The sequence below is a fragment of the Zootoca vivipara genome, chromosome 2, assembly GCF_963506605.1.
Source record: "Zootoca vivipara chromosome 2, rZooViv1.1, whole genome shotgun sequence".
Lineage (NCBI taxonomy): Eukaryota > Metazoa > Chordata > Lepidosauria > Squamata > Lacertidae > Zootoca > Zootoca vivipara.
In genome coordinates, this window is record NC_083277.1 from 27,709,582 (window position 1) to 27,853,760 (window position 144,179).

Here is a 144,179-nt window from a genome sequence, read left to right on the forward strand (position 1 = left end):
GCATGCAATTTGCCCCTTTTGTTTCTCTATCAATTCCCCCTGCCCCAGGTACCAGTTGAATTCAGGGTGAAGATCAACATTGTAGAGTATGGGAGCAAATTTGTAAGTTCAGCGAGCTCAGTCCGAAAGCACCTTTACTCTCCGTTAGCCAAGCACTGGGAAATCCAGTTCTGCAAATTTGCTGTAGAAACCAGTTCTGGACAGATTGGCTGGTACCAATGATGCCACCAAGAAGGTTTCCAAAGAAAACTATTGAGACAAATAATGGGGAGAGCATATATGTGACACTTTTAAACAAATGCTACAGTGATTAGCCTTCTGAAACTTGAAGGAGGGGAAAAACCAAAAGTCAAACCAGTTAGAGTCATTGATATGTACGTCCATCATTCAAATTGTTAAGATCGGGGAAAGCCCAGATCACTTTGCAGCTGAATTTTCTTTTTATAATACAGCTGTTTTCTCCTCAGCTGCTGGTTCTGTATCTACTGTAGGAATGGAATCAGCTAAAAGAAGCAAAATATGCCTTTGTAAAAATTGTAGCTTTCAGCTTACCATAATTCTTTAGTAGACTGCCTTTTTAAGAAAAAATTCTGGGTGCCAGATAATTTTCTCCTCCTCTGAATTTCAGTTTGTTGCATTTTAATGCTAGATAATGATATAGCCTTGATCTATGTCTCAATATAACTGTAAAGTAAGTCTTTGAATATTATAGACATGAATTGCTTTGCAAAATAAAAATTTGATCAACAGAATCACAAAGAGCACTTGCCTTGCCATAACATCGCTAAAAGGAAACCAGCCCTGTGCTATTGTATCCCGCTGTTTTGGTTTCTGATTCGAAGCTGGATAATGGCTTTGGAGGAGTTTTGGCATGCCTGGTGTGCTACAAAAAAGTCAAAGAGTGTTTAGCAGCAGCAGCAGCAGCAGCATTGCTTTGAAGCAAACAGTTGTGCTGACAACTGCATGCTGGGCGAGGTTTTCTAGAGAGCTTAATAAACACCAGCTCATTCCTTACTGGAGAGTCTGTCAATAGTAAACCCAACCTTCCTTTGTTGACTCATAAGGTTGCAATGGAAATAATCAGCTACAAAGCTAGGAACTAGAGGATACAGAATTAAGGTGAACATGACATCTAGGAATGGGACATGGAAGAGTTGCAGTCCAGAGGTGGGAAGAGGGCTATTTTATATCTGAATGATCAGATTTTTTTAAAGCAGCCTTCTAAACACAAAGAGCAGGATTAGCAGCTCATCCAACAGCAGTTGTTTGCACAGACCTGTCAATTTAACAGGACACGGTACAGCTTAATCACTCCTCAAAAATACAAAACCAAGATCTATTTTTTTAATTAAAAAAAGGACTCCATTACAGCCTAGAGTCTTTAAGGAATCAAAAAGTGCTTATGGGAACAAGTGATCCATTTAAAATATCCTTTTGAAACTTTTAAAGCTAAAGGTAAAGGGACCCCTGACCATTAGGTCCAGTCGTGGACAACTCTGGAGTTGCGGTGCTCATCTCACTTTACTGGCCGAGGGAGCCAGTGTTCGTCCGCAGGCATCTTCTGGGTCATGTGGCCAGCATGATTAAGCTGCTTCTGACAAAACCAGAGCAGCACACGGAAACGCCGTTTACCTTCCCGCTTGGAGCGGAACCTATTTATCTACTTGAACTGCTAGGTTGGCAGGAGCTGGGACAGAGCAACGGGAGCTCACCCTGTCACAGGGATTCGAACCACTCATCGAGGGAAGTGCTTTTTTTCTGGTGGCACTCGATGGTATGCCATACTGGCACCTCCCCCCCTTTCAAATCTTGTGATATGGGAAATGGAGGGTGGGCAAGCAAGCAACCTTGATTAAAAGAGGGGGTTGAAAAAAGCAGGAGACTGAGGCGTTGGTGGGGAGGAAAATAAGAGGTTGTAGCTGCTGCTCTCAGTCAACACGTTGCACCCTTCCCCCTCAGCTACCCCTCAATGTGTGGCTATGCCACTGCCTCACTGCACTATGAGCCGACTGGCAAACGTGAAGGCTGCTTCCCTTTCAACTCTGGTCACTTTTTCCTTGTCTGTGGGGCAGCCGAGAGGAGGGGGAGAGAGAGAGAGGGAGGGGAGGAGCCAAGTCCCTCTGCTGCTAGCATTGCCGCCCTCCCTTCTGTGGCTGGGGCAAGCAGTAGAGGCAAGTGCGGAGTGTGCAGCTGGGGACTGGGGGAAGGGAGGAGAAGGAGAAGGGGTTTGGCAGGATGCTGGCTGGTTGCAAAGAACAGACCAGGCAATGGGGAGTGAGGTTGAAGAAGGGGGCACACATAGTGGGACTTTAATTGAAAGGGTCTAGCTCAGGGACCAAGAAGACAATAACTTCAAGAAAGAATGGGGACTGTTGTAAGTAGATGAAAACATTAGCAGAATTTTAATTAGCAGGATTTGATTTAACAAATACTATGGACAATATGGATATAGATATAAAATAGAGATCATGAAATAATATGCAGTTGAAAACGTTGACAATAGGACCCATGGAGGGGATGAGGGGAAATCTCTCTCTATGGATAAGTATTTGGTTTTGTTATAAATTTATATCTGTAAAATCAAATAAAAAAGATTTTTTTATAAAAAAAACCATAATTAATTGAAAGGGGACAGGAGAGAGAGAGAGAGAGAGAGAGAGAGAGAGAGAGAGAGAGAGAGAGAGAGAGAGAGAGAAGGGAGGAAAGAGGACCATGGTGAGCACCAGCACCTTTTTCTAGAAAAAAAGCATTGATCGAGGGACTGTTTTCAAAGAATGAGAACTATCCTCCAGCCTTTCATCATGGACATAAGGAAGGTGCTCAGATATCCTGGTAAATTTAGTTAACGTGGGTTTTATACAGTGCTTCACTCACACAACAGTTTGTGCAATAGGTCTTCTCCTTCCTCCTGTGCATCCCTAAAATATGCTCCATAGGGCTGGGGGACCCTCTGGAGCAGCTTTTGGGAGTGCTCAGAGGGGTGGAAGGAGAATTCCCATTGTGTTACCAGAACTCTGTTTGCACAGCATTGGCTACAGCTCTCTCTGGTCTGCCTTTTCTCCTTGTATGGTATCCTTTTCTGGCAGATGGAATGGCTGAAACTACGCGTTATTTCAAATGCTGCTGAACCATCCTTTTCTACAACTGCATTATGATACTGACAGTATAAATTCCCAACCTTTTCCCTAAAAACCCTAGGCATACTTACCTGGGAGTAAATCCTAGTCAACTCAGTGACTTGCCGAGGTCTGGAAGCAGAACGTCGTCATCTGGAATGCAAGTGTTGTTTCAAAGAGCTCTACTTTTACTACACTGGGACTTAGATTAATGTATTTTACATTGATTTTGCCACTACAGTAGATTACTTTGAGGGTTGCTTAATTTAAAGGGTAAGCAAACAACAGGCGTGTTTGCTTATAAATCGGCTGTTCTCCCGGCACGTACCGTGAGGAGTAAAAAAAATAAGAATAAAAATCTGGTGTTAAAACTCACTAAATAAAAGCAAGAGGAATACTTTTCTAACCAGGCAAAAACAGGTTCCTCTGTGTGCAGATAGGTGGTTTGATGGTTATATATCTGTTTATTTTATAGCGCCATTGTTCTGTATGGCAGTTTGCTTAGTTTCACAGCAGTTCAGACCTGTGAGGTGGCTGCTTTGTGCCTAGCTAGAAAAGGCACCTTCACCCCACAGTGTTGAGGTTGCTAATTCCTGACAGAACTAGCCACTTTCATCCACAGTGATGTAGTTGCAAGCTGTGTCTGATATGCCATTCTGTGATACACAACTCCTAAGGGAACAGTCCCCCTTTCAGACTTGATATATCTTCCCGGCATGCCTTCCTTCTTCAGCCACCCTTGAATCTCTCTCATCTCTTTGAAACCCATAGATTTGTCGGCTTCTCCTTCTGAGGAACTCAGCCTTGCTGTCATTTTAAGCCCCTTGATTCCTAAACCTTCACTCTGCTTATGACTGTGCCCAACAAATGATTTGTGCCAATGCACCAGAACCAAAAGATGACCCATAACCTATGACTCAAGTACCAGGCGGTATACGGCAGGGGGACTCTGATGGTGTTTAGGCTTCATCCTGTGGTGGGGAGCAATCGGTACTTTATTCAGGGCCCTCCTGGCCAGGGGCCACAGCCCTGCTACCATCCCATGGCTAAAAAATACTGTGAGGACTCGTCCTCTATCTCTCCAGCTTTGCAGGAGTCAGAGACTAAAATTGTGGCCCGTAACGATCCATTCAAGGGAGGCAGGATTTAGCATACTCCAGGTCTTATCAGTTGCATAAGGTTCCAGTCTGCCAGTAAGGCTGTTTTGGAGCTGTCCAAGGTCTTGTGTTTATCTGCCTTCTGCTTAGACCTGACTTGTCATTGTCTGCTTCCACTTCAGCACTCGCGAGAGTGAACAGATCTAGACTGAGAAGTTGTTTGCAGCAGCAGCAGTCCCTACAAGAGCATAAAAAGAACCCTGTTCTATCAGCCCATCTAATCCAGCATCAAGTTTTCACCACGACAGGTCAGAGATCTCCGGTAAGCTATAAAGAAAACCTACTTTCCACCCCCCAAGTTCCACTTTGCTATCATGGCCATTAGCTGTTGACAGATCTGCCCTCTATGAATTTGTCTAACCTCTTCTTAAAAGCAATCTAAGTCAGTGGTCATTTTCACATCCTTGGATGGTGAATTACCGCCACATGATGACAGTTATGAGAGTTAACTCTGTGTTTTGTGAAATGCTCTTTCCTTTTGCCCTTTCGGAAACTCCTGAAAACCAATTTAACCGGAAGGCTGTCGTTCGAGCATTATGAGATCTACTTACTGGTATCTCCATACCATTCATGTTGCTAATTAGACATGTATAGGACTATGCAGTGAGTTTTCAGTGAGCTTCTCGCCATGAGCCCAAGGTCATTTCCCTGGACGGTCCTTGCCAGTTCACAACTAACAATATGGTTTTAATTATTATATTGCAATTATATAGAATTTCATTTCCCATTTTCTTTCCTTTCAACCTACTTTGGAGATGCCATTCCAGACATTATGAATAATTTGGTGCTAACTCCATGCATTTTTGAAAAACAAACCTAGCACCAGTCCCTGTAGAAATCCTTGAGAAGGGTTCCTACTTACTTACATCCAGTGTGAAAAATACCCATTTATTCCTACACTCTGCTCCATGTTTTAATAACCAGTTATTGATCCATATGAGGTTACATGGCGTGGAGCATAGTTCATGGGCTTGCACTTCTGGTGGGTCTGCTAAGCTACCCAGGAGTATAAAGAGGAATTAATTGCATTAGTCTGCCTTCCTTGTGGAAAACATACCACCATATCCAAGAGCTAGAAATCTCCAGGTCCATCTAGAATCTGGCAGTTTTATCTGCTAGATTCAATTTCATATTATTCGGGTATAGCTTCCTGACACAAACACTCTTTTATCCTGCAGCTTTTTCCCTTTCCTTCCTTTTGTAAAACCGGCACGTAATTGCTGTTAGTATTATGTAGAGTTAAAAGTGCACATATCAAGGCTAGATTAGCCCCTTAAGTGTTTGAACTGTAATATTAATTCTTTCTGTTGGGAAGGTTTTCCCTCATGCCTATAATAAAACTATATAATGGTGCATAAAACAGAAAGGTCTCTGAAGGTTGGTTCAGGCTGTTATTTTAAACTATTATCTAATGTGAAATTCTGTCCAAAGTTTAGCGGGATCATACGACTTAGCAGGTCAGCCATTTAAAGAACATTAACAGAGCCGTTCCTTATGTGGAAACTTAGCAGTCTTGCGGGACACGATGTTCTTTCTTTGAGAACCAACTGAAATGACAGGGCCACTTTGCAGAACCTCTTGGGCTTATTGTGTTTCTTCAAACAGAATAGTATGGGATGAGGGGTTCGAGCCAATATCAGTTCTACCCATTGAAATGAATGAACCACTACTAATTTAAGTCCATGACTTTCAGTGGGTTTACTCTGTGCAAAAGTTACGTTGGATACGAGACGAAATATTTAGTTGCACACACATTTAAATCCTATTCTCTGTGATCCAAGAGAGAAAAACCTCTATGGAATTCAGCACGAGAGATACGTTTTGTAACAAAACTATACATGTCTACGCAGAAGTAAATCCCACTGTTTTCAGTGGGACTTATTCCCAAACCCTGGATGACTTGGAACTTTGATATTTGAAGAAGTCATTCCACTTATACCAGCCTGAACCATAAAGCTGGCAGGGGACTGCTTGGAGTCCCATTGATGAGAGTAGCTCTTATGAGGACATGGAAAAGGGCCTTCACTGTAGCTTTGGGGCTCTGCCTTCTAAGATGGTGACAATATTTATGGGATCATGTCACATGGTGAATACATCTTTGTTTTCTTGTGCTTTGGGAAGTTCAGTTCAGTTAGCTACTAGTCTCTATTTGCATTGTTTCCTTTTATTGCTGATACTAACATTTTAATTGTAACTTGGATAGCTTTAAAAGAGGATTTAAAAGAGGCACTAGGGTTGCCATATTTCAAACAGTGAAAATCTGGACGGAGAAATTGTTGAGCTTTTTTTGGCCAAAGTTTTTGTAGTTTTGCCCAGCCCAAATTTGTTCAGCTTCTTGGGCAAAATCACACCAAAAATATATATGCTTTTTAAATGAGAAAACAGCAAAAAAGGGGCATTGCCGACATGGGCTGCCATACATCTCTATTTCCCCATTTTCCTGATTTCTGCCCGGACACTGCTGCCAACTGCAGTATTCCACATATGTCTTGGACGTATGGCAACCCATTAGACACATTCAAGGAACTGAGGACTAGCAATGGCTACTAGCCATGATGGCTATGCTCTGCCTCCTGTTCCAGGCAGCAATGCTCCTGAACACCAGTTGATACAAACCACAGAAGCAGAGTGTACTCTTGTGCTTGAATCCTGCTTGCTGGTTTCCCACAGGCATCTGGTTGGCCACAGTGAGAACAGGATGCTGGACTAGATGGGCCATTGGCTCGATCCAGCATGCTCTTAACTTGTGTGTGTGTGTGTGTGTGTGTGTGTGTGTGTGTGTGTGTGCTTGTTGCATGGAAACTGTATTTTTTTTGGGGGGGTCACGCGTATGATGCAAAATGATATACAGTTCCATATATTGTATATTGTTTTCTCAGTGGTCATTTGCTTCAACAATTAGAGCAGGTTGAAATAAAAAAAATGCTCCAACCAGTCTAACAAGGTGATGCAGGCTGGGAAGCAGAGAAACACAAGATGCCGCCTTATATATATATGAGTCAGACTGTTGTTGTTCAGTATTGCCTACACTGGCTGGTAACAGCTATCCAGGTTTTCAAGCAAAGGTCTCTTCCAGAATATGAGGATTGGACTGGGACCTTCCTGATGCATGGGCAACAGCACTGAGCCATAGCCATTCCCCCAAAGGCCATCTTTGTCTCCAGAAAACTTTGGCTCCAGGTTGGAATGATCTTCCAAGGCATTTGACACGGGGAGGGTGTTGGTGGAGAGAAAGTATTTAATCAACAAATGCAATAATCACCAGTAACCCCAACTAAGGATGTGAAACAAAAAAAAGAGCAGGACTTTATTCTGGTTTTAAAGGAGAGAGAGAGAGAGAGAGAGAGAGAGAGAGAGAGAGAGAGAGAGAGAGAGAGAGAGAGAGAGAGAGAGAAGTTCTACGAATATCTTTGACCGAATGAACATTGTATGAATATTTCAAGATGTTCCTTACGGAATAAGAGTCAACAGTGACTATTATTCTAGACAACTTCACATTGTAGCGAAGACATCCTGTGCACAATTAAATAAATTAGTGCAACACCATCTCCATTTTTTTGGCATTTCTGGATCTCTAAAAATCGGCCTTATGATAACACAGTGAAATTTACATAAAGCATAGCAATGGCTGGGTCAGTGACAGTTCATCTGCAGAGGGATATGTGTGCATCGCTGCATCTGAATACATTCCAACGTATCTTAAAGTCAAATGATGTAACCAGGAACAGACGGGCTATAAATTCACCTCCTTTTACATTCCCACTTACGCAGGCTGATGACAAAACAAAAATGTGTAGCACTTAGCGGGGGCAGCGGGGAGGAGAGAGATGGAAACCAGAATGAGATACAACTAAAATAATAGGAAACAATTACATGTCATAAATTGTATGAGCTAGAAAATGTGGTCTGTCAAGGAACTGGACGTTTAATTATTATAATCATTATAAATAGCAGCTAACCGAAAGTGAAGATCCCCTTTCTATCTAGAACTTTGCTCATGAGCGTTTAATACGCTGCCTATTAGGATGCAGTCAGAGCAACAAAAATCCAGATGTCTCCCACTAATCTTCCTTGGTACAGTCTTGACAATTCGATCCCAAGTCTAGTGTGCTATGCATTCTCCATTTTACTGCACTTGTGCCATGAGGAGATGTCAGATGCTGCAGTGTTGCAGCAGCCAGGTCAAAGCCACTAGGAAGAGCCGTCCTACCCAGATACAGCAAAGCACCAATGCACAAGTATTCTAGCGCAGCACAGAACTTAAGATACTAAGGCCTCAACCTAAAGACTTTCTTGATGCTCCAGAGCCATCTATACAAGTGCATGACAAGGGACAGTTAAGAGATTAGAAGGAAACTCATATAGCAGTAGTATAGCGTGCTTCATTTTCTCCTTTGCCCTATACATTTTGCTGCGGGAAAGAATCTAATTGTGCCTGTGGGGTGTGCAGTTCCAGTGTCTTTGACCTTTGTACTCCAGGCAGGCAGGGGGCTTTGTCCCTCAGTCCTGCACCATTGCACAATGCCAACAGGGTTCACTGCAGAGATGACCTAGCTAGCTAGCCCCAACACCCATTGGTGGAGCTGTCTTAGAGTAAAATGGTACCAGACTTGCTTAAGACAGATCTCACACTTGTACATAGGAGAACGTGAAGCCGTGACCCAAATGTTCATTGACTCGGGTGAAAATACCAACTTAACGGCTCCATTTTCTTTCAATTTCTGGCAGCAAAGCAGCAACGGTTTCTATTCTGCTGTTTCCCCACCGGACGGAATTCTCTGGCGTGCTAAAATCTATCTACTTTTGGAATGAGTGTTTTCATTACTGTCCTTAACACAGAACAAAAGGAGGGAAAACATAACTGCACACACTATAACAGAATATGAAGATTGGCAAGGGGTGCTTATTTATTAAGCATCACGACTGACTTCCCTACTTTGTTTGATACTTAGCAAATTGCAAGTAAAAATATATTGAAATGGGTGTTCCGAAAGCAATTCGATTGTCTTCCCTATCATTTTCATGGTGAGGCTCCTTCATCTGAATTTCCCTTGGTTTTTAACCTCACCATTCCTGCCAAGCAATTTGAATCAAGGTTTCAGGATTTACAAAGTCATGAATGAAAGTCCTGGAGATCTCTGCTGCACTTTGGAAGGAGTTCTGGGTACAGATGTTCATCTTGACATGAAAGGGTTAGACTCGGAGTTTCCATCTTTAAAATCTATTCCACTCTTTGTAAGAAAGTCAAAGACTGAGAAGTGTGGTCTCCTTGTTAAAAAGAAGCACTGCTCAAGTTTGTGCCAGCTATTTTGAAAAGCTGGCAGTCGAGACTGGATACTTTTTTTTCACAAAATGAACGTCTCTGGCCAATGCAGCTGTAAATCCCATCGGTCCAACTTTGGCACATGTTTACATTTTGCTACCGTGTCACCTGCAAACAAAAAAAGAGAGGAAAGTGGCAATCGTGTATAAATAGTTTGATAGTGGTAAATATTGGCAGGAGAAGACGGATTCTCCAGAGATTTCACAAATTCCCACACGTTCAGGGTTTCAACTGCTGACATGTACTTGCTAGATTATGCACATTTCTGAGCACAATAAGCATTCTACATGCATACAGAAACAGGAATAGAGAAAGGAGGGAGCCGCTTTTGGGAAGCAAGTCAGTATTAACAGCCAATTGGTGACAGCTTCATCTATGTATGACCACAGACGACCACAGCACCTGGAGACAACCAGTCAGGTCGTGCATCCACAGCAGTGACCACGGGAGAAATGACAGCTGGGAGGAGGAGCATAGAAAGAAGCACCATGGTACACCCACATCAGCACAACTGGATGCCTTCATCTGCCCCAGCTGCAACAAAGCATGTCTCTCCCATATCAGTCCCTACAGCCACAGCAGGCGCGGTAACTCTCCCATGATTTGGCTTCATCCCCGGAGGCAAACTCTTCCATTGTCTCCCAGGACAGATGGATGATGCCAACAAGTTGTTGTTTTTCTATGCATTGCAGCAATTGCACAGATTGCACCCATATTTGTTCCAATAAAACAATTCTTTTTTTAATTGGTTTTTATTAGGGTTTATTTATTGTGTAACAAAGCAAACAGATGAACAGGGAAAGGCACACCTATTGACTCCACTTTCAGTTCATAGTCTTTTTCACAGTTCGTTTATGTTTGGTGAGAGATGTTTTTTGTCATAGACATCTTGCAGTTGGAGAAAAGGTGAGGGGGGAGGAGAGATGGGGATATTGTTCTTTCGTTCTATTGCCTATTCTTAGTGTAGGAGGGTTGTGCCAGCATGTTTGTGTATTTATTTATTTATTTATTTATTTATTTTTATTGATATTGTGAGGTTAGGGATTCCCAAGCTTGGTTGGTTGTACTTAGTTGGTTGTGATGTGGTTTGTTTGTTTGTTTGTTTGTTTGTTTGTTTGTTTGTGTGAGGAAGGTGGGCTAGGTTGTTCGGTCAGGATAGCTATATTGATTTGTATGCTGTTGGAGGGGATAGGCTATTGCTCTGTTGTGCTGTACATATATATTCAAGGGGAACCACACTGGGGTCAAGGCATCTTCCGTAGCATGTCCCCGTGCTAGTTCCAATAAACATTTCTGACCCCATTTTTGCATTTCACATCCGTGAACACAGTTTATCAACTATTGCACCGAATCTTCAAACTGGTTAAAAAAATTTTCAACGCTCTGAAATCATTATCACAAAATTTGCGGTGATTTGCAGTCGGATGCCACAAACCAACCAGAGCCATCACATACTTCACTGGACAGAAGAGTCTTAAAATGGAATTCACCACAAACGTTTCTCTGAAGGAACAGAAAGGGCATCCAGGCTCCAACCCCAGGAAGGGTAGGAAAGACATTTTGGAGGAGGAGCCTAACAACCCACCGGTGACCCAAGACCATTCACTATCCTGAAGGTTGCTGTTGGATCTGTACCCAGGCATCAATGAATGGCCTCCACCTCAAATTCCACCTTCTGCTGAATCCCAGCTAGTGCATTGCCACATTAATTGCATTGCAGTTGTAGATCCCTCAGACACTCCCCAAGGTCCTCCTTGGGGATATGAAAGGCCATGCAGGTCTTCATCTGCTACCTGTTATCCACTATCTACAACCTGCCGTTGGTTGTTCTGTACTCCAGGTCAGTTTCCAGCTCAACATGGGGAGCCTCTACAAGCACAGGGCAGCTCTCCACTTCAGACAGTCACCCTCCTTTGTGTGGGACCACTCATCCCTGCTGCCTCCCCCTTGCATGCTTATTCAACCCATTTAGGGAACACCTGGAGAAGGCCATTGTCTCCCTACTACCAATGCCGCAACCTTGTTTTGCAGGTGCAGTTTTGACAAGTTCTGGTTGAGGAGATCAACCAGACAGCTCATTTAGAACCAGCTGCTGGTCTAGTGAAGTAATAAATGTATCAATAAACTGGCTAACTTTATGCCATTATATATTTAAGCTATGTACTAGACACCAGTATTCAGCGTCTGCAGTACCGTCCTTTATCATTTTTAGAGAGAGAGAGAGAGAGAGAGAGAGAGAGAGAGAGAGAGAGAGACTATTTATGACTGCCCATAACCCAAATGAATTTGCTGTTATGGAAATCTTATTCCTACACAGAACTAAAACATGGTATACAGTTCTGGGCCTTTTTGCTTAGATTGACAACAACATTTTAATGAATCTAGAATGACGACCATAATAAAGACCTTATATTGCCTTCATGATGACTTGGGGAATTGTTTCCTTCTTTAACTTACAGAAGTGCCATATGAAGTGGCTGTACTTTGGGGAGTCAAAAGTAAAATCAAAATTTTATATTTCACTTCCCCTCCTCCCCCCCTCCCAAAGGCTGGAGCCCAAAAACCCCAGATACATGAGTTCACACTAGAAAAGGTGGCTTTTGAGCCTTACCTGGATATCCCTTGCCCTTGCTTTTTCACTCCACAAAAGTATACTCCACAAGATAACAAGAAAATGGAAAAAAGGCCTCTTATCAAATTAAAGATGCCCGCAGCACCTTTGGGTGCAATGCTAACCCATTAAGATCAAAGTAAGCGTTGCCACTGACTTCGATGGGATGTGGATTGCACTCTTGGGGAATCTCTTCTTTGAAGAGGGGAGTTAATAGCTTGTTACTTTAATGAGGCAAAGCCAGTTTAGGGCACTCCTGGGTGCTAATTCAGCACAGTAGTCGATCTCAAATGTGTGCAGAGGCCTAAATCTGAACTGGAAAGTTCCCTGTGCCATGTCTGTGTTCCAAACTCCGCACATGTGAAGAGGAACAGTTTCTGCTCATTGTCAACCTAAGCTCTGCTGAGTCCTAGACACCCAACTGCCCCCGGAATGGCTCCAGTTGTTTCTGGTCACCTGTTCCTTCCTTATTCCTTTCTCTCTGTGCCCAGGTGCACTGCTGGATGCTTCTCATGATCAAGAATACAGCTGCTTCTGTGCTCATGTCGCTTCTATCATCATTTGTGCTGTGTTGGTTGTTCCCGGGGCTATTGTATGTGTAAAACAGCTAGAGGGTGCAATGTGCTGGAAGTGAAACGGCAGAGATCATTCAGTGTGTGGCTTAAGGGTTAGTTCTGTTAATTTAAGGTGTTGCAAAGCAACTAGAGAAAGTGGCATGGTTTTTGGTGAGAACCAGTGTGTTGTAGTGGTTAAGAGCGGTGGACTCGTAATCTGGTGAACCGGTTTCGCGTCCCCGCTCCTCCACATGCAGCTGCTGGGTGACCTTGGGCTAGTCACACTTCTCTGAAGTCTCTCAGCCTCACTCACCTCACAGAGTGTTGGTTGTGGGGGAGGAAGGGAAAGGAGATTGTTAGCCGCTTTGAGACTCCATAGGGTAGTGATAAAGCGGGATATCAAATCCAAACTACTCTTCTTCTTCTTCTTCTTCTTCTTCTTCTTCTTCTTCTTCTTCTTCTTCTTCTTCTTCTCCTTCTCCTTCTCCTTCTCCTTCTCCTTCTCCTTCTCCTTCTCCTTCTCCTTCTCCTTCTTTGGTGAGGTAGCATGTACTCTGATAGGCTACCTAGCTTTGAGGGAGCTTTCTTGGGGAAGTTTAGTTGAATTGAATCCTGCTCTCAACAAGCCCTGTCAGAAAAGCAAAACCCCTCTGTTTTTTTCTGCTCAGCAGATATATTCCCTTTTGTTCGGTAAATGTTTATTTTTCTTTCTCAACTCCATCTGCATTATTCAAGTACCTCTGCTAACAACAGCAGGTTGATGAAGGCTACTCTAGCATGACTCAAAAACAGAACCCAAAAGATGACCACACTGTTAAGGATATAACTTTAATATGCATAAAATGCTACGTTTGACTGCACTGTATTTAAAATGCTATGCAGAGAAGTTTGCATTAGGCACGAGAGGTCTGTCTATAGCAAATGCGGCAAGGAGAGTATTTCAAGCATATTGATGGCTCATCGCTGGAAACCAAAACTTCATTCTCAGCAGGAAAATGTCCCTGAGTGCACTCCTGTACATGAAGCCATTCGCTCCTATAGTGAAAAGCAGATTGCTCCCCTTGGCGGGGGACATTGTTGGGGCATTGTACTGGTAAGATCTACCCGCGTCATCGAATGACCTAGTATTCACTGATAGGGAATGAAAAGGGTACATGAACTTGCCTTGGTAGTTTTGACTTTGTTTCCACTGCTGCATGACCAACCTGAGTAATCTGGAAGCACTTTACAGTCTTCTCCATCCAGGCAAGGGTTCATATGACACCACCACTTCTGGATGACAATGGCAGCTGGAAGACAAAAAGAAAATGCCTTGTCGAAGAGCAAAATGGAGCAAGTGCCATCAAGTTGATTTATAAGCAAATGCAATGCCAACGGAGTAAGTTCAATTTTCTCATGGGAAACTTGTTTGATTAAACTAGAAAGGATTATATCAAGGGGAGGAGGCAGGGGGAGGAAAGATACTTCAAGCTGTTGCTGATCCTCCAAAGTTGACAGCATACAGTAACTGGGCAGACTGAAAACATGGCCTCTGAATGCAATCACCATGTTTAATTCAAGCTGAGTATATAGACCTTGCGCAAAAGTCATTCCTGGATCACTCCTCCAAAAATAGTTTCATAGATGGATTGTAACCATGTTTACTCAGAAGTAAGTCTTGCTAAAGTCAGCATGCCGTGTTTCTCCAAAAATAAGACACCGTCTTATATTTATTTTTCTTCAAAAAACACACACAGTGGCTTATATTCAGGGGATGTCTTATTTTTTTTTATTAAGTATGGTACAGTTTAACCTACAAGGTTAAACTGCCTATCACTATGGCTTATTTTCGGGGTATGGCTTATTTTAGGAGAAACACGGTAAACATACTTGCCAGTGTGGAAGTGCTTAGGACTGAAAACTCAGAAGCAGAAGAATGGTTTTCAAAGCAAAAGCCTGGTGCAACAAGGTAGAAAGATATGGACCTTTACCAACAAAGCAGTTGAAGGTCAGACTATCAATCGCTTTTGTAAATAGGAGTAAAAGGCTTTCTGAAAATAGGAGTCATACCTGCAGGTAACGTAAAATACAAATCTTACCCAAACCACAGGAAATATGAATCCTTGACTTAACAGGTGCAACTATTTTGGGGGTGTTAAAAGGTTTTAACATTGTATTTAAAATGTCAGAAATTGATACTTTGTGTAGGTCACTAAAGTTGTATATATTGCTTTAACGGTTTTTATATATGTAGCTGTCTTATATAAATGAAATAAATAATAATGATAAGAGGCAGCAATCCTAGTCCTACCACCTGATTTAGCACAGAGTCAGCTGAACCCAAGGACTATGCCAGCTCTACCACACCTTATAAAACCCCAAATTCAGCACCTGGTTTTACTTTCTTAGCAACGAGTCTCATTGGAATGGGCCAATGTACATGAACAGACCTCCTTACGCAGAGGAGGTCTGTTCATGTACATTGCTTCTCATGCTTGTCAAATGTGTGACTGCTGGGTTCGTGAGCAGGGAACATGGCAGGAACAATGGCAGAAGGCTAGTCCATGTGGCGCCATGACCTTCTCGCACATTATTTTAATGGGTGTGGGAGGGGTAGTCTGAACCTCTTCTACTGTTATCTTAGCCAATTAAGTATCACCTTGCGATTGTGACACTGGTGCTGTGCAGCCAATCACATTCTTGTGTCAGGGATGGAGAATCTGTGGCCCTCCAGGTGTGGCTGGACTTCAACTCCCATCATCCCTTGCCAATGTGGAAAATGTTCAGGGATGATGGGAAATGCAGTTTAGCAACATCTGAGGGCCACAGGTTCCCCAATCCCTGGGTCTGCATGGTGGTGCCTGAGGGCTGTCTCCATTGCCAGAACCACTAGACCAGGGATAGGTAACCTAAGGTCCAGGGGCCGGATGAGGGCCAATTGCCTTCTCAATCTGGCCCGCGGACGGTCTGGAAATCAGTGTGTTTTTACATGAGTACAATGTGTCCTTTTATTTAAAATGTATCTCTGGGTTATTTGTGGGGCCTGCCTGGTGTTTTTACATGAGTAGAATGTGTGCTTTTATTTAAAATGCATCTCTGGGTTATTTGTGGGGCATAGGAATTTATTCATTATTTTTTTCAAAATATAGTCCAGCCCGCCACATGGTCTGAGGGACGACAGGCCGGCCCACGGCTGAAAAAGGTTGCTGACCCCTTCATTAGACCAGCGTTTCTCAACCGCTGTTCCGCGGCACACTAGAGACGCTGGCTGGTGTGCGGCGACGTGCGGCGGCGAGAAGGGCGATTTGCATTGTCACGTGCCTGGCGGCCGCCAATACACATCTCCAACCCGCCGAAAAGCAATATTTCTCCTCCTCTTTCCCAAAGCTCAGTGGAAACGACTGGAGGGTGGTTTTAGAGTCTAGGGAGGCCCCCTAGGGAGGCGCGCTCCAGATCCGCCGCCGGCCCCCCTTAAGCCGCATCGAGGTTGCTCCGCCTCCCCTGCCTCCTTCGCCCGTCCTTCGCCATGGCTGCGCGGCGGACGCTGGGCTTCGCGGTCCGGAATGACTCGCAAGCAGCAGCCAAGGTAACCTTTCGCCTTTGAGCCGTCCCGCAGCTCCCCTGGAAGTGCGCGCGCCCTTGTAATTTGGCAAGTGTTTCTTACAGTCATAATTATATAGTCAATATAGGGCGGCACAGAGTTAAATTTTTAAACTTTTTTAATGGTGGTGTGCCTCGTGATTTTTTTCATGGAACAAGTGTGCCGTGGCCCAAAAAAGGTTGAGAAACACTGCACTAGACCAGGGGTTCCCAACAAAATTTTCTCGAGGACCCCTCATCGAGCCGCTATTGTGACAAGGACCCCCATTAATTCCTAATCCTAAAATTAAAAAGTGAGAGCCAAATTAAGAGTCTTTTTATATTTTATATTTATACGTTTTTTACAGTTCTTCCTCTTCATCTGTAGGCCTTTGTCATTTTAACGAACCACCACTTTTTAACCAACGGTCCATTTTTAACTACGCGAACTGTAGCTTCCGCGAAAAACAACGCTTTGTTTACAAACACTACTGTTTTGCAAAGAGGCAGCGCGCGCCAGGGAGGAGGGAGGGGAATGGAGAAGACAGGGTACCTGCGCAGTAGCGCACAAATGAAGCCGGCGCGCGCAAAGCATCTTGGGGAGGTGAGCGTTAGTAGAATGCGTGCGCTGCCTCTTTGCAAAACAGTAGTGTTTGTAAAGCGCCACCTACTGGCATACAGCAGAACTACTGCCTCTATCTAATTCTCGTTTTGCGCTAGACTCTGCTCATGCAGGAAGCGGCCAAAACAAAAAAATCTGTTATCATACGAAATATATTTAATATATTTTTTTATTCTAATAGCATCTTGCGGACCCCTCTGGCATAGCTCGCGGACCCCTGGGGGTCCGCGGACCACCTGTTGGGAACCACTGCACTAGACTAATGCTTCTGCTGTTACAATCAGCACACCATTGTTGGTTTCTTTTGCCTGCCAGAAACATAAGACATGGCAAGACAAAGTGTGTAGGCCTGTTTGTCTGTGTTCCACCTTCCTCACACAAAGCCTTTCCATTTCTTTTCCTCTGCAGGTGGCAGTGGTTGGGAGATGTATTCCGGTTGCCACCAGAACCAGCCTGAAATTCCCTGTTTCGGTGTGCTGCAGCTGTTTCAGCGCATCCATCGACCAGCCCAGGGAGCACTAACCCAGCTGGACTGGCAATGGAGATTCTTCTGTTCATATGGTCCCACATCTCTAATTTTATTTCTAAGCTATTATAAGAGCCATCATTGGCCACTGGACATGTTATTCAGTTTACAAAGAACAAAATAAGTAATGAAATATTCTGAACACAGATTTTAGTAAGATGCATCTCTTTCTTTTAAGTAAAGCAGTTGTATGCCCATGGTGCATTCCTGCATAATATTAGGCTGCTTAAGAGTGCAATCCTATGCACTTTTAATCAAGTCTGTTTCCTTGTGTTGAGCTTCAGCCGAAATCCATTTAACTTCAATGAGATTCAAGCAGCCTCTGTACATGATTGCTAGTAAAGACAGTTGCCCTTCATCAGCCTTCTCTTTCATTTTCATAATGTGATCATTAGTATTTTCATATATTTTTTTCCTGTGCAGGGAGACCCCATAAAGCGTATTTATACATCCCTTATTAGATTTGATTCAGCGGGTGCAATTCATCAATTCATATGAAATTACTTTACAAATTTAAATTGAATTTCAAGCTAAAATATGGAAATAAATGTTAATTCTGTTATGTAACATGATTTTACTGTGTATAGCTGATTAAGGTGACAATCCAAAATCCACTGACCTGGAAGTAAGTCCCACTGAGTTTAGTGGGACTTATTTCTGGGTAGACATACACAGACTCTTTACTCTACAGTAGCGTACCAAACCACAATTCTTACATGTAAAGGACAAAACAATAAACTATTATCTCACAGGGTGCCCGCCCCCCTATAAATTATGTAACAGCAGGTTAGCAGTGGTAAATTCTGTAGCTTTTGATACTGATTCAATTATTTCGTTTCTGCTATGCATTTTCAATGTGGGTAACAGGCGTGTCTTTGGATGGGAGTCTATCATTAACGTATTGTAATTTCATTACCTGAAGTTTCATTTAATAAAATATGCATATAATCTACCAGATCATAATATAATGCTACCAGCAAAATTTTATTCCAGTTCCTTAGTTGGCTGCTACTTAGTTTTTGTAGCTTTATGCTTAGGTTGCCTTTATGAAACTGTTTAAATGCTGCTATCGTTTTGATATTTGTGCCTGTTAAGATATTGCAAGCTCCTTTGTTAGGGCTTGCTTCAAAACTGGGAATCTACTGTAAATCTGGAACATACCTTGTGAGGGTATCCACTCTATTTTAAATAAACAATAAATAGACAGTTTCTCTTGAATGACTTCTTTTGCTGATCTCCCAGGATGCCGCAAACACCCAATTTTCCAGGAGCAGGTTCTCTCATCTAGGTACCATGGCTTATGCAAAGAGCGACCGGTTTAGCAGTGCAGTTCTAAACTATGCCTCCTCAGAAGTTAGTCCTGTTGAGATCAGTGTAGCATATTCCAAGCTATAGGACTGCAGGCTAAATTGTGTGTGTGTGTTTCCTTTCACAGCTAGAAACACACTAAGGATAACATCTGTTGTCACTTTTTTTGTCAGGGAATCCGGTGGGGTTTAGAACTACTCTTGTCTTGCTAGCAGTGTTCAGAGAAGCTCTCCTAATTACGGTTTCCTAAGGATTGAAGATATCAGAAGGCTGCTTTAGTTTTGACAAAAGGCTACATCTTGAAGGCAAAGATTTACCAGTATACTGGGATTAAATCCTCTGGGTTTCTCTAGTTCCCTAGATGCAACAGAAGTTTTCTTTAAAAGCAACTATTGTTAGTGCAGAGTGTACCACCCTTCAAAGTCCTTTGGCATATGGAATACTTCGGCTTGGGAAGATTTACTCACAGCCACATTTTACACACTGGGAGAAGGCAGTTACACAAGGCTTATTAATGCTTTATCTTCTTGTAGCGGCTGCCAGCCAAGTTCTAGGTACTAACCCGAGAGTGTTTATTCCCACAAAAGGGAAGGAGGGGGGGAAATAAAGCCAAATCCCTTGATGATCGCTTTAAAGTCAAGTGTTTGCCGCTTGTTTAAGTAACACAGAAGAGGTTGACCTTTAATGAAACACAATAGTGTGTGGCTCTGTTGGACTCCTTCAACTGCAGCGCAAGGCAGTTAAAAGCTGCTGCTATCCCTTCTCATTCTGTTAAATGTTTTATTCTTCCTTTTCATTTGCAATGCTGCTTCCAGAGCTCAGCAGATCGATACATCTGTGGGTCAGCCGGTGGGGAGGAAAAGCATGAGTCAGGCCCATTTCTGGAGACTCAAGGAGCCCCTAGGAAGCAGAAAGGGGTAGGTCCACATACAAGGAGCTCTGAGACAGTGGCGTGTCCTGTTCCACTGCTCGGACAATGCCTGCCCTTCTTTCCCATATTTTGTAGCTTGCAAGATTCTGGCCTATTTTCAACCCATAGGAGAGAATGGCCAGAGAGTAGATTGAGACCTGTAATGGAAAAGAGATGCCATAGACCCCAGCCTCTTTAGATGGGGTGAAGAATTCCTTCCGAGAAGCAGATCAATAGGGCCTGCCAGCAGTTTCTAACTACCCCCAATTTTTCATCTGTTCTCTTTGTTCCTTGCTATCCTTTTTCTTTTAATGAGCTGCTTTTACTTCCATCACTATCTACATTTCGTAGCTGAACTGGGGAACAGCAAAGTGCTGCACCAACATCAATTAAGCCTTGCAACATGATGACTATTATTAGACCCATTTCACAAATGAGATAGTTCTTAAGAAAAGACTCAATGGATAAGGCTGGAATTTCACTGATTTATGGCACTCAAGCCTTTGGGCTGAACGGATTTCAAATTTTAATTACTGTTTGTGTTTGTTCCTGGTGAGTGCTATTAGTTCCTGACAGTCTACTAAAACAAAGTTTCCTATCCTATTTAAATCAAAACAGCGCAAATCTCTTCATTCGTAACCAAAGTTTGTTCGGTTTAGGCATTTATGGCCTATTTGAATCCACGACTTTCATGAAAGCTTACAAACTGGATTTTGAACTCTTGCCAATCTTCATTCATAACCAAAGTTTGTTCAAGTTACAGGTAGGTAGCCGTGTTGGTCTGAGTCGAAACAAAATAAAAAAATTCCTTCAGTAGCACCTTAAAGACCAACTAAGTTTTTATTTTGGTATGAGCTTCCGTGTGCATGCACACTTCATTAGATGGCCTATTTGAATCCATGACTTTCATGAAGCTTACAAACTGGATTTTGAACCCTTGCCAATCTTCATTCATAACCAAAGTTTGTTAAGTTTAGGCATTTATGGCCTATTTGAATCCAGGACTTTCATGAAAGGTTACAAGCTGGATTTTGAACCCTTGCCAATCCTGCAGGTAGTTCAACCATAGATGTCCTCAGTTGAAACTTCATCCATTTTGATCTGGATTCAGGCTCAGTTTGGGGACAGAGTGGGCCTTGGTTGCCCGTTCTTTGGGGAAGGGAGAGGAACAGGACGAGTGTGATACTGCTCATTGCCCTTGATCTCTCAACAACAATGGAGATGTTTAACCACAGGACCTTCCTGGACCATCTCTGTGAGTTGGAGACACTGTTTTAAGGTGCTCACTCCTATTTATATGAGTATTGGGTGCCTGTGCCTTTGCACCCTGGCAGGGTGCTTGATTTAGGGCAGTGCAGGCAGTTCCCCTGCACAGGTCTCTGAGCCAAGCAGGCACTGAGAAGATCTATAACTGAGAAAATCCATATGGCAATGCCAAATGTTGGCCTCGCACAGGGCGACATACTACAAAAGATTACCAAAGTCTGTCCCTGCCACAGGGCATGATTTTGTCCCCAGTGCTAGTTAGTGTCCTTACAAAGCCACCAAAGGCAGTCATTAGGAGATTAGGAGCATAGTCTCACCAGTATTCCGATGACTCTCAGCTCTATTTATCTGTAACATCTGAATCAGGAGACACCATGCATGTCCTAAACTGGTGCCTAACTGTAGCTATGGGCTGCATCAGGGTGAAACCTGACAAGTCAGAAACCCTATGTTGGTCCCCAAGTCTAGGAATTGCATTGTTCATCTGCCCTGGATAGTGTTGGATTCTCTCTGAAGGACCAGGTGTATCACTCAGGTGTGCTTCTAGAGCCATGTCACTTACAAGCCCAGGTAACCTCGGTGGCTTGGAGCACCCATTACCAACTTCAGTTGGTTCACCAGCTATCATAGTTTCTAAGACGGCTTCTCCATCTAAAGCCTGTGAACCCTGCATATTGGGGGCATTCTAGGTATTTCCACTGCCGTATATGGAAAAGGATGACTATAGCCTACATTTATTGATAGAGAGGGAGTAAAATGAAATCATCCCAAAGAAGCCAAACAGCTATGTTTTTCTTTTTTTTAAAAAAAATCATTTACAAAATAGGTTCAAGTTACACAGTGCAAGTCGGGGGTGGGGTAAGCTCTTTGAAAGGGAAATGAATAATGAAAGTCTTTCATGATACTGAAAATAATTAGTTACACAAGTGGGGCCAGGCGGAGACAAGCTTAATTAAAAACCTCCTTCAGGCTTCTGCAGCATGGAAGCCTCCACAGGGTTGGGTTAGATCACAAAAAAATAAAAAATAAAATTGCAAACTGTAAATGGACATGCATGGGTTTCTGCCCTAAAGTACCTGAATAAATTACCTCGGTGCTTACAGTATAAATGAAGTATGCTAAGCCATCACACTACAGGGGGAAATACAGGGGTGTCTGCTTTTATACCTCTGGTTCTTGCATTCTTAATGCTTTTCTTATTGAAATCTAAAGCACAGGCACCAAACTGTTTCAGCAAGGATTTGTTTTTGACAAAATAGATGTAATGTCCAGTTTACCCCTGCAATTAGGATATCGTCACAAAAGCCTTTCCTACGCTGATGCACATTTTAGTAAATATCTATTTATTGTCTATCGTAAAGTCCTGCTTTAGTGTTGCAGGGGACATAGCATAAAATGTGCAGTCATCGCTTAGCATTCAGCGCATATACATACATATATGTGCGTGTGTGTGTACCGTATATTGAGTAATTAAATCTGAGTTGCATGCACACATAATACAGTATGAAAAACGTAAGCATCAAGGCAAATCTAATCTCTAAATAAAAGAAGAGGCTATGTGGCATAGAGAATATGTAAATATCTGAAGGAAGTCTTCAAATAGCAAACGCTTGGGCAGCTCATGAAAAACATTTCTCCCACCCAACTCCTGAGTAGCATATTCATGCAATAAATTTTGTAGGTGCAGGGAAGGAGGTCTAGAGTGCCAAGGTAGCACCATACCACCTTGGGTACGGCCACATCCACAGTGCTCAGGGACGCCATTCGTTATGGGAAGGTTAGAATCATAGAATCATAGAATCATAGAGTTGGAAGAGACCACAAGGGCCATCCAGTCCAACCCCCTGCCAAGCAGGAAACACCATCAAAGCATTCCTGACAGATGGCTGTCAAGCCTCTGCTTAAGGACCTCCAAAGAAGGAGACTCCACCACACTCCTTGGCAGCAAATTCCACTGCCGAACAGCTCTTACTGTCAGGAAGTTCTTCCTAATGTTTAGGTGGAATTTTCTTTCTTGTAGTTTGAATCCATTGCTCCGTGTCCGCTTCTCTGGAGCAGCAGAAAACAACCTTTCTCCCTCCTCTATATGACATCCTTTTATATATTTGAACATGGTTATCATATCACCCCTTAACCTTCTCTTCTCCAGGCTAAACATACCCAGCTCCCTAAGCCGTTCCTCATAAGGCATCGTTTCCAGGCCTTTGACTATTTTGGTTGCCCTCTTCTGGACACGTTCCAGCTTATCAGTATCCTTCTTGAACTGTGGTGCCCAGAACTGGTTTGATGCCACGGTAAACATGGGACATGTTAAAGGATGTCTCCACCATTTATTGGTATCCAGCCTTATGCACTGCGACATCACCATATTCCATATTGTGGGAGAATCATTAGCAAAAGGCTGGAGAAGCCTATGACCCTGGATAGCACAACATAATACAGTGAGGTCGGATGGGAGTACATGGCGGAGGACCCAGGTGGGTCTGTCAGGCGCAGGAGCTCTCCAGCTGCCCCCTAATAACTCTACAATTTTACCTCTGTTCTCATGGCTACGGGGGTTTTCCCACTAGAGGTTTAAATCGACTGTGTTAGATCATCAGATAAATATAAGACTTCCTCTTACACAACCTTTTCCCTCTCACTCCCCTTCAAGAAGCCCATCTGTTGTGCGATTATATCCAACTAGCGCAGCCTCCAAGGGTGAAGGATGGAAGCAACAGCGGAAGACAAAAAGACACGCCCCAAACACAGCTAGGGATTTATTGCAAAAGGCTGGAACAAACAGCTTTCCAAAGAACATACAGGGCAGGCAAGAGGAAGTACTTGTTCATGCATCACATAGTTAAAAAATATGGAACTGACTACTGCAAGGTGTTGTGATGGCTACCAATTTGGACTGCTTAAAAGCTAGATTTGTTGTGATGTCTATATTAACTCCAGTGCCAGTTGCTGAGGAGCAAGAGTGCAAGAGGGCTACTGTGCCTGTGGGCTTTCTATAGGCACCTGGTTGGCTGCTGGGAGATCAGAATGAGGCCTTTCGTCTGATCCAGCAGGCATAAGGCACAAATCACCCCTTCTCCTTTACTATTTATTTACCCGCCCCTCACTGTGAGGTCCCAGGGTGCGTTACAACAAATGGAATATACAATTATTAAAGAGATAAAAAAATTAACCTAGTTATAAAACATGTAAAACAGTTCTGAAATGGAACAGAGCAGCATAAATTCAATGAAGGAGGGTGGCTGCATTAAACAAAAATGCCTTAGCTGTTGACGGCCAAGGTAGAAGAGGAAAAGGCATCCAGTACTCTTGGAAGTAGAGGGGACTGGATAGCTCAGTTGGTTAGAGCATGGTGCTGATAAAACAAAGGTTGCAGGTTTGATCCCCGTATGAGGCAGCTGCATTGCAGTGCTAATAATAATAATAATAATAATAATAATAATAATTTATTATTTATACCCCGCTCATCTGGCTGGGTTTCCCCAGCCACTCTGGGCGGCTTCCTAAACAGGGCCGCCTTCAGTTGTCTTCTAAAACTAAAATAGTTGCTTATTGCCTTGACTTCTGCTAGGAGGGCGTTCCACAGGGCGGGTGCCACTACCAAGAAGGCCCTCTGTTTGGTTCCCTGTAACCTCGCTTCTCGCAATGAGGGAACCGCCAGAAGGCCCTCGGTGCTGGATCTCAGTGTCTGGGCTGAATGATGGGGGTGGAGATGCTCCTTCAGGTATACAGGACTGAGGCTGTTTAGGGCTTTAAAGGTCAGTACCAACACTTGTGCTCCAAAACGTACTGGGAGCCTGTGTAGATCTCTCAGGACTGGTGTTATGTGGTCCCGGTGGCCACTCCCAGTCACCAGTCTAGCTGATGCATTCTGGATTAGTTGTAGTTTCCGGGTCACCTTCAAAGGTAGCCCCACGTTGAGTGCATTGCAGTAGTCCAAGCGGGAGATAACCAGAGCATGCACCACTCTGGCGAGACAGTTCGCAGGCAGGTAGGGTCTCAGCCTGCGTACCAGATGGAGCTGGTAGACAGCCGCCCTGGACACAGAATTAACCTGGTCCAGGGTTGGATTAGATCAGGGGTCAGCAAACTTTTTCAGCAGGGGGCTGGTCCACTGTCCCTGAGACCTTGTGGGGGGCTGGACTATTTTTTTTGGGGGGGGAGAGGTGAACAAATTCCTATGCCCCACAAATAACCTAGAGATGCATTTTAAATAAAAGGACACTTCTACTCATGTAAAAACACGCTGATTCCTGGACTATCCGCGGGCCAGATTTAGAAGGCAATTGGGCCGGATCCAGCCCCCGGGCCTTAGTTTGCCTACCCATGGATTAGATTAGATCATCCTCAGAGTCCCTTCCAGCTCTACAATTCTATGATTCTATGACTCTGCTCATCCTAAGCCCTTCTAGCTGACGTTCCATCCCTCTGCCACACCTCCTTTCCTCGGCTCCTTCCCTGTTGTCTTGTCCTGCTGGCTTCTCCTGGGCCCCAGTGCTGACAAATTTATTCCCCTCCTTCAAAATCCACTTGCCAATAATCTTGCCCCACTTATTTAGTGCAGTGAGGCATCTGCTCATCTATAGTGGCTTCAAGGCACATTTGGTTTCTCTTCTGAATTAATCTGCGCAGTAATACAATTCATACATGGATTTTATGTCTGTACAAATTGGTGGTGGTGATGGTGCTATTACAGTGTTTGGGGTGTGGGGTGTTTGTTGTGAGTTTCCATTTATTTATGGGTTAATTCGCAGAATTAAAACGTCAGGGGAAGTTAGGAAAAACCCGGGGCTTTTTGTTATTTCACTTTTAAAGGTCATGGTTTTGTGTGGAAAGCAATGAAAATTGAAGATAAGTCTCTTCCGTGTGGATTAACAAATATGATTTCTATGTCAATATTAATTAGCGGCAGGCTATTAAAACATTGCACTGCTTTCCTTAAATGTAAATCTCACCGCATTTTACATCTTAAGATTCCTTCCACTGGTGAGCTGACAGAAACCCTAATTAAGACTTATAGGTGCCATTTCTTAACATAAAGCTATCCCGTAAAAAGGGAAATATGCTACTGTGTAGTTGCTGGGGGGAACAGGAAGGAAAAGTGAAATATTGAGCAATTTCCTGAATCTCTTCAGCAAGCTAAATTTCAGCCATAAACATGCATTTAACCCAAGGAAGTGAACACCTTCATGTTTTCATCAAAGGGGCCATGGATAGAACCAGTGCAGCAATTCTAATAATAGTAATGATATCAGGATGTTTACCTGACCAAGCACTACTGTGATGATTACCAGCAATTAAAACCAGGCTTGCATATATTCCGTTATAGTAGCAATAATGACATCTGTACCCAAGCAACCAAAATTGTGCTTCCCCTCCCCCATCCTCATTTGCCTTTAGGTATCTGATCTTTTCAGGGGCTTTCATTCTCCCGTTCTTGTCACAATTGCTGCTGTTGTTGATTTATATGTTCATCATAACATCTGTTCGTTTGTGTGTGTTTTTAAAAGCTTCGCACATGGCTTTGAGATTTAATGAAATGTGCCCTGGGATCCTACATGGTCTCCTAACAATTCTCAGAGGGACACGGGTGGCTCTGTGGGTTAAACCACAGAGCCTAGGGCTTGCGGATTGGAAGGTCGGTTCAAATCCCCATGACTGAGTGAGCTCCCATTGTTCGGTCCCTGCTCCTGCCAACCTAGCAGTTCGAAAGCACATCAAAGTGCAAGTAGATAAATAGGTACAGCTCCGGTAGGAAGGTAAACAGCATTTCCATGCGCTGCTCTGGTTCGCCAGAAGTGGCTTAGTCATGCTGGCCACATGACCCGGAAGCTGTATGCCAGTTCTCTCGGCCAGTAAAGCGAGATGAGCGCCGCAACCACAGAGTCGTCTGTAACTGGACCTAATGGTCAGGGGTCCCTTTACCTTTTAACAATTCTCAGACCCTTAAAAAAACTACAATTCCCAAGATTCTTTGGAGGGAGAGCCATGGCCTTTTAAAGTAGCACCGCAGCATTTTAAAAGTACGGTGTGAATGTGGCCCTGGATTGTGTGATGTCAGGAGTGTGGTTAATTCACAGAGTGAATAAACCCTTCTTCAAAACAGGTCTACTAATGCCCCCAAATCCATTCTGAAGGATATCAGCCCTGAGTGCTCACTGGAAGGACAGATCGTGAAGCTGAGGCTCCAAAACTTTGGCCACCTCATGAGAAGAGAAGACTCCCTGGAAAAGACCCTGATGTTGGGAAAGATTGAGGGCACAAGGAGAAGGGGACGACAGAGGACGAGATGGTTGGACAGTGTTCTTGAAGCTACGAACATGAGTTTGACCAAACTGCGGGAGGCAGTGGAAGACAGGAGTGCCTGGCGTGCTCTGGTCCATGGGGTCATGAAGAGTCGGACACGACTAAACAACTAAACAACAAACAATACCCCCAAAATGGAATACTATGTATAGCTTGAGAGTTCTGTTTCTCATATTCTAAAAAGCACAAATATTTATTATAATTATTGGCAAAGGAAAATGTGTTCAGGAAAATTCCAGCATAAGGGCAAGGATAGGCCCACTCACCACACAGCACAGCTCACTGTTAATTGAACTATAGCCCTGATCTGATTTTGGTTGAGGCTACCCTCATAGCGTAGTTAACCTATGGGTTGATCTGCCCTTGCTTGGCACAAGGATCACCTACCTCTCCCTGGTAGAACAACAAAGTGAGAACTGAATTCCCTTGGTTCCAGTTCTGCTTTAAAATCTTCTGTTCAAAACTACAAGAAAGGTAATAAAACCCACCAAGAAATCTTCCTGGCACCAAACGGGTGAGTACATAAAGGAGATTAATTACACCATGATTTAGGCACATACTCATTATCATTAACAAAGAGAAATGTGTCCAAATTTAACAAAGGGGAGGATTATTCTTTCCTTCCAGACAGCAGGAAATCAAAACCATCAAGGAGATTTTGGGGTTTTTTCTAAGCCGATGTGACAAATGGGGCTGAAGCTGCTTACCTTCGACGCAGGAGGGCTGCGCTCTTGTTGTGCCAGCCACCTGACCTGGGAAGCAGGAGCACTTGACCGTCTGCGACCGCTCTTCAATCCTGTTCTTGTTGCAGCACCGATGCACTGCCACCACTTCGCACGTCCCTTGCTTAACTTGGTGGTGGCCTGTTGATGACAAAGGGACGTTCTGCTGAGCCAACTGCGGTTGGTTACCAAAGGCACCCTGTTTGTTTGTTTATTTGGAGAAGTTATATGCTGCTTTTCACCTCTGCGACAAATTATCAAAGAAGTTTACATGGAAAATGCAGTGCAACACACTGAGTGGGGTCCTGTGAAGTCACAGTGGAAACAGAACAACTTCGGCTCATTCAACTCCCTCCCTGCCTTGAGCCACACACCTCCTATCTGCTCTGCAGCTTCCCTCAACCCTCCGGAGATTTTGCGAGGTAGGGGGAATGATGCAGGGAAAGGAAAAATGTCACTGCATGAGCAGACATCATTCTGCTCATGCAGTGACTGTTGGATTTAACCCATCGTAATCAATAAAATCCAGTTATTTAAACCAAACTGGGGTCGGGTGGGAATACATAGTGAAAATCAGAACAGCAAGAATGGGAGGAAAAGGTGTTGGTAAACAACTTTGTTTTTCACTTCCAGAGGAAGCCATCCAACATTTGGGACTCCCTGGATCTCTGTTGGAGTAGGCACAGAGTAGGCAAAAAAAACCTCCCCCCTCTTAAAAAAAAATCAGTTTAGTGACAAATTCTAGGCAATCTTATCACAGCCATGCCCACACTGACACTCTCAGATCTCATTTTCACAACCAATAAAACAATTCATAGGAGCAATGTGATTGGGATTCATGGCACAACCCCCGTCACTAACCTTACAGCATTGAACAGCCATACATCTCTTCAGAAGTAAGTCCCACTGAGTTCAGAGTTAGGAATGTATTATAAAACATCATATTAAACGGATATCTGGCTTGGTTAAGCCAAAAGTATTGCTTGCTTTTGTTTTGTTGCCGGGGCATCAAACAGAAGCACTTCCTATCTTATGTGCAAGAAAGTTCTACCTTAGTGAGGCCTCCTTCCAAACGTGTTGCTAGTTACGGTAATCTGGCTAGCATCCTGGAGTTGTTCGGGTAAGTGCACCACTGGATAACTGTGGCAATGTCCTTTGTTGGGTTTTTATTCTTGCCTTTCATTTACACAGAACAAAATGTCAAGGCTGTCTGCTCGCCAAAGGAAACTTTAATGAGAGCTCAGTACTTAAGGCTGCATCCCTATACCCACTGAGCTGAAAGTGAACTCCAAAGGACTTATTTCTGAATGAAGATAGGAGTGTGTAATAAGCACTGAAAGCCTGCTAACATTTACCTGGGAACAAGCTTCAATGAAATCAATGGAACTTACTTCTACATAGGCATGTAAAGGAATCCACTGGGGCCTATCTACATTTCTGCTTGTCCCATGACTAGAAAGCATGAGCCCAATGTATTGCCAATGGCTCTTAGTGGCCTGTGTTGTTTCTTAATGGCCCTAACTTGGTCAGGTTGTTTTTGCATAAGCTAGCTCAGGAACTCCTCTGCAGTTGGTATTTCTCTCTTCACATCCCAAATAATCAAACTCCTATCATATATTAATTTCTAGGGTTATTAGTTTCTAGGGGGGAATTCCCCCCACAATCTATAACATCTTATCTTATTAGTGCATGCTATAACACTAATATTAATCACATGGCGGGGGGCGGACGGACAACTTGCCCAAAATAATGCAGGGTCATGCCATTCTGGGATTTAAACAGAGATCCAAGGCCAAGCCACTGGGATCCTCTGCCTCTATAAATCGTGTCGTTCCTCAAAGAGGGCACATGTTTCGGTGCGACCTGGCAACCAAACCCTGTGTTGTGAGTGGGTATGAATGGATAGCCACAACACCCTATTGGTAGGTCCCTTGATGCTGGGTTTAATCAGGCCAATAGGACGCTAGCCAAACTGATCAAGGGACCCATATATGCCCATGCACATGACCCAGAGCTTCCTCTTTTGGTCAGTGCATCAGAACACCAGCAACGTGTCCGCTGCGAGCTGAAAGAGAGAGCGATCTATCTTTGATGATTACGGTGATCTGTTTCCATTATTCCCTTTATTTTCCCTGTTTTCTCCTTTAGTCAATTATCCCCTCCCCGTTAATCCCCACCTTGCCTTTTCCCCATCCCCCCCCCCAAGGGGCTTTGCCCCACAGGGCTTCGGCCCCTTGAGCCAGAGCTCGCTGCTGCCTCACTAGCCTTCGGAAAATCCCAGCCACAAGTGTGAGGCAGCAACTGGCCTTGGGTGATCCATCACCCGGGTATTACCTATTGCAATGCGTCCCTTTACAGGCTTGGTGGGGTTCATCTGTCTGTGACTGGGAATGATTTATGGCTGGCTTCCGTGTCAGCAGAGTTAATGGATTGGTTACAGGTGTGAGTGGTTGGCGGAGAGCAGCGGGTGCTCTCGTGGCGGATAGGCTCTGGTTCAGGTGATTGGGATGGGGGAACGCTCTCACCATCCCTATGTGAAGGGTATTCTGTTAAAGGAATCCAGGGACTCAATGGTTTGGTCAACCCTGCGAAGGGTTGTGCCAGTGCCTGAGTTCAGGGGGACATCTGGGTGGTGGACAAAGCATGACCCCGGCTTTCCGCCATTCCAGGTGTTCACCCTAGGCTGACCTATGCTGCTGCCCTGGGTCAGCGCTACCTGCAAGGGTGCAGGGAGCTAGTCGAACCAGAGCCTATGCAACCACTCACCTGATGTAATCAATAAAGTTGTGTCCTAAATTCTGCCAAAAACCAAACCAAAATTTGAGTCTTGTCTGAATTTATTTAATGGGGGAGGTTTAAACTTCCATATCTGTAATAAGGTGTGATCTGTTAACTGGCATGCAGACCAAGGTTGGTGGGCTGAAAGCTATGCAAGGGGAAATGTAGTCTTCTGTTTTCACGCTGAATAATGTATTTTTAAAAAAATGTAAGGTTTTATTCCACCCTCCCCTGCCCACACTGTACTTTTAAACAAAATATGCTACAGCTGCGAGATGCATAATGCATTTTACAGGAAGTTGGGAAAATGTTGATCACAGCATAAAAGTGTCTCTCACAGCCACTGTATTATGTTTATTGGCAGGCTGTGTGTTTTCATGGAAGCGCCTGATACCTAAGTAATAGCAATAAAAGGGCTCCATTGGGAAACAGAGGCGCTGTAAGTTGAGAAATGAATAAGAAGAGATCACGGCTGCATCCTTCTCCGTTCCGAAAGATCAATCCCTAGAATCTTCCAGCGAACACTATCAAGCGTTAATAAACGGAAGATTAAAATTGTGCAAACAACAACAACATGACTATAAAGAATGGATGTTGTTATGGAGACTGGAGACTATTCCGTTAGGCAGATGGCTTTCTCATAGTCAAGGATGACTGGCTGATGTTTCCTCAATAGGAGCTAATGGAAGGAGATGTTTCCTTGATTCCTGAGAAGTCAGAGTTCTTCTTTCAAGTTTTTAGATTGTAATTCCCGGTTAAAAGGTAAAGGGGCCCCTGACCATCAGGTCCTGTCGTGTCCGACTCTGGGGTTGCGGCGCTCATCTCGCTCTATAGGCCGAGGGAGCTGGCGTTTGTCCGCAGACAGCTTCCGGGTCATGTGGCCAGCATCACAAAGCTGCTTCTGGCGAATCAGAGCAGCGCACGGAAATGCCGTTTACCTTCCCGCCGGAGCGGTCCCTATTTATCTACTTGCACTTTGATGTGCTTTTGAACTGCTAGGTGGGCAGGAGCTGGGACCGAGCAACGGGAGCTCACCCCGTTGCAGGGATTCGAACCGCCAACCTTCTGATCAGCAAGCCCTAGACTCTGTGGTTTAACCCACAGGGACTCTTATATTGCAGAGGACAATCCTCTGTTTGCAGGTGTTATTTGAAGGGTTGACCAAGGCAAATCTGGTGTAAAGGTACATAACCATAAGACGGGGGGGGGGAGCTTGGAAGTTCCCCCATCAACACATAGTAAGCGGACTTAACGGGAACACAGGCCATCTGCTCACGTTCCTCCCCAGTATGGAGTGATGCAATGGGTTTCTATTTAAATTACAGTAATTGCTTTTAAATTTTAATCAAGACATATACAAGCATATACAAATTTTATGAAAACCTGTGTCATCTTTTGTCCTCTATTTTGGTGAAGCATTCCAATTTGTGGGAGAGGGGGATTGATGCGGAAGTTTGGAAAAGTGGCACCCTCCGGTTTTGTCAATGGGACAGAGAAAGTCTGAAGGAGGTTGCATGTTGGCTTCCAAGAGAGAATCAGAGGCAGGGAGTTTTATAGCAGTGAGCTGGCTTTAGGTGCAGCACCTACAAGGTTGCTGCCAGCTTTTAGGATTCTGCTTGCTTCCAGTAGACAAAGATCTGTTTATATTAAGTAGGTGGCGCTGTGGTCTAAACCACTGAGCCTTGTGCTTGCCGATCAAAGGGTCAGCAGTTTGAATCGTCGCGATAGGGTGAGCTCCCATTGCTCTGTCCCAGCTCCTGCCAACCTAGCAGTTCAAAAGCACGCCCAAAAGTGCAAGTAGATAAATAGGTACCGCTCTGGCAGGAAAGTGAACGGCATTTCCGTGCACTGCTCTGGTGTTGATGTTCTGTTGCGCCAGACGCAGCTTAGTCATGCTGGCCACATGAGCCGGAAAAACTGTCTGCGGACAAACGCCGGCTCTCTCGATCTGAAAGCGAGATGAGTGCCGCAACCCCAGAGTTGTTTGTGACTGGACTTAATTGTCAGGGGTCCCTTTACCTTTACCTTTAGATGTTGCTACAAGTTAACAAAAACATCTTATGTCCTTTAGAGGAGAAATTGAGAATTGCAGAATTTTAAATACCCATCATTATCCTTCGCTTCACTCAATTTTGTTTATAACACTTCCATTTTCTTCTAGTCGTGAGGGTGGGGGATTGGGGGAGGGCTCACAAATGGAGTAGCCTAGGGCCTCTCTTCATCTACACCCAGCCCTGGCTACAACCAATGGAGTTTGCAGTGCTCCAAAGGAAACTAAACTTATTAGAGTGCCCCTGGGATGCCACCACTGAGGAAAGTGAGGAACACATAACAACATTAGCCATCCCTCCCATTTATGCACATTCTATTCACTCGTGTGGTATGCGGTGCTGGGGGGGGGGGAATAAATAGAATCAAGCCAGGAAGAGAGCTGGAGAGTCCTCATGGCTCATGTGGAGACTCTCCCCTGAGCCCCAAGAGGACACCAGTGAGGGTGGAGGAAGTCCCAAGGAGATCAGAGGTGCAGTGGGGTTTGTTTGGGCCGCTCAGCCCCCCTGCTAAACTGCTGACATGTGAGATAATGTAGGAGCAGCTGCTTTCCCGCACTGCCTCCAGCCATCTCCAGACCTTAAATTCTATATATTTTGGTCTGGAGTGGAGAGACAGCTGGAGAGCAGCGAAAAATAGGTATTTAGAAGCTTTACACAATTCCGCTTATGCACACAGGGGCCTGGGACGTAACCCCCACATAAGTGGGGGGGATGCCTGTACTTTTTTAAAAAAATGAGAGCCTCTGGTCCTGTCCTAATGACCCTCAAAATCCATGGGGACCTCCAGACACTCAAAAGGGGTATGAAAATATAATTACAATGAAACATTAGTGCTGCCTACCGTAGATTAGAAGATCTTACACTGTATCATGTATCAGTTTTGGAAGATCCTATTTAAGTGGAACTGATTTCATTGTTAGAGATTATCCTTACATCTATATTTGTGCTTGTCGTGATGTTATGATAGTGGCCTGCTTGCTAAGCAGTGTAACAGACAAGGCAGGAACTAGCATGGCACCACCGTGGCAACTTGAACAAACTGGGCTGTATATCTTCTTTCACTGACTTCTCTAAAATTGTATTGCACTTCTCATATGAACCACAGCTTCTAGCATACGAACTGGGTCTTAGCGTGCTTGCGAAATGATACGGGCTGGGGGTGTCAGTCTGGATGAAATCCTGGATCCAGACCTCGTGATCCTGTATCTGAGGATAGAATATACAGTAAAAGGAGAAGCTTGTCAAACCAATTCCTTCCTCCAGGTAATGGCTTGGCAGGCCAGTTAAGTGCTCATCAGCACATCAAAGAATGAACTAAGTGCTGGTGCTCTCCAGGAAAGATGGGAGATCCTTGGCTGGAGGCTGTGGGATCCTAGGTAGAAGAACAATAAATAGCCAGAGTTGTTGCTAGGTGTGATCCTTAAAGCAGGCTGGAGGTGCAGAGAGAGATGTGTTTGCTCTGCACTGGAATTGGGAGCACTCATGGATACCTGAAGGGGAAGCAAGATCTATGGGGATGTTGATGATGTACGCATTATGCTCAGGTGGTATATTGTTGTTGGCATCGATCTGTCTCAAGAGACAATGGAATGTACCTCTGGAGTTGAAGTCAAACTGGTGTGTTAGCAGCACCGAAGTAACCTCTCTGGTACACAATCCTGGGCAGTGTGTGTGGAGGTCCTGGACTGCCCAGTCAACAAGACCCCCATCTCAGCCTTACTGATGTCGTCCTAAGGAAAGCAGAGCAATACGTTTCGCACCAGCTTGGCTGCAGGAGTTGTTTGAAGGAGGCAACTCCTTAGCTCTTTCTTCTCCTGAAGATATCCCACAAGACAGCAGAGGTTTAGGATCAAAGTCTTCCTTCCTTCTCCTAGATGGGCTACCCTCCCAGGTTGACAAGCCCCATCTGCCCCTCACATCATGTGCAGAAACTGCCTTCTTGACCATTGAACCTAGTATTGGTCTCATCTGCTCAATCTGCCAGAGCCTGTCTTTGTATGCAGGGGATGTCCCTAAATCACCAAGGGTTTGAGACCCATTGGCTAAACTCACCTGATTTAGCCAGCCAGTTATAGCAGTTTCCTGGGGTTTGCTCACTGTTGTATGCTGACAGCTTCTGGGAGCCACAAGTGAGAGCTGAGTGTAGGGTGGGGACCAAAGGTGGACAAACTACCCCAGAAGGAGCATGGTGTTTCTCCCGCCAGAGGTACTACCCCTCCCCCAACACCCTATTTCCCCTAAAGATACCCGTGATCTTCTTTCCCAGGGAACTGGATCCTGGAAAAGCACTTGTAACCCCCAGGATCTCTCACTGCTCAGAGTCTGGGAAGCTTATTGGTAAGTTTGGTTGGACTATCATTTATTTTTATTTTTTCTGCAGTGGGATCAAATATCCCCTTGATTGCTCCTATTCTCCTCTCAGAAAGGCATTTAAAGCAAAATTTGAGTGAAGCCATTGTTCTTGGTTTGCTTGCAGTGGTCACTGAAAAGCTTAGGCCTGGATATGAGATATGTGCCATTCAACTGATTCACCACTCGGGCAATAGCTCTCCCCCACCCCCCTGCCAGCACCAACCTTACCTGCACATGCATTTTGGTATCAACACGGATATATACTATGATCACTGAGCACCGGGTAAATTTAAGGCAGGTATTGTATGAAACTGAAACAACTCACATTGAAAGCTAAAGTGCAGATAAATTACAGCAATGGGAGCATTGTGCTTCACCACAGAGCTGAATGCTGGAAGATGACAGCTGCGGTCTCACATAAGTCAGAGGCACTTCAAAACAACTGTCTGCAGAGAGTAATGTGGGGAGGGGGAGAGAGCCGGTTGGAGAAACTAACAAATGGAGAAGTGCAGGAGAAGTGCCAAAAGGGAGAAAACAAGATATCATTGGCTGGGTCTTATATGTGGTATGGCATGTGGTGTGTCCTATCAGGGCATTCAGTTGACAAGAGTACAAGGAAACAGGTGAGGGGAAGGCAAGAGAAATTCATCTCACTCTACCAATCTGAGCAATATCTGCACTATGCACTTTAACTTATATGCACTTTAACCTATATTCAGAATTCATCATGCGAAAGGCTGGACTAGATGAATCCCAAGCCGGAATTAAGATTGCCGGAAGAAATATCAACAACCTCAGATATGCAGATGACACAACCCTGATGGCAGAAAGTGAGGAGGAATTAAAGAACCTTTTAATGAGGGTGAAAGAGGAGAGCGCAAAATATGGTCTGAAGCTCAACATCAAAAAAACCAAGATCATGGCCACTGGTCCCATCACCTCCTGGCAAATAGAAGGGGAAGAAATGGAGGCAGTGAGAGATTTCACCTTCTTGGGCTCCTTGATCACTGCAGATGGTGACAGCAGTCACGAAATTAAAAGACGCCTGCTTCTTGGGAGAAAAGCTATGACAAACCTAGACAACATCTTAAAAAGCAGACATCACCTTGCCGACAAAGGTCCATATAGTTAAAGCTATGGTTTTCCCAGTAGTGATGTCTGGAAGTGAGAGCTGGACCATAAAGAAGGCTGATCGCTGAAGAATTGATGCTTTTGAATTATGGTGCTGTAGGAGACTCTTGAGAGTCCCATGGACTGCAAGAAGATCAAACCTATCCATTCTGAAGGAAATCAGCCATGAGTCCTCACTGGAAGGACAAATCCTGAAGCTGAGGCTCCAATATTTTGGGCACCTCGTGAGAAGAGAAGACTCCCTGGAAAAGACCCTGATGTTGGGAAAGATTGAGGGCACAAGGAGAAGGGGACGACAGAGGAAGGGATGGTTGGACAGTGTTCTCGGAGCTACTAACTTGAGTTTGACCAAACTGCGAGAGGCAGTGGAAGACAGGAGTGCCTGGCATGCTCTGGTCCATGGGGTCACGAAGATTCGGACATGACTAAACGACTAAACAACAACAACAATGCACTTAAAGTAGTATCATACCACTTAAATGGTCGTAATTTCCCCCAGAGAATCATGGGAGATGTAGTTTGTTAAGTCTGCTGAGAGTTGTTAGGAGACACACACACCCATTCCCTTCACAGAACAGCCATTCTCAAAGTGATTCAGCAGTCAATCCCTCTTCCCAAAGAACTTGTAGCTCTGTGTGGAGGAACAGAAGTCAACTAACAACTCGTAGCACCCTTAACAATTCCCAGGGTTCTTTGGGAGAAGCCAGGACTGTTTAAAATGGGATTATACAACTCTACATGTAGAGGGCAGATGAAGCCCCAGTCCAGTAGGAATGATGGAGGTGCATGATTGACAGTGGCAATATGTGTGGTGTTGCAGGTAGCAGCAGTGCTGGGCATTGTGGGGGTGGTACGTATGCCGATGGGCCCATCTAAGACCCTGGGCTTGTCAGGAGGTGCCCGTCCATGCCAACTCAACACAAACCCTGTGAATTTTTTTTTTCATTTGCGGTAAAGACACAGCCAGATCGCCTGATCAAAGAAGTTTTGCTGGAGAAGAATCAACGTGGCTTCTGCAAAGCTCTGCCCCATTTCACTAACTTCTTAGAGTTCATTGAGAGTGTTAACAAGCATATGGATACAAGATGATCTAGCAGACATTATACCCTTCAGCTTTCAAAAGGCTTTTTGACAAAGTCGCTCATTAAAGGCAGCTCAACTTTATAAATGGTTAAAGAACAAGGAGCAGAGAGTAGGAATACAGTTGTCACAGTGGAGGTGTGCTAAGTTGTGGGAACTGCTGCTTTTCAACGTGCTCAGGAATAACCTAGATTCAGGGGTGAACAGTGAGACGGCCAAGTTTGATGCTACCAAATTATTCAGGGTGTTAAAAACAAAACGGAGTTCAAAACACTCCAAAAGGATCTCTCCAAACTGGGGAAATGGTCAATCCAAAGGGAAATACGCTTCAGTGTCAGTAAGAGTAAAGTAGGGACCACAAACAAACAAACCCAACTTTAGCTACATACTAGCAGGCTCTGAACTGGTGATGATAGACCAAAACCTTTGGGTAGTAATGGATAACTCAATGGAAACATCAATCCAGTGTGTGGAGCTCTTGAGGCTGTGGAGAACAGCTTGACAACAATGTTGATTCGGCCTGTGGCAGATGCAGAAAAGGCAAACCCCATGCCAGGAGTCATTAGGAAAAGGAGGGGAAATAAAACTGTTGGTATTGTACTGCCTTATCACAAATCCATGGTTTAATTACACTTGGAACACTGCAAACAGTTCTGGTTGCTTCATCTCAAAAAGAATATTTTTGAGCTGGAAATGGTGCAGGAAAAGGCAAGCGAAACGATTAAAGGGACAGAGAAATTCCCCTGTGGGGAAATATTTCATTTCAGGCTCTCTTTTTATTTATTTAAAACATTTCTATCTCTCCTTTAAAAACTCAAGGTAACAACAACAAACTTACTATAAGGAACAAAATACAAAAAGGGGCAAGGCAGCCATTAGAACAAGTAGACATTGTCCAGGAATTTAAAAAAAAAAACTGTTCAGTAAAGCAAGTTAAAACACAAATCAATGGAGACCTTAAAACTATTTGTATTCCAAAAGCCCTGCTAAACAGAAAGGTTTTACGAAGGTTTATTAATGAGGAGATGAAATGAGCATTGCTCAACTGGGAGCTCTAGAGTGACTCATTGTCATGGCGGGCTAGTAAAAGCTAGCACTTGGCTACCAAGCTGTCATAATTTGCAGTCTCCCCTGTTTGGATGATTTTTCATGTTCGCTCTTTGATACTTTGATGTAGTGAGCAAGCCCAGAGTCAGCACAATCGCTCTTCATGCCTTTGTCTCACCCATGTTCAGATTTCAAAATGGCCCTGTTCTGGATCTGGAAAACTGCTTACAACCTTTGAATGCCAAAAGCCATCCATTCAGCAAACGGTCTAGCTGCCAATGTCAGCTACCTGTTTTGCAGCCTGCAGTCAAGTGCTCCAAGGCAGAGCGTTTCAAAAAGAATGAACCGAAACGAAAGCTGGTGGGTTTCCTCTCCCGCCCATTTGACACCCAATCGTTTCCCAAGCAACAAAAGCTTCCAGCTCTTTCTTTGAATGGCACAGCTTTTCTGCAGGAGAGACCAGCTCATGAATAGCCTCAAAGCATCTTGTAATCAGTGTGCCACAACTCGGCAAGCTAGTGCAGCTGAGAAGTAGGAATGGAGAAGATCATAGAGAGTGAATTCTGTGAGATATCAGGGAAGGACAGAAAGTGGGAGGCGATCGCTATAAATTCGCATGTTGAAGAACAAGGTCCTTAAAATTGGGTGGAATGCAGTCTGCTGTTGGTTAACCTCTTAAATGGTATTGTCACAGGGTGTGCGTTGCGACTACTCTAGAGTAACGACTCTCCAGACCTTTGCCTTTTCATGCTTTTATTAAGTGCAGGCTATTTACAGTGCTAGAGCTATACATCCTCTCAGTCTAACCCAGAACCCTGGAATGGCGCGCTCCGCGTCTTCTTCCAACATAAGAGTCTGGGCACCCCAAATCTCCTCCCGCGTTTCCTCCTGCGTAATTCCGGAACTGGAGGGAAAAAGGGTCTCCTTTCCATGTTTTCCTTCTCCCCCTCTTCCCCCTCTCTCTCTTCCTCTCCCACGTGCAGCAGGGGCTCTCCTATGCTGCCAGAGCCCCGTCTCCGACTTCCTCCTTCCTCACTGGACTCTTCCCCCTCCCCGCTGGTGCCGCTGCTGGTGGAGGAGCTGCTCCTCAGGATGGGGGGGGGGCTCTCTGTACTCTTTCCCCCTCACAGGTATGACACAGTGGCACTCAAAAAGTTTATAGTGCCAGTACTAATGCATTCCAGTAAACTGAAAACAGGGCTTAGTGAGCTGGGAGAGGCTGGGAAGTCCAGAATCTTTGTGGAAGCATATCAAGAAGGAGTTTTAAGAAAAAAGAACAGTTTGACAGGGACGAGGTTCCTAGCAGGACAAAGGTGTGGAGATTTTATTTATATTTACCATGTGCTTGTATTATAGGTGGAAAACAAATACCGATCCACTTTGCTACCCTTCATGCTGAAAAGTGACAAGCTGAGGAAACCACCTGCGTCTTACAAGCAATTTATTGGTGTGGAATCATAAGGGTGCAATAAACTAGAAGTGTATTTGAAATCAAGGTGTGCGACCTCAAGTTCTGGTAATGAGAGACCCAAGAAGTTAACTAAATCAAAACCATGACCTTTCATATGTACCAGCAAAGGAAAATGCTGACAACACAGGAGCAGATTGTATAGCACACTAAATTCTTTGGTGGGTGTCAGAGGCCACATCTGTATGGAGATTAAAGTCCCCTGGAAATAAGTAGCGTGGGTGACCTTAGATCAGATACGAGCCAAAAGCTTCACCAAGAAAAGGAGCACAGCACTGGATTGGAGTGGTCGATTAATCAAAGCGGCTTTGACAGTAGTGGGTGCTCCAAGCAGGCAAGGTGGAGACTTGTTGTATACAAATAGAAATTGGGTGGGAAGTGACCCATAAGAAATGAAAAATAAAACTAATGACATCTCTGCCGGCTTAGGTCAGCTAGAACTTAATACACAAGTAGGTATCTCTTTTGTCAGGGTGCCGGGAGCTGGCCCAGTTCCAAAATATGCCCTGTACGTGTGACATCCATTCCTACAATGTTTTGTGATCTTATTTCAAGGTTCCAGTGCCCTTATTTTAAGGGTTCAGTTTGATTCATCTTGGACATTATTGTATACAGGTGACAATGCAATTCTGAATAGAGATCAGCGTCATGATTTGTTTAGTCGTTTAGTCGTGTCCGACTCTTCGTGACCGCATGGACCAGTGCACGCCAGGCACTCCTGTCTTCCACTGCCTCCCGCAGTTTGGTCAGACTCATGTTGGTAGCTTCGAGAACACTGTCCAGCCATCTCAACCTCTGTCGTCCCCTTCTCCTTGTGCCCTCCATCTTTCCCAACATCAGGGTCTTTTCCAGGGAGTCTTCTCTTCTCATGAGGTGGCCTCAGCTTCACGATCTGTCCTTCCAGTGAGCACTCAGGGCTGTTTTCCTTCAGAATGGATAGGTTTGATCTTGTTGCAGTCCATGGGACTCTCAAGAGTCTCCTCCAGCACCATAAGTCAAAAGCATCAATTCTTCGGCGATCAGCCTTCTTTATGGTCCAGCTCTCAGTTCCATACATCACTACTGGGAAAACCATAGCTTTAACTATAAGGACCTTTGTCGGCAAGGTGATGTCTCTGCTTTTTAAGATGCTGTCTAGGTATTTTTTACTAATTTCATGGGTCCTAATGGTTGCTCTAAAAGAACAGGTATGAAGGGTGCAGGGCTCTTTGCTACGTAGTTTCAACATGAAGCCCTTATGCATTTCTTATGATTCTGAATCTGTTAATGTGTTTAATTTGGTTTTATACTTCCCCCTATCCCTAAAGCTCTGGGATGGATACAACATTCCAGAAGGCATTAATATAAACTGAAACCTCTATGGTTTGTATCCTCTTCCCACTAAGTGACCATAACAAATCTGTTCACATACCTCTCTCTAAGGCCACCAAATTTCTTTCCATTAGAAGCAAAAACCAAATTTATGTGCAATACTAGGGCTTCTGGATGTCCCGAACCCAAAAATATATTGGGTCTCTCTTTACAATATCAGGGAGCTAGTTCCACCACCGGAGAGGGAGATGAAATGTCTGATACCTCTTCTCCTGTTGCCTCAGAGATCTCACTTGCCTTGTCTTGGCAAATGCCCAAGCTCTGATCTTGGTAGGAATCAAGGAAGTGGTTGGTTCAGGGGTATACCAGAGAAAGACCAGTTAATGGTTTGGCTCAGAAAGAATGGTTTAGATCAGCCACACATGTCCCCAAACTGGACAGAGATTTTCCCTGATTTTTTTTTAACCTGCAAAGGAGGTGGAGAAGCTTGAAAGCACCGCCCACCCTCACTTCCACTTGGCCAATGGAAGTTCTGGATAAAATGGTTCACTTGCTTCTAGTAGAACTGCATCTGAAATCTTTTTTGTATTACACCTGAGAAAAGAGTCCTAGCCACTTTGTGATCTTGTTTCTTTCTATCTTGAGCCATACATCCATTATTAAATCCCCTTCATTTTGTTCCCACTGCCTCTTAGTTCATCCCACTCAGCTCTACCCTTGAGCCCATTAAAAGCCATAAATTTGGAACCAGGTATCTAGGAGACTGCCTTGCCCATGATATGGGGCACTGCCCCTGAAGTGCATGTTGCTTGTGTTAAAAACTGGGCTTTTAGTGTCTCAGTTGCAGCTCTTTGGAATCTGCTACCAGCCTAAATTTGACAGGCACCTAGCATGGTGGTGTTTAGGTGCCCACTAAATACATTTTTGTTTAGGAAGGCTTTCTGTGAGGTATAACCCAGTCATTTATGGAAGATCAATTTTCTATTTGATGAAATGTTTTCTCATGTTTTAGATGGCTTTATTGGGTTAGAGTTTGTTGAATAGATTTTATTGTTCTTAGAGTTTGTGTTTCTGTGTTTTATTCTATTTTCACCCTGTAAATCTCTTCCTACAGCTTTATGCCATAAATCAGTCTATAAATTTGTTAGTTGATGATGATGGTGGTGATGATGATACATTAAATGGCCACTCTGCTACTTAACCCTGCAAATCATCCATTTAAAAAGTCCTGGGACAAAAGGATCAAGAGATGAACAAGTAAGAATTGAGTATTATCTATAAACAAACCAGTGGAACACTGGCTCATCTGAGTACATGCATTACCTTTTGTATAAGGGGAGTTGACAAATGCTTTTGAGGGAGGGCACAAGGACATGACTGAGCCACAGAAGTCCCAGTATTAATTAAAAAGATAATTCAGTGCATACTTTGTAACACTAGAAGTTTGATTTGATCTCTTCTCAAAATGGGATTCTTTCGAGAATAATTGAATTCATAATGGAATTCGTAATGGAACACGCCGCCTCTGAGATGTGCTTCTTGTGCAGACACTGCAGGCAAAAAAAGATGTGTGCTAAAGTCGCACCAAATCAAGATGAATGGTAGCAAAGATCAGCACAAGGGAGCCCATAGTTATTCTTGATTTCTCAAGAGGAACAACATGAGCAACTGCTCTCTCTCTCTCCTCCTTCATCAAGAACGATGTGATAATCTGCAAATGCATTTTATAGAACTGCAAAGGCAGCAGAGGTGGCTTCGTCGAGAGCAATCTACTTTGTCTGGAAACAAGAAATGACATTTTAATATGAGAGGCATGCATTAAAATCTAAGATGACTGGACTGCCGGAAGATGTTTCAAGCAATCAGGCTGGCTTAATGTCCTGGGTGGAGGCTATCAAGTGCTTCTCAGCTAGTCATTAATCCTCTGGAAAGGCCTTCGGCCTTGGAAATGCTGTTTAATTACTTTCAGAGTTTTGCTCATTTTTACAGCAGGCCTTGCATCGCTTTTAACAATTGGGCTTGTTCAGATGAAACGGATGAGAACAATATCCCAACTGTTCAAGTTTAAAAATCCACTTGTTTACCATAAAATAATGACCCATAAAGTCTAAACAGCCCAAAAAACTTTTTAAAAAGAAATCTGAAAGAACACTTTCAAAGGTTTAATATTGCCACCTTGCTTGCATGGCTATTCAAAGACTGAATGCTTATATATTCTTTTTCATGCAGGCCCATGTGTGAAGATGCAAGTGGAGAGGAAACGAACCTTTCTCCTTTATTGCCGTTCTTGAATTATGGCTTTAAAAACATAACTGGCATTTTACATTCCACTGGATCCCATTCTGCAGCCATGAATCAAGAGCTACATAAAATCATCACCAGAGACAGATAATGCTGCAAGAATCATAAAAGCAGCCCACAGTTTCTCACAGGCTTATATTAGAATCCATGTTGTAATGTTATATGGCTCTGAAGTTTAATTTAAAAAGCGGCCAAAGTTACAGGGTTCCTGTATTTGCTCCTGGACAAGGACCTGATCAGATGACATCCAAAGGTCACGATACCTGTTGCTCTTTGGGGTTAAAAGCAGGGGTTGTTAAACCGTGGCCTGCATGACTAGTGGACCGGGACAGAATCATAGAATTGTAGAGTTGGAAGGGACCTCAAGGGTTTAATTTTTATGGGGGGGTGCGCCAGAAGGTGATCTCGTCTAGGGCGCAAAAAACCCTAGCACCAGCCCTGGTTCCATGATCACTGGCACATGGTGACAGCAGTCACGAAATTAAAAGACGCCTGCTTCTTGGCAGAAAAGCAATGACAAACCTTTTTTAAAAAAATCTATTTTTATTAATTTTCCAATTAAAAAACAATTATTTCACATCCATTATTTCAAATTATACAAATACATATCAATCAAACTGAATGTTATGCCAAATCATCTAAAATTTTCGGGGATCCCATGCTTCAAAAAATTGGGGATTCCTCGCAACTGTTCACTGCCGTCTTTTTCTAAAGTCCAAATCGTCACTCTAAATCTATAATAGTCCCGATCTTTCCCCTACAATCCCAAAGATGTTTTCTTCTTTCATCCGATTTTTCCCCAGCTGCTGAGATAAGTATCAAACGAGATTTCACATATATTCTTTCTCCTGTGTGAGTTTTAATCAGTCCAGCCTCCCCATAAATCTTCTTGATCTGGAGCGTCCCTGTTGCGTCGGTCTTTCAACACGGAGCAGCGCCATCTTAGAAAGCTCAAATCACTTTCGCTTTCTTCTCATAGCTTTGTAGATTAACGATCTTTATAAAATTTACAGCTTTTCCAGGCAGAAGACCCAGCCGTCACATTATGCACAAACTCTTGATAAATTAGTGGCTCTCCTTGCCCTATAGCTGAACTTAGCTTCAGGTCGCTGTTCAAATTCAAAGTGCGTCACACCTCATAAATCCTCCGAACGCTTTCCAGGCACTCCTACTATCCAATTAGAGGGGGGCTTCTCTCTTCAACAGTTTTACATCTTCAAAAAATATACTCAATATCAATAGTTTATGAAGTTCATTACTCACACAGATCTTTTTTTTTATTTCTCGTTTGTTCCAAACAAGCAAGGACATCACGTCCAGGAAGGTATGAAGTAACTCGTAGAGTATATAAAATAAAAATAAAAAAACTTGCTTCCCTTGTCGTTCCGTCCCCATCAATCCTTCTTCCAGATAAAATACAGCCTCGACTTCTCACCCTCAGCAGCGTAAATTCCTTGGCAGTAAACAGAGCTTCTGCCCCTCCTTCTGAAGCATGTCCATGAATTTAAACCTAATTATCTTCTTTAATCATGGAGATCCCGCCATGCAGATTAGCGTCCGGGAGTTCCAACACTTCATAAGTGCTCTCGGCCCAAGCCCCCACCCCCCCCCACCCCTTGAACAGCCGGGGTGGGTTTGGGGGCATCGCAGGCCCGCGGGCCCTCTCCGTAACCCCCGGAGAGGTAGGGGGGTTGCCATTTACTCCCCTAGCAACCGCCAAATTCCTCATGAAGGTCGGAGGGATGGAAAACAGGTCAGCCATTCCTGCAGCCGAAAAGCAATGACAAACCTAGACAGCATCTTAAAAAGCAGAGACATCACCTTGCCTTATAGCTTGCCATAAAGGTCCATATAGCTAAAGCTATGGTTTTCCCAGTAGTGATGTATGGAAGTGAGAGCTGGACCATAAAGAAGGCTGATTGCTGAAGAATTGATGCTTTTGAATTATGGTGCTGGAGGAGACTCTTGAGAGTCCCATGGACTGCAAGAAGATCAAACCTATCCATTCTTAAGGAAATCAGCCCTGAGTGCTCACTGGAAGGACAGATCCTGAAGCTGAGGCTCCAATACTTTGGCCACCTCATGAGAAGAGAAGACTCCCTGGAAAAGACCCTGATGTTGGGAAAGATTGAGGGCACTAGGAGAAGGGGACGACAGAGGACGAGATGATTGGACAGCGTTCTCGAAGCTACGAACATGAGTCTGACCCAACTGTGGGAGACAATGGAAGACAAGAGTGCCTGGCGTGCTCTGGTCTATGGGGTCACGAAGAGTCGGACACGACTAAACAACTAAACAACAACAACTGTGAAAAGTTCAATAGTATTGCAATGTTAAATCAAATGCAAATATTTTACAAATTTTTGAGGAGCATTTTTTGGGGGGGAGGGGCGTGTGAGAAATTGAACCTATAGTTTATAAACCACCTTTCTAGGATGGCTGGTATAAATGAAGGTTGATCTGGAAGCTGCAGCCTGAGAGAAACCCAGCAGTTTGACTGTTAACTGGAGCAACAATGTGAACGCGTGACATATTCAAAGAACAGTACTAGCTGCCAACTTGCTACTCAACCAGGTTTAAGGTTCTGTCACTGATAAGTCCTAAAACAATTTCCAACCTGGTTACTTTAAGGAGCCCCTATTCCCATACAGACCTGCCTGATTTGTGAGACCTCAGGATGATGATAATTTAATATTTTTACCCCACCCATCTGGCTGGGTTTTCCCAGCCACTCTGGGCGGCATCTAGAAAGAAATTAAAAGTACATTAAAACATCAATCATTAAAAACTTCCCTAAACAGGGTTGCCTTCAGATGTCTTCTAAACATAAGATAATTGTTTATTTCTTTGACATCTGATGGGAGGGCGTTCCACAAGGTGAGCGCCACTACCAAGAAGACCTTCTGCCTGGTTCCCTGTAACTTTGCTTCTTGCAGCAAAGGAACCTCCAAAAGGCTCTCGGCGCTGGACCTCAGTGTCCGGGCAGAACGATGGGGGTGGAGACGCTCCTTCAGGTATACTGGGCCCTCCTGGCTGTGTCACAGCCTACAAGAGTCCACTTGACTTTCCATCTGTGGGGCAGGTCTTTGTGCTGTGGCAGCTGGCACGTGGAATCATCTCCGCCTTGAAATAAGGCAGGTGCTAACTCTGCTGAGTTTCTGGCACCTCCTAAGAATGCATTTATTCAACTAGGCTTTCAATAATAAGCTACTGAGAATTATCCAGCTACTGCAGCTGTTGCAGTATTTACTGTAATTATTGGGTTTTGATATTTATTGTTGTTGTTATATATTCATTCCACTTATTGCCAAACAGGATTCTAGATGGTTAACAAAGTATAAAAAAACGTTATGTAAACATTAAAATATGAACACCCATAATTAAAAGAGACAATAAAACAACCCAGCTGAAACAACATGGCAATTAAAACAGGAGGCTCAATTCAAGGGAGTGCCTGTGTAAACAAAAGCCAGCAGAATGCCAGTACAGATAGGACCTTTCACATTTCAGCAGAGAGCATGTTCCATACCATGGATATTTATGCGCTGCAAACCATCTTGGTTTTGTTTGTTTTTAAATCAAGAGTGGTATAAAAATGATTTTAAAAAATAAGGACAAGTTTTAGAATTACAATATTGCTTATAATGGTGATACCTTGGAAGAAGCCAAATTATTTTTCTCAGGTTGACAAGGGCACAGTCCTATTTCCTCCTCCTTTGAAAACCCATTCAATCTAACACATGCATATTAGACAGAAATCCTTACAAAGAACTTCAAGTAATTTGGGTGAGAAGAGAAGCGCCTGAGGCGAATTACAGAATTCACTGCCACAAGATGTGGTGATGGCCTCTGGCTTAGATGGCTCTAAAAAGAGACCTATTCGTGGAGGAAAGGGCTATCAATTACTGCAAGTCATAAGGCCTGTACACCACTTCCGAGACCAAGAGCACCATGCCTCTGAAAAACAGTCACAACAGCAAGAGAAGGTAGAAGTCTGTCAATGGCTCCTAGTTGGTGGCCTAGTTCTGACATAGCAGGAAACCATGGTTTCTTGCTCTGTGCTTGCATGAGCACTGGGTTTGCAAACTTCTCCCTCCTGTTGCTACCTCTTTGTTTTTGGCCACAGGAAGTACATCCATGTTTAAACAAACTACAGCTCCCCACACATGATCCTGGTGTGTTCTCAATCACTAGCATTAAAACCACAGTTCAGATGCAACATGCAAATGCTCTTTGTTTAAAATCAGAATCAAAAGATCCTGATATCCTTCTATGATGCACACAAATAAAAGAACAGGTGAACGGCAGTAGACTGATGGCTAAACGTTAAGATGAGTTTTTCAGGTTTGAGGAACTTTTGGTTTCCCTTGAAATCAACAGGTTCTCTCACTGGGTGGATTCCCCACCCCCACTCCCCCAAAACCTGTTGTGACCAACAGGAAGAATAGAGATGAATGAGAAGCATCATTAAATAGGTAGGGCACAAGAACGAGACCAAAAGGGCAACTAGGGTTAGATTAAGGGACAGTGCTTTTCTGGAACAGCTGCAGGAGTAAAGAAATTGGAATGTAGAAGCAGAACATTAATATACAGAGCCCTGCACATTGCCCTGCTTGCATTGCCTCAAGCTTTACGAACACCTCTTCCTGAATGTGATTAAAGGTGACCTGATACAATGGACATTTTCCGCTGGCTCTAGAAATATCTAATTAAAATGGCTATTCTCCACACAAATAAGTATTTCGCTTATTTAGAGGTTTGTCTTGGATTGCCTCGTTAGGGAATAACGAGGTTCTTGTTAATATGGCAGAAATGCTTCTCAAAGCCACAGGAATCTTCAGGCCATAAAAGTATTGCAAAGGTAGCTTAGCAACTTACAATGTGTTAGCTCCGAATGAATGAATGAATAACTAAACAAATGATAGACTTTAACACATAGTTTGCCCTGAGAACCGGAGAAGCAAGAGGAAGAGCACTCCAACTCCTGCCACTTGCCAGAGGATCAAGGGCCACCGAGAGGTCACACCCTCTTCCCTCCAAGACATCCTGGCAAGGGGGAAACCATCCTGGTCCAAAACATCATCCAGAAAATGGGAAGCTGCTCCAAATACCTGTTGTCCTGGGAATCCAGAAGTTGAGAGGAAGGACACTCTCGCCCTGTTCACACTTTCCTTCCACTTGTTGACTGAATGCGGAGAAAGCAATGGAATCACACTTATTGGAGATGGACCTCTGATTTCTCTGGGTATACAGCTTTATGTGCACAAAGACCCACATGCTGTGGCATGAGGCAGAGTATTGAGAATGAATCCACATGCCCTCATCTCCACACGTTGAAGACTGAGCATATGCTGTAGAGAACCTTCTCTATTTGTGTGGGCTCTGCAAGTAATTTACAATCCCCAAATAATTAGGGGGGGGTGTACTGTACTGAAGAGGGCTACTGAGACTGACATGAATGGCAGAAAGTCTTAGAAGGCAGTTACCAAACTGTCTGCCACTCAGTCCCATCACCCAGTCTAAGAAAGGACTTTCTTTTCTCCACACCCTCTACCCTGGCTGCATCTTGCAGGCTTCTCTATTTCTCCTACTCCTGGGCAACAGAGAGCTTTACATTCTTTCTATTGGATGCCCGTGCACCTGCTCTGATGGTGCTGCCAAGGTACTGGCAGCCTGGCAAGCCGACAGGCCATGGAGATGACTCCAGAGGTGCAGTTCCCAACCACGACCTTATCCATGTGGTGGGAAGGAGGAGATATGAACATTTCTCAGGCTTGCATCTAAAGACTCACAGCCCAAGTTATGAAAACAGCTATAGCTTCCATCAGTGCCAAAGCTTCAACTAATCAGTCAGTCCTCCATTTGAGGTGTATCATATGAAGCACTACTCCCACGTATTGTGTACATCACACATTCAAGAGAGGTGACAATATCCCACATTGTACATCTTTCAAGCTTTTCGAGAAGGATGGACATGGCAGGATATTGTTTATTCACATACATACATACATACATACATACATACATACATACATACAGGTAAAGGGACCCCTGAGCATTAGGTCCAGTCGTCACCAACTCTTTATTGGCCAAGGGAGCCGGCATACAGCTTCCAGGTCATGTGGCCAGCATGACTAAGTCGCCTCTGGCGAACCAGAGCAGCGCACGGAAACACTGTTTACCTTCCCGCCGGAACGGTACCTATTTATCTAGTTGCACTTTGAGGTGCTTTTGAACTGCTAGATTGGCAGGAGCAGGGACCGAGCAACGGGAGCTCACCCCGTCAGGGGTACTCTAGGGGTAGTCTGGGTGGCACAGGGTGCTAGGACGCTGGCCCGGTAGGGGAGAGCCGCGCGGAAACCATGCTGCATGCTGCGCCCGCCCACCAGCCGCGGCAAGAAACGGAGCGGGGCGGGGGCGCCGGAGCGATCTCCGCACCACGGTGCCAGGACCCTGCACCCCGTCACAGGGATTCGAACCGCCGACCTTCTGATCGGCAAGCCCTAGGGTCTGTGGTTTAACCCACAACGCCACCCACGTCCCGTACACACACACACACACACACACACACACACACACAGGGTGAGTCCTTTAAAAGAGGCCCCGTGGATACATGTTCCACGGGGCCTCTTTTAAAAGACTCACCCTGTATATACACACCCATGCAGAGTGAGAGAGAGTGCTATTATATCTTAAGTCACATTCTTTTTGAATATGTTAGAAAATGATCTTTTTACGCCTTGATCTCCGAACTCGCTACATCTCCTAACTTGCAGCATCAATGCTTAAAATGGGATGCACTAACCAGTGTGTTAAAGTTGCACTAATTATAATGCACTAATTATTTCATTATGGTGCTGGAGGAGACTCTTGAGAGTCCCATGGACTGCAAGAAGATCAAACCTATCCATTCTGAAGGAAATCAGCCCTGAGTGCTCCCTGGAAGGACACATCCTGAAGCTGAGGCTCCAATACTCCAATACATGAGAAGAGAAGACTCCCTGGAAAAGACCCTGGGGTTGGGAAAGATGGAGGGCACTAGGAGAAGGGGGCGACAGAGGACGAGATGGTTGGACAGTGTTCTCGAAGCTACGAACATGAGTCTGACCAAACTGCGGGAGGCAGTGGAAGACAGGAGTGCCTGGTGTGCTCTGGTCCATGGGGTCACAAAGAGTCGGACACGACTAAACAACTAAACAACAACAACAGCAGCAGCAGCAACAATTATTTCATATTAATATTGTAGAGATGCTATGCTATACCCCAAAGACAGGCACGCTGTCGAATATTTAGAACTGGTGTGTCATAGGTCCTACAGCTTCTGCCATATTTTTACTATTCATAATCTAAAAGCAGAAGTCATTTATTTTTCTTAAAGCTTCAAAACCCCATTAACATAATTGCATATATTTTTATCAGTCAACTTAAAAACCATGTCTGGCTTAAAAGTAATAGCTTTCTCAATACTTTTTACACAATGCCTATTTTTTATATAACTTATACATACACACACACATGCATGTGCAGTGCCTTAAAACATCTTCATTTACATATTGTTTATCAGCTTGTTTATGTTGCATGGACTAAGAAAAGAATTTGATAGTTTTCATTCCCATCCCCAAGCTTGGATTTGGGTGTGGAGAGATTAAAAAGGGTTCATTTCCTTTAACAAAAAAACCTCATGCATATAAGACCTATTATTAGAAATAGTGTTTTTATGATAAGAAAGGCTCTTGTTTGATATATATTTTCCGTCTGGGTTGTGAGATTGGTGGCAGATCAGCAGATGGCCTGAGGTTATCATAAATATGTAAGTTCCAGGAAACAGCCTTATTTGAACAGCATCCAGAAAGATAACTGTGTGTATTACCAGCACAGCTAACACAAAAAAATGCTTGACCAAAGCAGGAAAACAAGATATGTCATGTTCTTCACTTAACTTTGAAACCTCGATGGGCAGTGTCAGAGGTTCTTGCGGCTACTCTTGAGTAACGACGCTCCACACCTCCTTGTCTTTAAGGTGTCTTTGTGGCGCTGTGGGTTAAACCACTGAGCCTAGGGCTTGCCGATCAGAAGGTCGGCGGTTCAAATCCCTGTGACGGGGTGAGCTCCCGTTGCTCGGTCCCAGCTCCTGCCAACCTAGCAGTTCGAAAGCACATCAAAATGCAAGTAGATAAATAGGAACCGCTACAGCGGGAAGGTAAATGGCGTTTCCATGTGCTGCTCTGGTTTGCCAGAAGCGGCTTTGTCATGCTGGCCACATGACCTGGAAGCTGTACGCCGGCTCCCTCGGCCAATAATGCGAGGTGAGCGCGCAACCCCAGAGTCGGTCACGACTGTACCTAATGGTCAGGGGTCCCTTTACCTTTTACCTTTTATTGTGCATATTATTTACAGTGCAAAGAGTCTGGAAAACGTGTCTGCTTAGCCCGAGTCTGAACCTCGCAATGGCTTCTTTCTGTTTTGCGCCCAACATAACAGCTTGGGAACCCCAAAGCGCCTCCCTTTTGCCCTACGGGGCGCCGTGCGCCTCAATTCAGGCGTCAGGAGGGGGGGGTATCCTTCTGACTGCTCTCCAGTGGCCAATTCTGTCATTTCCTTCCCAGCTGCTTCCTTCTCTACTCTGTGTTGAGGCTCTCTCATGCTGTCAGAGCCTCTCTCCTCCCTCTCTACTTCCTGATTCCTGCAATCTGATCCGCTACTGGACTTGCTGCTCTGTGAAGAACTCAACCTGATGAGGGGGGGGCTGTTCCCTATAAGCCCTCCCCCTTACAGGCAGCTTGAGCTAAAGATGTTTCTCTGAATGCCAGTTGCCTGGAACTGCAAGTGGGGAGATCTTCCTTATCGGCTTCCTGTTGGCATCTAGTTAGCCATTGGACTAGAAGGGCCTTTGCCTTGATCCAGTAGAGCTCTTCTAAAGTTCTAGCACACATCAGCGTTTTTGAAGTCGAATTTGTATGGAAGAAGGGATGGTGGAAGAAAAGCTTCGTTGAATTTACTGCTAGGGTGGAGCCTGTCACTGCTGAACTGTCATTAACCCCACATGCCCCTCGGGTTGTTTACGGGAGTGGAGATTCAGACTTTTAGAGAGGAGAGTCAGCACAAAACTTCTCCTTGCTAGTCCTTCTCCGTTTTTTTCATGTGCACCCATAGCCCGGAAACAGATGGAAACTTTAAACAAAGTGGTGCTGGGTGTAAAAACCAAGGCAACCTGCAACCAATCACAGCTGACACATTCCCTCTACAACACAAGTCCTCTGGAGACTTACTGGAGTTGTGAAATTACAGACAAAGCAGTTCATTTCCTGCCACCCAACTCCTGACCCAAGAAGATATGAACACCGAATGAATGGCCTTCAAAATAAAGATAAAATATAAGCCACCAGCCAATGGAGGTGTAACAATAGCTGCTTGTCACATTCACACTTTATATTTTAAGGTGTACACTCAAAAAATCTTAGAATCATAGAATCATAGAGTTGGAAGAGACCACAAGGGCCATCCAGTCCAACCCCCTGCCAAGCAGGAAACACCATCAAAGCATTCTTGACATATGGCTGTCAAGCCTCCGCTTAAAGACCTCCAAAGAAGGAGACTCCACCACACTTCTTGGCAGCAAATTCCACTGTTGAACAGCTCTTACTGCCAGGAAGTTCTTCCTAATATTTAGGTGGAATCTTCTTTCTTGTAGTTTGAATCCATTGCTCCATGTCCGCTTCTCTGGAGCAGCAGAAAACAACCTTTCACCCTCCTCTATATGACATCCTTTTATATATTTGAACATGGCTATCATATCACCCCTTAACCTTCTCTTCTCCAGGCTAAACATACCCAGCTCCCTAAGCCGTTCCTCATAAGGCATCGTTTCCAGGCCTTTGACCATTTTGGTTGCCCTCCTCTGGACACGTTCCAGCTTGTCAGTATCCTTCTTGAACTGTGGTGCCCAGAACTGGACACAGTACTCCAGGTGAGGTCTGACCAGAGCAGAATACAGTGGTACTATTACTTCCCTTGATCTGGATGCTATACTCCTATTGATGCAGCCCAGAATTGCATTGGCTTTTTTAGCTGCTGCATCACACTGTTGACTCATGTCAAGTTTGTGGTCTACCAGGACTCCTAGATCCTTTTCACATGTACTGCTCTCAAGCCAGGTGTCTCCCATCCTGTATTTGTGCCTTTCTTTTTCTTTTTGCCCAAGTGTAGTACTTTACATTTCTCCTTGTTAAAATTCATCTTGTTTGCTTTGGCCCAGTTGTCTAACCTGTTAAGGTCATTCTGAAGTGTGATCCTGTCCTCTGGGGTATTAGCCACCCCTCCCAATTTGGTGTCATCTGCAAACTTGCTCAGGATGCCCTCAAGCCCATCATCCAAGTCATTGATAAAGATGTTGAATAAGTAAAGGAATGTAATGTGCCCACAGGTCCAGTACTACAATCATCTGTCTCCCTGTGCTGGCATTTAAGATTGGCCTTAAATAATTTTCTATGTATTACACAAGGCTTGAATAAATATTATGCCAATGATCAACATCCAGTTCACTCGCCGAAATTACATTAGGGCTCAAAAGAGGATATGGATCTAGCTTGGCAAAGCGTCAAATAACTTCCAATGGATATTTGGGGATCTAATCAGGACAAAGAATATGCCTGTGAGCGCAGCCTTCAAAGATGAAGCCTCCTTGTGGCCTACCCCTAAATTACTGTGTTCTCACAGAGAGAGAGAGAAAATGAATAAATACCTCAGACACTCCCTCCTTCTTTCCCTCATGACATGGATGTGTCAGAAGCTAGCTAGTCTGCACAGGTACAGATCTTTGCCACAGGCTAGTCGAGTTATATTCATTTCAGTTCCTTCTGCTGCATCCTTTAATGTCAATTTTCACTCTAATACATTCCAGGAGTGCAGAGATAAAATTAGAATTGTCACTACACAAGAAAAAGCAAAGAATCTACCATGCAATTGCCTCAGGTTCTTCTGCCATGATGACACACACACAGGGAAATAGATTGAGCAGAACCGCAATGGTGCCCAAAAGAGGAGCCTTTTCTCCCATCAAACACTGAATCTGCAAAACCATTTTCAATACCACGGTGAATCCCAGATGATTAAGTGGAACCAGCCACCACAGGAGATATATCGGCCAGTTATCAGAGTGCATGGAAATAATGCAGGGAAAACTTTGTGGTACAAAAAGTAGAAGAAGAAAAAGAAAAAGGCAGAGAAGAAATTAAAAATCATAGATAGTCGATGCAATGCAATTCCTGTCCCAAGAAATGTTCTGAGAGGCTATCGTTGTTGTTGTTGTTGTTGTTGTTGTTGTTGTTGTTGTTGTTGTTGTTGTTGTTTTCATCTAAGTCACGGGTGTCAAACACAAGGCCCGGGGGCCTAATCCGGCCCGCCAGACCTCATGTGGCCCGCGTAGCCGCCGCCGCCATTAGCCGCTGACAGTAGTTCTGGAGCCTGCGATTGGCTGAGGGTCAAAACCGGGGCGGGGCTGCAGGCGGAGGCCGGGGCGCTGGAGCCGCGCTGACGGCCTTGGCCAGGGAATTTCAATTTCGAATGAGGCTGAGGGAGGCGGTGGCACAGCGGCCAGACGGGGAAGTGAGATGCAGGAGGAGGAGGAAGCCCGCCGAGGAGGTAGGAAAGCCCTACAGGCGCCGCCGGCAAAGTTGGTGCCGGGACGGAGCAGTGCTGGAATTTTTTTTGGCAGGCTTTGCTGTTGTCTCCGAGAGCGAGTGAGGCGGCACTGGGGAGCCACCCCCGCCGCTTCCCTTCCTCTCCTCGGCTGCATCCGGGAGGTGGGCGAGCGAGCGGGCGAAAGGGACACGGAGTGAGCCTGTGGGGGAAGTAGGCGAAGCGCAACAGCCGCTCTCTTGATGGAGCCGGGTTTCTCTTCCCTCTTCCCCCGTTTTCTCCTCATAGACACTCGGGAGGGTGCCTGGCTTTTGCTCAGTTCTGGCGGAGCTGCTCCCCGGGGGACGGCCAGGAGGGAGGCGGTGACGACGGCACAGGTTCCTGCTCTTCCCGCTCTGCCGCCGCCTCCTCTCAGCCCCTCGTGATGTAGGGCTCCAGATGGAGTCGCCTCGCGGTTTGAGTAGGTGGGAGGGGATTTTTTTGGGGGGGGAGGTTTTCAAGCCTCCTCTGCCTGCAGTCCTGGTAGGGAGAGGCGGCGGCGAAGACGACAACATCGCGGGTGGGAGGGAAGAGCAGCTTTGAGGCGAAGATGCACGTCCGCTGGGGCTGCCACCGCCTTCCTCCTTGGGAAGTCCGCTGCCCTCCCTCAGCGCGAGGGGAAGGGACTCTGGCGCTGAGGAGGGAGGATTCAAAAGCAAAGCAGGGAGTTGGCGCTGTACCGCATGTTCCTGCCCCTCTCCAAAGCATGGGGTGGGTTGCAGCGTGTGGCATCCTGCCTAGCGGGGTTTGGGTGTGCGCAGGGCGGGAGAGGGAAGCCCTCTTTCCATCTGCAGGTTTTTAATCCCAGCAGTGGCTTTCTCCTTCCTGCCGAAGGTTTAGTTGAGCCCCCCCCCCCGGAAGCCGTCAATCCCCACCTTTTGTTCAAATTTCCCTCGTTTACATCCCCTCCCACACACGCGCCACGACGCAGGAATGTGATCCGCGTGGGGGCGGGAATGAGCTTACATTATTACAAAAAACAGTAATAATTGAATGCAGTGACAATAATTTATGATAATAAAGAGTGGACACATAGTCCTACAGACACAACCGGCCCTTTGAGGGTGACCAAACTGCTGAATTTGAGTTTGACACCCCTGATCTAAGTCATAGAGTAGACCTACTGAAATTAACATGTATAACTTAAGCCCACTGATTTCAATGAGTCTGCTTTGAGGACGACTCACTTTGGCTATCACACATTATTAGTTTTATGTATATAGCTATCTAAAAATACACATTCCCTGGGGTGTTTACAACAAAATATTTCAAAGACAGTATGCAGTAACAACTATATCTATAACCTGAACATGCCTACACTATGCACACAAAGCCTCTAAGCATGAAGATGCAATGGGTGGAGACCACAACTGATATTCCATGCGCTCATTGTACATTTTCTAGACCAGGCATCCCCAAACTTCGGCCCTCCAGATGTTTTGGACTACAATTCCCATCTTCCCCGACCACTGGTCCTGTTAGCTAAGGATCATGGGAGTTGCAGGCCAAAACATCTGGAGGGCCGCAGTTTGGGGATGCCTGTTCTAGACCATGTGGAAAGAAGAAGAAGAAGAGTTTGGATTTGATATCCCGCTTTATCACTACCTGAAGGAGTCTCAAAGCGGCTAACAATCTCCTTTTCCCTTCCTCCCCCACAACAAACACTCTGTGAGGTGAGTGGGGCTGAGAGACCTCAGAGAAGTGTGACCAGCCCAAGGTCACCCAGCAGCTGCATGTGGAGGAGCGGGGAAGCGAACCCGGTTCACCAGATTACGAGTCTACCGCTCTTAACCACTACACCACACTGGCTGAAAGGACTTCAGTGTTAAAAGATGGAGGCTAGACTTCACTTTTCCGTTTAGGCATGAATGCCGTCCATTCACCGATTTGAGGAAAATAAAGGGATGCACTCACAGACATAACTAGGTTAGTGAACAAGTCCTGCTGTCTGCTTCTGACAGTCAAGGCCACTCTTGCCTTTTCAGTGTGACATGTTGTTCCAAATTGGCTTTTACACACACATACACAGAGTTGCCAGTATTTAAGGATTAAAAGGACTTTGGAGACTACCAGTTGCAAGAAAGAAGGAGATGAAAACTGTTAATTTTTTGGTAGAACAATATCCGCTAAATATTTAATCAGGCATGCTGAGGTCCAGAAAGATTTACGCCAGCGTGACAGGACAGTGTACTAATAATGACTTCTGCTAACAGTCTATATACATATAGTTTAAGGCTAGATAGTTAATTTTAATTATTCAGCACAGAGACTGAATGAGGAAGATGTTACCCAGCAGACATCTGTGCATTTTTAAGCCCTTGCTTCTTCATAAGTGGCAATTGGCAAATAGTGTCGGTTGTGTGCACATGTGATGCACTGAGCTCACAGTTTTGTGGCATCCAACAGAGGTAATTCATCTGCACGGCATGAGCCCCTTCTCATGGAGTAAGAGTCCTCCTAGATCAGGCCAAAGGTTTGTCTGATCCAGAGGCCTGCTTCTGCTGTGGCCATTTGCCTGTCTCTTAGCGCAGACCCAGATAATCGAGCCTGAGCTTCCACGGCTTCCACCTGCCATGAACCACCAATGGCAGGATAGGCATTGGAGCAGCAGCAGGCATGTTCTATGCTTATGATGATATTGTTAATTTTGCTGTTTTAAATGTGTATTTCATATTTGACTTCCATTACTGAGGTTTTCTTTTGAAATGTTTACGATAATTTTGGTCGTGCTGGGTTAAATGTGTACTCTGTAGTTGACCTCCCTTGCAATGTTTTATTTTGACATCTTTAAGATAACATTTCAGCTTCCCGTTAATTATGTTGCTTTGAATGCATCTTTTATGTTTGACTTTATTCAGCAACATTTTATGCTGGATTGCTTTATCTGAAGTTTTAATGTGTTGTTTAAACACATTGGAGATTTTTTTCCCTTAAAAAATATAAAGCGGTATAGAAATGAAATGAAGAGTAATAATAATAATGATGATGATGATAATAATAATAATAATTTGCCCCACCCCCCATGAACCCCAACAACAGAACTTAAAGGCAAGAGCCCCTTGCCTCTCGCGCTGTTGCTTCCAAAGTAAAAGTAAAGTTAAAGGACCCCTGGACAGTGAAGTCCAGTCAAACTTGACTATGGGGTGCGGCGCTCATCTCGCTTTCAGGCCAAGTGAACCGGCGTTTGTCCACAGAAAAGCTTTCAGGGTCATTTGGCCAGCATGACTAAACCGCTTCTGGCACAACAGATGTGAGCCAGAGCACACAGAAATGCCATTTACCTTCCCGCCGCAGCGATACCTATTTATCTACTTGCCCTGGTGTGCTTTCGAACTGCTAGGTTGTCAGGAGCTGGGACAGAGCAACGGGCTTCTAAGAAACTAATATTCAGTGACCGTGGAAGAAGTTCCACACAGCCATTTTGACTAATCGCCATTGGTAGATATGTCTCCCTCCTCACCCCAAAGTGCACAACTGCACTGTAACAATGAAGCCTTAAGGTGTTTTTGTAAATGTATTTATCACTTTCACAAGGGAAACACAATCTCAACACAACCTACAACAAGTTAAAACAAACGCAAGCATACCATAATATTTGGTAAGATAAACCTTATGAAACCTGCTTGCGTTATTGTTCTTTAAATGATAGTTGAGGATTTCAGCCTGTTCGTGAACCTGAAGGATCTAATGTCCTGGGCTAGGAAATAATTTATTTCCCACTATCCATGTGTATGTATGCATTCAATTGTTTCGTGAGCCAATTTTTATCCTGCCTTTCCTTGTTCAGAACCCCAGGGCAGGTTAGAAATGTGTAAAAACAATAAAGTGAGGTTACAGGGAACCAGGCAGAGGGCCTTCTTGGTAGTGCCGCCCATCCTCCCATCAGATGTCAAGGAAATAAACAACTATCTGACTTTTAGAAGACATCTTAAGGCATGTTTGATGCTTTATTGTATTTTTAATATTTTGTAGGGAGCTGCCCGGAGTGGTGGGGTATAAATTATTATTATTATTACTACTACTACTAGCAGGGACCCAGTTGGCGCTGTGGGTTAAACCACAGAGACTAGGGCTTGCTGATCAGAAGGTTGGCGGTTCGAATCCCTGCAACGGGGTGAGCTCCCGTTGCTCAGTCCCAGCTCCTGCCCACCTAGCAGTTCGAAAGCACATCAAAGTGCAAGTAGATAAATAGGAACCGCTCCGGCGGGAAGGTAAACGGCGTTTCTGTGCGCTGCTCTGGTTCGCCAGAAGCAGCTTTGTCATGCTGGCCACATGACCCGGAAGCTGTCTGCGGACAAACGCCGGCTCCCTCAGCCTATAGAGCGAGATGAGCGCCGCAACCCCAGAGTCAGACACGACTGGACCTGATGGTCAGGGGCCCCTTTACCTTTACTACTACTACTACTACTACAACATTTCACAGGAGATTGTGAATAAGTGCAGACTTTATGTCTTCAACACCAAACCATCCCCCTACATCACAGACATTGATGCTGAGGTCTGGAGTGATCAAAAGTTTGCTCACTATTTTGTGATATTTTGGGTTAGTCCTTAAAAAGTTGTTACCTGAGTGGATTTCTGATGGCAGTGCTCCTCTTAATCACACACAAAAATCTCTCAAAACTTTGTGTTGGATCATTCAACCCACAGAACAAGCCGTTCAAGCTGGTTAACACATGGAGATTTTAATTAAGGCTTGCTGTGCCAGGATATCGATGATATGGATTGGGTGTTCCAGAACATTCACTATGAAGTACATGGTCATGCTGGCTGGCAGTATAGGGGCCTTTTGCATCCTGAAGAGATTTTGCACCACAAAGCAGCTGTACCATAGAGTCTTAAAACGCAGGTCCCTTGATACTTATAGGAATGTTTATTCTTAAATAAAAATCAGATAGAAAAGCCCTTTCAGACTCGCCATGAAATACTCTGGGGTCCTGTGCTGTGTGCAATAAAGGAGAAGTATAACATAACCAGAAGTTTCTTCTTAGAAACTATTAGTGGTTCATTTCATATTTTAAAAGGTGGGATTTAGTGCAAGTGGGGATTCCCTCTTCAGCCGGAATAAAATTAGCATGTTTAAATCTTCATTTTGCTGGGCGATTCTTTTTTTCTGTCCCTGATTGTCTTCCCTCCTTTTCATTACTCTCTCCTGAGGCTCCATGACAGACTTAAAGAACTTTTAAAGAGGGGGGGAAGGAAGCCGCTCCTGTTTGGCATCTTTGTCCCTACTCTTCTTGGCTCTAATTACAAGGCAAAGATTAAAAAGACAAAGGGGTTTCAACATTGCCTCCTTGGCCTTTTGGAAAGGAAAGGAGCAGGAGATCTGCAAAACTAAAAACAAACAAACAAACAAACCGAAAACCCCAGCTGAGCTTCCTAACCTTAGATAAACTGATGAAGTCAGCAGCTCTCAGCAACTACAGGCAGTTGAAATCCAATTTACAGGGGAATTTCGCTACAAAGCCCACATGCCTTGTGGCAGTCTTGCTTAAGAACAAAGTTTTTCATTCGGCATGCAGGTGACATAATTAGGTCACTAGGGGCAAGGATGCTTAGAACCGCTGCGGAAAGAAATCCGCAAGACTCCTCAAATTAGACTCCTTCAGGTTCCAAGGGTAGGCTTTTTTTCCTTTTGCCTGCTGGGTTTTCAAAAGAGTGGCACGCAGCTATTACACAGCAGCTCCCGCACTTGCAGCCCGGTTATCGCGTGCCGATCCTAGCAGATGAAAGCCCTTCCCTGCTCCCAATGTAGATTGCGCCATGGTCTTGGGATTATGGGTGCCATTGAGGTTCAATGGAATTTGCAAACTTGGCCCAAAAGCTCGAGCTTGATTAAAAGGGAAATATGTTACAAACAGGTTGCTGTCCAGCCATCCATCCCCCTCCCCAACACAGAGAGAGATGAGCTTGGATCGAGTAGTGACATAACTGGAATAATCAACATAGATGGCATGAGGCTGATTGAACAGAGGTTCCCAAAGCATCAACTACCTAATCAGTTGCTAGCAAAGTGGCTGTCAATGCAATATACCTATTGCTTTTTTTTCTTTTTTTAGGAGGACGCCCAAAATTGTTGAACTTTTAAGAGGAAAACTGTTTTTGATGTTTTTTCCATCATGTTGTCATACGTCCAGGACATGTCAGGAATTTTCCTGACGTGTGGCAAGCCTATACCTATTTATTTGCATATACAACATTTATTTACATATGCAATACAAAATACTTATTTACAGTACTTGCTCCTGTGGATCTTAATGGAACTAATAAGAGGGGAGAAGCAAGGGGCTACTATTAATAATATGGCAAAAGTGGGAACACCTGCCTCAGGTTTCATAAGAACATGAAAATCTGCCTTAGACTAAATCAAATCATTGGTCCATCTAGGTCAATATTGTCTACATTGGGCATGGACAAACTCGGCCTTCCAGATGTTTTGGGACTACAACTCCCATCATCCCTGACCACTGGTCCTGTTAGCTAGGGATGATGGGAGTTGTAGTCCCAAAACATCTGGAGGGCCAAATTCGCCTATACCTGGTCTACATTGAATGGCAGAGGCTTCCCAGGGTTCCAAACAGGGGACTTTCCCAGCCCTACCTGGAGGTTGAACCTGGCAGCTTCAGCAACCATAGAACTTCTCACCATTCAGATGTGAGAGGTTCACCTGGAGTCCTGTGCCCAGTTGTCGGCACCACAGTTTAAGAAGGATATTGACAAGCTGGAATGTGCACAGAGGAGGGCGATCAAGATGATCAAGGGTCTGGAAACGAAGCCTTATGAGGAACGGTTGAGGGAATTGGGTACAACTCGCTTGGGAAAGAGGAGACCGTGAGGAGATATGATAGCTGTCTTCAACTATGTAAAGGACTGTCACATGGAGGATAGAGCTGTCCTCATCCAGAAGGGGTCGAGAGGCCAGCTGGCTAGCCCCCAGCTGGATCATGTCCTTCCAGCTGACATGCTGGACGATTCCCCCCCCCCATCTCTGGTGTGATGTAAACCAGCGACCCAGACTTCAAAAGTCTGAGTACACTATATTAGCAGAGAGCGCTGCGCGAACAGAAGCAGCGTGAGGAGGCTTGAAAGCATAATAACAAACAGATTTATTAAGCGTAAATCAGGACAAAGAAAACATGTTGTCTCTCCTTCGTCTCCTCAGAGAGAGTCATGAAAACAAAAGCTATACACAACGGAAGTACCCAGCAATCAGTGCTGGAACGTAAACAGACATGTGACATGTAACAATCTCACACGTCTGCTCCTTAAAGTGGAATGGAATTTCCCAACAAGAGCAAGCTTGTTTTCTTCTGCTTTGGAAGGTAGTCCCCGAACCAATAGATTCAAATTACCATACAAGAAAGGAGAGTCCGACTAAACATCAGGAAGGACTTTCTGACAGCTGTTCGACAATGGAATGAACTCCCTCAGGAGGTTGTGGAACCTCCTTCCTCGGAGGTTTTTAAGCAGAGGTTAGATGGCCATCTGTCATGGATGCTTTAGTTGAGATTCCTGCATTGCAGGGGGTTGGACTAGATGACCCTTGGGATCCTTTCCAACTCTACAATTCTCTGATTCTAAGATGCTCTGCCACTGGGCTACAGCCCTTCCAGACACAAGCCAGCAGTGGAGCTATTACCCCTCAGTAGTCCCACATAGAGCACAGTGATTGTCCTGCATAGAAGTCAATGAGATGCACTGACATCTGTGTGTAGAAAAATGGAAATTATTTGGCTCTCTATAGGAGAATGCAATGGGGCTCTCGGCTGACTGCCTTCCCTCTCCCTGGCCGTCGCCATCAGCTTTCCTTTTTTCCTGATCCTTGTCACCTTGTCACACTTCAGCATGGCAGCTAGGATTGCTCTGTCAGTAAAGCATGAGACTCTTAATCTCAGGGTCGTGGGTTTGAGCCCCACACTGAGCAAAATATTTCTGCACTGCTGGAGGTAGGACTAGATGACCCTCACGGTCCCTTCCAGCTCTACAGTTCTATGATTCTGTTAAACAGGTTGCCTAGAATAATCTATCTGAAGAAGTGTGCATGCACACGAAAGCTCATACCAAAACAAAAACTTAGTTGGTCTTTAAGGTGCTACTGAAGGAATTTTTTTATTTTAGAATAATCTAAACAGACATTTTTGGTAAACGTTGTGGCAGTGAAAATGACTGCTGTTCTCAAAATTACTTTGCTTTATCATGTATTACCTGTTTGGATATCTGATACACCTTTAGCAATTTGGCAATTTGGCAAAAGGAAACAGTGGATTTTATTTTTGAAAAGAAGAATCCTAGAATTAAAAGGCCACTGTTATATCAACAAAAAATTAAGCAGTGAGTGGGGAATTCCTCATTTAAGAACATATTTTGACGCCCATCAGCTTTGCCATCTAATATCCCTATGTTTGGATACGCAAGGGAAAATGGGTGCAGCTGGAGAATAAAGTGATAAATGGTCTTCCGATTAGCGCATTGCTTTCTTGGCCTTAATAAGAAACTTACCGTGCAACAAATGACAGAAAATCCATTTACTAATGCATTAATTAACTTTTGGAAAAATAGAGGTTCCCGGTTGATTCTGCACAATCTACTTTCTCTTATACTACTAAACACAGGAAAAGTATCCTGGCCACCTTGGAGGTCAAAGGAGATTTTTTATTTTTTATTTTGGCTTTGAGATTATTTTTTTGTTAAAAGCAGACCCATCGTGGAACAGGAAATACAGACTCAATTGGGAGGAAACCCAATTACATGGATCCAATAAAGGAAGCTACATGATTTCCTCACTTGCCCCAAACTAGGGCGCAAACTGCAAAGCATCTAACTGCATTTGAAGCAGTAACACTGGCAGCCAGACACAGAACACAAGACATACCGGTAATCTTTTAGGCTGTTTACAATAACGTTAGCTATCTAAGGGGTGGGGAGATATCCAGTCTTAAATGGATGTGGGAGTGGGGTGGTGGGGAATGAATTGAGGAAAGCAAGTGCTCTTATTTCTGGAGCAAGCCACTAATACACATGGCCTCTAACCAAGTTAAAGAATCCATGTTTAAGACGACACACATGTGATATTGCACCCCTAAATGGCTATGTCGAATGTGTCTCAACTTGGCACAGTTCTTGGTACATATCATCATATGTGGCAGTCCTGCCCATGAGCACAAGTATTTTGGAACGTGTTTTTTTATGTAATTCAAAAAATTATACAATAGCCCGCTGAGAGAACCCTACGGATAATGTTATTAACCCTCTTCTCAGGCTCCGGTAGTGAAACGAATAACAAAATCTTGGTTGGCCACTTGTTAAAAGCTGCCCAATAGTGATACACTGGAAAGATGAATACCATAAAGTGTGGTATTTAGCGTTCATGGTAAAAGTAACTTAAAAATGGGCATGGCATTTCAAAATCTGACATATTTGTTGCCATTTGGTACTCTTTTATTACGTACATAAACAATAAAGAGCACGGTCACAGTCCCCCCAACTCAGTATTGCTGTGATGCTGAATGTTGTTTTTATGTTGAATAATATCTATCTGGTTTTATACTTTTTTATTTTCTGCCACTTTCCATTTGAAACTTCCTCTTTTCTCCAGAAAAAATATATTGTCATATTTATTTTTATTATGTCTTCATCTATCATTTATTTTTATTATGTCATCAGGATTGGCAATTTTCCGGTTTGGTGTTTTATTACTTCAAATTCAAGGGGATGGCTGACTTTTTTCTTGCTGGTTTGTTTATCGAAGTTACTGTAAAACATACTGTAATACAACACTGAAAATTAATAAAGAATACTTTATATTTTTTAAAAAAAGGTTGCCTAGAAGCAACTTCCATCTCCAGTTTCCCTTTTTCCTCTGAAGTGACAAGTCAAATTCTCTTGTCAAGTCCTGGAAGCTCACAGAGCCCTGTCAGGCCATTGGGGGGGGGGGTTGCTTAGTTTTTTTCAAAACTACACACACACACAATTTTTCTTTTGCCTTACACCCTTATATTCTTCTGTGTATCTTGGGAGTCTCCTGAGTATGCAGAATCAACTATGTTATTTTTCAGGTGGCCCAAAATCATTTTGCTTTCAGCACACTTAGTTTGGTACTAAATACAGGTTTATTTTATGGATTACTGACAAATAAGATACATATTGTAAAGCACCTTGCACTGTCAAAGAACGATAGAAATTATTAATAATATTGTTTGTGCCTCCATACAGATTTCTACTGACTACAAAAGAGCCAGGCTTTCTCCTTTGTGGACCTCATTTGCCACTTGATGTGCAAAACAGAGATCCCATCTCAGCCTAAGCATTAATAGCATTAACAAGTTAGCTTAGCTGGATGACACAATTAATCTTAATAATCTTAATAAAGAGGTGTTCTCTCTCTCTCTCTCTCTCTCCATCCCCTTCCAAAACCAGTGTGTGTGCGTGCGTGTGTTTTACACCTTTCTACCTTTGGATTTATTAAATTAATCAGAAGAGCTAGACAGTTCAAACGGTCTTAAATACCAAACAGCTCAACTTTCCATGGTGAAGCGCAGGGTAATTTATGTTGCCCAAAGAGCGTTCTTGCACATCAATAAATTCTAGTAAAAGGAGTTTTGTAACATTATCACTATTTTTATTTGTTATTGCTGTCATGCCAGACAGCCTGCGAGACGGGTTCGCGTAGTGCAGCCCAGCCTATTTTGCCAAGAAACTGGACGGCAGAAACCAGCAGGCTCTACAGCGGCCTCCCTATGCTTTGGACTAAAACTCCCACCAACCCAGGCCAACATGGCCTCAAAACATATGGAGGGCACCAGGATGGGGAAGGCTGATATGCAGGCTGTAGTTAGGAATCTGAATTAAATGTTTGATTCAGATTTAGAAGTTGATATAGGTTGTAGAGGAAAGATATGTTAAGTATTTTAAGAGCAATATATAAGTGCTAAGTAAGAATAAATGAAAAGAATGATAGATAATTAATAAATTGATTGAAATCATGATATAGAAATTACTAAAGATGATTTATAATGAAACACAGTAAGGGGGGACTTGAGGAAGTCAAAATCAAACATTATAATTATGAGTTTTTTTGTTTTTTTCCTTTTCTTTTTTCATTATATTTTCATGTGTATGTTGTGTGTTTGTATGTTGTATGGAAAATGAATAACAACAACAACAAATCTTTATTATGGTCAATGACCAGAGAAGCAAAATGAATAAAATAATTTGGGGGGAAAATGAATCTGAATTAAGTCCAACTTCCTATCCAGTGGGATCTGCCCCACAAATCTGCTCATTTATCCCTGTGTCCTCCTGCTGAAGTGATACTTGCCTTGCCATCTAAAGAAATAAGAAGATCCCATGGGTGAAATGTTCGGCCTGGCGGAGTCTTAGAAACCCATTTTCCTGCACCAATCCTCGCAGCAAGTGGTAGAAACTGGGACTCGGGGCATTTTCGCATGTGAGGTTTAAAAATCGCCCTTGAGCATCTCTTGCTCTGGTTAATGTCTGCTTGCTGTTCATGCAAAAGAAGAAGTGTTTATCCCGGTCTCTTTCTGTTTTACTTTTCCATTGCAAACCCCTAGGAGCATTCCTTCTAGATCAGACCAATGGCCCACCAAGTCCTGCATTCTATTCCCACAGTAACCAACCAGATGCCTATGGAAAGTCCAAAAGCAGCACTCTCCCTGCTTGTGACTCCCAGCAACTGATAACCAACTTGCTCTATCCAAGAAAATATCTAGCAGCACTAAAAGTATAGTTGTTCCAAAACTACCTGATGAAACTGTGGATGAATTACCAGTGCAACGGAAACCTGAGCTGTATCATCAGATTTCCTGACCCGAAACTATTTTCCCCACTAAAAGGTAAAGGACCCCTGGATGGTCCTTTGGGGTGTGGCACTCATCTCGCTTTCAGGCTGAGGGAGCCGGCGTTTGTCCACAGATAACTTTCTGGGTCATGTGGCCAGCATGACTAAACAGCTTCTGGTGCAACAGCACACTGTAATGAGTGCCAGAGCACATGGAAACGCCGTTTACCTTCCTGCCGCAGCAGCACCTATTTATCTACTTGCACTGGTGTGCTTTCGAACTGCTAGGTTGGCAGAAGCTGGGATAGAGCAACAGGAGCTCACCCCATTGTAGGGATTTGAACCACCGATCTTCTGATCGACAATCCCAATAGGTTCAGTGGTTTAGACCTGCTTCGCTTATTTTCCCCGCTAATATCACACTGAGAGTTCAGCTGGATGGTCCTGTGAAAGTTATTCACCTCCAGTCTGCAAAACAAGGATGACATCCATGTGTTGCATCCATGAAGGGGTCTTCACACAATTACTGGGCCACACCAAGCCCCGCTCCTAATATTACACAGTTTCCAGCAGCCCCAACCTCAGTAACCACACATTAGGGACAGATGTCTTCATAGGTAAACACATGGACCTCTATGCATATAGACTACCATAAGACCTGGAACCATGATCAAGCAATGTAGAGGCTCACACACTAGGCCTTTTCCCTGCAGGTGGTCATGTGTAATCCACAAATGTAGGGTTGGAGGCAAGACCAAGGGTGATGTCCTGCTCGCCTGAAACCATGTGAAAACCCCTTCATACTTAAAAGGTGGTTTATATGTCAAAAGATTGAAGTAAGGATGAAAAAGTAAAGCACTAACAGGAAGGAGTAAATGAACAACAGCAAGCAATTAAATGCTTGGAGCCTGTTGACTTCCCCAGACTAAAACTATGAAGAACCCAGCCGCTGAAGAGTAAGAGAATTTTTGGGCCCTATGCAACTGTTCAACCAGGCCTGGCCTCCATCTACACATGCAGTCTCATGAATGAATACAGTTTTCATATTCATAAAGACCATGCAGGCAGTACTTCGAATACTTGCAGCTTGAGGGTGTGGTCAGTTGTCTCTCATATGATCACTGCACACAGCTGAACACCCGCATAGATGGCACCAATGTTTGTCGATTTCCTTATCTAATAGCTCAGGGATGCAGCACATGTTTTGGTCCTAGGTTCAATCTCTTGTGATTCTTTAAAAAAATAATAATCATAAAACCATAGAATTGTAGACTTGGAAGGGGTCCCGAGGGCCATCTAGTCCAACCTCCTATAATGCAGGAATATGCAGGTGGCCTGTACGGGGATCGAATCCACAACCTTGCCGCTATTGGCACCGTGCTCAATCCAACTGAGCTAACTGGCCAGGAGTTCACACAATCCAAGACTAGGAAAGACCTCTGTTGGGAAACATGAAGAGCTGCTTCCAGTCACAGTCTACAGTGCCCTCCAGATGTTTCAGAATGGAACTCCCATCAGCCCCAAGCGGCATGACCTGGGGTCAGAAATGGTGAAAAGCTGTGATCCATAACATCTGGAGAGTACGACGTCAGCTACCCCAACCTAGAATGGACTAATGTTCTGACTTTGTACAAGACAGCTTCATATGTTCCAATTCTATGTTGGTGTGTAATGCCAGGATTTGACATAATCCTCTGAATTTTAACCTTCATGAAACTGGAAGCTTTTGATGTAAGTGGGGCGATGGCCTTTACTGTACCAATCTCTCCCCTACTGTTCTGTGGATTCTGCAGGATGCCGGAAAATATAGCTTCATTGTGAACCCTCTCTCTTTCATCTTAATGGATTGTTAACTTCAGAGGCTTAAAAAGCCACCATTTCAAAGCTAGTACTTTATAGCCGAGAACTCCAGGTCCACAACAACAACTACTGCAAAACGATCAGTATAAAACACCCATGTTTCAAGATGGCGAGTGCCATGGTTGCACCGAACTCCTAGGGATCACCAGCACCAACCGAGCTGCTCCCCAAAGGGGAGCCCAAAAAGACAAGTGAAGAGGCTGTGCGGAGCCTTCCCCTGGGATGATCTTGATCCCACCAGGACCGAGAGTGCCCCAACAAAGCTCCAGAGTCCAGAGGCCTCTGAAGCTAAACAAATAATGAAGCAGAGCTACCACCACATGTCGCACACCAACTTACTGCTGCCACCGCCGCCGCCACCGCCAAAGGAGATCAATAAATCACTACATCACAGCCCAGACAAGACAAAAATGGCCGCTTAACCTCAACGCTCTGAAAAAAGTCACCAATCAACAACACCTGTTCAGCCCTAAAATTCCACAACACGAAAGAACCACCACCACCTAAATACCAAACCACAACACCCCATCCCAAACCAAGACCACCAAGACAATAGAGATAGCACCAACCAGAGAGACGATGAAAGGCAAAGAGATCGCAACACACACACACACACCATGATGACAAAGGTCCAAAAACAAAACGGGACCTGAGGGACATGCAACTGATAATAGCCACGATCAAAATGATCACCCTCTCAGAATTAACCTACTTATTCCAAACCCTTCAAATCTGGATTCCAACAACCCAACTCCGCAAATAGCAGAAAAAAAACCTATTCATTTATCTTCTCACACAAAGAGCCAAAAATAAGCCCCAGACACCTGCACCTCCCCATCTCAGAAGGAAGATGAGGAATCCCCAACATAGAACTATACTACATCGTGCGCCAAGTGTGCCACTTAATCCCATACATTACAGTAGAACCCCGACTTACCACTGCCCCTACTCGTGAACAATCCGACTCGCAACCGCAGCAAACCCGGAAGTAAATACCAGGTTTGCCGCAATTTGTGCATACGCAGAAGCGGCTGCTGCCATCTGCACATGCGCAGAATGGCACTGTCGCCGAATACGCACACACAGAACGGCACTTCTCCCAGCGACCTGGATCAACTCATGAACGGACCTCCAGAACTGATTCCATACGTGAGTAGAGGTTCCACTGTATAGAAGATGAGACAAAATAATGACAGCACTTGTAGAGAGACATAATCAAAAACACTCCCACCACAGCATACCCTTTCCTCCAAAACAAACTAAGGAAAATGACCACAACACTAAACAGGTTCACACAGACCATACTTAAAGCAAGGAAGGAAGAAGAAGGCGAACTGTCCCCAAACCCATCCCCACTAATCCCCCTGGCTCACCACCCACTATTCCACCACGCAGCATAAAATCTTCAGATGAAAACCTGGCAAGCCAAAGGCCTAGCAGACTTCTACAAAAATAACAAACCCATATCGACAAAAATAAAATAAAAAACAAAGTAGGTGACACCCAAATGGGGATGTGGGTGGCGCTGTAGAACAATAATAATAATAATAATAATTTTTTATTTCTACCCCGCCCTCCCCAGTCAAAAAACGGGCTCAGGGCGGCTGACACCAACAGAATTACAATAAAACATAAAAGCAATTAATTAAAATACAGATTAAAATACAGTATTAAAATTTAAAGTGCAGCCTCATTTCAAGTAGTCCATAAATCCAAGCCATGAGGGAGGAAAAATACAGGGGTCAAGCTGAGTCTAACCCAAAGGCCAGGCGGAACAGCTCTGTCTTGCAGGCCCTGCGGAAAGATGACAAATCCCGCAGGGCCCTGGTCTCCTGGGAAAGAGCGTTCCACCAAGTTGGGGCCAGTACTGAAAAGGCCCTGGCTCTAGTAGAGGCCAATCTAGCCATCTTATGGCTCGGGATCTCCAGAATATTGTTGTTTGTGGACCTTAAGGTCCTCCGCGGGGCATACCAGGAGAGGCGGTCCCGTAGGTATGAGGGTCCCAAACCACTGAGCCTCTTGGGCTTGCCGATCAGAAGGTCGGCAGTTCAAATCCCCATGACGGGGTGAGCTCCCGTTGCTTGGTCCCAGCTCCTGGGACCAGTTCGAAAGCACGTCAAAGTGCAAGTAGATAAATAGGTACCACTCCCGCCAGGAAGGTAAACAGCATTTCCGTGCGCTGCTCTGGTTTCCGTGTTCCGTAGCACCAGAAGCGGCTTAGTCATGCTGGCCACATGACCCGGTAAAACTGTCTGCGGACAAACGCCAGCTCCCTCAGCCTGTAAAGCGAGGTGAGCGCCACAACCCCAGAGTTGTCTGCGACTGGACTTAGCTGCCAGGGGTCCTTTACCGTTTTAACTACATGCCTTCTAAAACAATGCAGTAGTAAAATCAACAGCCACTAGGCCCTTGACGATCTTCGGAAACCTTCTCCTAACAACAACAGGACATGGCAAGGGGGTGGTATCCACAATATACAAAACACTGTTCCAAAGCTCCACAAACCCCCTTGATGCAATCAAAAAACAATGGGAGGATAACATAGGCAATGAAATTAACCCCACCTAATGGTCTAGAATGTGGTCCAGTGTCTCACAAGAAATGTCACTGATCTGTGGAAAACACAACCTGGAGAAAGAGACAATGCATGCGCTTTTGTAAATGAGGAAAATCTTTAACAAATTTTTATTTTATTTTAAAAGACCCGTTTTTATTTGTGTAACATTTTACGACACAATGCAATTGTGCAAAGCTGCACAGCATTTTGTTGCAAATGGAAGGATCTCCAGTAAGTAACACGAGAAATGCAAGGCACATGAAGGACAAATACATTTACAAAGTCAACTTGGAAGGTATGCTACTGGATATATATATATTTTTAAGTGAAAAATCAAATTATTTGTCTGGGCTCAGTGGAAACAAAATCTCTATCCATTTTAATTGAAGCAGCTTGATATAAACCTAGATAGGAAACCTTCCCACCCCCCACCCCAGTAGGATTCTGACCAGGCTAGGTTGTTCATTTCTGGAGTATGACCCATGAAATGCATCCTGGCATGTCTCTAATAGACGGTGTATGATTCAGCCACCTGCGTCTTTAGCAACAGACACAGAAATATCTGTTTTTCTGATCCTTGCAACAATTATTAAATTAAGGCATTAGTGGTATCGTAGGGACGCACAGGGCCAAAACTGGGGGGCGGGGGGGGGGAGCAAGGAAACACAAAATCACCCACAAAGTTGAAGAGAGAGGGGTAATGAGGGTGTAAACTCTTCATTCTACCTCGAAACAAAATCCCAGAGCATCTGCTTCCTGTATGTTCTTCTACTGCCATCTTCTGCCCAGGATGAATATAAAAGCACTTGAGTAAACGTGGCTGGCTGCCACTACCAGTACAAAAAAAATATGGAACCCTATCACATGCATGACTTAATGTTATTATTGTGCACTAAACAATCAAGGGGAAACAGATTGGCTCTTTAAGAGCACTACTATGGTATAGTCCAATTTGCATGTAGTATAGTCTTCAGTTGGTAAAACAACTACGACCGTTCCTGGATTGGGATAGCTTGACCACAGTTGTTCATGCACTGGTAGCCTCATGGTTCGACTGATGCAATGCACTTTAAGTGGGGCTACCCTTGGGGTTGATTCAGAAGCTGCAGCTGGTGTCAGATGCAGTGGCTAGGTTGGCTGCAGGGGGAAACTACCACCAACATATTATACCTTGTTTGCAGGATTTGCACCAGCTGCCAATTCACTACGGGGCCAAGTTGAAGGTGTTGGAACTAAGTCCCTATACAGCTCAGAACCTGGCTACTTAGCTGCCCTATCTATATATATAAAAATGTAAAGGGTCCATGTTTGGGACTTTCCATTTTTCTCGGAAACCGCTTGACCGATTGTGTTAAAATTTGGACACAGCGTCCAGTACCAATACGCAAGTGCCAACATAACCTTAGATTCCACACATGCCAAAACTTTGGCAGGTAAAAATGGAATTTTCTCCCAAAAAAACCATAGCGCCCTCCACTGGACAACAAGGGAACAGACGCCATATCCTTTTGCAGCTAGAAAAACTTCGCCCTCTATCAGTGGCTACACTGGTACTGCAGCTAGAAAACCTTCCCTCTCCACAGCACCTCGGCTCGCCTTTACAGACTAGACCGAACTAGGCCGAATGGAGGTGGGGACTCGCATGGATGGGTGTCGGGGGGGGAGGAGGGGACGGAATAGGTCATGGATCGGGACAGGGTGGGGGGAATCACAGGGATTAACTGGGGGGGAGGCATAATAGGTCAGGACAGGGTGGGGGGGAAACACAGGAATGAGCCACAACAACGCATGGCCGGGCCAGCTAGTTCCTTATAAACCCTATGTATCACTCTGGTCTATGGCAGTTTCTCCTGCAAGTTCCAAAGATGTCAGAAACCAGCTCTGTAGTAACTTGGAGCAGGGCTTTAAGTGTGGCTGACCCTGTCCTGTGGAATATCATACGACAGGTGCGCACTCTCTGCACTTTCCAGAAACAGTTGAAGACGTTTTTGTTCCCACAGCTCATTCCCAGCTGTTTAGCATCTGTGTCCATTTATGAGCGTTTTAGTCTTGTTTCAGACGTATTGGCTGGTTTTTGTGTGTTTTTAACCACTTTAACTATTTTATGTGCCAATCGCATTGATATGTCAGCTGAGAAAGCAATTAACACATTGATTGCAATAATAGGAATAATAATAGTCCTGTTTGCATATGGCTGCAGCACTGTACAGGAAGCAGTGTTTGGCCTGCCTAGTTTTCAGGGCATCTTCCACAGCTGCTCCAGCATTTCAGACCTGGCTATATGCACATCCCATCGGCGAGGAGACTTCAGGCTCAGTGCAGGGATTACTAGACGGAGTTTCAAGGCTGAGTTTATTCTGGGGATCAGAGAAGATTGCCCAGTGATTACTGAGCGGTATTACTGACAGAAAGTAAAGGAAATGGAAACCTCCTCACCACTACCCACTTCCCTACCCCTTTAAAGGATTTTAAAATGGAAGTGAGCAGGTCCTCAAAAAAAAAAGAAAGAAAGAAAGAGCAGGCCTCACAATCTGAGCACTGGGAACAAACACCGTTGATATTAAAACCTGTTAAAAACTCTTCGTTTTTAAATATTTTTTGTGAATCACCAAGCTAGAAGGCGCTCAAAAAAGTAAAGTTAAACCCTTTCATGAGGCAATCAGAAATCAGAAAAAGTCAGTGACAAACCTAGCATAGCTAAGACTTAAGGCATAAAACTGGGTCTAAATTTACTTACTTATTTAAGGCATTTACACTTCTCCCTTTGCTGCCTAAAAGGGATGTCAGAGCAGTGCACAGATAACAGTACTGTACTAAGATGGTCCCTGCACTCAAGCTCACAGTCTAAAATGTTGTTTAGTAGTTCAGTCGTGTCCGACTCTTCATGACCCCATGGACCAGTGCACGCCAGGCACTCCTGTCTTCCACTGCCTCCCGCAGTTTGGTCAGACTCATTTTGGTGGCTTCGAGAACACTGTCCAACCATCTCGTCCTCTGTCGTCCCCTTCTCCTAGTGCCCTCCATCTTTCCCAACATCAGGGTCTTTTCCAGGGAGTCTTCTCTTCTCGTGAGGTGGCCAAAATATTAGAGCCTCAGCTTCAGGATCTGTCCTTCCAGTGAGCACTCAGGGCTGATTTCCTTCAGGTCTGATCTTCTTGCAGTCCATGAGACCTCCAGCACCATAATTCAAAAGCATCAATTCTTCGGCGATCAGCCTTCTTTATGAGAGGGCACCAAAGTGGCACCCACAGGCACACAGAATCCCACAGAGGCATCTGCAGGGGCCTTCCTTGCCCCACTGATATTAGGCTTGAAATGAGCCTTATGTTGTAGCCAATGCAATAGGCTGCAGGGTAAGCTTGCTTGCAGGTTGCTTGTGGTGCCCATCACAGTTTTCTGATTTCCAATGTGCAGCAGGCCCCGAAAAGTTGGAGACTGACAAAGAGACATGGAACATGAGGAAAATGGGAACGATATATCCAACAAGGTCTGGCAGCAATAAGTCTCCATGGTTTGCTCCATGGCTCATTGTTTCCACGTGTCTGTTTTCAAGAACATCATAGATATGAAAATTAACTGTTATTATCCAGTGGAGTCGTGAGGAGAGAAAAGCATTTAGAGATTTTGGTCCTTATTGCAGAAGGTTGGGGAAGGAAATATCAACAATCCCAGATCCAGGGTATGGTCTGAAAGCACATGAGGCCATCCTGCTGAAGCTAAGCAGGTCTGGGTCTAGTCCATGGGTAGGGAAACTAAGGCCCATGGCCAGATCTGGCCCTATCACCTTCTAAATACAGCCTGCAGACAGTCCGGGAATCAGCGTGTTTTTACATGAGTAGAACATGTCCTTTTATTTAAAATGCATCTCTGGGTTATTTGTGGGGCCTGCCTGGTGTTTTTACATGAGTAGAATGTGTGCTTTTATTTAAAATGCATCTCTGGGTTATTTGTGGGGCATAAGAATTCATTCATTTCCCCCCCAAAAAATATAGTCCGGCCCCCTACAAGGTCTGAGGGACAGTGGGCCGGCCCCCTGCTGAAAAAGTTTGCTGACCCCTGGTCTATTCTGTATATAGATAGGTGACTATTAGGATGTCATCATGTATACCACTGGAAGTTCCATAATGAAAGAATGGTGACTGAATGTAAAATGAATGAATGAATGAATGTAATTTGTGTCCATGTGTGTGATTGGGGGGGGGGAATAAGTCTTAATCATTATTTCAGGGTATGCTGTTCAAGTAGAACATCTGCCACTGCTATGAACCAGAACTTCATTCTGGTCAACTACCTGAAGAGCTGTCTTCTACTCTATCAAGTGAGCAGTTGGTTTTGCAAGAGCAAAGGATCAGAATGTTGTTTGCTGGGCAAACACTGTAGTTCCATTTTAAATTCTTCACTGTTTTTAGTCTGTTTGTGTGGCTGGGTGTTTAACAGAAGAGTCAGGCAGAGTCTGCGACACAGAATACATTCTTAACCTGGCACATTTTATGCAGGTTGTTTTTAGAATAGTTCTGCACTCAAACTTCATTTCTTGAAGAGAAAACACGCATACCAGGAAAGTGAGTTAACTGTAACAATGCTGTACATTATTCACAACACAACCCTATGCATGTCTTCTAAGAAGTAAATCCCACTGAGTTCCATGGGGCTTATTCACAGGTGACATAGAATTGCAACCATGCCATGCAATACTACATATGAAAACTCAGAAGTAAATTCCAAGAAATTCAAGGAGTCTCCCCACCAGGTAAGTGGCTATAAGGACTGCAGCCTTAATCTCTTATTTCAGTCAAGAAGAGATGCCATCACTAGAGCAGACCTATTTATCTCCATCTCATTTCATCACCCGGTAATTTAAATCTGATTTTCTGATTCTCAATCTGCTTATCAAGCACTAAACAACATCATGAGATCCTGTCTCTGCTGAAAATGATTTTCCCTTTCCCCTCCTTGCAGACTGTCATGTCCTATTCACTTTATCAATCAGCTTGACATTATCTCCATTTCACAGTGCAGAGAGTTTAAGTTATAAGATTTATGCCCGAACTATATATAATAACAATAATATTACAACACAGAATGGCTCTTATAGTGGCAGAGAGCTCTCCAGAATTGGACGACATCCTTTATATAGAGAGCATTTTCAAGGTCCCCTGCTTTATCAGTATATTTTCATGCTCTCGTCTCCCCCCCCCCATCAGTCTGTGGTTTATTTGCTGCATGTTGCAGTATCACAAACCACTGCATTGTGGAAGTGTCCTACCTATCTGGAAATACAGATCAAAGGACAAAAAGCAGGCAAAATCAGCAACACAGCAATCTCTTAAAGCTAAGGTTGCAAAGTTCTGCCGATAGATCAAGTAGATCAATCACATAATCGTGCAAGCCTACATATGGGAGGACATCCCACTGAGTTCATAGGGTCCTTCTCCCCAAGCAAGTGGGCATTGGATTGCAACCTAAAATAATATTGCTATTAAAATGATGCCTAGTTGGGTAGCAGATGTTTGATGTTAACGATTGCAATGTATGTACTTAGGGACAAACAACCACATGCTACATTAATTGCACGTGTGCAATTATAAGGCTTTGGTTTTCTAAGTTGCAACAGAAGTCATATTGAGAGACAGCAATCTAGGATCAAGACTGATGTTCGGGGAGGAGATTTACCTCTTCTTCCACTGCAGTAGCGGTCGGCTGGTGCGGTGGGGTGGTTGGGGAGCTGCTGCTCTCCCAGCTTCCAAAAGCAGTGTGTCAACTCAGCACTGCACAGTGCAGTGGTTATTAATATTGAGATTAATAATATTGCATATATGGAAGCAAATGAGAGGAATAAAAACTGACTTCTTTGAAATAAAAAGGGTCCAGTCCAAAAATATGTTTCAAAAGCTTTACTACAGAACTTTACTCCTAAGCAACCTGAAACAAACAAAGTTACATCCAGATAGATGCATACTGATCCCAGCATAGATAAAATACCTTAGATTATGGATATCTTCCATCAAGAGCTAAACAAAAAAAAAGCAAAGATCTGTCTCTTCTCCATTCCAGCCTTCATTGATTGACCTGAGGCTGTTTTTCTAGAGAAGAGATTAGCATGTCCATTCTGGTCAGTAGCTTGAGAAACAAAGACTCACTCTACCCAAGATGAAGATCTATGGATGCACAGACTTGTATTAGTACTGTATCTCTTTCATGTGACTGAGCCAACAGATACAGCCTCCCTTAATGATTAACTTGTTAGGCTCTCTTCTCAGCTCTTGTTGTTGTTTAGTCGTTTAGTCGTGTCCGACACTTCGTGACCCCATGGACCAGAGCACGTCAGGCACGTCTGTCTTCCACTGCCTCCCACAGTTTGGTCAAACTCATGTTGGTAGCTTTGAGAACACTGTCCAAACATCTCATCCTCTGCCATCCTCTTCTCCTTGTGCCCTCCATCTTTCCCAACATCAGGGTCTTTTCCAGGGAGTCTTCTCTTCTCATGAGGTGGCCACAGTAATGGAGCCTCATTTCAGGATCTGTCCTTCCAGTGAGCACTCAGGGCTGATTTCCTTAAGAATGGATAGGTTTGATCTTCTTGCAGTCCATGGGACTCTCAAGAGTCTCCTCCAGCACCATAATTCAAAAGCATCAATTCTTCGGCGATCAGCCTTCTTTATGGTCCAGCTCTCACTTCCATACATCACTACTGGGAAAACCATAGCTTTAACTATACGGATCTTTGTAAGCAAGGTGATGTCTCTGCTTTTTAAGATGCTGTCTAGGTTTGTCATCACTTTTCTCCCAAGAAGCAGGCGTATTTTAATTTCGTGACTGCTCAATGAAGGTTGCCATGCCATGCTTTACAGTATACATACAGACACATTACAGGGTTATTTTCCATTTCAATGTACATTAAACAATTATATTTAACACGGTAGAGCCAATCTGCCACTCTTGCCATCACACTCCTGCACAGTGCCAAGGTTCTAGTTGCAGGTAGGTAGCCGTGTTGGTCTGACGTAGTCGAAACAAAATAAAAAATTCCTTCCAGTAGCACCTTAGAGACCAACTAAGTTTGTCATTGGTATGAGCTTTCGTGTGCATGCACACTTCTTCAGATACCATGAAGTGCCAAGGTGACTCTCACTTCAACACCAGTGATGGGGCATTGTCCCATACTATGCCAGAGGGCAGCAGGCTATCTTAGGGGGTTGTGAGGCAGGCTAGTTTAGGAGTCCTAGGGGGAATGGTGGGAGAGATGGGACACAGGAAGCTGTGTTACACGGTCAGATCATTGATCCCTCTAGCTCATCATCTGATGCTGATGCTCTGCCACTGATCTACAGCTACCATTACCTGCCACCCCAACATCCACCACCTAAGGCAGCTGACTCACTTTGCCCAATGGTAGGGCCAGCCCTGGTATGGAAAGTAAGCAGTAAAAAGAACCTTCTTTCTCTGCCCTGTTTCTCCTGCACTGCTCCTGCCCTCCTTGCCTATGTGTTTCTAAACACTTCCTTTATAGAAGCATTATTATCCATTTACTCTGATCCCTTGAAAGGAATCAGCAACAACAGCAAAGATAAATTAGTGCTTGGAGCAAGCAAAAAGAAAAGAGAGAGAGAGAGGAATTGGCAGGAACATTTCTGGGATTTGTTGCCCCACTGATGGTCACAGATACATTCTTTGGGTAGATTATAAGGCCCTACAAGGGAGCATGTTTCAGAGCAAACGGCGTTCTCCCTCATCTGGCACCGGCAGCCCAGCGATTCATTCTGATAAAAGGGAAGCTTCTTGACATTAGCGAAACAGAGCTATTCGCAAGCTGCAGACTAATTATATTGGCTCCTCGTCTGGGGACTGGAGCTTCGTTTGCCATAAACGGCATTTTGCTGAGGCTAGTGTTTCTTCTGAGCTTCCACTGGCAACATCCCACCCAGCTGAAAAGGTGTAAGAAGGATCCCCCACACCTGTCACAGCATCCGCTAACAAAAACACCACACAAACGTCCTTCCATCTAGAGTTCAGATGAAGGACAGGGGGGGCCACGTGAAGTACAAGGAGGGGGCTGGCAGGAAAAAGTCAATCCGATCTCTGCCGATTCTCTTCTTCTGCTTCTCAGTCTCAAGCAACAAAACAACCAAAGCTGTGAGGTCAGGACGAGGAAGCAATTAAGTTCGCCAAACTTTCCGGGCACCGGCGATTCACCTTGGGATGCTGCTTCGCTTCCGAATCTCACTAAGGGGAAACCTTCCAATTCAATTGGCATTCTGTTAAGAGCAAAATGCTCTCAGCGATTAAGGCTAAGAGAGCAGGATGGACTATCATTATTGCAGAGAGGCCGGCACTTATTGCTCGGGGAAAGCTCGGGTTATTACTACTCAACAAGGGCCTTCGAAGGATCAAAACTCTCTTAGGCCAAGACACACGAAGAGCATCCTACAAGAGAGGCTTTTTAGAGGGGGTGACAAAACAAAGCAATATGCATTGTCAACAGGCAGTAGCTAAGCACAAACATTCAAGGAGAACAGAAGAAAGAGGCAAAAAGCTCTCACTGCAGATAAGGGCTGGATTTTCAGAAAATATCAATGGCAAGCATATTCACACAGAGTTTTGGTTTTCTAATTTCTAATGTCTTGCTCCTTATCTCAATGAAAAGTAATGGTGTCCCGTCCCCCCGGTTCTACTAAAAATACAAACAATTGTTGCATATTATATGCATTACTATACGTATCATATTACATACATAGAGATGCTAACGTAACTAGTGCAAACAGATGCCTACAGCGATGTATATAACTATATAAAAATAAATGTGTTAGTATACTTATAAAATTATGCTGCGGAAGTATGGCACAGATTGGGACTTGACTCTTATATAAACATTATATTTATAGTATGCTAATTTATTCCATATAATTTTGCATATAATTAGGCTTAGACATGAAGATTCACAATGCAAGAGGCAATTTGATGCAAGCAAAGCTCAATTTGCTCGGAACCACCAAATTTGGTGATAAAATCCATTTAAAACAAAGTTTTTAAATCTGCTTCATATTCAAGCTTGCTTCTTAACCCCAGCTGCACGTGCATGGATTCTGCCATTCAACTGTAAATTCTTTGGGGCAGGGACCTGCCCTTCCCCCACCCACAGCCCAGAGTAGCCCTTCCCCTCCACTATTGGGGACTACCATAGCTCAGTGGCAGAACATTTGCATTGCGTGCACAAGGTGCCATAATTCTGCAGACCTGCTGCCAGTCAGTGCTGACCAGCCTTTCTCAACCTTGGGTCTCCAGGTGTTGTTGGACTACAACTCCCATCATTCCTAGTCGGCACAGCCAGTGGTCAGGGATTGTGCAAGTTGTATAGAATCACAGAGTTGTAGAGTTGGAAGAGACCCCAAGGGTCATCTAGTCCAAGGTTGAGAAAGGCTAGTACCGGTAATGGGCCATAAGGACCCAACAGTCTGACTCAGCATGTGATACCTTCCTGCGTTCCTATTGGACACCTGTCATGCACACATGAACTCCAAGAGAATTTAGCCAGCAACTCTGAAGGCTGAAACATGGGGAAAAGAAACACCAGCCGCCATCGGCTTCACTTCCTTTTGGATCTTACACAGTAGGATAATGAAAGATGAAATTGCAAGAGAAAGGAAGGGTCTGATGCCAAGCTATGCAAGTGCTGATCCTTGAGCTTCTCACTCATAATTTGTTTTTTCTTCTTGGGCGCATTGTTAAAGATTGCTATCCCGGAAAGTTAATGAATACCAAATGTTGGTTCCATTCTGTTCTGACAGGTATCATTTCCAGCATGATGAGAAGAGATTACCCAGCGGAGCACAAGATGAGATGTCTAATCTCCTGCCTTAAGAAGACACAGCCCTCCAATTGGTCACTTTTCTGAAACAAAACAGGCTGCTTGCAGTAAAATCAAGAAATTCCTTTAAGGGAAGATTTCACAGGAATTTATTGGAAGGGAGCCCAACTCAAAATGCTATGAATGCTATAAATTGCCTACTCTTTCAAATACGTCATCCATGGAACAGAAGCAGAAATGACAAGAGAAAAGGGGTTGTGATGAATGGGTAATTTCTGAAGTGTGGGCTGCTTCTAGGACAAGGGTAGCCAATAATCTCCATAATCTTGGCCATTGGCAATGCAGGCTAAGGGGAGTTGTGGCAGTTAAGCCTGCTATTGGTAAACCCTGAATTTGCATGCACCATGGATGAGATCCCCCAAATACACAAAGAATCTCTTACATACAGAGGCTGCTCCATTCTTTTCTATACCAGTAATTATCCACATGTTCAAGGGAAAATCTCATTTTACTCAGCCAGATCTAGATGGCATCCATCCTAGAACTCCAATGTGAAACTGGTGATCTGCTAATGAAATATGTAACTTGTCTCTTAGATTTGGAGCTTCTCTCTTAGATGTGGAAACTACAGTCAGCCCTGGGAAAACTGGTGGAAACCACTGTCAGGCATAACATTACCAAGCACACAGGAGAAGTCGTTGTGAAGTACAATGAGCATGACTTTTGTAATGCTAAGTCCTGCCTCACTGACCTGTTAGAATTCTTTGACAGTGCCCACAAACATTTAGATAGAGGTGATCCGGTTGACATTGTGCATGTAAACTTTCAAAAAGCTTCCGAGAAGGTCCTTCACCCAAGACTTCTGAGTCAGCATAGCAATCATGGAGTTGAATGAGCAGAGGGGATGGTACCCATGATGCTCACCCAGAAATCCAAATGTGTCGACAATTGGCCACCTTTGGGTTAGCAAGTTTACTATTTTGTGGCATATCCCACAAAGAAATATCTGTGTGCCAGCCAGCCAACCAGTCACAAACAAACACATTGGCCCTTCAGGTCTACAGCACCTTACAAGCTTTGATGGTGGGCTGCCAAGCCATCCATGATAGTCTTTATTTCATGCCTACATGCATGAAATGCCAGTGCATAGGCATAAATGCTTTTAGTTTAGCTGCAGAAACATCTGCTGCATAACGTCTGGATAGGATATCCATCAAAGGGCCGTCACCCATTACAGCAGAGGTAGGAAACATCTAGCCTTCCAGATGATGCTGGACTATAGCTCTCATGGTCCCAGAACTGTGGCCATGTTGGCTGGTGGATGGGAGTTCGAGTTCAATATTGCCTGAAGAGCCACAGGTTCCCCATCCCTGTCACTACAGATATCAAGCTCCGATAACGGTGCTGTCCATGTAAACTGACGAAATGCGCACTGAGTCAAAGAGGTCTGCATTTCTCCAAGCTTCCCCGGAGCAGTTATGGAATAGGATCATATTATTTGGGGCGTAGGGGTTTGGTTGGTAGGACTTTGGTTCAGTCCATTCACCAGAGGGACAACAGCGTTGGCCATTCATTCGCTGCTTGGGGCTTGATAATTTAGAAGTTCGCCCTGCTGTTCTATAAGGAATGTTATTCTTTTCCTGATCGTTAAGAATCCTGGCCCATGAAAGCTACACATTAATCATCCAATCTGTAATTTGTTTCCAGCTACCTTGAATACATAAATCCATTCATACAGGAATGCATTTGTAAAGTGCACATTCATGGAGAAACTATACCAGGGGCTATATTTTACATTATAAAAGACCAAATTAACATTGAATTGCTCCCAAAGGAAAGCATACCTATGCATTTAAATTGAAGACTTTGTCAAAACCTATCCTGTGTGTATTACGCTTCCCCATAGTATTTAAAGCAGATAAAACTATGTATTCCCTCCTCTCTCTCTCTCTCTCTCTCTCTCTCTCTCTCTTACACACACACACACACACACACACACACACACACCATGTCTATATTGTTTGGCAACATGCATATTCTCAAGCCAAAAATTATATTGTTTAAAAGAGTCCTTTTTGTTCTACTGATGTGCTCTTTTCACTATATTACTTGAAGAGATTACAGACCTAGCCTTTCACTGTGGCCAGCCTCCAAGAGAGGGGGAAGCAAGGCAATAGTACCCATAAATAGAGCACACTGAATAAAACATTAAGACATAAGTGGAGTTAAGTGTAACAAAAGGCTAGAACATATTTGCGCGCCATTCATGTCTGACCCATGAAAAGACAAAGGACCCGTCACTCTGATTAGCAAATTGAAGAGTTATGACTTCCGTCATTCGTACAGAGAGCCCTGTCTCTCTTTGGCAGCCCGTGAATGGTTTTTAGTCTTGCAGAGCCCTCTAGCGGGATCTCAAAGGCTTCTCCCCTTTAAAGAAGGTTTTTCACTTGGGAACAACAATGGCTCTTGACAACCAAGAAAGCAAAGGGGAATACCGGCCCAGGGTTTGTTCAAGCATCAGGCTACAAGGATCCCCTGCACCTTTGGGTTTTAGTCCTGCATTTAGTAACAGAAGAGCTCTACTGCCTAAAGTCTAAACGTGTGTGTGTGTGTGTGTGTGTGTGTGTGTGTGTGTGTGTGTGTGTGTGTGTTTCAAATCCCTTATAAAGGTTATGTCTGCTATTGCTCAGATTGGATATGGAATCGCAGAGTGTCATTGCCACCTTTAACAGCATTTTCTCCTAGATTTACAAATGAGAGAGAAGTGTCGTTATCACGTGGAATTCTTGCTTTAAATTAGCTTCAGAGTGGTAGTAAGGAGGTGGGGAAAGGCTATGAAATCAAATGCTTGCACTTTTCCTAGATAGTCAGGGGAGGGTGATGGGAAGGTGACATTTCATTCACTGCAGCTCAGTTCCCTCCCCCCACCCCCCCACCCTGTAAATGACACATATTTCCTATCTCCAGATGTCAATGTCATGATGTGGTTGTTTGATTAGATGATGAAGGGAGAATTGAGCTATAGGTTCAGGTCTGTTGATATGCCCTTTATGTCTTGCTGAAGCAGTCCTCCTTCTGTTCGCTGCTTTGAAACCTGAGTATTAACAACAGGATTTTTACCTGGCACCTCTCCCTCCAATTATGTGAATTGATTTTGTGTTGTGGGGCTGCGGAAGAACAGCCTCACAATGTCATGGAAACAATGACTGGGGCTGCACACACACCGTATATTTAAGGCACTTAACTTTCCCAAAGAATCTTGGGAATTGTAGTTTACCTCTCACAGAACTACAATTCCAAGCACCCTTAACAAGCTGCAGTTTCCAAGTCATATGCTTTAAATACACTGTATATTCCTGCGTATAAGACTACTTTTTAACCCAGGAAAATCTTCTCAAAAGTCGGGGGTCGTCTTATACGCCGGGTCGTATTTCTTATACGGCGAGTATATCCCAAACTCTATATTTTAACTGGAAAAGTTGGGGGTCGTCTTATACGCCCAGTCATCTTATACGCCGGAATATATGGTATATGATATGTACACAGTTAGAGTTCACTTCAGGCCCTGATCTACACACTGGAACACTTTGAGAAAGAAGAATCAGTTCTCACCAGATACTAGTCAATTATAATTTTTTTAAAGCCCACCAGATTAAGAGCAGAGTTAAGTCTATCTCATCTTGACTTAAGCTCCACAAAGTCAGGAAATTGGAAGCTATAGCTAATGCCTTAACAGAGACACCCCATTATCAGCAATGCAGTTGTGCAATGTCACAAACTGTGTTTGCTTACAAGTTACCATCTGTGAAGTAGTTCTCAGAAGATACTAAACTATACTATTTCACAGGGGTCCGTGATATACAGTTATATCCATCAAAGCAGGACTGTGTTTGCCCCAGTCCTAATTGCAAGGGTCCCTGTCCAAACCCCTGAGAAATCCCTACTATGCATATTAGCTGCAATACTCAGAAGACAATTACAATGTACCAAGCAAGACAATTACAATGTGATTACAAGCAAGCAATGTACCAAGCAAGTCAATTACATTGTAATTACAATTACAATGTACCAAACAACTATACAAGTCTGTTGTTGTATCTATATGGCTCCCGTGTTTCCCCGAAAATAAGACACTGTCTTATATTTATTTTTCCTCAAGGAGACACACTATGGCTTATTTTAAGGGGAGGTCTTATTTTTTATTATGCGTCCAGCCTCGCCTCTTCCTTGGCGCCCTCCAGAACTGCGCCTATCACTATGTCTTATTTTCGGGGTATGGCTTATATTGCGCAAATGCGTAGAAATCCTGCTACGGCTTATTTTATGGGTATGTCTTATTTTCAGGGAAACAGGGTATATGCAGCCACAGAATATGTAACTAGAGACCTGTAGCCCTGCATAATGGCAGTCATAAAAATCAAAACGTGACGTTCAATATTTTCACTATTACCTCTCTGTACATGTTGCCTCTAGGCGCACAGTGCAAAAATCCCCAGTTTTCAGAGTTCCTTCACCTGTCCTCAATGATCTCGCTAACATCATACAATGCCTCCTTCCCTCTCCACATTCTTCTTTCCCTCTGTTATCTGTTTCCCCTGCTTCTCAGTCCATAGCCTGCCCTAATCCCTTCCCTCAGCCACCATGCTTCCTAGATTCCCCCTGTCCCTTACCTCCTCTCTATCTTGGGGCCTCTTCTCACTTAGCTTTTAGCCACAAGCCTCCCTCATTGCTCAGCACTCACACCTCCTTTCTGCCAATGGCTCGGAGCTCCTCATTTGCAAAGGTTTCATGGTCTTTCAGCATTCTGAACAGTTAGAATGTTGTGAACATTCTGTGACATCACAGCAGCCTAGTCAAGACGGTGTGGACCAGGCATCCCCAAACTGCAGCCCTCCAGATGTTTTGGCCTACAACTCCCATGAGGCCTAGCTAACAGGACCAGTGGTCAGGGAAGATGGGAATTGTAGTCCAAAACATCTGGAGGGCTGCAGTTTGGGGGTGCCTGGTGTGGACACTCTGAGACAGAAAATGGCAAGTAAACATCAGTCTTTCCTTTTGTTCAAGGGAAGTTTGCTTCAATTGAAGTTTGCTTCAATTTTTCAGAAAGAGCAAAATTAACAACGACAACAAGGTATTGCTTGTTATGTTCCTTGAGGCTTCCAGAAGCAATTACCTCACGGTCATCTATTTTTCATTCACATAAAGTTGTTGCCACTTCACAAACACTTTAATATTAAGAGGGTGCCTATTGAGAGGGCTAAAAAATCAATCTTAACCCTACCGAAATAATAATAATAGCACAACCCCACATACAAGCAAAGTCTCGAGCGGTAAAAGTTGAAGAATTTGCACTGTGTATAATGAGCATTCATCTTGCATGCACACAAAAGACATCATCATCATCTTCCCATCACAGGTATTTCCCCTGGGAATGGATGGAGAATGAATTTTAAAAGGGCGTGATTGAATCCTAGGTTGGAAACGAATTCCAATGTCAACATGTTTTTGCCACTGCTAATTCTCTTGCATGCTAGAAAAGGCAAACTGAACGGAATTCGAAGACCAGGTGGAAAGTGAGGTTAACAAGATGGGCTGTGGGGTTGTGGGCGTGCTCAAAACATGCAAATTAATTCTGCTCGTTAACTGTAGCTGGAAATTTTCAAGCAATAAATAGCCACCATCGACTTTTTGTGGGGGGAGGGGGAAGAAAATGAGACCACGAAGTGACGGCTTCATATAAGTTCACACATTCAGACATTGTTCACGCACCAATCACCACCTTGTGAAATCGCCGGCAACTTATCACCATGTTGCTGGGCTCCCAGTTGTGGAGTGTTTGTGGATAAAGTAGTAGCTATTCACGTGCTAATTGATGCCAGCAATTTCATAGATACATATTTGTTGCAATGTGATAATAACTGAGGCTCCCAAGAGTTTATTTTTAACATAGAAACTTGCCTCTAAATGAGGTGATTTTGGAAATGGTACCAAAGCCGATGGTACAGGGGTTTTTTTATATAAAAAAACCAAAACCAGCATAATTTACTGAATGCTGAATTGTCATAAAACTACAGTGGTACCTCGGGTTACAGACGCTTCAGGTTACAGACGCTTCAGGTTACAGACTCCGCTAACCCAGAAATAGAACCTCAGGTTAAAAACTTTGCTTCAGGATGAGAACAGAAATCGCGCCTCGGCGGCATGGTGGCAGCGGGAGGTCCCATTAACTAAAGTGGTACCTTATGTTAAGAACAGTTTCAGGTTAAGAACGGACCTCCAGAACGAATTAAATTCTTAACCCGAGGTACCACTGTATATGTAAACATGACAAATGTGGGGAAAACTACAGTTTTTGTGCAGCAGCCAAGTTAAGCTCTAAATTATTCTGGGCCCCCCCACTTCTGCAACTGGGATAATGTTTAAAGAAACAGATTTGCATACATTTGCATAGGTTATTTCGGTCCCACCATTTGTTTGATGGATTTTCACTGCTCAAAGTTTGGGAGAGTTTTGTTTATTCTTCTCGTTGCCTTGGTAACAACAAGGGCCCCAACACAGGCAGCCACTCTAAACACACCCCTTCCACACTTCCTAAGCGTATGGAGAAACTTTCCAGGTTTCTCAGAATAACCAGGATGCCAAGACCTTTCCTGTTTTAAGTTGATGTGATCTTATATAAATGGTTTTCTTTCTGTGGTTGGTACCCTGGACTGGAATGCAAACTGCGGTTTAGAAATGCAAATTCTCATATGCTGCCTGGCAGCAGCTGCTCCATTAAGCCACAGCAGAGGTACAGAAGAGATGCAGGGCCAGTCCATTGGCTCTGCTGAGACATAAGAAGCTTTTACCTCCCCCTTACCATATGCTATTTCCAACCCAGGTGATCCTTTTAAGAACTTTGTGAAGAACGGTTGCCTGGGTTTGGTTTTCTCCTCCTCCTTCTCTGTCCCCTTTTCCTTTTGTGCCTTGTCTCTTTGATTGTATGCCTAAGGGCAAGGGCTGTGTTGTTGTTGTTGTTGTTGTTGTTCCTCTGTAAGTTGGCTCTGGGAGCCCTTTTGGCTAAAGAATGGGGTAGCAATGCAGAAAATAATAAAATAGCAGTGGTCCCTCGACTTACGAATGACTCGACATCCGTAGGTTTCAACTTATGAACGGGACAAATGCATTTTTCTACATACGAACAGAAACCGTTGGGGATTTTAAATGCGGTTTACTCGACTTACGAATTTTTTAATGTGGTTTCCTCGACTTACGGATTTTTCCGATTTTTTTTTCCTATGGGAAGCCGTGTTTCGACTTATGAGCTTTTTGACCTACGAATGTGCATTCGGAACGGATTAAGTTCGTAAGTCGAGGGACCACTGTATTTCTAAAATGTGCTGTGGCGTAATACTTGTGATGCTTATAAATAGTCACAAGGTGGTGCTAGAGTGCTACATTCATAGCTACTGCACAGCATTATGTCATATAGAACAAGGAACAGGGTCCCTCCTCCTTAGGGGGCGGAGTGTTTATCGTCAGTGTGTTCTTTATGACAAGGATGCAGTTCTAGGGGACCCAGGCTCCACTCAGTGTTAACACAAACTAGCATCCAATGGGGAAAGCCCCAGGTTTAATCTCTGCCTGAGACTCTGCCCATAGCTGCCAAGTTTTCCCTTTTCTCGCGAGGAAGCCTATTCAGCATAAGGGAAAATCCCTTTAAAAAAGGGATAACTTGGCAGCTATGACTCTGCCTGCCAGAGTAGACAATAGTGGACCAAACAGGTAAATAGTATGGCCTGATCTAAAACACCTTCTTACATAAAAAGACTTTTCAAGGGAGATAATCACTTGAAGAGATATATTTATTGACTTAAGCTTAAGCATGCCCCTACTTTATCCCATATTGGCAAACAAGAATGACAACCACTCTGGACTCAAGTCTTTGAAGATCAAGGAGATTTAGCAACTCCCCTATGAGCAAAAGGTTACAGTTTTGGGGGGTTGATGATTTTTTCCATTTATAGAAAAGGTGCATAGGAGCATATAAAATTATGCATGGGGTGGAGAAAGTGAAAAAAGAAAAAAACTATTCTCTCTCCCTTGTAACTCTAGAACCTGTAGACATCCAAATGAAGCTGAATGTTGGGAGATTCAGGGCAGACAAAACAAAGCAGTTGCTTTGCTCACACTGCACATAAACTGTAGAATATGTTCCCACTACCAAGATGTAGTGGTGATCATCAGCTCAGATGGCTTGAAAAGAGCATTGGACAAATTAATGGCGGAAAGGGCTATTGGTGGCTACTGTACTTCCACAAATAAGTTCAAACAACAACAAACCTCCAGTGAACATCATCCGAAAGAAACCACACTTGGGAAAACGTTGGACCTTTGGAATTTAGAGCTGCTCAGAATATTGCAGTGAGCATTGCACTCCTCCCCCCCCACACACACACACCATACAAAGGACTTTGAAAAGTTTGTCCTGTTTATTCCCACAACAACCCCTGCAACTCAAGTGAGGCTCAAGGCACTCTTTACCAGTTCAGAGGGATTTGAAACCCAGGAAAGGCAAAGCAAACAGAGGGGGAAATACAGAAACCCTGGTGGGGCAGGGCTGCCATGCTACCTTCCTGGCAGGTGGGTCCCTGTTAATTACTAGGAGTGTCGTGGCAGCAGGAAGGTCAGTGTGGCGCAAGTGCACCAGCAGAACCAATCTGGCGCTCCTCCTGGCAGTGTGCTTTCAGAGAACCCATTTTTTGCCACCTAACCCTGCCTTCTCCTGGTAAGCAACAGCAACCCGCCTACTGGGAAGTGAGCAAAATGGTTCTGTCCTGCCTGGCAAGCACTTATGGCTCAAAGTCCAAAACCTTCCACACCAAATTCTCAGGTGAGCCAAGTAGCTTTCATTTACAGCAAGGGAGCACGCTTCGGCATGCTGGTGGATCCCACAGCCCACAGAAGAGACACTGTGAGGAGACACAGTCTTCCACATCCAACAGATTTGGGCATGCATATGATTCTGGCTGAAATCCCTAGGTTGGTGAGCAAGTGGTCTCAGGAGGTGCCTACCCGCTAAACCCTCTGTCGGAAGATTCCTTAACCCAGGTACTGCATCTTCCTCCTGCCATAACTGATACCTTCATCTGGGAAAACCCGGTCTGTTTTTCACATCCTACAGAGCCTGTCAACTGTGCAGGGCTGTCACAGCTGTTCTAAAAAAGGAATTAATTTGATAGAGTAATCAGCTTATCACATGAAGGGGAGGAAACTAACGTGTGAAACATCACTAGTAAGCTGTCATTATTATTTCCCCCCCCCCGACCCTACCTACCTTCATTTTCTGTAACAAAAGGGTTTATTTTCTGTTATATGAAACTGAAATCTATTTTGCTTTTGGTTACAAAGGAGAAATAAAGAAAAACCACCCCAAATCGGGAAGATGTCTTGAAATCACTTGGGAAACTGCCCGACATAAACGTTACCATGAACTCTTTTGAAATCTGAGCAATAACTCATCCCTTTCTTTCTTTTTTTCCATATACATGTGTTCATAACCTTTTCTGCTCCGATTGCAGCGCAGTGTCAACAGCTTCATCAATTATCCATGGCTAAAAAGTGGACGCTAACATTCAGAGAGTGTTATTAATTGGCCTCGGCAGCACGTAATGAGTTTAAAAGCTCCTACCTGGGTGCCCCCGGGGATGGTGGCTAGTCGCGGACAACAATTTACAGCACACCATTAACACATATGCCAGGAACAGCCACTGAGACGGAAGCATTGATTTGGCACAGGACCTCATCCTGCAGGCAGCGGGGAAGGGGTGGGGGAAAGGAAGACAATGAGTGAGACGGACAATATATAATTTGGGAGTAATGTAAAAGAAAAAGAAAAAGCTGCAAGAGGGGGCTGGGGCTGGTGACAGGCTGGAAATTAATTGGAATGGATTATTAAAAACATAATACTTAAGGGGATGGAATCACATTTGCACCTAAGCCAAGATCAATTCACTAGCAGCCGTGTCTCATAATAAGGAAGGATTCAGAATAGCAGCTGGTGCTTCCTCCATATACGCAGCTGGAAGGGTCTCTGGGTGTGATTCTGGTCGAAGGGCTGGGCATGGCTGAGCATGAGATCTTTACAATGCACACATACAAATAAAATACACGGGATTTCTTTTAAGTTACATTTTGGAACAGACCATTCAAATCACTGGTCTGCAATGGGTCGGCCAAGGTAGCTCAAACCAGCACTGCTATGACTATCTTCTGGGAAAGTGGAAGATGACGAAAAGTGGTTTGGGGGGGGGGTGAGTAACTTGTGGTGCTCCTGATGCAGTTGGATCCCAACTCCCATCCATTCCAGCCAGCATAGCCAATGGTCAAGGATGGTGGAAGTTGTAGTCCAAGAACACCTGGAGGGACACTGGTTCCCAGCCCCTGATGTAGAGAGAAGATTTTGTTTTTTAAGTGGTTGCATTTAACGGTAGGGCCCTATGCAGGCAAGCAGTAAGGCATCATTTCCCCCTCTGTCCTATATTCATCACTTGCAGCACTGTTTATTTTCTGCTGCAGTTTGTATTCCGTCAATAATTATGCTATTCATACTGATGTCTGCTGTGGAAAAGTTGCATAACTGCATAATATATGTAATTTGTGACATAGATTACATAAGTTTTGACAGTATTCCAACCCATTTCAAGGCAAAGGAAACACAGTGCAGATGGGGGGATGCAATCAATTACACATCACTAATAAGAATAAAAATAATTTTATTATTTAACGTATTTTTCGCTCCATACGACACACTTTTTTCCTCCTAAAAAAGTAAGAGGAGATTCTGTGTGTCTTATGGAGCGAGTGCATGGTCCCTGGAGCCGAATTGCCCAGGGGCGAAAAGTGCTCTTTTTTTGAGAAAGAGCTAAAGGCTAACAAGAGGGAAAGAGTGTGTTGAAAGGAACCGCTCAGCAGCTGATTGCAAGAGATCGGGAAGGGGGATAAGGGAGCTAGCTCCCTTCCTGGCCCCTCCCGGCCCCTTGCCTAGCCTCAATTGTTGTCTGCAGAGGGAGACATGTGACTGACTGAATAAATTATCTGTCTGTAAACTGTAGAAATGGGTCCCTTTCCTTTCCTAGAGAAGCTGCAGAACTGTGAGTTGAACCCCATAAAAACAGGATTTTTCCCCCTTTGCAATGAAACTCAGCAACTTTGAGCTGATCCTAAAAAAGCTTTCCCCCTTTGCAAAAAAAGCTGCGCAACTTTGAGCTGATCCTAAAAAAATAATAAAGGAGCTTTCCCTCTTTGCAAAAGAAGCTTCCTCAAATATTTAATGGGGGGGCAAAGGCAGCTAGGCCTCTAGGAGTTGGCTGCTATGCCTAGGACAATTCAAGAAAGCAAAATATTTTTTTCTTGTTTTCCTCCTCTAAAAACTAGGTGCGTCCTATGGTCAGGTGCGTCCTATGGTGCGAAAAATACGGTATGTCCCGACCATCTGGCTGGGTTGCCCCAGTCACTCTGGGCGGCTTCCAACACATATAAAAACATCAGTGGCAGATTGAAAGCAGCAGCAAATACTGATCATATTCACTGGGTTGATTTTCAATCCAGGCATGGGACAAACAAGTGAAGATGGGGAATTCTTGCTCCCATTTCCATTTTCTAGTCCTAGGTCTAGAAAACCTGAACAACAATGATTTTAAATCACAGAAATGATGCCACAGGGAAGAGAGAGGGAAAGAGATTTTAAAAGGACAGAACGGAAATTGTGTGGCACGAAAACATCCAAAGTACCATTGCTCTGGACCCCGGCCAAAGATTGCTGCTTTGCCATCTGGACCTTCTGGCTGAACAGGACAATGGCTTACATCCAAGCAACAATGTGGCCACAATATGAATGAGATATTCCATGGCATAAACCAGAATTATAACCTGCGATGAGTGTGGTGGTGAGATGGGAGGTCAGGCCCCTAGATGGAAGGGCTTGCTGTTTCTTAAGCAGAATCATACAGTTGATTGGAGAACATAAATTCTGTGAATCCCAGGAAGTCCCAGCTTTGGCTTTGCTCAATCTTTCTGTATGGAGCCAGGTACATAATTTCAGACAGCGCTAACAAGAACTCAACCCCTCTGCAATGCATTTTAAGGCCAGGACTCGGCATGCAATGCCATAATGAAGGTGCAAGTGCCTCTGGACATCCACAGAGTGCCTCGCCCTCACTTGCCCATGCACAGGGCTGGCTCCAAGTTTGAAGAAGACCTGCACAAAATGTCCTCCGGTGGTCACCCTCCTCTGTCAGGACCCTACTGGACACACCTGGCTGGGACAGGCAACACCAAGAGTCTAGCCAACCTTTCAATTTCCCCAGAGCTCCTCAGAGTGATGCTAGTTTGGGAGCATGGTCAGAAAGGAAAGGAGTGCCAAGATCCAGCCACTTGGTGCAGCTCAGAGTGGCAGGCCAGAAAAACAATTAAGGGACTCCCATCAGTTGCTCCAGGGCCGGCCCACCCATGAGGCATGGTGAGGTGACCGCCTCAGGCAGCAGGATCCATGGGGGCAGCAGATCCTGGTGTTAGGGTCTGCCTCAGGTGCTCTGATAACTGCCCAAGGATGCCAGGAACTGATAGTAGTGGCCCTGTTCCTGCATATCTGGGCTTGGAGAATATTTCTAGATTTACACTGGCATTTTCAAAATTTGGTACTGGCTATAGCCCAGAAATATGAAGAGAAATCTCTCAGGAACAAGAAGCAACTCTGAAAAAAGTAGGATTGAATCTTTAGAACCAGGTAATTAGAGCTGAGTAACAGTGCTAAAAAAATGCATTCCAAATCATGTTTTTCCACCTTTCCAAATCAGTTACCTGTGTAACGTCAATTGAAGGTCATTAATATTACCCATCAGACATTCCAGGAATCCTCATAGTCTATTAAAAAGATGAAGCATTCCCCTTACCTTAGCCCCTTTTCCAGGTTTTGACTGTAGTTAAACAGATTTATCAGTGTACATATCTTGCAGTAAATCCAAATTCCCATTTGAAAATAGGCACAAGCATTTCTGCATATCCCAAGCTTTCCTCCACATCCAGGGTCTAGAGAAAAAACAAAATTAGGCAGCAATTAATGAGGGCTTAGACAGGTGCTGGTAGAAACTTTGTAAAACTATTGTTGCACAGTGCCACATCTTCAGAGCAAGACAATTCCACAGCAACCTTCTATGAAGAAAGTCTACAGGCCTTATTTTAACAGCACAGTGCAAGTGACTTGGCAATATTAATTTTTGTACCTATTCATTTTTAACTCTGGTTATACACCCAAAGAGCTTTGTATCAGTGACACAGAGATATCCCCAAATGTTAATAAAAGGGTGCACCCATGCACTCCCCTCAGCAGGCGTAGCAATCCCTTCTCTGTCACACAGTGTTATCAGGAATGGACCTTGGTAATAATACAGCACCCTGTGTGAGGCCAACATTTGACACACACACACACACACACACACACACACACACACACACACACACACACACCGCAGCCTACTTGGTGCTTTGGGAAGGAGGCGCAAGGCTCTGGCAGGGTCCTAGAGCCCTGACGCCTCCTTCTAGAGGCAAGCACTTACTAGGCTTTGGGAAGGAGGTGGAAAGGTGCCCCCTTAGCCCCTGCACCCTGAGCAGGGGAACCTGTCACATTCCCCTAAATCCGCCTCTGCCATTATAAAGTGGAAGAGCTCTGTTCTCTTTTGTATCTGGCCCCCCTGATTTTCATTACATATAGGAGACCTAAGGGAGACAAAAAGAAGAAGAAGGGGGAGATATCTTGGTCTTTAAAATGCCTCTTTCCTTTGCAGGAGGAAACATTCCTTTTAACAATCTGTGACGCTGCCCTTTGCATCAGACAGAGTGACTCTGGGAAGCCCAATATTGACTAACACACAGCATAAACAACAAGCTCACACCTGACCTTTTAATGGCAAAGAACTCTACTGGGGCAATGAAGTTTGCAAACACATCCCTTCCCTAGAGCAGGTGTCCACAACCTGGCGCTGTTAGCGCTGGCTGGGGGCTGATGGCAGCCGCCCTCCAATGTGTCTGGAGGGCACCAAGTTGGGGAAGTCTGCCCTACAGCCTTGGCACCATGCTAAGGAAATATATGAACCTGGAGCTCCACTCACAGCTTCCATGAGCCCAACCAAGAGATGCACAATGAGATTTAACAGCAACAGGAAAAGTCAATGTGTTGGATCCATGACTTCAAAGCACACTAGTTCGAGGTCTTACTCCAGTAGTTAAACTTGATAAGAGGACTGGATTCTCTCCTTACTAGTCCTTTTAAGAGACATCTGCTCTGTATGGCTGGCCAGTGTTACAGGGGTATTTAGAATACTACTTAAGCCTGATCACATAAGAGACCGTGTGACACAGTTTTCTGTATCCCTTTGCACGGACATTGCACGCTTACCAGAGCTGCAGGCATTCAGGTGACAAAGGGATTCACAAACAACTGTGCATTTGTGCCCTAGAAAGATAACGGAGTTGCAATGCAGCTCATGAGATTTCGGTGCCAGTTCTCCAATAAAAGGACTTGTGCTCATAGCCGAAAAGCCGCAGTTTAGTTTTTGATTACAATCACTTTCTAAATCACATTATTTCTTCCCGCTAAATGCCGAACGTTTCCCCCCCCCCTCAATATTTACATATTACAAAATGCATTTTTATAACCCCCCATAATATCATCTGCTAACAATTTGCTCCCATCACATTTTATGGTATCCTTTATAATGAGCAATTAAAGATGATGACTATGCCAATTAAGGAATTTATGAATGTGGATTTAATTCTAGATTGTTCCCCAGCTTGTGTTCCTCTTTAAAAAGAAGTGCCCCGTTTTCTCTCCCTCTCCCTTTTAAGAACTTCTCACTTATCCTTATTTATAAAAATGAAATAAACAGGCACACTGCGTTTTTAACTATTACAGAATGAGGGCTGTTAAAACAAGAGCACAGAAGATATGGATTACTGCTTAACTTTTATGTAAATGAATTACACATTTTAAAGAGCTCAGAGGAAACAAGCAGAGGATGGGAGACAAAACACCTCAAATTGCTGCTGATCAGGTAGATTTTAAAACCACCAAGGCAAGTAAGTGATGAATTAAAAAACGGAAACCCACTTACCATTAACCTGCTGTCCAACCGAGTTTGCCCTTTTAAATGGGCTAAACAAATGTGAACTGTAATGGATATTTAGCTATAAATCCCTAAAGGCCTAATTATCCCTGTTTTTGTTCTACTTTAAAAAAAATAAAACCGGACTGGCTTTTTTTAATTGGACTTTGGCCCTAAATTTACATACAATGAATAAATCCCATTGAATGCCCAAGAAAGACTACTCGTGAGTAAACAAGAGAGGGCTCAAAACCTCTGTGCATTATTCGCTTTTGCCATTGTAATCCTAGTGTGCCAACATCATTCAAAACTAATGTCTCTTCTGAATCAAGTATTAAGGGTGTAGCAAAAGTAGGTTCAACTGCTCTCTCCTCCTTGAACTGCTTGGACATCTTTGTCTGGTGGGTTTGGCAACACAATCACAACACAACATGATTCAGACTGTCTGAAGCACACACTTTCCTTGCAAAAGATTTCAGGCTCTATCCTTAGCATTTCTATTCAGTTAATCCCAAGTCCTAAAAAGCCTTCTCTCTGGAGAGCCATTGCCAGTCAGTCAGAACATACAAAGGCCAACATGCTGCCGTGAGAGCGGTGGACTCGTAATCTGGTGAACCGGGTTCGCTTCCCCGCTCCTTCGCGAGCAGCTGCTGGGTGACCTTGAGCTAGTCACACTTCTCTGAAGCCTCTCAGCCTCACTCACCTCGCAGAGTGTTTGTTGTGGGAGAGGAAGGGAAAGGAGAATGTTAGCTGCTTTGAGACTCCTTAGGGTAGTGATAAAGCGGGATATCAAATCCAAACTCTTCTTCTACTCTTCTTCTTCCAGATATTGTTGGGCTACAGTTCCCATCATCCCTGACCATTGACACAACTGGCAGGCTGATCACAGAATCATGGAATTGTAGATCCTGAGGATCATCCAGTCCAACCCCCTGCAATGCAGGAATACGCAGTTGTCCCATAAAGGGATCAAACCCACGACCTTGGGGCTAGTAGCACCATGCTCTAACCAACTGAGCTAGATGGTCTGTTAGATGGATGCTGGAGTCCAGTAACAGGGCGCCATGTTGGCTGGAGTAGACACTGCTAGTTGGGGAGGACAAGTGATCTGCCCAGTGTAAGATTGTGTTGCATGTTCCTACCAGATTTCAGAACTTGTTGTCTCAATGGGTGGCTACTCCCATTGAGTAGAAACAAGGAATGAAGGCGCTTAAGAACTGCTTGCATTTAACCCAGTTGGGGCAACACAAGACATCTTGTGTTGTCTTGTTTGCTTGTCAGCAAAAGGCAAGGTGCCCCTCGCACAAACAACACACATATGGAAGCCTGCAGAACTGGCAGCTGAATCGTTGTTTCAAGACTGGGGATAGGACACTGAATTTGAGAATGGAAGACTAGCCACGGAGGGGACACATAGCTCTGTCTTCTAACACCTCACCACCATTCCCCAGCCTCTCAACCTCTGCCGCCTGAGGCAGCCACCTCATTCTGCCCAATGGTAGGGCCGGCCCTCTACCATGAATAATGGCCAGCTGGCTTACTTGGAGAAGCTCACTTGTAGAACCTGGGGGTAATTCCTGGTCGCTGGTCCACAGCACACAGTGGACAAAGCCATATTTATTTTGAATTTGGTAGCTACTTTTCCTTTTTAGGTGTCACGGAGTTGGTAGAGATCTCAGAGGGCATCAAACCTGAGCCTCTGCCAAAGCAGGAAATCCCCTGCTTTGTCCCCCTGCACCCCTGACAGTCCCTCTGCTTTAAAACCTTTAACAAAGGAGAGCCCAGCAGCTTCATGGCTTATCTCTTTGGCTTATCTCTGTCGTCTATAAATTCCAGTGTGTACCACCCACCTTGGTACCCTTGATGAGTACTGCACAAAAGGCATGCCACATTCTGCCACAGCAATTCCTACTGGGTCCTATTTTGAGCTTTCCTTGAGTACGAAAGTTGTTGTACTTGAAATCCTCAGGTTCTTTGGTCATACATTACATTGTTCTGCCTAGCTCTCAGCCCTGAGACAGAGAGGACTAGGTCTGGGATGGAACAGATTTATGAACACAAGCAAAACTGAAATCGAGTAGAAACAGACAAACCTGCCTGTCCATGCACTGAGTCGTGCCCCCCCTCCCCCCCCGCACCTCCAAGATGGATCAGAGATCACCGGTGGTGGTCCGATTCCTGAGCTAGTGAATGGAAAGCCCATTCGTTATTTTATCAGGAACAAAAAATCTCGTGCACTGTTCTCAAGGTACCTGAAGTCACTTGTAAGGAACGCAGATTGCACCTATTTGCCCACTGTGCTGCTGTGTGTTGTCTGCCCTGCTAGCACATAGCAGGCATTACTCCACACAGAATCTATGTACAAAAGTTTTGTTTATTTTATTGCATCGAAAGCAAGCTATCCAGGGGGCAGCATATAACAATAAACCCTATGATCACTGGTGTCTCAAACAACCCTGGGGCTAAGGATTTGGGGGGTTTTATTTTTAAAAAAATTAACAGCAGGTTAAATAACTGCATTTCTATAAAATATATATATATTAAGAGTAAACACCGCAAGCATGTGATGTGGATGTCTGGGTTTAGCGTAGCAAGGGTGCCCTCTTGTGGCTCACATAAGAGATTTCTCAGTCAAGTCACAACATCACAGGCTGTATCTATTCGACTTGGGCAGTTCATTATAATTTCAGCTGTGTTTTTAAAGTAATCAGAGAAAAGGCCTAAATGATATTAATCCCTGTCTCAGAGTCAAATTAAGTCATCCCTGACTTATGGGAGCGAAGGCAGCTAAGCAGATTGTGCATACATAATTTATAGTGATAAAAGATATTAAATATTTCCAATTTGGGTCATAATCTCATTAGATCTCATCCAGAAGAATGCACAGCAACACTATTCCTTTTCTTAATTTTTCAGCAATAATAATAATAATAATAATAATAATAATAATAATAATAATAATTCCTCCTTTCTTGCTCTTCCCTCTCAGACAAATCCTTTCAAAGTCACTTGCCTTCGCCAGAAAGCCACTAATTTGAGAATTCTCTTTTGTGTACAGATGAATCACCCAGGCAAATTAAGCTGTGTCATTAATCATATTAATGTCCCAATGTCACGGATGCCTCCAATTCATCCTCTTTTCTGCGACACCAAAGCCTGTGGCATCACAGCTTTCCAGCCACACATCCTCCTACACACACACACACACACACACAGCCGCGTTCTCTGTTCTGACCAAGCCCCAGAGCTCATTGTCTTCAATGTGCCGCGCCAAAATAAATACAATTATTGGGAACAGGTTCCCTCTCCTCCTCAGAGTCACTGGCCTCTGTTATCCTCAGCAGAAGCACACTCAAATTCGGCGAGCATTAAACAGCCATTTGGGCTGAAGTCCACAGGGCATATTTCCTTCCAACATGTCGCCTTTTGTCCCCCATCAGAAAAAGAACAGGGACAGGCGATGCCAGAAAGGAATCTGCGGTCCCAAAGTAGCAACTAGATAGCTCCTGTGCAATGGCAGCTAACTTGCGCAACTTGTAAATAAGGTCTATGGCATCCTGGCCCCAAGGTTGTCCCCACACTGACTGAATCTATTTAGGATTCTGGATACGCAGAAAACAAACGGAAGGTGTGTGTTTATCTCACCCTACCGCCTCCTCTCTTGTCAAAAGGTCCCAAACATTATGGGGGCAGTCAGTCGACATGCTCACCTGGCCATATGGGAGCCATTTTACCATGGATGCAGAACATGTGTGCAGCACAAGACGGGACTAACTGCATGGGCTTTTGGCACCTGCCAAAGTGCTGGTTGAGTGGGGAAGAGTCATGGCATCAGCCTTGCTCACAACTCCTTTCAGATGTGCCCCTCCCTCCGCTCATTGGACTGGGAAGTGGAGACACATCTACTGGTCCCATACACAACAGCAACATAGCAGCTGGCTCTGCCCCCTGCTGAAGTCGGCCATTCTCAAGTTTTGGTTTCTTTCTGTTTCTCATTTTTCCAGTGTTGAGTTCCACTCTCCACATTTCTACATCAGTTTGCAAATTTCTTTTAAAAACGCTCATGAAAATTCATCGGCATTCTAAAGCAAATTTCTGCAGATATGCACATCTCTAATGCAAGTTTTCATAATATTCACATTTTTGCAAGGCAATTTCCCCTAATATAACACATTTTGGTATGTTATTGTCACTAGCATATGCATTTTTGTGCTAACTTTACCATACCTAAATGCCTTTTCATACAGATTACTTGCCTAGAGCCAACTCCCAAGAGACTGTGATCTACTCACAGAGTTAAAAACTGCCAGTGATCTACCCCCTTTTGCGGGGTTCAGGTCAAAGTTGTTGAGCTTTTTTTAGGGAGGAGGAAGGCCCTGTTTTGGGGTGCAGGGGGAAAAAATTGAGCTTTTTTAGGGGGGCCAAAGTTGCTGAGCTTCTTTGGGAGGAGCCAGTGATCTACCAGTGATCTACCACAGGCATCATTATCTACCTGTTGGATGTGCCTGGCCTAGAAAACTGCATCACAAAATTCAGAGAACTGCAAATTTGAAAGGACGGCTGTGTTTCACTTTGCTTGTTGTTTCAGAAAGTGCAAAATAAGGAGGTTAAATGTGAACTGAAATGAATTTCTCCTCCAGCCCTATATTGGGTCGGTGAGCAACTTGTACTCTTCTTACCTTTTCCTTTTAGAACTTGACCTCACATACAGAAGAGAGAAATCTACAGCCTTCAGTCCACCAAGCTGGCTGGCATGAGACTCAAACCACAGCCTTAGCATTACTAGCACCATTGGCTGGCCATTAACAGCCGGCTGGTCTGCTGACAATATCTGAACAATCTTATCTGAGTTTCAACGACAGAAAAAAAAAAGCAGCATCTCCCAGGTAGATGTCCGTGTCATGAAATAATATGCTAAGGGCTGTCTGCTACCCTGTTTCTCATATTTTAAGACATACCCATAAAATAAGCCATAGCAAGATTTTAAGCATTCAAGGAATATAAGCCATACCCCGAAAATAAGACATAGTGATAGGCGCAGCAGCAATGCCGGCCGCGGCAGGAGGAAGGGGAAAAAAATAAGACATCCCTTGAAAATAAGTCATAGTGGGTTTTTTTGAGGAAAAAATAAATATAAGACATGTCTTATAATATGAGAAACACGGTAAATCCTTGGTTCCTCGTGGTGCAAACTGGGAGATGCCGCAAGGAAGCCTGGGATCCCTGCTAGCTTGGGAAACTAACATTTTCAGCCTAGGGAAAGGAATTTACTCTTGTCTTCCTCCTCTTTGATTTAGAGCAGGGGTCAGCAAACTTTTTCAGCAGGGGGCCGGTCCACTGTCCCTCAGACCTTGTGGGGGGCCGGACTATATTTTGAAAAAAAATATGAACGAATTCCTATGCCCCACAAATAACCCAGAGATGCATTTTAAATAAAAGGACACATTCTACTCATGTAAAAACACCAGGCAGGCCCCACAAATAACCCAGAGATGCATTTTAAATAAAAGGACACATTCTACTCATGTAAAAACACCAGGCAGGCCCCACAAATAACCCAGAGATGCATTTTAAATAAAAGGACACATTAGAAGGCTATTGGGCCGCATCCGGGGCCCCGGGCCTTAGTTTGGGAACCCCTGATTTAGAGTGTTTAGAGTGTTAACTACACTCTAAACTGATGGTGCTCTGATGGAGTTGGTTGGGATGAGACGATGAGCGCAACACTTGCACATCAAATAAACCAAGTGAATGGAAGAGGAAAAAGCGAAGATGTTGGCATAGTGCAGGGTCCCCAAACTAAGGCCCGGGGGCCGGATGCGGCCCAATCGCCTTCTAAACCTGGTCCAGGAATCAGCATGTTTTTACATGAGTAGAATGTGTCCTTTTATTTAAAATGCATCTCTGGGTTATTTGTGGGGCATAGGAATTCGTTCATATTTTTTTCCCCAAAATATAGTCCAGCCCCCCAGGGACAGTGGACCGGCCCCCTGCTGAAAAAGTTTGCTGACCGCTGGAATAGTGCAATAATGCATGAGTGTCAACTGGGAAGTAGCCCAGGAAAACAAGCATATTTAATTTCACACTATAAACGACCTTTTTTAAAAAAAATATTATTGAACAAACTTAACAAAATACATCAAGCAATATAATCAATTACATTCCCCCCTTTTTATACCCTCCCCCTCCCTCTCCCCCCTCCAAGGCTTCCCTCGGCTCCCCCCTCTGATTTGTTAGCACATGTTATTCTCTGCATGTTATAAAATTGTACATATCCCTACCTTATCTTCCCTATGTTCTACTACTAAATTGTGGGTGTTTATTCAAAACCTGCAAAGGAGTCCAAATCTTTTTGTTGTCTTTTTGTTGTCTTTTTAGATAACTTGTAATGTTCCCATTCTTCCTTAAAGTCATGGTTGTCCTTCTCCCGTAGTTTATATATTAACTTTGCCAGTTCCGCATAGCTCATCAGTTTTTCTTGCCATTGTTCTTTCGCTGGGACTTCCTCATTCTTCCATCCATGTGCTAACAAGACTCTTGCCGCTGTTGTAGCATACATGAATAAATTCTTTGTTTTTCTTAGCAGGTCTTGTCCTAAAATCCCTAACAAAAATGCTTCTGGTTTGTTTGTTTTTTTACAAATGGCCTTTTAAACATTTTTTTTAATTCATTATATATCATTTCCCAAAATTTTCTAACTTCTCTACATTCCCACCACATATGATAAAAAGCACCTTCTTTTTTCTTTACCTTACCAACATTTATTTAACCCAGTTTAGTATATTTTTGCCCTTTTTACTGCTGTAATGTACCGCCCACTATAAACATCCTTGAGATTGCTTCAAACAGTACTAGACTGATGCCGCAAGAGGGCCTGTAGATAAAACAGGAATCCCAGGACAGATGCAAAAACCAGTTGAAGGTCAAGAAGAGACAAGATGATGCCACACGATGCATTTTGGTTCAGGAAACTTGATCAATATGGATTTCATAATAATTGCCCATTTGCCAAGCAACACCTTAAATCTGCACCCATTAAAAACTGTAAATTTTCTTAGGAAAACATTATGCTCTTTACACATTCCGTAGGCACTCAGCAAAATTGGGGGGGGGCAAATACATCCAGTGGCAAGCATGGAAACTACTGATGGGGACTAACAGCAGCTTCAGGGAGGCGAACTTTGTCGAGACTGTGGTTGGAGAAGGAAAGGCTAAGCTTCCCACCCTGCACATGCAGACCCTACCCCAATGGGGAGAAAGCACATTTTTAAAATTTATTTTTTAAAATACCAAAATTTCATTTTAAAAACCCAGTCAGTATACAATGGTACCTCTGGCAAAGAACTTAATTTGTTCTGGATGTCCGTTCTTAACCTGAAACTGTTCTTAACCTGAAGCACCACTTTAGCTAATGGGGCCTCCCGCTGCTGCCGCCGCGCCACAAGAACACAATTTCTGTTTTCATCCTGAAGCAAAGTTCTTAACCTGAGGTACTATTTCTGGGTTAGCAGAGCATTTGTAACCTGAAGCGTTTGTAACCCAAGGTAAAAAAAGGTAAAGGGTAAAGGGACCCCTGACCATTAGGTCCAGTTGTGACCGACTCTGGGGTTGCGCGGTCATCTCGCATTATTGGCCGAGGGAGCCGGAGTACAGCTTCCAGGTCATGTGGCCAGCATGACAAAGCCACTTCTGGCAAACCAGAGCAGCACATGGAAACGCTGTTTACCTTCCCGCTGTAGCGGTTCCTATTTATCTACTTGCATTTTTATGTGCTTTCGAACTGCTAGGTTGGCAGGAGCTGGGACCAAGCAACGGGAGCTCACCCCGTCACAGGGATTCGAACCGCCGACCTTCTGATCAGCAAGCCCTAGGCTCAGTGGTTTAACCCACAGCGCCACCGCTGTATTTAAATATTTCCGCACGTACATAAACACCACATCTTATCCTGAGATAAGCTCGTGGAGATGTTTCAGAGAGAAAGTATAAGGCAAGCTCCCTAAAAGAGGCACACTCTTCATCATAGAATCTCACCCAGTGGGAACGCTGCTTACTGTATGTTCCAGTCAGTGCGGGACCACTCAAGATTCCCTTTACATGTACCTTTATCAGCACGGCTATTAACGCCTCTGCGAATAATCCTGGACAAGTCTGGGTTTGTGAAAAGGTTCATTTGAAAATGAGTGCATTGCTTCTGAGGAACCGCAAAATTGTAGAACTGTAGAGCTGGAAAGGACCACAAGGGTCATCTAGTAATTGGTTCCGGAAGTCTGTTCATAAACTGAAGCGAACTTTCCCATTGAAAGTAATGGAAAGTGAATTAATCCGTTCCAGATGGGTCCGCGGCGTTCATAAACTGAAAATTCGTAAACCGAGGTGTTCGTAAACTGAGGTTCCACTGTACACCTGAGTAGCAGAGCATCTGCTTTGCATACAGAGGCCCCAGGTTCAATCCCTAGCATCTCCAGGCAGGACGGGGGGGCGACCCTAATTAGAAACACTGGAGAGCAGCTGCAAGTCAAAGTAGACAAACCAGAGGATGAGCAACAGCTGAAAACATTCCAATCAGGATACATATTAAGGGCAGGAGGAAGAAGGTAGCAATTTGTCTTTCACAATTACTGCAGGCCTCATGTTTACGTCCCTTTGCCCTCCGCTCTATCCCTTGCCTTCAACAACAGCTCTGCTACCCAAGTCCACAGATCCCTATAGAAGCCCAGCCAGTGGTTTAGGGAAGTGGTGCTCATATAAGCAAGATTCGTTTTAGCTTCTCTATATAAATTGGCACTGCAGCCCATGGAGAATGATGTAAATTAGGTAATAAAGGAATCTCTGTGGCCCAGTTCTGAAGGCCAAAAGGCATTGGGTGAATCTCAAAAGTCAGCTCTGCCAAACCGGACAATGTGTTTGAGGCCAGATTAGCAATGGACAAGACATGGCAACTGCCCAGGGCTTCGTATGTTTTATGGAAATGCCCACATGCTGAAATGTTAGAACTCACAAGGGCTCTGCACAATGCCTTCTCCGTTGGCAAATATTTAACCAGATATTGCTAAAGCTCAAACACCTCTCTCTAGTTCTGTCCTTCAAAACTCAGCAATATTTTCCTTCTGTTCAGCTTAACTTCAAGCTGCATCTTAAGAGTGCCATTCAAAATTTTGTATAGAGGGTTAGAGCATTTAAAAACACTGCACCGGAACTATGCAGTCTGGGTTGACGATATGTGCAATCTATCTGGGGGTTGTCATCATATTCAAGTTTTCCTGGACGGGTTGTTAAAGCATGGAGGAATGATGAAGGGGTGTGTACATGCAAGTACGGTATGTAAGAAAGACACATCAGTTTTAGGTAAAGGGTAAAGGGGCCCCTGACCATCAGGTCCAGTCGTGTCCGACTCTGGGGTTGCGGCGCTCATCTCGCTCTATAGGCCGAGGGAGCCGGCGTTTGTCCGCAGACAGCTTCTGGGTCATGTGGCCAGCATGACAAAGCTGCTTCTGGCGAACCAGAGCAGCGCACGGAAACGCCGTTTACCTTCCCGCCGGAGTGGTCCCTATTTATCTACTTGCACTTTGATGTGCTTTCGAACTGCTAGGTGGGCAGGAGCTGGGACCGAGCAACGGGAGCTCGCCCCGTTGCAGGGATTCGAACCGCCGACCTTCTGATCAGCAAGCCCTAGACTCTATGTTTTAACCCAAAGCGCCACAGCAGTTTTAATCAGGCCCTATATGTTTAGTCTTAAACTATTGACAGGAGAGAGATGCACAGATGTCCCTGGGATTGGAAAACATCGCAATACATTAAAGGAAGGGTCCCCAAAAATTTTGAGTCCAGGGACACACATGGGAATATATGAAGACACCACAAAATATCCATATGGCAGAAGAAAAATTTCCAATGTTCAGAACCCCCACTCCCAAGCAACAGACAAAACATACAGCAAAACAAATGAAATATGGAGAAAAAAGCAGGCCATCTCACAAAGCCCCAAACATTGCTTTAAAAGGTGGTGGAGGGAATACGCAGGAAGTCTTGGCAGGCACAGGGGGGGGGGGTATGTGGATGCCATAATGTCCATGGGCACCACATTAGGGGCCCAGCAGCAGAGAAGGAAACAAATACCTTGACCCTCTCTCCTGGTCAGGCCTTTTTTTCAGCTGGAACTCACCGGAACCCAGTTACGGCACCTCTCAAGTGGGCGCCATTGCCATTATAAGAGAACAAGGGGGGTGTTCATGGTGAATTCTGGCACCTCTTTTTCTTGAAAAATAGCACTGCTCCTGATCCAGATGGAACAGAGTGAGAAAGCTGGGTGTCATCCATATACTGCTGACATCTCACTCCAAATCTCCTGGTGACAGCTCCACCACTCATATATCAGCTCATACAAATAGCAGGTACGCTCTGAGGTTTCCAGATGGCAGCCCAGAAATCCTCTTTAGTGGGGCAGTGAGAGAAAGATCGTCTGCTTCCCCTGTTTTCCGGCTTCCTCTTCTGCTCCCTTTGCCAACACCCCCTTCCCTTTTGCCATCAACAACAACTTTTGTGCCACTTTCAACTCAAACAGAGGCACCAAGGTGATTTGCTTAAAGTAGCAACATGCCATTTTAAAACACAGGACTCCAGTAAGTAGTTTTATGTAACAATAGGAAGTGGGGATCAAAGAGAATAAGGATGGCAAGCAAAAATAAGTGCATCCTCTCCTCCTGCAAAAACCAGCGCTTCTTTTCCCAGTAAAAGGCAAGATCACAGAATTGCAATCAGGCCCTACAGATAGTTAATGGGACTCAAAGCTGCAAACTTCCATTTGTGCTTTTGCTGGGGGGGGGGCCTCAAGTCTTAATCCATAGAATCACATCTATAATTCATCATCCTACAGACAAATGGGAAGTGGACAACTTGAGAAGTCAACACTGTTCATTGTTAAGGCTACCATTCCAGAATCAGTGCCTCACTTGCATATCGTAAGAGAAGAGGTTTTGGTTCATTCAGCTGTAAATCTATCACAGACTTCAAGAGGCAGGAGGACATGTTTGGGAAGTACAGGGGTCTCACTATAGAGTCAAATTGGAGGGATTTGCTATCAATATTCAGTGTCTGCCTCCTGCAGAGATTCTTTGCCTGCGAGATTCTTTGCTCTCAAGACATGATACAAACCCAGTGAAGGGTTTGTGTGCAGAGAAATTGTCAATCAGAATGGAAACCTTTTCTTCTCTTCTTCTTTTTAATTACAATTTATTAATTTTATAATGACCAGAAAAACCCCATCACAAACAAAAGTTCAAATCATAAATCTTAATTCAATTGACTTCCCTCCACTCGCCGTTTTGGTTCCATTGTTTTATGCTTATTCATGCACGTCCATAAAGCCTTATATTCTTAACAATCCAATTTTAAAACCTTTTTCATCTTAATACAAGTGACTTTTAAAAGTTCTACCAATGTAAAAATCTATACACAACATTTGAAAAATATGCATTAAATATTTCCAGAATGGAAACCTTTTCAACCAACCGATGTGCTTTTTTAATGAATGAAAAACAGGGAACCCTTATACTAATTATTATGACCATAGCTACATTTTAAAGCAAAATTTAAAAATTCCTTCAGTAGCACCTTAAAGACCAACTAAGTTTTTATTTTGGTATGAGCTTTCGTGTGCATGCACACTTCGTCAGATACACTGAAACAGAATCCACCAAACCCTTATGTATATTCAGAGGGTGGGGGGTGGGGGTGATGGGAATGGGTGATGGGCTGATGGGAGTGGTAAACCTGTAGATGGCTGTTAATGACTGCTGATGACTTCAATTGGTCCTGGGGGGGGGGACAAAGGTAATGCTTTTTTCTGCTTTTTTACAGTAGATAGCTACAGTGGTGCCCCCCCCCCAAAAAAAAATAGGTGCCGGTACGCAGCATGCAGTGCCAGATTTACGTATAACCTAAACAAGCTATAGTTTAGGGCCCCACTCTCTTGGGGGGCCCAAAAAAAATTAAAGGAAAAAGATCTGGATGTACATTTCCAAAATATAACATAAACTTCTTCGTAATTGTATTTCAGTTCAACAATTACCTTGATAAAATATGTATTTTGTTTTGTGCAAATGGCTTTAGATACCTATTAGGTCCATGAATCACCATATAGCATATATTCAACACAAAAAAACAGCAACAATTTGTTGTTGACAAAGGAGAGCTGGACATATAATGGCCCCATTACCTTCAGTAGTTTAGGGCCTCATCAAACCTAAATCAGGCCCTGGCAGGATGCCATCGCCACCCCACACCCCACCCGGCTGGCCCCTTACCTGCCCACCCGCTCAATCCCTCCCCGCCTCTCACCTTTGCTGCTTCCACTGCCACCCCATTCCACGGCTGCAGACACAGCTTCCTGGAGGCGCTTTGGCTCGACCCTTTTATAATTACCAGGAAGGTGCCTAGCAATTGTAAAAAGGTTGCACCCAAGCGCCTCTGGGAGGCAGTGCTTGCAGCCAGGGGAAGTGGTAGCAGCCAGCAGAGGAAGCGGCAAAGGTGCTGCAGGTGGGCATGTGAGTGGTGATGGGGAGATGCGGAGGAGAAGAGGTGGAAGCACAGCATACTGGCATGTACCACCTCAAAAGGAGCACCAGTTAAGGTAAAGGTAAAGGGACCCCTGACCATTAGGTCCAGTTGTGACCGACTCTGGGGTTGCGCGGTCATCTCGCATTATTGGCCGAGGGAGCCGGTCATGTGGCCAGCATGACAAAGCTGCTTCTGGCAAACCAGAGCAGCACATGGAAACGCCGTTTACCTTCCCGCTGTAGCGGTACCTATTTATCTACTTGCATTTTGACGTGCTTTCGAACTGCTAGGTTGGCAGGAGCTGGGACCAAGCAACGGGAGCTCACCCCGTCACAGGGATTCGAACCGCCGACCTTCTGATCAGCAAGCCCTAGGCTCAGTGGTTTAGCCCACAGCGCCACCTGGGTCCAATTTACAACAGAATGTGCAACTACTTGGTCTACTGTTGCTATTCAAATTAAAAGCCCCCTCAGTTCAGCCCCCTGGATATTATATTATTTTATTACTTAATCGAAAGCACTTATATACCTCTTAACGTTTCCAAAAGCTCTAAACAATGTATGGTACAGTCCAAAAAGCAATATAGTATGATTAAAAGCTGCGCCTAAAGCTAGTAAAACAGCACTCTAGAAACACATAAAAGTGAACAAAGCAGAAATTCAGAGAATTCACACAGGGTCCAGTCTTATGGGTCATGGAAAGGCTGGGTGAAGGAACTATGTCATATCGTTCCTATGGTAGCCTAACATTGTTATCCATAAATAATGCCCAACTCCAAACGTTCAGAGTATAATTTCATTGCTTTCTAAGTTTATCACCTTGGTGCTTTTATATTAACGCCAGCCTCTTTTTAAGCCACTGCCGTCTCAAACTAATATTTTAAATATTTGAGAATTTGGGGGGCAATTTGGGGGGAGTTTCTAATTCCTGGATCCAACAAGGATCCAATTGCTGGAATAGCCAGGCAAATATAAATAAACCATATACAGTGGTACCTCGCAAAACGAAATTAATTTGTTCCGTGAGTCGTTTCGTATTGCGAAAATTTCGTCTTGCGAGGCACAGTTTCCCATAGGAATGCATTGAATTTTAATTAATGTGTTCCTATTCGTCTTGCCTCCACACACACTCGCAACCACTCAGTACTGTACCCGCTTCTCAGCTGATCAGCAGGAAGCAGCGGCAGAAAGTGAGAGCACGGGGCGATAGGGAGAAAGTGTGTGGTGGTGGCGCTGAGGGGGCTGATCCCGGCCCGAGGGCGAGCGCAGCATGAGGGACGAGCGCGAGAAAGCACACGGCGGTGGCACTGAGGGGGCCGATCCCGGCCCGGCCCAAGGGAAGCAGCAGCAGAAAGTGAGAGTGCAGGACGAGCAGGAGAAAGTGTGTGGCGACACTGAGGGGGCCAATCCCAGGCCGGCCCAAGGGAAGAAGTGGCAGAAAGTGAGAGTGCGGGACGAGCGGGAGAAAGCGTGCAGCAGCGGCGGCGCTGAGGGGACGGATCCCAGGCTGGCCATGGCAGCGGGTGGCAGCGGATCCCCAAGGGCAAGCACAGCACGGCAGCGAGGGCAGCGAACGGGACTTTAATGTGTCCATATTCGTGTTGCGAAGCACGGCCATAGAAAGATTCGCCTTGCGAGTCACCCAAAAAATCGCAAAACGCTTTCGTCTTGCGAGTTTTTCATTGTGCGAGGCATTCGTCTTGCGACGTACCACTGTATCATAAAGACATGGCAGTCTTCACTGTCCCTCATTCTGAGGAAACCAAATCCTGGTACCCCTAGAATATCACAATGTTTGGAGATCGGGGTGGCATGCAGCGGTATTGTCACATATGAAATCAGGGAAGCATTCCTAACGGCATCCCTAGAGACGCGTCAACTTTTGTTTTGAGGATTTTTTGACTAATCACTGGGTTGTCTCCTACTAAGTTCTATCAGAGTAGACCCGCAGAAATTAACGGACCCAAGTTCATCATACCCTTTGATAACTTTTATACTACAGATGGAAATGGAAGCATCTTAATAAAGTTGTTGTTGTTGTTCAGTCGTTTCATCGTGTCCGACTCTTCGTGACCCCATGGACCATAGCACGCCAGGCACTCCTGTCTTCCACTGCCTCCCGCAGTTTGGTCAGACTCATGTTGGTAGCTTCAAGAACATTGTCCAACCATCTTGTCCTCTGTCGTCCCCTTCTCCTTGTGCCCTCCATCTTTCCCAACATCAGGGTCTTTTCCAGGGAGTCTTCTCTTCTCATGAGGTGGCCAAAGTATTGGAGCCTCAGCTTCACGATCGTGAAGCTTAATAAAGTACTGAACACTTAATCAAGTACTGAGCGCGGGCTTCACTGAGGTCGCCATGCTGGCTTTCCCTGGAGAAACCAGCATGTCAGAAAGTACCCTGAAGTACTGACCTCACATTACATTTCAGCAGAAAAAGCTAGACGCTAAACCTTTCATGGTTTTGTTTTTTTAAATAAGCATAACAAATATGTGCTATAGCGGGACTTTCTCATCCTTACGAGAAATATGTACACTTTCCTGTTTCTGGAATGGGCTTAAAATATATGCTACAATATGTTTTTCCCCCCACAGGGCAATAAGTACTCTTCAGTGGCAGAGGAAAACATTGATTAAGTGGCAATGATGAGCGTTATCAACGGGGGGAAGGGAGGAAATCATAGGATCAAATGATGGAAGACGGCTGCTCTCTTATCCTCTTCTTTCAACCCAAAGCCTTTCAAATTATTTCTTTAGGGGAAGCACTGCTCTCACTGGGAGCATGTTTTCTTCCTAGCGCTGAGGAATAATTTATCATTTCAGAGGATCCTTTCATAAAATTATTCTGAAAATTAAATGCATTTTAAAAGTCTCTGTATCTTCCGCAACTGGAGGAGGAGGAGGCTTGGCGGCGATTTCTACCACTTCTTCATCTTCTGCAGTTTGGTAATTATTCCTGAAAATGGTTTGTTTAATGTCACTCTTCATTTTCTATAATTCACTGACTGAAAGCAAAACACAGCTAAGAGGCTAGAAGGGCATTTGTACCAGTGTGATGATTCAAAGCCCGATCAATAAATAATTGCACTTAAAAGATTAACCCAATCTCGTTCAATCTTTTCCCTAGTTAAGTAGCTAAAAATACATTCAGAAAAGGGTTCCCGCAGATCTTTACCTATTTCTGGTTTACCAATACCAGACAGGGCAACAATGGATAATGTTACATGGGTGCTTTCAAAAATTATGGCTCACTGGAACATTGATTTTTCCCTGGGTCTTAACTGCAGGAGGCAGACACTGAATATTGATAGCACAGATACTGCTATCCCGGGGGGCATTTTTTCTAGCAGAGTACTGAGAAGAAGGCGCAGTGGGCTTCACCCAATGCCCACCGAAGACTGTGGAAATGTTTCCATGGACTTTAAAAGACAGAGGATAGATGCAATAGTTTGTGGCCATCTCTGAGGTAGTATTTGTGACACACCGCTCAACTCAAATTAGTTTCATGGGGGTATACCAACGACAGCAGAACAGCAGTGTTGATATTATTATTATTATTATTATTATTATAAATGGAACTTCAAGAAAGTCTGGAAAACTAAGAACTCTGTTCTTAGGCATAGGAAACCACTTGGGTGCACATTCAGTTCATTTCACACACACAAACCTACAGGGAAACATCGCTCTGCGGTTACTTCCGCACATTGACAAATAGATTTGAAAATCATACCTCAGGCAGGAGCCAATAAAGAGCCAAAAGATTAGTCGATACATCAAAGGCCACTGAGGCTACAATCCTGAGGGTAATAATAATAATAATAATAATAATAATAATAATAATAATAATAATAATATATTATTATTTATACCCCGCCCATTTGGGCGGGTTCCCCCAGCCACTCTGGGCAGCTTCCAACAAAACATTAAAATACAGAAATCCATCAAACATTAAAAGCTTCCCTAAACAGGGCTGCCTTGAGATGCCTTCTAAAGGTCTGGTAATTGTTGTTCTCTTTGACCTCTGGTGGGAGGGCATTCCACAGGGTGGGTGCCACTACCGAGAAGGCCCTCTGCCTGGTTCCCTGTAACTTGGCTTCTCGTAGCGAGGGAACCGCCAGAAGGCCCTCGGCACTGGACCTCAGTGTCCGGGCAGAACGATGGGGGTGGAGACGCTCCTTCAGGTATACTGGACCGAGGCCGTTTAGGGCTTTAAAGGTCAACACCAACACTTTGAATTGTGCTCGGAAACGTACTGTCCATTAAAATTTAATGGGTAAGTGCCATTAAATTCAAGAGGATTCACTTCTGAATAGGATTGAGCCACTAGTCCACAAAGTTTACACATCTTGACTAGTGGAATCTATTCATGAATGAATTTCATTTAGCTCACCTGCTTTCGCTGAAGGTTGGGCAAGTCATGTAACCTCCAGCATTAGGGGCAGTGTGTCGTTGAATACCACTTTCTGGGCAGACAATGAGAAGCTCATTTCATTTCATTTATTAGACTCATGATAGAAGCTTGCCTTTAAAAAAAAACTAAACTATGTATCCCTATGTATCCATTATGTAGGACTTTTGAGGGCTATGGAATTCATGCTGTGAATGGTAGATATTACAGATCTAGAGACGAAGGAAAGAGGAGAGAGATTGCCTCTAACCTGGCTAGTGTTGTGGAGGGTGGGATGATTTATATTATATTATATTATATTATATTATATTATATTATTATATTATATTCTCCTGTCAGACTGGGAATATCCCCTCACTCACCCAGTTTAGAATATTCCACCCTTTTTCAGCAGAGTTTCTTTTCCTTCAGGAAACTAAGCAGCTCAAATCTACGTCAAACAAAGCTTTAATAATAAAAAGAACATTGTAACACAATACAGCGGTACCTCGGGTTACAAACACTTCAGGTTATAGACTCCTCTAACCCGGAAGTAGTACCTCGGGTTAAGAACAGTTTCAGGTTAAGAACGGACCTCCGGAATGAATTAAGTTTGTAACCAGAGGTACCACTGTAGCATTCTATCTGAGAGAAACTAAAGCAACATCCTGAGGCAAGAATGACAGTTGGCTTCTCAAACTGAATGTAACTGAACACCGGGGGGGGGGGGGATTCCAGAGCACAAGGCAAAAGCCCTGCCCACCCGATGCCAGACATTCTACTATTCAAACTAAGCCCCAGTGTTCTTCTTACAGCTAGAGCACCCTAAAGTTGGATCTAGACATGCATTGTAAACTTCTTTTTAAATAATAATAATAATTTTTATTAGCTTTCAATTACAATCCAATAATAGCCTCATTATAACAATACCAATTTATAATACAATTATTTATACCCATCGTTCAAATACCGAATTATATAATTTAGATAAAGTGCCTCCCCACTGCATGCTAGATTTGATGGTTTGATTATTTGCTTTATTTCTGCGTTCCAAAATCTTAATTAATTTCCATTACATTCCAGTCATAATAATAATCCCTTCTACAACAACTGCAATATTAATAAGTTATATTCGTGTTGACACATTTAATGATTTATAAAACTATAAGTGAGGAACTCAAACTATAGCGTTGTAAACTTCATACAGGGAAATCCCGTTGGCGAAAAACGGGACTCCGCAGCGCCGTCTGGTGTAACAGAGCTTTAAGGCATATAAAGCACTTTATCTTTGCCAATGTAGTTGAGTCCTAAATTGTGTGTTTCTTCTTTGCGGTTTCCTGCAGAATGATCATGCCACTTAAGATAAATTTTGCGCAGGCTTATCTGATAGATCAAACCCATATCCCTTTCAAGACTTCAGGTCTATGCAAGTTAAGGTACAACACGTTTTGCAAATGAGTTGCAAAGGCATTATTCACCATGCAACCAGTGGTAGCTTTTTTATACAGCCTGAGTTTTAAAAGCATACCTCTCTGGGTCAGATTACATCTCCTATAGGCAACCTGTGTTTAACTGCATCTCCCATCATCCCTAACCACTCGCCATGCTGGTTGGTGCTGATGGGAAGGGAGGCCAACAACATCTAAGGACCACAAGTTTCCCCTTCTGGAGCCATTATTCTCACCCCAGGAGTGGGAGCCCCAGACGGGATGCCCCCGTTGTGAGCTCAAAGCACCCCATAACTAAAAGCCCATTCCCTTTCATAACAGAGACTCGGTATGGCTCTTTGTGGCTAATATCCAATGATAAACCTATCATCCATGAACGGTGTCATTTTTATAGGTCACCTTGAGAAGCCCAGAACTGCTGTACTATTTCAAACCTGATCTTGCAAAAGATTAGCTTTACATGAGATAAGGTGCACGTTAACCAAGATTAGCTCTTACAAAGGAAGCAGGACAAATCTGCTATCTGGCCTTAAAATACTCTGAGGCATCTTAGCATTTGGGGTGCTAACATTACAGTTTAGGAAGGTCGACTGAATGAATGCAAATGCCAAATAAAATAAAATAAAATACTGTATATCATGCTGCTTTTACTTTCAGTCTGGTTTAAATACAGCTGCTGCAAGGAAGCTACTGTACTTACAAACATCTCCCTCTTGTGGCACATACATATGCTGTAACATTTGCAGCACCTTAACACATTGATCTAGACAGTCTGCACAGAGTTTCATTGCTTCCACCTCCATCATCCAAAGTGGAGACTTTTCATACAGTTGAGAGAGCCATATGCTGTGTGTTGCCTTGACATGGCAATAATAATGTGCAGACCGGGTTTTTTTTACAAAGACATGATACTATTGTTGAAGATGAGAGATCTTAAATCTTCCTGGAAATAATCCACATACTCAGCCTAGAGGTCAGGCCTGCACAGCTGAAAAACATGGACCATGTATTCCAGCAGTGGGCAACCAGTGATCTCCAGGAAGCACAAAAACAGTACAGAGAAGCAGTAACTCCTGCCTGTTGTTTTCCCCTCAGCAACTGGTACTCATGCACACTTTATTGGAAACTAGCAGTTTCGTATCACTACTATGACCAGTAACTATATAGATAGCTAACCTCCATGAATTTCCCTGACCCAGGGGTAGCCAACTCCATCATCAATAGTCATTAGCCACATTGGCTGGGGCTGAAAGGAGTTGGGATCTAAAAACATCTGGAGGTCACCACATTAGCTACCTCTGGCCTAATCTGTTTGCTTTTTGTTTTGTTTTTAAACCAGTGGACGTCTACTGAATCCCATGGGATTATTATGCAACATATGAACTGTTACTTTCTTTAGTCTGTCTTTAAAACTACCAACAATCCACTTGTCAGAAGACCATGATCAATAGTATCCATGTTAAAACCCATTATTGTACCATTCAGAAGAATTTGTGGCCCACCAAGGAAAAGACAGACCACCAACCATGTATTGCAGCATCCTAGGTGTTTGGAAATATCCCTGCAACAGGTTGTAAATTAATCAGACCCAGAGAAAAACAATTTTAAAAATATATATCTCATATTGACATTTCTTGACATTACTGTCTCACAGCACACTTACAATGAACTATAGTGGTACCTCGGTTTAAGTACACAATTGGTTCCAGAAGTCTGTACTTAACCTGAAGCGAACTTTCCCATTGAAAGTAATGGAAAGTGGATTAATCCGTTCCAGACGGGTCCGCGGAGTACTCAACCTGAAGCGTACTTAACCCGAAGTATGAGTGTAATTGGTTCTGGAAGTCCGTACTTAACCTGCAGCGTACTTAACCTGAAGCGAACTTTCCCATTCAAAGTAATGGAAAGTGGATTAATCCATTCCGGACGGGTCCACAGAGTACTTAAACTGAAAGTACTCAAACCGAAGCGTACTTAAACCGAGGTATGACTGTAAAGCATCATCGGAAGTGTTTCTTGTTTTAAAGACAGGGAAGAATATAAGCCCAATATGCAAGCTATGTTTTCAAAAACCACCTCACTCATTTTTAAACCCTCATGAACGCAGTCCGGATGAATAAAAGTGAAACTCACAGTGACTACTTTTGATATATAGCAGAGGCCCCATCTTCTCTAGCTCATCGAGGGGGCCTGACACAACTTTCTGAAGTTGCACACACAACATCACAAGGAGCCAGGGGGCAGAGCTGAAGCCCTCCAAACATTGAGGGGGCCTGGCCCCCTAAAAAAAAAATAGGGGGCTAAAACTGCCTCAGCTCCCAGGAGGAGGCACCTATGTTATGTAGCAGTATTTTTTTTCCATGTTGTATGCTGCCTTGAGCATGGTTTGAACTGTGGCAAGGTAGTATACACGTAAAATTATGTATGTATGTATATATTATGTTGAGGTTCTGGTGCTCGACATCATTTAGGGGGACAAAGATTGGAGCTGATTCACCATCTAGCAGGAACTCCAGCGTGTGGGCGAGTTTTCTTGTTTTTAATTTCATGCTGCAAATGAACTGCAACCCTCTTTTTAAGAAGGTGATTCTTCTTGTAAATCAGCCAATTAGGCCCGCTTAACCTGCCACTGTCTCCTTTAATGATTGATGTAGTGGAACGCAAAAGTGAAACTCTTACACATTCTAACTGCTCCCTGCTGAATTCCCTTCAACGCTCAAGTTCTGCAAGAGAGCAGCGTTTTGTTTTGTTCTTTTTTAAAAGTAAATAAATAAATAAATAAGCTTTGGGAAGCAGATATCGCCAACTCAAACACAAAGTTTATAACATGGGTGCAGGTACTTTTAATACCATTTTAATGCAGGCAAGTGGCAGACCAAGGAAAGGACCATTAGTGGTAAAATGTAACAAGGCTATTTGAATGAAAATTTGCTCTTATTAAAACTGAGCTGTGTCTGGCTGACTGCGAGAGAAATTTGTTAAACCTCCTGCTGTACTTGTGGCAGCTAATGAAATGTGAAACAGCAATATAATTGTAAAAAAGAAGCTTCAGGTAAATTGTTTTAGATTTTCATTCTCTCTGTGTGTGTGGTGTTTTTTTTTAAAAAAAATCCCCTTACATTTGAGAGGCCTCTTGGCAAGATCATTATAAAAGCTACTTGCACATAATCAATGCCTTTCTCATTGGCATGTGCTACCATCATCAAAAGAAATAATAGAGTGCTTTAGTTCAACAATACCCAGAGCTCTGATGAATCAGATGCTAGGTGCTTGTCTTTAAAAGACAGGTTACAATCCAGGATAGACAGGTGTGCAAAAGGGCTCTGAAATAAATGGAATGAGGCACACTTGCACCTACACTGTGTTGTGGCCGCCATGACACCGCTTATTTCAGACACTGTGGTTTGCAACTGTCCTGTGTCTTTTGAGATTTTGAAAAGGAAATCCCTATACTGAAGTCAGCATGGGTTTTATCATATAGAATCATAGAACTGTAGAGTTGGAAGGGATCCCGAGGGTCAGTTTGTTCAACCCGCTGCAATGCAGGAATCTCAACTAGATCATACAGGACAGGTGGCCACCCAACCTCTGCTTAAGAACCTCCGAGGTAGGAGAGCCCAACCACCACCTCTCGTGAGAGCCTCTTCCACTAGCGAACAGCTCTTGCTATCAGAAAGTTCTTCCTGATGTTTAGTTGGAATCTCCTTTCTTGTAACTTGAAGCCATTGCTCCTACCCGCTAGAGCAGCAGAAAACAAGCTTGCCCCATCCTCCATGTAACAGCCCATTAGATATTTGAAGATGGTCATCATATCTCCTCTCAGTCTCCTCTTTTCCAGTATAAACATGCCCAATTCCCTCCACTGTTCCTCATAAGGCTTGGTTTCCAGACCCTTTTATAATCTTGGTCACTCTCCTCTCCTCTGCACACGTTCCAGCTTGTCAATATCCTTCTTAAATTGTGGTGCCCAGAATTGGACACAGTACTCCAGGTGCAATGCTGACATCTGAATGGTGAGTAGTGTTATGGTTGTAATGTATGCAATAGATTTTAGTTTCCTCTCAATGAGAAAGCCCTGGAGACACTACAGTGGACCCTCCAGATACGAACTTAATTCATTCCAGGGGTCCGTTCGCACCCCGAAAATAACATAAATAGAGGCGCGCTTCTGCACACGCGTGGGGTGCGATTGAGCGCTTCTGCGCATGCGCGCGTGGCAAAACCTGAAATTTGCTGTGGTTGTAACCCGAAGATTCCATATCCAGAGGGATACGTAAGTAGAGGCGTGACTGTATTTAGAAAGACAGTGGAGGCAAGCAAGCACTCCTACGCTGGGCAGCAACTCACCAGTCACCTGGCCTTAGATCTCCCTAGGTTCTCTCCTTCCGTTTCTTTCTGCGACCTCTTCTTCTTGGTCTATCCAGACTCCAAAACTGCTCTCACTCAGGCAGACACTCGCATCCGACGGAGCTCCAAACCTGACCTCAGCCAGTAAATTTCCCATAAAAGAATAACACGAAGGTTCTTTTGCGACAAATCTGTGGTTCTTATCAGGAACCACTTTTAGGGATGACTGCTAAAGATAACCCCATTCACCGTTTTCCGATATCCCCATGATCTAAGCTGGGAAATTGCTGCTGTGAATAAAATTCAGCTTCCAGGGCTGGGGGGAACCTGAATGATTAAGATGGCCATGAAAATGCGTAGTAAAGCCTGTAATATCTCAAAAGCCAGAAGGTGGCTAAGCAGTACATAGGATGGGCTTCGAAGTACTTTATCATTCTTTATGTAAGGACATATGAGGAGCTTGCTGGCCAATGGCCCACCTGGTCCTGCATCCTGCTCTCACAAGGGCCAAACAGATGTGTGCGGGAAGTCCAAATGCGGGACCTGAGAACAACAGAACTCAGTTTCCAGCAACTGGTATTCAGAAGCATGCTACCTCTGACAGTCTAGCAGAGGAGCAGAATACCTGAAATACTGGAACTGTAGGTAACCCCAAATACCTGCAAAAGCAGGAACTTATTAAGGCCTGGGATAGGCAACTTGTGGCCCACCAGATGTCACTGAACTATACAGCAATGGCCGTATTCTTCCAGCCCTAGTGGTGCTGCATTTCTCAGTAAGTGGATGAAATGAGGCTGCAGCAATGTTGGGGAAGTACCAAGTCGGTAGCAGTAGCAGGTGTGTCTGCTCCGGCAGGGTTGCCACCAACCCAGGGATCCCCTGACCTTGCCATCACCTTGGCCCATCCCCCAAAAGTGCAGAACTGCCACATGCGCACACCCTCAGAAGCCACCACTGGCACCATGCGCATGATCCCTCACCACTGGCCATACCCCTCCCCCTACTAAAGCCTTCCCTCTTCAGTCTTTCATTTCCCATTTCAACCCATGGACCTTGCTCTGGTAGAGAAATGAGCAAAATGGTGCGTCGGATTAGGGCTGCAACCTTAAACGCGTTTAACCAGGAGTTATTGCGCCACCGAGCACAGTGAGATTTACCTCCAAGCAAGCAGGCTTGGTTTTTGTAAAGCTTTCAAAGAGATTTTCCAATTCTTAACAGTCACAGAGACTACGTTCTGAACACGGCGCCTTTCTGACTTCTCTGAATGTCATCTAGTTCGTGAAAAAATAATCCACTCTAATTCTTCACCAACAAGACTGATTCACAAATGCAGCAAGGTTTTGAGCAAAGAAGTGTTATAAAAACTATTTTAAAAAAAAACAGGAAGCAACTTAACAATACCTTAAGCAGATATCAATTCATGGGCTTTACACAGATTTATTGTACAGCTATATTTTTTATATTTAGGGGGAAAGGAGAGAAAGAAGGGGTCCTTTATTGTATTACTTCTCTAACATTATCTGTGAAATGGTGCTTCCTATAACTGGGGGGGGGGGGAGTGACAAACTAGACTTGACAGGTTTACAATTAATTTCCAGCAGCTCCTATTTACATCTTTGATTCTGGCAGTTTTCCGTTTCTCTGAACTAAGAACATCAACTCCCATTCTGTTGCTTCAGCTGTAGCTAAATCCATATTAGAGTAGCAGGTGTTTATTACTTCTTTGCGCTGACACCAAATATATGTTTAATCAAAATTAGAGCTGGGAGATGTGCCAGCATAATAGAAAGAGGAAGAAGGAAAGCAGTGCTGGAACTAAAAACCAGAGCTATATTCAGCCCCTTAATCCCACTGGCAGGGAGAGACAGTGTGGTGTGGGGACTATCATGTTGCACTCTGACCAGGAAGGCCTGCGTTCAAATCTCTCCACAACCTTGCAGCTCACTTGGATCGGTAAGCAACCTCACAGGGCTGTTGTCTGGACAAAAGAGGGGATATGTGTTCTGAGGGGAGGTAAGTGATATCACTGCCACAAAGTGAAATGATGTGGGGGGGGCAGGGAAGCAGCGAGGTTGGGGCTGTGAGGGTGAACACGTGGGGTTAATCTGGCACTCCTGCCCGTCCACTTGCTCTCACCAGCACATTCCCCCCCACACACACCATCCCAATAAGTGTCGGCCATGCCGTTATCACGACGGTAGTATTTCGGCACCACACAGTCCTGTGTGTGCCGCCTGAGCTTTTGGGAGGAAGAGAGGGATGCAAAATGTAAACACTAGGAGCCAGCCCTATCATTAGGCAGAGTTAGGGAGGTGCCTAATAGCAGTTCATGAGGTGTCGGAGGACAAAACTGTGTGTGCCACCAAACCTGACCTGCTTTCCCCAGCAGCTGCGGAAGACGCTGTCCAGTCCCCCAGTGCTGAAATTAGATTCGACTGCCAGTTTGGTCAGCTTTAGTACATGGAACGGAGAGCCGTCCTGTGCTTTGCACCAAGCATCAACATTTATTGGGCCAGCCCTGTAAATAATAATAATAATACCTAATGAGGTACATAGCAGCCTGCAGTTGCCAGTTCTCAATTTCAAATTTCTGGTACTTGGACAGGTACCCGTGCCTGGCAGGCTGCGACGGAAGCAGAGCCAACAGCAAGAGTTTGCTGCCCGCCGGCTGCTGTGGCCGTTGCTGGCAGATACAGTGGGCTGTGTTTTGTTCCCAGTGAAGGAGCTGCACAAGGAAAGGTGGTGTGAGAGAACAACCCCTAAACAGTTGGTCTGTCAGCTCCTACCCTCGTCTCAACCAAGTCTGAAGGGGCAACCCTAAAGAAAGCACGAGAGCCTTCAGGGATGCAGGGAAACGCTTTATAGCATCAACTTTAGTATGAGGCAAGTACTCAATGGCTGCCTGGTCAGGTCTAGCTTGGGAAGAGAGCTAGAAAGAGCTTGACTGTTAAATAAAACCTGGGCTGGGACTGCTCTAGATTACAGTGTGTTGGAACTACTAAGAAAGCATGGAGTGGATTTCCAACTATTAAAATGAGCACTGTGCAACCTCTCACGGAAGCACTGGTTAAATGGGGGGGGGGGCTGACAGCATTTGGCTCAGCAACCTGGCTCCTTAGCTTACACAATTCAAGCACGTGTTGTGCTTGTTATGTTGTTATTTATTTATATGCTACCTTTTGGCCAGAGAAGGTCCCCAAAGCAGCTCACAAGCAAGGTAAATAACAAAGCAGTTACCAATGCAAAGTATTGAAATAGATTCATTTTCCTGCCAAAAATGCAACAGATTATTGCCCATGAAAACATTAAGAGGGAGCAAGAATATGGATTTAAATAACAACGTTTCAAGCGTCCCGGGCAGAGGGGTGGGGCAAGGCAGGTGGAATAGCCTGTAGCATTCTTCCCCACACATTGCCTCCCCCCATCACCCACTCCAGGCACCACTTTGTACCACTCCTTCATTCAGAATGCATGGGGTGCGTGTCCAATCCTGGCATCCAATGAAACGTGGACATGTAGGAGGAGATGCTGAGCTGCAATTGTGTAGGAAGAGCAAACAGTCTTTCATGGATTTGTGGGTTTTTTGAGGGTCACTATCCTATCAACCCCACCGTGTGGGAATCCTTCACAGACGACCGCAGTGCCTAGAGACAAACAGTCAGGCCATGCATCCATAGCAGTGACCAGAGGAGCAATGATCACTGGGAGGAGCACAGAGCATCAGTGGCAGCACAATCCGATGCCCTCATCTGCCCCAGCTGCAACAAAACATGTCTTGTCTCGTATCAGTCTCTACAGCCACAGCAGGCACTGTAACCTTCCAACAGTTTTGACTTCACCCCCAAAGGCACACTCCTCTACTGTCTCCTGATACAGATGGATGCCAACAACAAAAGTGGAAGTGCTGGTGGCCCCACCTTGACAACACAAGCAGAACTCAGTATAATCACACTCTAGCAGAATCATAATAATTTACACACAATGAGCAAACATAGGCAAAACACATTATACTGGATTTTCTTTACATATCGGTCATCATGCACAGTTTAAGAGAAATGAACTCTGCTTTCTGATCAATAAGCCTGACATTAATCATTATAGCCAACTATGTACTTGCCATCACATGTGATGCTACTGTTCGACAAAAGATGGTTATGTGCAATGGGTTGCATTCAACGAAAGCATTAAGGAGGAGTGTTCTATCAGCGCAAGGATTTCTCCTTGTGCAACAGAAGGTTCTCTCCCTCTCCTCCTGCTGTACAACCTCTAAATCTGTTCTTGGACTTCCCCCAACCTTCCAGAGCAGATTCTGGGGTGGGACGGGACATGCTTGGGGGAGGAGAGAGGGAAGTCCTGTTGCACTAGCACTAATTTATTGATTTGATTTTAATATCTGTATTCTGTTTTTCCAGCAACGTGTTGAGCTCAAAGAGACTCACAATAACATTAAAAGTTAACAAAGATTACAAATCTATACCGTACAATCGACACTACAGTATAATACTATCAAAAGCACAGTAGCATATAAACAATGTTAGAAACTCAGATATATAAGCTAGGCGCCAAATGGCTCCTTAGACCAAGGAGCCAAAACAGATTGCCTAGTTGCCATTTGGGGGCCAGACAGCTTGGAAGCTGTATTTTTCAATAAGACTTTTTGGTTCCTGAAATTCATTCTGACTGTGCAGATAAAATATAATGGATAGAATTCTACCGGATGTGCTGCTAGCGTGTGAAAACAGTCAAGATCCAAGGATCCCCCACCTTCAAATGATGGAGATGTCCTGGGCATCTTCACCTGGTCACAAGTAGCCAACAGCCAGGTGCAAAATGTGCCTGGTGAATTTTGAGCTATATATATATATATATATATATATATATATATATATATATATATATATACTAGCTGGCCCTGCACGCGTTGCTGTGCGTCAGTCTGTCAAATGGAGGGTAATAGGCCCCCTTCAGATCCCCCTGAGCCTCAGAGTCCCCCTGTTTTACAGGATCTCGTGGCAGAGGCAGGGTTTGTGGGTGTGGCGCGTTGTTGTGGCTAATCCCTATGACTGCCCCCACGTGTCCCGATCCATGATATATTCTGTTTGCCCCCCCCCCATGACCAGCGTATCTCATGACGTTTTGAAGGATGGTATTTATTTTTGTCTTGTGGTTATTTGGTGGGGGATTTGGGGGGGTGTAGTGGTGCTAAATTTTAAAGTAAAAACCCCTTGCCGTGCCCCCAAGTGCGTTGCTGTGGGTTATTCCCCCCCCCAGGCCTAGTGGGTACCTGGCAGGGGCCTACATAAAACAAAGACCGTGCTGCGGCCTGCGATCCATGCGCTTGTCCTCTTCCCCCCCCCCCGGCCTAGTGGGGGCCTGGAGGCCTGGCAGGGGCCTACATAAAACAAAGGCCGTGCTGCGACCTGCGATCCATGCGCTTGTCCTCTCCCCCCCCCAGGCCTAGTGGGGGCCTAGCAGCCTGGCAAGGGCCTAGGGGTCTGATAATGGCCGCCATGGTGGTTTCAGTTGCTTGGTTGATGATGTCATTATTTGGTTTGTGGGTGTGGTGTAGATTTCACAGGAAGGGAGGGGGTGTACTGTGGGAGGAATTCCACTTGAGGGCGCTGTTTTACTTTGTGTAAAAGCAGGTTTCTACCTGCCCAGGTGTGAAATTTGAGGGATTTTTTTTTTCTAACAACGCCCGGGGAGTGGCCTGGATCGTTTTGTCAAAATTTCAGGACGATCGGTCAAGCGGTTACGGAGAAAAGTGGAACACGCACTTTCACGATTTTTATATTTATATATATATAGATATGCAGCCCTGTGCCTGCCTAAGCTGAATGTGTCTTATCACCTGGGTAAGTGTGTGTATGTTTGTAGCTGTAGTTACCTTTCCAGTTATAAATAATAGCCAGCAGTTCTTGTATTACTCAATGAAGCTTAAAAAGGGGGGACAATATCTACTTGAGTACTACCCAATATGTGTATGTTGAAGCATCCAATTAACATGTACCATGCAGTCTGATTTAAAATTTATTTCAGTATTGTTTTACATTAAATATAGTTAAAATATTGTCCATCTTTATTTAAGGCAGCTGTACAAGGCTTTTCTTGGGGAAGGGGCACCTCAGAACAAGTAGCAACCCTATTATGATTGTAGATGCCTAAAAACTCAATTTGAAAATACAAAAACTGGAGTCAAACCTTAAGGAGTTCTGCTTCATTAAGCAGCTAATACGCCACCTCTCTTGGCTTGGGGAAAAAAGCCTTCATCTACATACTAAAGACTAATGCTATTATTCATTTCTTAAGAAAAATCAATATTATCTTGATTTTCTATGGCTTCAATAAGTCAGCAATTGTTAGTTAAGATAAGGAGTTCCATAATAAAAGAATGTACCATTAACAAAACCTCAATAAAATTCTGGGTCATTTTGTTTTGTTTTTAAGATATTCTCTTTTTTCCCACCAGACGACTGAATTATGTATTTCTGCTTACATATTGGCTTGTATGATTAAAACATGATGCTCTTTCTTGACTTTAATAAGGGCATATTCAAATAAAATAAAACATTCTCTTAAATTAAATATAGTACAGCATTTGTCCTTAATGTAGTTTTCAGAAAAACCATTAGGTTTGTTACACGGAGGTACAAATGAGGCATTTTTAAACTAATCTATAGCTCTGCTTGAAAGCCAGTATGTTCATTCTGTGTGCCCTATAGGATTCTGCAATATTTGCACATCAAAATATGCTCTGGTTTTTACACTTGGGATACTTAAGCTTTGTAAAAGAAACTGTGAAAAACAGTAAACTTTGAATCTTGGTTTCTTCAGCAAAAATTTTTCCCCCTAGCCATTGCTAAGTGTCCTTTTCTTTTCAGGGTGACCTTAACTTTCATATTTGTAAAATGCTTTTTTTTTGTGTGTGTGTGTGTGTGTGTGTGTGTGTTTCAATTCAACGGGTGTCATAATGACTATTTATCATCTTTAATGTATTAGACAAATGCACTGAGAGAAATCTCTTAGGACCCTCTTGTTTAAAAAGAAAACCAAGCTTTAAGTCATTGCTGATTTAGACCGAGTTTCATTTATTGACAAATAAACAATCATGAATACATTTGCTGGAAAGCCATCTCACAAACAAACACACACACACACACACACACACACACAGACAAATGCACACACACCTTTCCCTCCCCTGATGGTTTTGTCCATCGGCTGTAATTTCACACATCTACATATTTTTACACTGACCAAGACATTGCTTAATACAATTTGCAGAGAAGGTTTTGCACCCGTACATCTTGTTACATCGGCTAAAGCTTTTGGAAAAACAAATTATGCCATGTCTTTGCCTGCAAATTGATAAAAACATTTTGCTCAAAAACCGTGCGTATTCGTACAAAGAGCAAATCAATATATTTCACGCAATGAGTGGGACAGTGGAAAAAAGTTGAAATATTAAAGTATAGCTCGATGCTTTGACATTTTGCATTGTTAATTGTGATCTCAGCTGCCTCCTGCTAGGTAATGACCATAATGAATAAGCATGCTGTGCTTATGAAGGACTTAGACCTAACAAACTGATCAATTGTTAATTCTATAAACTGACGGGAAGGTGTCTTCACTATCAATAAATAAATCAACTCCTGTTTGTGGGATTAAGACACTACATCATCTCAATATCCTCCGGCTTCCCTTGGACTTCTTGCAATAATGCAGTTAGCATTGGGTTAGTGGTACCGGTATTTAGAAAGTCAAAGTTGTCATAATGTTTCAAAAGCCATTGCATGCTAATTAAAGAATCCACTGACACAGGCAAAACTCTAATTATTAGTAAAGTCACCTGGAAATACATTTCTCTAACAGCGACTCTTTTGTTAAACCTCCTTGACAATAAGCAAACAGCAATTCCAGGAGCAAATTTCAAAGGATGTGTCGTCTTTTGTTACATCTTTTGCTTGAGGCCAGTGCTTATAAGCAAAGCAAGATTATTCTCAACAAATCCAAAGTACTTTTTATCCACAAAGTGTTATTTGTATGGAGGAAATGTATTTTCAATAGAGCAATTTGGTTCTGTCTGGCAAGGAGAAAAATCCAAAAGGGCAAGATCCTATTTTGCAGAGAGAAATGTTCTGAAAGCCAGTCTCTTACAAATAGTCATCATCTGCTACCATTCCAAACTAGATTTAGCATTCATAGTTTATTCACCAAGGGTCCAATTTAAGAGAGAAATGTGTGTGTTCAACTTATGGGCAGTCATTCGGGTCCTAAGGAAAGCAAAAATACATTTCCACTAGTTTCTGTAACTCGGTGAAGTGTTATGAGTGTTAATTCTGCAAATGGAAAAAAATCTGCAAAATCCAAGCTATTGGAACAAAATTGATCCCAGTTTCCAATGAATATTATTAACCCTAAGCAGTCAGAATTCCCCCCCCCCCAATAGAAATAGGTTGACAATTTTGACCCATTGCCAATAATCATCATCAGTTGATTATTTGGTATGGATTCAATGTATACAAGATCAAATCCTGGTACTGCTACCTAGTACGGCATTTTTATAAGTCCAACTCTTGCTGGCATTCTCTTTTTATCTTCATTTAAATTTGCATATAAATACATCTTTTTTAAAAAAAAAATAAAGCTAACTGGAACTCTACTTGCTTCCACGGGAAGACAGGCAGAAATAGGCACAGAAATCAAAATAGGGTTTTTGTAATCTAAAGCCAAAAATGGAAAGGAATCATTAAAACTCAAACAGCAGAGCCTCATTATGACTGAACTCTAGGGGCAAACAGCAGGGCTGACGCATGAGGTGTAACTGATAGCAACCCTAGCAAAATAGTTTAAAGAGTAGTAAAGTAATTTGTGGCGGAACCAGTTCTACTGCTCAGACATGACTTGAAATGCAAATAAGAATATGAGGAGGCAGGAATGGAGGGGGATTTGTGACCGTCAAGTTTTTGTTGGCCATGACCAGCATGGCCAATGGTCAGGGACAATGGGAGTCGCAATCAGACAGAATCTGAAGGGCTGCAGGTTCCCCATCCCTGTGCTGCCCTTTCTCTCCTTTGGTGCAATCCATATATGTACTGCAGTCACACAGGCAACGTGAAGCACATGATATGCTTGTCAATCAGCTTGTCCCAGGCCAATGACAGCCTGACATGGTTAAGGATCTGCAGGGGTTTTTCCTGTGGGATGCCCTGGGCACACCACTGCTCCGCTTGCCACTGCCACCTGCTCAATGGCTTCATTTCTCTGGCCCAGAGGAGAGCAGCAAGCAATGGGAGTGATCAAGAAGGAGCAGCAGCTGCCATTGACAGCTCACTCTTCTTCTCTATCTGTCTTTCTCCTGGGACAGCAGTGGGGATTGGGCCCTGATGCAAAAGGAGATTAAGTGAGCTACTGCATGGAAGAAAAGCCACACACACACACACACACACACACACACACACACACCTGATTGTTTGTTTGTGGCATTTTTTACCACCCACTTACAGTGAGTTCTCCGGGCTGTGCAGATTTTGAAAAACATGAACGTAAAATCAAGCACCCGTTAAAAACAGCGTCAGGATAAACCAGGATAAAACCAGAAGCGCCCAAGATCTAAAAAGCATTCAAACGTGTTTCAAAACTGAAGAACCTAAGAAAATAAAAAGGTCTTCGCCCAACACAAATGAAACCGCAGTGCAAGAACATTGGAAGAGCTCTGCTGGATCAGGCCAAAGGCCCGTCTAGTCTGCCATCCTGTTCTTACAGTGGCTGCCTACGGGAAGCCTGAGCTCTCCTCACTTGCAGCTCCCAACAACTGGCACCCAAAGGCATACTGCCTCCGACAGGGGAGATAGAACATAGCTCTATCCTCCATTAAGTTGTCTAATCCTCTTTTAAAGCCACCCAAGTTTATGGCCATCAGTACATCTTGTGAGAGTGGCTTCTGCTGCCACACAAGCACCAGGCAAACCTCTCTGGTTGCCTCATTAACATAAAACATTTGTAGATCTGAGATTAGTTAAGGCCTAATCTCTCAGATCTTCTCTTAGCCACCTGAAGTAAGATATAGTACCCTCCTCTGTTCTTCCTGCTCCCTTACTAGATATTGAGTCTTTCATTTCTCCTTACACTGGGGAAGGCTTTCCACAATTGGGGTGCCACAACCACTGACCAGCTCCTCTCCTTGGTAGCCACCCACCTCATCTCATTGGGGCAGCTGGAAATTGGTACTTGAAGATGTTTTCAGGGTCCAGGCAAGTATATATACAGCTTGCCAGAGTACCAGCCAAACCCAGAGCTGGAACTAGCTCCAAGTTGCAATCCCACACGTGTGATTTTCATTCCTTGTAGGCCTCATTCTCCTGTTGTTGCCATTTATGTAGTGCCATCAATATGTGCACACTTTATAGGCCAACATAGGCGAAAAAGACTTACATCTTTCAGGGAAAGGACCATAGGTCAGTGGAAAAGCATTCCAGCTAATATCCCTGGCATCTCAGACATGCAAAAACATGTATGCATGGAGATGCCCCTCTCCAGTGAAGTGACTACAGATGTCAGCATAGACAGAACCTCATAGTATAGAGCACGCAGGTGGCCCTTGACTTGGGCAAAAGCATCTTGATCTGCTCTTCCCCAACCAGATAGCCTCCAGATATTTTAGGCTACAACTTCCATTAGCCACAGCCAGCATGGTCAGTGGCCAGGGATGATGGGAGTTGTGGTCCAAAACATCTGGAGGGCACCAGGTTTAAGGGAGGCTGGTGTAGAGGATCGCAGCTTAACTGGTATATTGTAGTATGAGCCATGGGCAAGAGCCTAGTGCCAAGGCTAGTAGTCTGGAGGTGTATCAAGGCCAAGAATGAGCTGGAGGGGACAGGTGAGCTAGCTCACTGCTAGACTGGCAAGCAAGAGAGATAGCAAGGCAATACGTTGAGAGGCAAGTAAAAGGTAAAGGGACCCCCGACCATTAGGTCCAGTCGTGACTGACTCTGGGGTTGCGGCGCTCATCTCGCTCTATTGGCTGAGGGAGCCAGCATACAGCTTCCAGGTCAAGTGGCCAGCATGACAAAGCCGCTTCTGGCGAACCAGAGCAGCACACGGAAACACCGTTTACCTTCCCGCTGTAGCGGTACCTATTTATCTACTTGCACTTTGATGTGCTTTTGAACTGCTAGGTGGGCAGGAGCTGGGACCGAGCAACGGGAGCTCACCCCGTCGCGGGGATTCGAACCGCCAACCTTCTGATCGGCAAGCCCTAGGCTCTGTGGTTTAACCCACAGCGCCACCCACGTCCCTTGAGAGGCAAGTAGGGGCACCCTAATATTCACCCCAACTGGAAGTGAGGAGTCACACCAGAGTGGGGGGGGGCTTTATCAGATTATTGATCCCTTCTATCAGCAGGCCCCTCTTGAGCCAACAGCAGTTAGGCAAGCACCACAATAGCCTGGATCTAGCTGCCAAACAGCACGGCTGGATTCCTAGCACCTTGAACCGAGGTGGAAGTATATAAGGGTATACTGGAAGATAACAAGGTGTGAACTTAAAGCAAAGGGAGTGTAACACACACAGCCTTATAGCCTAGGTATTAAAGCCACACACTTGACTGAAGGAGCTCAATCTGTAATGCACTGTTCTCTCCCAAATATTTCGCACTCACCACAACTCTGTGAGGTAGGTTAGGCTGAGAGATAGTGACTGTACCAAGTTGAGCATCATGGCTGACTGGGGATTTGAACCTTGCACTGGCTTTCACACATGCAACTTGGACTATTTTGTTTACTCCTGCAATGCTGGTAGATTTTGAAAGGTATGTTCCAGATATTCACTGGAACAAGTGACACTGTGAATTGTGAATGAGATGGGGAAAGAAAAAACTTGATTATTATTATTTCTTTAAATGTATTATGGGGGGGATGAGTTTGACGATTACCTCCGATTATTTAATGCTTGAGGCAAGCAGAATTAATTTCTGTGTATATTATTAGCACCTCACCCTGCTGAGATTTTCCCATTGTTACACTATGGAACATTGTAGTCAGACCGCTCACAGCTATTGTGCATGCTTTTAAAAGAGGTAAATCTAAATAAATTACGTTATTAATATATTATCCTTACTGGAGAAGCAGCAAGGGGCCAATTGAAAAGTGAACCCTACTGTGACGGAAACTACATGGGTATAAAGTATTAACTCCATCAGAACGCAACACGGGGACCATGCACAAACAAACGACGAGCCAATTTTAATTCATTTTGCAAACGCTCTACTCATTTGCAAATATGTATCCTATCTAATCTTTTCCTTAAATTTATTTATTTCTAAGACTTTCTATTCTCATCCCATACTCTTGACTATAAAAAAGAGCAGCCCTAGTTCTATTGCAGAAGGAAAGCTGCTATGACTTCTCCAACAAGGCTTTCTGGAGAATCACCTCCTATGTTCTAACTGATGTTGCTGTTGTTGTTGTTGTTGCTGCTGCTGCTGCTATTGTTGCTGCTGCTGTTGTTGTTGTAGTAATAGTTTGGATTATTCCAAAGAAGCATATCATTCCTCTGCTTTCTGCAGAATCTGTTCTGTTGTTGTTATTGTTCTAAGTAAAGGTAAAGGGACCCCTGACCATTAGGTCCAGTCGTGACCGACTCTGGGGTTGCGTGCTCATCTCGCATTATTGGCCGAGGGAGCCGGCGTATAGCTTCCAGGTCATGTGGCCAGCATGACAAAGCCACTTCTGGTGAACCAGAGCAGCACACGGAAACGCTGTTTACCTTCCCGCTGTAGCGGTTCCTATTTATCTACTTGCATTTTGACGTGCTTTCGAACTGCTAGGTTGGCAGGAGCTGGGACCGAGCAACGGGAGCTAACCCTGTCACAGGGATTCGAACCGCTGACCTTCTGATCAGCAAGCCCTAGGCTCAGTGGTTTAACCCACAGCGCCAACATTATTGTTCTAATGTGTGGATTATTCCAAAGAAGTGTTTCCTTTCTTAACTTCAGTTAAATGGGTAGAGACCATAACTCAGCCAGTGACAGAACACATGCCTGATATGGAGATGTCCCCAGATCCAATCCCTGGCATCTCCAGCTAAAATAATCACATGGCAGTTAGGGCTGGACAAATCTGTCTTCCTCCAGCTCATCACTTTAACATGTCTTCATTAGTACCGTAAGCCCATTCCACCCCACTTCCACATTAGTGACCAATCTTTGGACAAACAAAATGCTTAAGACAATGGGGATTTTTCTTCTGTATATATTCATTGCCAGGAAGAGAAGTTCCACCCCCAGTTTGCTCTCAAGAGATGAGAGTAAGTCCCCGATTTGCTAAGAGCTGCTTTCACAGTAAGAATAGCTCCCTCCATCCTCAAATTTGTGAGGGGAAAAGCAGGAATACATATCTGCCTGCTCAAATTTAGGCCTAAATTTAGGCCTGAAGAGAAATCTTAACAGAACTAGGGTGCTAGTTGAGGTAGAAGTCAATTTGAGGTAGGGTCAGACAGACAGGTTCATCCCCTCCCTTGAGGAATTTCTCACATTAAGAATAGTAGAAGAGTTTGGATTTGGATTTGATATCCCGCTTTATCACTACCCGAAGGAGTCTCAAAGCGGCTAACATTCTCCTTTCCCTTCCTCCCCCACAACAGACACCCTGTGAGGTGAGTGGGGCTGAGAGACTTCAGAGAAGTGTGACTAGCCCAAGGTCACCCAGCAGCTGCATGTGGAGGAGCGGGGACGCGAACCCGGTTCACCAGATTACGAGTCTACCGCTCTTAACCACTACACCACACTGGCTCTCAGGATTGCAGAATAGGAAGGGACTGCGAGGGTCATCTAGACCAACCCCCTGCATACAGGAATCTTTTGCCAAACGTGAGGCTCAAACCCACAACCCTAAAATTAAGAGTCTCTTGCTCTACCCACTGAGCTATCATTGGCTGATTCTATACAGGCAAGTCCAGCAGCCACCAGGAATATGATGCACTAGGCATAACCAACAAGAATATGCAATGCTAACAGCCCATAGCTATGTCCAGGCTCAGCCATAGAAGTGAGCAGCAGGATAGGAGCCAGAAGCTGAGACAGAGCTGAGCTGCCAGAGCCTATGAGACACAGAAAAATACACCAGAGCCAGGCAGGCCTTGATTCTCAGGCGAGGTCCTGCTCAAACAGGAAGACTTTTATAGCCATATCATGTTCAGGAGGGCACAATGGTTAGTGGACAGGACTCATACCACAGCTTGAGAATATTTCACTGCCATGAGCATTTTCCAAACAGCAGTTCATGAAGAACCAGGGCCTCTAACATAGGGGTACATAGCTATCCTGACCCCATACCAGCAGGGGCCCCAGACTCTTAGCTTTCATTTTAAAAAGCAAGTCAACCAGACATTTCTGAAGGAAGTTAGAGGACAAAGTGTGGTGGCAGCTCTAATGCTTTAGGAGGCATGTTGACCACCACCAACCCCATCTAGGACTCAGGACGGGCCCCTCCCAGAGCAGAAGCAGCTGGGTAAAGGATGGTATTGGGGTATATTTGTTAAAACACTTTCCTCATGTCTACAGATCCTGTTGGCATCCCTGCTTAGAACCAAAAGTCTTCAGTTACAGCACCTCCCAACAAGTCAGGAAGATTCACATGTACAGCCCCACAATGGAGCCAGATGGAAGCTGTATCTGTGAACTACCACGTGAAGGCTAAAGCATACCTTCCCCTCATTGAGGGGAAAGTATAGTTGTACCTTGGTTCTCGAACGCCTTGGTATCCGTACGTTTTGGCTCCTGAACGGCGAAAACCTGGAAGTGTTCCAGTTTATGAATATTCTTTGGAACCCGAACGTCCGGCTTCCAATGGAGTGCAGGAAGCTCCTGCAGCCAATCGGAAGACACACCTTGGTTTCTGAGTGTTTTCGGAAGTCGAACAGACTTCCGGAATGGATTATGTTCAAGAACCAGGGATGACTGTACAGGATATAAAACAGGCTAAATATGCATTAGGTCCATGAATGGTCCAGCATGATACAGTCTGCATGCCTTAAAGGAGAAGCAAAGCTACAAACAGAAGAGAATGCTAGAGCAGACATCCCCAGACTTCGGCCCTCCAGGTGTTTTGGACTACAATTCCCATCATTCCTGACCACTGGTCCTCTTGGCTAGGAATCATGGGAGTTGTAGGCCAAAACATCTGGAGGGCCGCAGTTTGGGGATGCCTGTGCTAGAGTATCTTCCCAAGGATTTGCTGGAACTCTTGAGGAAAAGGTCACAAATACATGCCTGCACACAAAGCAAATGCAAAGTATACACATGTGAGATACATCCTCAGCATGAACTGTCTTTGTTTGTGTGAACACAGTTCCACAAAGGCACAGTGCCATGGTTTGCTTAACAAATCACATATGCCACAGAAGATCACACAAACCATGGTTTGTTTCTCCAAAATTTGGCTTCTTTTCCTGCTGCGCTTGTCTTGCGCTTTTGCAGCTTCCTTAACCATGGTTAAGGAAGGGTATTTGGGTTCACACGTTAACCACAACTTGTGGTCCGCAAGCCAGCCTAACCAACCTAACAAAGTTGTTGTGAGGATTCGAACTGCTGATCTTCTGATCGGCAAGCCCTAGGCTCTGTGGTTTAACCACAAATAAAGTAGTAGCAGCAGCAGCAGCAGCAGCAACCAAAATGGGAAAATACACACAAAAGGAGGATGTACCAGCAGACTCAGGAGAACCACCAAGATTTGCTAAAGTACAAAAAAAATATTTGAGAGGGGGACCCCTAAAAGGGGGAAGCACATGCAAAGCAACCCAGTGAAGCCTGAGGCTACTCTCAGATGACCTGTTGATTAAACATTTGTTCTGATTCAGGTGTGGAGACACACTACCTTGTGTGAAGTAGTAGCTTTCCCATACTTTCTCCCATCACCACAGCATCAAAACAACTTTATATGTACAACCTGAATTTGCAGGTTTGTGGTTGAATTCCATCTAACAGTAGCGGCAGTCTGGAAGCACCCTGAGTATACACAGGGTCCCCGGAATGCTGACTGACTGTTAAGAGTGTAGGGAAAGGAGAAAAGAAATGGAATGGAGTATCCGGAACAGGGGTGCTCCCTTTTACAACATTTTTTCCCCTTGCACTTATTGAATTAGCATCAGGATACTTCTATTGCAGTTTTCTTCTCCCAGGGGGACCAAATTTACCACCAAGACCTGAAGTTCCCCACCCCTGTCCCAGGCCACCCTTGGAAACCTTTGGACATAAATAAAATACATGAATGGCACGGTGCTTAGATTTATGAAAATTTATATACCGCTTGATTACAGTAAAACCTCCAAACGGTTTTCCCAAAAAAATATTAAAGATGTCAGTAAAAATAGTTAAAGATAATTAAAAGTAACACCAAAAAATTATTAAAACACATCTACATCTACATGCCTGGATATGTTTCATAGCTGCCAAGTTTTCCCTTTTCTCGCGAGGAAGCCTATTCAGCATAAGGGGAAATCCCTTAATAAAAAGGGATAACTTGGCAGCTATGATATGTTTGCCTAAATAAACAAAAAACGTTTTGCATGTGGAGAGCTTTTAACCAGCCCTAGGAATAAATTCAGACAGTACTCAAATTTCTGGTTTGGTTTTTGGCAGAATTTATGCCACAACTTAATTGATTACAGAAAGTGTGTGGTTGTATAGGCTCTGGTTCGACTAGCTACCTGCAGCCCTGACTCTGGGCACCAACCATAAGTCAGCCTTGGGTGAACACCTGGGACAGAGGCGAGCCGGGGTGTCTGCCACGCCTCCACCCAGATGAGCCCTGAACTCAGGCTCAGGGCACAACCCCGCACAGGGAGACAAACCACGAGTCCGTGGATTCCTTCTTAAAGGAATACCCAACGCATAGGGATGGTGATAGCATTCCCCAATCCCTATCACCTGAACCAGAGCCTATCCGCAACCTTACAAGTTGTGACGGTTTGCTACGTGGAGGCGTAACCCAAATGGCACCAGCCAATCAGCCAAGTGGGGGAAATTCCTGCCGTGCCCCTGTCCCAACGACAGGCGACACACGACGGCATAGCAAGGTCAAGCGCAAGCCCTAAATATAGGGAGAGGTGGGAGGGTCTTCCGATGCACTGAGCCCAAAAGAGAATCTCAGGGACACGTGCATCAGCTTAAGTAGTGGTCCCTCAATTGCTTTGAGTGGCGTCCCTCATGCCCAATTGCTCCCAAGATCGAGGGACCACCAATAGGGTGTTGTGGCCACTCCAATGTTCCCACCCACAACACAGGCTCTGATTGCCAGGTCCCACCGCAACACGTGCCCTCTGTTAGGGAGGACCCCATTTAGGCATGCCTCCAAAGGGTTGCAGTGGAGGTGCCTGCCAGGTGTCACTAGGCAGGGAGTTCCAAAGCATATCTGTTCCAAAATTAAAATATTGATTTCTTACAAGTGCAAAAATCAGCAAGTAGCGCAGTTCTCTGAGCAGAGGTGTTATACGCCCACAGTGTCTAATTCCTGTCGCGTTCTGTGCCAACAGCAGTTTCTGGATCACGTGCAAGGGAAGCCCGACATAGAGTGCATTGCATGTAATCCGATTTTGAAGTCACCAGTACCTGAACTACTATAAATCCCGATGTAACACTTCTATCCAATGAACCCCCACATGTATCCCCAATAATCTTTTGCCTGATAACATGCCCTTCTTGTTCTTGGCTTCCAGACTTTCATAACATTAAGGGCCAGTTCATTTGTATGCTTTTTTAAAAAAGAATTTTAATCTATTAATCTTTCTAGAATGCACAACCTGCTAAAATCACAAAGCTTGTCTTCTCACCAGTGCAAAGTGAGTTGCAACATTTTCAGCTGGGGGAAGGGGCTTAATCCAGACTAACTTAATCCATACTAACGCCTTCCCAAAGTGCCACTGAGCTACAATACGGCCATCCTAAGACTTGCACCACCAAATGCATACACGCATTGGACTTCAGTCTGAATCGGATATCACAAGCAACTATATTAGATACATAAATCTGATAGGACAAGATCCAAACACCGAAAAAGTATGGCACAATTAAAAATCTTTAAACATAATCTAAATCCTCTTGTTGATTTCTTTATCAGCAGGAACCCTTGTAATTTTCTAAGCGTTTTTTTTAAATGCCACAATAGATCAAAAGATCATTACTATTCAACTTATTTGAATATTTCCTAATTCCCTAAACAGTTGCGTACTGTTTTCTAATTTAAAGTAATTCATTACATGCACATCTTGCATTTTATGTCAACTCAAAGTGAATTATACATTTTCTCTCTCTCCCTCCGACAATTCAGTGGCAGCATTTCAGTCATCCATATGGTTCATTTTATTTCAGTATACAAATCGGCAGTATATATAAATTGGCAGCAACATAAAGCATGTTGAGGGTGAGGACAGAACAGTCTTCTTCTCACTTCAGTAGTGAATTCTCTAGGTATATTTAACTTCCAAATGAGCATGCAAAAGGATTATAGTCTGATGCACTTTAATTTGTGGCCTGCAAAATCATTAGTATCTTTCTTCCTATGAACTCAGAGTGGGATCGGGGCAGGCCTTAAAATGTACTAGTGCATTGAGCAAATGTAGTGTTGCACTATAATTGCTAGAACAGTTTTGGAAGCAGGGCAACCCTTTAATATCTTCTGCTACTTGTATAACAGTCTCGGCCTTCAACAGCAAGGGCCCTCAAGATGTTTTGGACTTCAACTCCCATCAGTCTCTCCAGCACCTGCATTATGGGAATTGTAGTACAAAGAATCTAGAGGGCACCACAGTGTTGAAAGCAGTATTACCTTGTTCAGAGTAAGTAGCTCTTTTTTTTTCTTTCCTTAGTAGAATGCTGCTTGTTGTTTTTATGAAGCTTTACATCAGATAGGCTGTCCAGATGTTGTTAGACTCCAGCTCCCATCAGACCTAGACACCATAGTCAGTGACCAGGAACTATTATCATGCAATGTGTATACTGTTCAGTGCCAAAACAAGTTTCTAAATGGATTACAAATTATTATTTTTTAAAAAACAAGCTGCACCAACCATTGCAAGATAGATCTTCACAATGGGAGTTGTTATAGTCTAGCAACATTTAGAGGGCCACAGGTTCCCTATCCCTGAATTATACAGAATTATAGAATCTCAGGGTCATCTGCAATGCAAAAAATCTCAACTAAAGCATCCATGACAGATGGCCATCCAACCTCTGCTTAAAAACCTCCAAGGAAGGAGAGCCCACCACCTCTCATGGGAGTCTGTTCCACTGCCGAACAGCTCTTACTGTCAGAAAGCTCTTTCTGATGTTTAGTCGGACTCTCCTTTCTCGTCGCCATTGGCCCAGGTACTACCCTCCAGAGCAGGAGAAACAAGCTTGCTCTACCCTCCATATGACAGCCCTTCAGATATTTGAAGATGGCTATCATATCTCCCCTTGGTCTCCTCTTTTTCAGGCCAAACATACCCAACTTCCTCAACTGTTCTTCATAAGGCTTGGTTTCCAGACCCTTGATCACCTTAGTTGCCCTGTTCGGCTCACGTTCCAGCTTGACAATAGCCTTCTTTCATGGTCCTAATTGATTATATGATTCCATCAATCTTGTGAGGACAGCCCACCTCTTTATTTCACTGGAAGACAGCAACCTGTCCAAGGCCACCACAACTGGGCTGATATTTGGAACCATTATTTCAGCGTCTGCTCTCCAGCTTTCTTCCAAATTTACAGCGGGGAACGGGAGGATAAATATTAGGGTCAACTAATAAACTGGAGGAAAGCAGTGAAAATAAGTGTGCAATAAAAGCATACTATAGGAATAGCCTTCAAAACTATTGTCAGCAGAGCAACCTTTTGTTATGCATTTGGCAAGGGGAGTAGGCTGTATGCCTGAGCCTCCCTTCTAATTCCTGGATCCAGCATGGATTCAGTTGGTGAAATAGCCAGGCCATACATAGTATGGGTCATTAAGGTAACAAAGGGAGTGGTTCTGTGCAAGGAGCAAATGGGTGAGACTTCCCCCCCCCCAACTGTCTGCTAGTTAGAAATAAAATACAAAAGGCCAGAGTGGTGTGTTGAGTTAGAAGCTTGATACAAAAGCTGCAGGACGGAAAGGGAGAGAGAGAGAGAGAGAGAGAGAGAGAGAGAGAGAGCCATGCCTGATTTCTGCTGGAATATAGATATGGGAAAGGCAGGACACTCTTGGGGTGTTGATGCTGTGAAGCCCTCCATCCTAGGCTGAGGTTGTATATATGTGTAAATATGTGCAAATGAACCATATATCCTAAAGACACCACAGTCACCACTGTGCCTCATTCTGAAAGAAACACAAACCCTGGAAACCCCTGGAATCTCGCACCACTCAGAGATTGAGGTAGTGTGCCACACTATACATATCTGTTCTGCACTACATAGGTTAGATAGGGCAGCTCAGACAGCACTGGTGCAATTTAATTAGCTCCCAAACAAAAATGCATGGATAAACAAAATCAGAGAGGATGTTGAAATGGTGTCAGGAACAGGGCCGTCTTAAGCACCTTTGGTGCCCTGGCGCCGTGGTGCGACGGATCCCTCCGCCACCCCCCGCCACCCCATTTCCCAGTGCAACGGGCAGCCGGGCTCAGCGCGCAGCGCGTTTGCCAAAGGCGCTGCTGCACGGCAGAGCGGCGGGCTTGCTGCACGGCGGAGTGGGCAGCGGGCGGACAGGCACGGCTGCGTGGCGCCCCCCCCCCTGGCGGGCCAGCGACGTGGCGCCCTGCGCCACCCAGCCTGGCCGTAGAGCCGGCCCTGGTCAGGAACTATCTTTGGTTACTTAACATGGTCCACTTTACTAATCACTGTGACAAAAGGAAAATTATGATTGTCCTTAAATCAAGAGATGGAATCTTTGATCTAGCCAAACTGTCTTTCTTTCTATCTATCTGTCTGTCTATCTGTCTATCTATCTATCTATCTATCCATCCAAGGTATTGGTATTTCACCCTCCAGCTTTTTTAAAACAACAACAACAACAACCGAAGGCTGCTTAACATATGGCAGATTAAATCAAATATTTATTTATTTATTTATTTATGTATGTATGTATTTATAAATAATATTTATAGGCTGCTTCTTGTCCTAGATGGTCACAACAAAATTCACAGAACGATTGGGTGGGGAGGTGGGGGGACTCATCAGTCAAATAATACGTTGCTTAAAACAAACAAAAACCACCAGTAAAAACAAATTCAATAATTTAGGCATGATGCAACTTACTTAACATGCCTGCTAGACTAGAAAGGTCTTCATTAAAGCACCTAGAGAAGGGGGAAGCGTCTGATCTCAGCTGAAAGAGAACTCCACAGTCGAGCCCACAATCATAAACACACAGCTCCTGGTGGATCTGAGCCATTGGGAAACACTAGCAGAAACTCCTTCAAAGATTCCATTGATCAGGGATGGATGTCAGGCAGTCCTTAAGACATCCTGGACCCAAGCCGTTAAGGGTCTTATGAATTCATACAAGGAGCTTACACTTGGCTTGGTAGCGTAATACAAAGTGACAAAATATAATGCATAGAATTAACTCAGCAAAACAAGAGTGCCAGATAAAAGAGGAAGAGTCAGTAAAATCTGTAGAGGACCACTGGATGTTCCGCTGGGTAAAGACAAAGGCTTTCTGGGAGACACATCAGACTCTGTTGCAGGTTAACCTATCTTGGGAAGGCTTTCCACATTGAGGATGCCATATAAACTAAGCAGGACCTCTTTGATCACCATCTGCCTAACATCAAGGGACTCAGAGGTGGATCTCCAAAGATGACCGGTTAATTTGGGAGGAGGCAATCCTTTGGAATCCCATGACCTTTAGGACTTTGTTTATCATTAAATAACTTTAACTGACTTAGAAGCAGTACATAAATCCCCAGGACATACTTCCATGTAAATGGGACTGAATTGCCAGAAACATATTTTTGTTCGGGGGGAGGGGGGCGGAACCGTGTGGTGCTGGGAATGGCACTTCTCAAACTGAGATGTTCTCTGTACGCTTGTCACAATTACAGGGAGTGTAACAAAAACCACCAAATGCATATTGCAATATGGCTTTGGCCAGGGTGTGGTTTCCGAAACACCTGATTGGCTGACGATGATGTCAAGCGCATGCTCAATCTCTAGTGGATGCAGTTTCAGCATCACATACGTCTCCTCAAGGAAAGTATTAGCACAGGAGTTTCTGCCATAAGTAGCAGGATCTTAACCAACATGTGGAAACGAGAAGGGCAAACCTCATTTTCAAAACTGAACTGTTGCTTCACTAAGAGGGCTGGCACTTGTAAAAGCATCTTTCTTTCCAGATGTTGTTTCTGAAAATTCAACTATTCCAGAAATCTTGACATTCAGCACCTGAAGCCTGTTCATGTTGCAACTAGAGGTTTGCGTAATTTCAATTTTTCTAGCAAAGGTAACAGTGCACTTGTCATGAATGGAGTATACAGTATTATAGTATACTTCTGTTCTGTATAAACAAAATAATCTCTAAATCGGATTCTTTCAAGCCTGGTCCATTGGGGCAAATGAGGCACTGCCCCAGCAACCTCAGCTGTCTGTCTTCTTACTTAGGCTCAGTTACACCAAGGAAAAGGATGAGGACAAAACTGGAATTAGTTGGCCTTGCCTCTCATTGGCTCCATTTCCGCCTACTGTTGGCCTCCCTGAATTCTGCTCCACCAGTCTCAATGGGCATCAGCCACCACAGCTTTTACATGGTTGTGACAAAACAAGGCTAATCCAAATAGAAAATGATAAAACTCAAGATTCTATTTTTTTAATATTAAAATTAATTGCCACAATATATTTTTTTTCATACAAAGACCAGGCAGACTGCAAACATCCAGATGGTCACTGTATTGCTGTCCTTAATTAGACTTAATATTATCATCATAAATATAAGTCGCCACAATGGACCCCCACTCGTATTGTTCCCTGGGTTGAGGGATAACCGTTTCCTCTCTTGAATGATTTGGTGAGAGAGAGGGGGGGGGATACTATTTCACGGGTCTCTATATTCACAGGTTTACCAGAAGACTACAGCATGTCAGTAAAACATTATGCTCTTTTTTGAAAAACAACAGCAACAAATGAATTCAGTTACTTCCCATCAAAACATGCAAAAGGGGGGGGGGTGGAGAGAATGCCAGCTACGCAAATACAACTTGTGCCAGGGAAAATGTATGTCAAAGCAATTTGAAAACACATCTGTGCAAAGGTTTGCATGCAATTACTGTGTGCGCACCTTGGAATATATTGAGTGGCATACTGGGAATACGCTGTCGTGAGTTATTTATTTTTACAGCATGTGGAATTGGGGGGGGGAGCAAGCAGCCCACAACATCTCAGCTGGCTACCTTAAAGCTAAGGAGTATGATGGACAGGAAATGCTTTCCCAGCCACAGACACCCACACTTACCGTTAAGCAAAGGACACCACACAATTAAGCATGTTAATGTCAGGGTACTCCGGACTACTAATACAAAAGTGAAGGCTGATCAGGTCTATATACCGTGTTTCCCCTTTTTTAAGACACCGTCTTATAACTTTTTTTCCTCAAAAAAACACACGGTGGCTTATTTTCAGGGGGTGTCTTTTTTTTTAAGTGCTGGTACAACTGGGTCCCACTGGCTCAGGACACTCGGTGCTCTCTTCCGCGCACATTATAAACACCACACTCTAGCCTACTGTGCTATCCAGGTTTTGCTGTCAACCAGGCTGGCAGCAGCTCTCCAGAATTTCAAACTTGGGGGTACCTGGGGGTTAAACCTGGGATCCTTCTGCTCCCCGGGCTCTCTCACGCCGGCCGAGGAATGAGGAGGGAGGCCGTGACCCGTCCCGCTCTGAGATGCTTGTGAGGGAAGCGCGAGGGGGACGAGGCTTGGGCCCATGCCCCTGGCGCGCAGCGCGCGGCTGAATGACGAGCCGAAGCGGAACCTTTTCTCTGTGGGGGGGGGAGACGCGCGCGCGCGCAAACACACACACACACACACACACACACACACACTGAGAGAGAGACACGCACAGGGAGAGAAAGAAAGAGACGCGCGCACACACACACACACACACAGAGACGCACGGGGGAGAGAGAGAAAGAGACGCGCGCACACACACACAGAGAGAGACGGACGCACGGGGGAGAGAAAGAAAGAGACGCGCACAAACACACACACAGAGAGAGACGGATGCACGGGGAGAGAAAGAAAGAGACGCGCACAAACACACACACAGAGAGAGACGGATGCACGGGGAGAGAAAGAAAGAGACGCGCACAAACACACACACAGAGAGAGACGGACGCACGGGGGAGAGAAAGAAAGAGACGCGCACAAACACACACACAGAGAGAGACGGATGCACGGGGAGAGAAAGAAAGAGACGCGCACAAACACACACACACAGAGACGCACGGGGGGGGAGAGAGAGAGACGCGCGCGCGCACACACACACACAGAGACGGACGCACAGGGAGAGAAAGAAAGAGACACGCGCACACACAGAGAGCGTGCGGCTGCAGCACACACAGAGAGCGTGCGGCTGCAGCGCTCACGAAGCAGCGCTGCACTTAGGGGAAGATGGCCAGGGAGGGGGGCTGCGGGGTCAAGGCAATGCGTGAAAGGGAGGGATGGCGAGGAAGAAGTGGGGAGTGAAGTGATCGGGGCTTTAACATGCCCGCACGCGCAAAAGGGAGGCTCGGAATATGGAGATCGGTTCTGGCTGCTTCTCTTAAAGTGCCGCAAGTAACGAGCCTCTCTCTCTTTCCTCCTGCCGCTCGTGCCCTTGGTGCTTCGTGCGGCGCTGCTTCACGCTTTGTCAGCGCTGCAGCCGCCACCGCTTCTGGGCACCCACCCGACCCCACAGGCTTCCTCCTCCTGCCGCGGCCGGCATTGCAGGAGCTGGGTCCTGCTGGCTGGTGCTCCGTGCGGCACTGCTGCACGCTTTATTGGCACTAAAGCAGCCACCGCCGCTTCCGGGCACTGACCCGACCCGGCAGGCTTCCTCCTCCTGTCGCGGCCGGCATGCTGGGTCCTGCTAGCTGGTGCGGAAGTATGGCTTATTTTCGGGGTATGTCTTATA

At 44.3% G+C, this 144,179-nt stretch overlaps 1 protein-coding gene across 1 annotated transcript; it reads right to left on the minus strand.

The window, feature by feature from the left end:
- Positions 1 to 9,692: 9,692 nt before the first annotated feature.
- Positions 9,693 to 94,205, minus strand: TAFA4 (TAFA chemokine like family member 4). The gene is made up of 5 exons (XM_060271023.1): positions 94,126 to 94,205; positions 90,864 to 90,979; positions 27,965 to 28,120; positions 13,926 to 14,050; positions 9,693 to 9,704 (listed from the first exon to the last, which is right to left on the minus strand). The coding sequence occupies exons 1-5, from the start codon at positions 94,203 to 94,205 to the stop codon at positions 9,693 to 9,695; spliced, it is 489 nt and encodes a 162-aa protein (XP_060127006.1).
- Between the last annotated feature and the right edge of the window lie 49,974 nt (positions 94,206 to 144,179).

Excerpts from the sequence above, each read along its gene's own strand:
- TAFA4 (XM_060271023.1), bottom strand. The coding sequence starts at position 94,205 with ATGGGAATTTGGATTTACTGCAAGATATGTACACTGATAAATCTGTTT. Across the intron at positions 90,980-94,125 it reads AACCTGGAAAAGGGGCTAAG|GATGAGGTCCTGTGCCAAAT; the intron begins GTAAGGGGAATG and ends CGCTGCCTGCAG. Across the intron at positions 28,121-90,863 it reads CCATCCCCGGGGGCACCCAG|GCCACCACCAAGTTAAGCAA; the intron begins GTAGGAGCTTTT and ends TGTCATCAACAG.